We start from the raw sequence: 136,114 nt of genomic DNA, 5'->3' as shown, positions 1-136,114 counted from the left end.
CTCCATCACTGTCTGGTTTAGATCTACAACCAAAATAGACAGACACAGACTACAACGGATAATCAGGACTGCAGAAAAGATCATTGGTGTCGAACTGCCCTCCATCCAAGACTTATACCTGTCCAGGGTCAGGAAATGGGCAGGTAGCATCACTGCAGACCCCTCACACCCTGCACACAATTTGTTCAAACTCCTCCCCTCCGGCAGACGTTACAGATCACTGCACGCCAAAACAACCCGCCATAAAAACAGTTTATTCCCCCAGGCTGTCACTGTGATCAATGCTAAACAGTCAGAGTGTCAGACCTGTTTCTGTGAAATAACCATGGAACTAAACATAACAACCCTGGGGCGACCGTGGCTCAGGTGGGAGAGGGTCGTCTTCTGATTGAGAGGTTGGGGTTTCGATCCCAGTACCTGACTATGTGTTGAAGTGTCCTTGGGCAAGACACTGAACCCTAAGTTGTTGGTCGACTAGCGCCTTGCATGGCAGTCCTGTCCCACTGGTGTGTGAATGTGAGAGTGATTGGGTGAATGAGCTGTTATGTAAAGCGCTTTGAGACTGCTTCAGTGTGGTGATAAAGTGCTGTATAAATCAAGTCCATTTACCATTTAACAAACTGTCACTGTGAATGTTCATGTACATAAACGTATACTATTTAATTTAAATGTTCACCTGCACTACTCATCACTGTACTACTGCACTATTATCCTATTATTACGATCTTATCTAGTTATTGTTATCTTGTTTTATTATTTTATTTAGTTTTGCACATATTAGTCTAACTACTGTTTATATTTATCTGTATATTTTTTCTAGTTGATTGTTATTATTTAATGTTTACATTGTTAGAGAGAGCAGAGTTCACCAAGTCAAATTCCTTGTGTGTATAACATACGGTCAATAAAATTGATTCTGATTCTGATTCTGACATAGCGGCTGAAGCAATTGTCTTGGGAGCATATCTGTGGATTCGGGAGGGTTACTAGCTTGGTAATCGCTCAACTGTGCCAGCAGTTTTTCAGTGCGTAAATACCCACCGCTGCTGGCAGCATGAAGACAAGGGAGGAGTTACGTAGTTTTTATGTGAGATAGCGGGGAACCTACAAACTGGGATCCTCTTTGTGAGCAGGTGGATAATCATAGCTGTCCTGCTGGGTTTGTCCAGGTGTAATTGTGTGGTCTTTGATAGCAAAAATTGCTGGATCTGAGGCATTTATTGCTGCCCCGTTAGAGGAAGCATTATAGAAATTTACTAAGGAGCAATTGGTTAAATTAGCTGAACATTATGCGTTGGCCATAGGAGATCGGAAACGTAAAGATGAGGTTAAAGTGACGCGTAAGTTAAAACTAGAAGAACTACAAATTTTTGGGTCTGCGCTGTCTCCGTTGTCTGCACCTGCTGTCTCCGTTGCCTGTCCAAGTGCACGGGCTGACTTTTGAGCAACAGAAGGAGCTTATCTTGCTGCAAATAGAGCTCAAACGAGAGGAAACTAGGAAGGACATTGAGCTGGAGCTAATCCGCCAGGAGACTGAAAAGATGAAACTGGAGGGTTATCGTCAGTCTCATGATGATGTTGACGGGCATGCACGTTCCTTCGACTTAGCAAATCTAAGGCTGGTTCCACCTATGGTTTTTTTAGCGTGTTTCTGCAGCAAGAAATTGGTCTGATGTGGATTGTGCGTTACTGCTCCTGTGTGTCCTTACAGTTAAAGCACAGGCAGCTTTTTTTATCCCTGAGTGCAGCTGATAGCTCCAGTTACGTTAAAATAAAAACATCCGTGCTGAAAGCTTATGAGCTCGTACCCGAGCCAGACTGTCAGTGTTTCCGTTGGTGGGAAAAGAGAAGTGTCCAGACGTATGTTGAATTTGCTTGTGATTTAACTGCACATTTTAAATGTTGGTTGTGTGAACTTGAAGTGTCCGTGTTTGATAATTTGTGAGTTAATTATTTTGGAGCAATTTAAAAAAAAAAATGTTGCCTGGTCGGAATGCCACATATATTAATGAGCAGAAGGTTGTTTCAGTGGCTGATGCCGCTGTGTCAGCATATTACTTCGTGCTGCCCCATAAAGGCTGGTTTAGAGAGCGCACGCCCGGCCGTGATGATGGTGGTTGGAATGGGAGCAATCGTGGTGCTGCGGGGGTTGACCAGATGTGTCCTGTGAAGTCCAGATCATTTAGGACTGAGCGTGCTGCATGGAGCGGTTTTGACGGTGGTAAAGTCTGTAATTACTGTTGTGAGAAGGGGCATTGGAAGATATTGGAATCCAGTGCTGCGGGTTAAACACAAAGGAGGAAACTCTAATGTTAAACCTGTTGTGGCTGCTGCACCTGTGAACATTGACTGTGTGTTTGAGCTGTCTGGTGTAGTTTCCTTTGTTTGTGATCCTGTTGCTTTGGAGGCATATGGTCCATTCATTAGGGCTGGATTTGTCTTGGTTGTGGGTAGCGATGTTAAAGTTCCCATTTCCATCCTAAGAGATACAGGTGCTTATGATTCTTGTATGCTTGAATCAGTGCTGCCCTCATCCTCAGAAACTGACACCGGTGATTTTGTTCTCAGTCACAGGATGGTGATGTTTGTTTTACCCGTGACTGTGCATAATGTGGTGCTCAACTGTGAGCTGATGCACGGTGCTGTGTCCGTGGGCTTGCGACCAGCGCTGCCCATTGAGGGAATTTACTTTATTTTGGGGAACAAATTGGCTGGTAAACGTGTTTGGACTGACGTGTCTCTCTCATCTGTTGTTCCTTCTCAGGCGGTTGGTGTACCCCCTCCCTGATACATCCAACCACTGCAGAATCGTCTGAGAACTTCTGGAGATGACAGGTCTCTGTGCATTAGCTGAAGTCCGTGGTGTAGGTGGTGAAGAGGAAGGGAGAAAGTACCCGGACGAATGGTGCTAAAAGCACTGGAAAATCAAAGAACATGACTCTCACAGTGCAGGCCGGCTTGTCCAGGTGAGAGTAGACACGGTTGAGCATGAAGGTGATGGCGTCCTCAACTCCAACCTTGGGCTGGTAGGCAAATTGTAGTGGGTCCAGGTGTGGTCTGATAGATGGTCGGAGCTGCACCAGGATAAGTCTCTCCAGGGTCTTCATGATGTGGGAGGTCAACGCAACCGGTCTGTAATCCTTGGAGCCGCTGGGACGTGGCGTCTTTGGAACAGGAACCAGGCAGGATGTCTTCCACAGCACAGGGACCCTCTGCAGACTCAGGCCCATGGTGAAGATGTGCTGGAATATTCCACAGAGCTGCGAAGCACAAGTCTTTAGTACTCTGGGGCAGACTCCCTCAGGTTTTGCAGCTTATCCAGCATGGAGTTTCACCAGTTGCCTTTTCACCTGGTCAGCTGTCATGTTTATTGTAGAGGGCGCAGGCAGTGTGGGGGGAGGGTTGTCGGTACAGTCCAAAGGAGTGTGGGTATTCAGGGAGCCAGAGGAGGAGGTGGTGAGAGGACGGTTCACTCATGCCGCTTTTCCACCGGGCAGGAGCTGGAGCTAACTTGGAGCTAGCGCGTGTTTGGGCTCCAAGCCATTCTGTTTCCACTAACATAGCTCCAGCTCTCGGAGCCAAAAACCAGAGCTGCGCTGGCCCCACATAGCTTCTGGGCTACAGCTCAGCTCTGAAGTGGGCGGGTGGTAGGCAGGGTTTTTGACGGTCTTCCAAAAACGAAAAGCAGCCTTTTTTTTTTTAAGCTGGTAAGCGGCTGGTCACGTTAGCGCAAATCTGACAAAAAACATTTAAAAGTGAGTCCAAAGTGAGTTCAAGAAGACAGGGCAGTGGTCAGAGGAGGAGAACATTGTTTCCTGGTTCTGTGAGTGTCTGAAGAGATTCAGGGAAAGTGGACGAAGCCCCACGGACCAAACAGAACTACAGCCATGGAGGAGCTCGTCCTGTAGAACTGTTACTAATGGTAAGTTTTATTTCACCCTGTTGTTAAAGGGGACATATCATGCTAAATCCACTTTTTTAGCCCTTAAATGCATTTTGATGTATATTTAGATTGTTTAGAAGCACAGAAAAGTTCAAATTAATCTCTTCAGGTGCTCCGTTGATATCTTTATATTCTGTTTTGGTCATATTTTTCAATCTGTTTCTATTTTTCGATTCTCTATTACGTTTTTTGAACAATAACGTCAGCGGAACTGCCAAATTAGGACATTGACTCCAGGCCCAACACTTCGAGCAATCCGCCATTTTTATTTCTCGCTTTTATTTTGTAGTCCAAGCTCAAGGATGCAGAAGTTACGAGAGGAGAAATCAAAATGTTTGGTTGTTGGATGTAGTAACCCACACGCTTCATTACACCGTCTCCCAGCATCAGAACCTTTTCAAAGTGCCTGGTTGAGTTTTATTTTTCATGGAAATGTACCACATCTGTGGGTAAGGTCATTTTTGTGTGCGTGAAGTACTTCAAGGATGACTGCTTCATCAACCTCCACCAGTATAAAGAAAGATTTGCAGAAAGACTTTGTCTGATTGAGGGTTCAATTCCTTCTATCTTTGGAGACGATGAACAGAGCACTTCAGTAAGCTGTAAATAACGCTAAAAAGTGTGATGATAAGACGTCCCTGTCATTGTTTTGTTAGCATTAGCAGTTGCACCGTCTTCATATGTTAGCGCTGTGTGCTAGTTTTAGATCCTTGATGATGTGGCCTACGTGATTTAATTTAAGTCTAAAGTTTTCATTAGTCATTTCATTTTGCCGTTTTTGTCTCCGAAAAGACTGTATTAAAATGCATTTCGTGACGTTAGCTTGGCGCTAGCGTTAGCTCAGTGCTTGTGTTAGCTCACTTGTTAGGGTTCTGCAGGTTCATCATCTTCATTTTTATCTCGCTCCGCCGGGTCAGACTCTGGCTCAAACATGTAAAGCTGGATGGACAAGTCTTCCGTTGTTGACATTGTGTAAATAACGTGTGAATAAACTTTTTCTGCGCCGCTACATAGCCATATCTCTTCTATCAAACTACAAAGATGGCCGAGCAGGGTGGAGTTGAACCTGGAGAGGGGGCGGGGTATGAAGTGTCTCATTTGCATTTAAAGAGACTGCACCAAAACGAGTTGCTCTCAGAAGCACATCAGAAAAGGGGTAGAAAAGGGGTGGAGCTATAATAATGAGGAATTCAGACCCAAGCATTGCAGTTCCGCTTTATATAGACCACAACTGTATGATTTATATCTAAAAAGGAAGGATTTAAAACCATGATATGTCCCCTTTAAACTACAACCAATATACTTGCTACAATATTCCCTCATCAATATTATGAACATTAATGTGGTACAGGCTAGCCAGTTAGCCGCTGGTTAGCTAGGAAACCATAACAATACTTTAATATTCCTGAAAGCAGCAGCAATATTTTACTGACCTGTATTAAGAACTTCCCTTATTGTTACACAATGATCATGTAATAATATTACTGAACTATGTGGTAACAACGTTTCTGATCATTTCAGTTAGATTTAATGGTTCATCTGTAGCTCAGCTCGTCTTAATCTCAGAACAAATCCAGTTAGATTCATTCATTCTATGCAAACATCAACATGATCATTATTGTCTGTTGGTCCATCCTGAAATATCATTATACACCATTTACTTGTATTTATATTTGTTTATGGATAAATAACACTATTATTAAGAACTAATATTCTTTTCTATTGCTGGACAAAACAAGGCTCATTCTTCATCAGAAAGCATTGCACTCCTTATTATACATTTGTTTTTACTATATTTCATTTACTGTCTAGAAGTTTGGGGAAATACATACATGACGAACATCCACTCGTTATTCATAATGCAAATAAAGAGCCATCGGAATGATAATGATAATGATGGATTATTGTTAAAAACACCAGATTTAAAACTCCAGATCTCATTAAACTCAAAACTGTCCAAATGATTTATAAAGTAAAGGTTTACTTCCAAAAGCGTTGCAGAAAAGATTTATATAGCGAGAAGGGGAATATAATTTAAGAGGGAAACAACATTTCAACATGAAAAATGCTAGAACAACAGTCAAAAACTGAGAATAGTTACAGTATATAAGCTAAATATTTTTTGTGTGATTGTCTAGAGCCTTGTTTAGTTTGATTGTGATGAGGTAGGTTTGTATAAGCTTTGCTTCAACCTACACACTTTTGGCTTAACAATTAACAATTGAGTGTTTGTTTTTGTAGTTTCTTATTGTGGAGACTGCTGAAATAAATATTATATTCAAATATTATTTTTAATGCTTCTATGCAGGAAAAAAGGAGGAAGATGTTAATGCAGATTTTCTTCCATGGAGCAGTCAGGGACACGGTTCATGGACCAGAACCAGAACCAGGACCAGGACTACGTCCATGGTCCATAACCTCCAGCTCATGATGAACTCCTCAGCACTGGTTGGACTGGTGTTGGTTCTGGAGCAGATAGAGGCAGACTTTGGCCCTTTCTAATAGAAAACCCACAATCATTTTTAAAGTCAATGTTTATATATATTGAGTTGGTTTGTAAATCTGTTTTTACTTTGTGTAAATAAAGTTACTTATTTTGTATTCTACAAGGACTTTGTTCATTGTTTGTTGCCTACTTGTAAGCACACACATATATTTTATTTTATTCAGATAATTTAATTACTCTTTACATCCACTTTTTTGCCCTAAGATAGAAACATAACCTAACCCTGCTGTAGCACATACAACAACAAGAATTCAGAGTCGTGTCATTTACAGTAGATAAGTGGCCTGCACATTTGTCTGACTCCAATCGTGTTGAATTATGTAATTTAATAAAAAAATGTCTGTTTGGTGACATTCTTTCAAGCACCACTTGGGTTGAGTATGACATTGATGTGGGTGACGCACATCTGATTAAACAGCGTTTCTACCGTATGTCACTAGAAAAACTGAAACATCTTGAAAGTGAAGTGGCTTACATGCTTAAGAATGACATGTAACTGTGCCTTCCTGCTCCAGTTAGGCCTCCCCTTGCATTCTGGTTCCAAAACCAGATACAGTAGAACACCCTGATTTTGTACGGACATGCAAAAAGTAACAAAACCAGATTTGTTTTCGCTGTCGCGTTTGGATGACTGCATAGACAGTGTTGGGTGTGCCAAGTTTATGAGCAAATTTGATCTGCTTCATCCTTACTGGCAGGTACCCTTGTTACAGCGTGCTCAGAAGATCACAGCTTTTATTACACTAATATTATGACTAATATTCCTACATTGTCATGCCCTTTGGCTTGAGAAATGCTCCCGCCACGTTCCAGCGTCTAATGAATAGGGTGGTGTCTGGTTTGAATCGATGCTTTGTTTATTTGGCGTGGTTATCCATAGTGACACTTCGCATTCTCACTTGTTAGCAGAGGCGCAGCTCACCGTTAACTTAGCCAAGTGCCAGCTCGCTGTGGCTATTGTCACTTACTTGGGACGTGTTGTGGGACAGGGTCGTGTAGCTCCGGTCCAAACAAAAATCCTGGCGGTTCAGGAGTTTCCACGTCCATCAACTAAAAAAGATTTGCAATGGTTTCTGGGTCGAGTGGGGTATTATCGGTCCTTCTGCAATAATTTTCCCACCGTAGTGTTCTCTCTCGCTGAGCTCCTGAAGGCCAAAGTACAGTTTGTGTGGTCTTCAAAATGTCAACAGGCCTTTGAAAATGTTCAAGCTTTGTTGTGCTCTTCTCCTGTCCTGGGAGCTCCATGCTTCAATCGGACTTTCGTGCTGCAAGTTGATGCTAGTCAGGGAATAATGAGACCCGTGAGCTTCTTTTCTAGAAAGTTTAATCCTCACTAGTTTAATCGTTCTGTTATTGAAAAGGAAGTGTTGGTATTGATTTGGGCGTTACAACATTTTGAAGTCTATGTGGGAGGGGGCGCGTCACAAGTCGTGTACACAGACAACAACCCTGTAACGTTCCTCCATTCTCTGAGGTGCCCAAATTAGAGACTAATGAGGTGGGCTCTGTTTTTACAGGCTTATGATTTGGACATTCAACCCATTAAAGGAACCGATATTGTTTTTGCTGACGTGTTATCTGCTGTAAGCTTGTGTAGAGTGCTCTTATGATTTTCACATGCCAATTGTGGTTACACAAACTTATAGCCTTTGTAAAATGTCATGCCGCCAGATATTTTGTATCAGGGCTTGAGACTGCAACCAAATTGGTCGCATATGTGACTATTTTTTCAGTGTGTGTGCGAGTAAATTTTTTTCTGGTTGCATCTGTACAAGTGCGAGTGAAAATCCAAAAGGAGGAAACTTCCTCGTCCTGTTGAGACTTTCTCCTGTGAATCAGGGTCCGACATGGACACTACACATGTTGCCATGTTCCCAAACACACTCTGCTGCTTCACCAACACTGGGGAGAGACAAGGTCCGTGCTGCGTTCACGGACACTGGGACAAACACACACTGGGCACAGGCAGTGAGGAATAAGACATCAGTAGTATGACTGTTATGTGTTTGTCTTTGTTATTATTTGATTAATTTTGTTAAATCATGTTGCATCTGGTGGTGTGGGTGGTGATGACATAAAAGGTGATGTAGAAGGAATCTTCGGGACAACTGAATTGCAAATATTCAGACATTTATTGTACAATCAGAGTCCAAAAATAGGGTGTCAAAACCTGCTGAGAGCTGCTGGCCAGATCATTACAAACACTGCAATGTCTGCAAACTCTAAACCATTTCCCAACAAGCCAGTGCCTATATAGACAAGAGTAAGGTCATACAACAGGGTCATGTCTATAACCTTAGCTCATCATCGTATATGGAATTACCTTGCTCTAGAAATAGTTGGAGAAAAAGACAACCTATAAATCAGTGAAAAGGGGAGGTTGTTGTTTGACACCCAAGTTTAAATATATGTCAATGGTACACTGACTCGAAAATGAAGGCCTCTAAGCTCTTTGCTGTGATGTATTGAAACAGTTAACAGCTGAAAAGAGTATAAACCTTATATAAATATCGAGATGTTAAATACTTTGGTACACTTCATTTCCCACTTTGAGATGTAATCATCTAGATAAAACAAAAATCACAAAGTATTTTAACTATCTTAAAATGATGGAACCCCTTTGATCATGTTCAAACTTATCCATACTGTAAAAGTTTCAAAGTGTGAAGGAATTGAAACCACACCAAATATCAGCTTCGTCTTCTTAGTAATTTTAGGAAATTAATTAACCAATCAAAATAGAAAACTAATATTATTTTTTGAATTACTTGTTTTGACTTGTATTTATCCATTTTAATTCCCATGACTATGAATTTACTTAACTTATAATTTATTTGTAATTATTTGAAGAAGAGACATCAATATACCTAAATTTCTACATGTAAAAATATAAAACACATACATCGAAATACTCAGAAATAAACAAAAGATACCCACTGTGTGGTCTGGTCGCCCCATCGGACCTCACAGTGGACTTTTCCTTACTTAACTTCACTGGCCCTGCAAATAAAAACCCCCAGAAAAAATCAGAGTAACTGAGGTCCCAATATAAGCACTTTATGCTATCTAACAAGCCCCAAAAATATGTTTTATTAAAAATATCTAATGTAGAATAAAGCATATTCATTAATGAAGTAGAATACATTGTAATAAGTATTTTCCAGTATAAAAGACATCACAAACATGTAGGACACATATGATTGCATTGAACAGTTGTTTCTTTTTTTTTTTCTTTTGTTTTGTTTTTTCCATCAACTAATTGTTCAGTTGCGCAGGTCATGACGACTTCATTGGGGTTCTGCCATCCATGTTTGTCCTTCAGTGTCCTTCAGTGTCCATGTTTGGATTGCCCATGTTTGGGGTGTCTCAGTTCATTTGGGCACTTAGAATCACTTCAAACTTGTTCTGGAAGGTAATCAATATCTGACCAATATCTTTGCACTAACATCAAATACAGCACAATAATGTCCCTTGTTGTACTAATGTTAATTTCCTAATTTTTTTTTTTAATTATTTTTTTTTTTTTTTGCAATACATGATCAACATTTAATACAGTTTGTGCTTAATATTCTCATTTAACACTTGAGTAACTTTCTCCATTTCTTTTCCCCCTCCTAACCAAGAACCTCTTGGTTAAAACATTGTTTATGAAATGGTGTAATCAGATATGTAATATTATCAACATGATCAGCTAAGAATGTGACCTTGTAGCATGGTAAAATAGCTATGCCCTATTTTTCCCCTAAATTTATCCTCCAATGATAACATTCCAATTCTTCAAAAACTGACATGTCTCTTTTTGACCTTTTACGAGAAGTATTCATATTAAGTAATCACATTTGACTGGAGTCCTTGTTGGATAACCAAAACTTCATATGGAAGTTATAACTGTGCTATATAACAGCCTCCGTTCCAACCATACGACAGAAATAAGTATGCTTTATTACCGTACACCCAGAAAACGTCTTTAAATGTTCCTATGGTTACATTATCCACATTTGTTAACCTTTTACTGTTAGAATTATGTCCCATTTTGCTTATCAAGTCTTTCTTGCACCTCTTCTGGTTTCTGCTTGTCGGAAACATATGCGTGTAGTTTCTTATGTAGTGTAACCAAATAGTTAACGTACACACACATTTCATCTTCTAAAACGGCTAAGCTTGGACCCTTTCCACTTGTGACAAACAAGGTATTGGCATTAGTCTACCCATAACCAACTCCCAAATGGTTAGAAATCTCATCCAACATTTCCCATGTTAATTTATTACATTGATTGTAAAAGTTAGTAACTTTGATTTTCCTTTTGTTTGTCCAAATGTCTGCAACTTACAAACTCTAATTCTAAACCGTTTCCCACAACTGCATATTGAATTCTGTGCTTCATAAATACTACAACTATTCCCCCACTAGTCCTTTTTCTATCTCTGAGAATACTATCATAGTCACAAAAACAAAATCTAACTCAGGCCTAAGCCAAGTTTCCTGAATGCATATGATATCTGGTTTATTTTCCTGACTATTAATGAATCCTTTAAGTTCTTGACCATTTGCTATTAGACTTTGTCACGGCAAATTTGCGGTTGACCTCATTTGGTGACATGAATTATGCTCTGTGTTGAATGATGGAGTCCAGTCAGAACATGATGATTTCATAAAAAAAGATTTATTATAAACTAAATGAAAAAGAGTACAAAAAAGGAGAGTGTCCCATCCTGAATGTGTGTAAATGGATGTGTATGGGATGTGTATGTGTGGGTACGTGAGAGTGTGTGTGTGAACCAAAAGGGTGTCTTTGTGTCTAGCCTTGGGATAAGCTGTGTTTTGGGATGGATGTGACTGACGTTAGGAGAAGAGCATGAGACATGAGACAGCAGAAATCAAAAGTTACAACTTAAAGCCTTAAAAAGAATAAGGTCTGTGAGTAAATATATGAGTAAATATATGAGTAAATATGTGAGTAAATGTATTTGTAAACATACTTAACCAATTTTGCCCTTACAACTTCTTGCATTCCACTGTAAAATAATCAGGTTGTTCTATCACCTGATTATCCCTGCCTTCCATCCTCTTTAAGTTTTTTTTTTACCTGCTCCCGAGACACATCTTTGATATCCAAATATTTTTCAGCAGCTCTCACTATTATTTATTTTTTTCTATCTTCTGTTTAACCTTATCTGCAAAATAAATAATGTATGTCATAAACAACACCAATTTATCTGTCTCGAGTCCTGCATTAGCTTCCACTGGCTGATTTGTCTGTATTCTAGGTGCCTCATTTGTTTTCTCCATTCCTGTTTTCTCCCCCACCCTTCTAACGGCCTCTGCATAACTGAGATTATTGGCTGTTTTTCCTTGTTGAATCTCTACAGCCTTCTTTCTGACTTCACATCCACCAAAGGTTACCCTGTGTTGACCACCACAGTTACAGCAGTTGAGCTGCTTTCTCTCTCCACACTCACATCTGTGCTCTCCCACACAGTTCGGACACCCCTGCTTTCCTTTACAGGCTGCTTATGTGACCGTACCTTTGACACTTATAATACCAAAGTGGAGAAGGCACAAAAGGTCTGACAGGAAAACTCATGCACCCCACTCGGACTCGCTCTGGCAGTATATTCCCCTGGATTTCTAACATCACAGACAAACTTTCAACTTGCTCGTTGTTCACTGTTCTTAATCTTTTTACTCTACTGACCTCAGCCCCACAAATACTCTTCCTGGATCTCTCCTGTTATCACTCCTCTCACCGGCCTTCCGTCACCCACAATTCTCCTCCCACTCACCGTTTTCTTACAAATATTTTCAATCTGTAACACTTTGTTTTTCTGCTCCTTCATTTTCCATGACACAATCCAGCCATCTCGCCATTTCCACCACTCCAAGCTTTTTCTTCAACTCTCCTGACAATGCTACAGGACTCACCTGCACATATTTGCCCTCCTTTCTAAATTTTGGAATGACCTTCCGTTCTTCTCACCCTATCTTTCCACAAACAACACTCCCTCCCCCATTTGAATGTTTTCTTCAAGGCTGCTTTTATTTTTCTGACCCTAGGGGCCCTAATTAAACTTTCATCTATCTGATTTCCTCCCAACCACCTTCCTTTCTGACTGTCCACTGAGCTCCAGCTACAGTACCTGACTCCATGTCGTCCTCGTCCTCATCTACCTGTGTTACCATTCTGGTCCAGTCACTAACCAGTTTATGGCAATCCGCCATTCTACCAGCGTTCCTACGTCTGCAGTTCACTACGTCTATCCTTCTTCCTGGTTCGACCCACAGCCGTGTCTCGTTGTTTCCTGTCTCTCTCCTTCCACCATTTATCAACTTGCACTGTTACTGTAACAGCATTTTATTTCATTTGTTCCTCCAATTACAAAACAGTTTTCATTAAGTGCTGTTCTATCTATTATACCACAGTTAGTTCCAGCCAGGTCATTTGATTGGACAACAGCCATTTCATGAGTGCTGATATAGAGGGCTGATATTTCAGCACAACAACACTCATTCTCATGTGATATTGCTTAAAAATGTATACAAAAACCCCTACTCCTGTATCTCTATTGTGCTGTTCGGTTATCATAGGCAAAATTCCGGCAGAAACCATGAAAAACATCACCTTTCACCGTGTCCATCGTCTCGGTCTACGCAGAGGTAATCATCCACGCCCCATCATTGCCAAATTTTAACACTTTCAACAGAAAATCCAGGTTAAAAGTAAAGGTAGGGAACTATTTTCAAAGAAAACCGACAGAGAGGCCGTAATTCCAAACTGGTCGTAGACAAGCTTCACATACTGTAAATGGCCAACTGTTTAGGGATTCTAACATTTCCCCCTGGCTCTACTAAGAAAAATAAAATAAAATTAAAAAAATTAAAAAAACAAAAAAAACAGGTGATTTATGAGTTAATATTGAAAGGATAATTTTCCATTCATGGTGTAGTTAAGGTAGCACTATTTGAAAGGTAAAATAAGTGTGTGTGTGTGTTTGTGTGTGTGTATGTATATTTAAAAAAAAAAAACACACAAAAAAAATGAAATATATATAAAATAACAATTGAAACAATTCAAAAGAGAAATAAAATGAAATCATGGATATGTGTATATATACGTAAGTGGATGTGTGTGTGTGTGTATATGTATATATGCTTGCACAAATGTTGGTAAACACGTATAGGCGCGTACAGTCTCACAGGACACTCTCTACCCCCATGTCAACTCTTTCTTCTCCAACCCCTAACCTTTTTTTTTCTTTCACATCCACTCAACACTCAACACTCCAACCCCCCCCCCCCCCCCCCCCCCCCCACTTCATTTAATTACCCCTTGCTTGTCTTATTCTTTTGGTACCGGTTGTTGTTGTATCTCACTAACCTTTTCAACCCAGCCCCTAACCCCGTGGTGGTATCGCATGATAAGTATTTTGTCTCTTTTTTCTTGCATCAAAGTCTCTCACGACACAGCTGTGCACAAATGCTCGCAGACTCTTGGTAATGCTCAAATTCGTATGGACTAAACCACACTCCTTTCCATGACTCAGTTTACAGTAACATCTTGGAATGTGCGTGGCATTCACTCGCAGGCTAAAAAGATTAAGATATTTCATTATGTATCAAGACTAAATGCAGACATTGTTTTCTTTCAAGAAACTCACTTACTTAAATCAAAAAAAAAAAAAGATATATAATTCGTGTTTCAATTCCAGGCAAAGAGGGGGCTCGGTTCTTTTCAACAAAAGATTACTCATTAACATAATCAACTCCACCATAGACCCAGAGGGTAGATATATTATTATCAAAGTGGTAATCAATAATAAATGTTTCACAATTCTAAACCTCTATGCCCCCAATAATAACGACCCTGAATTCTTCCACAGAGTCTTTTCGGAGTTATCGGACCTATCTGCAGATTCATCTGTAATCATCGGAGGTGACTTCAATCTGGCACTTAAACCTTCATTAGACAGATCCAATAAGTGCCCAAATACAAAACCGTCTCGATCTGCTAAAAGTATTAATGAATTACATGAAAGATCTTGGAATAGGAGATGTATGGAGACTCAACAATCCAACTAAAAAAGAATACAACTTCTTCTCCCCTGTGTATAAATCCTTCTCCCGAATTGATTCCTTTCTCTCAAATAATTCCATCGCACATAAGATTTCCTCTAAAATACATCCTATAATCAGTGATCATGCGCCAATATCCCTCACCCTGAAGTGTGACTCTAATCAGAAATTACCCTCTCTGTGGCGCTTTAATACTTCATTACTTAATAACAGTGAATTTGGGAAAATGATAAGAAAAGAATGGGAGGACTCCTTGGAAGTGTCACCGTCCTTACGCTGGGAAACCGGCAAGGCTGTCATCAGAGGGAAAATTATATCATACTCTTCTTATAAGAAAAATCAGGAACAGAAAAAATTAAGAAACTTACGAAAGAATACGTAGCTAACCCGTCTGAACTTTTATGGAAAAAACTCCAAAATACAAAACTTAATCTGGACATAATTTTATCTAAAAAAAATGATTTTATTTTGCAGCAATTATGGTACAAAAACTTTGACTACAATAATAAATCAGGCAAATACTTAAACACAACAAAGCAAACTATTTCATAGCGGCAATTTCAGATAATTCAGGTCAAACTTAAACTTACCTCAGGACATTAATTAGGTTTTTCATGATTACTATCAAAACCTATACTCATCAAACTTAAACCCTGACCCTGAAGATATTAAAACTTTCCTCAATAACTTAAACCTACCACAGCTCACCATAGAGCATGCAGAAAACCACCTTAGACTCACCATTAACCTTACAAGAACTACAAAATGCTTTGGATAGCATGTCAACAGGTAAAGCACCAGGTCCAGATGCTGAATTCCTAAAACATTTCTGGTCAACGCTGGCTCTGCTTTTTTTCAGAGTAGTAACAGAGATTAAAAATAAAAGTTAAGTAGGAGGTCACATGAATACAGCAAACATTAAATTATTACTTAAACCAGACAAAAACCCCATGTTGCCCTCAAGCTACCGTCCCATCTCACTTATTAACACAGACATAAAAATTATTTCCAAAGCACTCACTTCCAGGTTAGAAAAAGTAGTACAGTCAATTATATACCAAAACCAGACAGGATTTATTACATTTTTAAAAATGTATTTAAAAATTAAATTAAATTGGGCTTTAAGCCTTTATTCGTCATGTATATATGTTGTTACACATATATATTGAAATTTGTCCTCTGCAATTTAACCCATCCCTGGGGAGCAGGAGGCAGCCATTTTGCGGCGCCTGGGGACACTCCACAGACAATGTTAGAAGGCTGTTTAATTTGATCAACATGGCACAGAACTCTAAAAAGAAAACAATAATCTTGTCACTAGACGCAGAAAAAGCATTCGATAGAGTCAACTGGTCATTCCTCCTTGCTGTCCTTGGCAAATTTGGCTTTGAGAATCATTCATACAATGGATCTCCACCCTATACTCTAAACCTAAGGCCTCAGTAACCACAAACAAAATAACATCCCAAAGCTTCACACTGCAGAGGGGAACCAGACAAGGTTGCCCACTCTCACCCTTGCTTTTTGCAATATTTGTTGAACCTCTCACAGGAGCTGTACGTCAGAACTCTGTTATTAAAGGAATCCACTCATCCATTTCAGAGCACAAAATAAATCTTCATGCGGATGATATTTTACTTTATCTGGAAGAACCCCAATTCTCATTAGAAGAAGTATTTAAACTAATAAACAGCTTCTCTAAACTATTCCATTAACTGGTCAAAATCATCAGTCCTTCCATTAACAAAAAAATCATGGAACCCAGTAAGCCAAAACCCACAATACCCCTCCCCCACAAATACAATTAAATATCTAGGCCTAATTATATCACCAAACCTAAATGAATTAATTAAACTGAACCTAGACCCGCTGTTGGAAAAAGTCACAGAATATCTGCGGAGATGGAACAATCTCCCCATCTCACTCCTTGGCAGAATAGCCTCAGTTAAAATGAAAATCTTACCTAAAATAAACTCTGTTCTCTATGATCCCACTTAAACCACCAACGCAATGGTTCAAAAGATTAGATTCTGCAATTACAAAATTCTATGCTAGGAATAAAAAACCTAAAATAAGTCTTTCAATCCTTCAAAAAATAAAAAAAGAGGGTGGGTTGGAAGCCCCTAATTTCACGCATTATTACTTAGCAAGCCAAATTCTATATTTAACAGAATGGCTAAAACCAAAAGAATACCACAACACCTGGCTAGAAATAGAACAGCTAGACTGCAAACATATTAAACTCTCTGATCTCCCTTTTATCACTGTGACCCTCAAACGTCATAACTGCTTTAAAAACCCACTGATTGCCTCCACCCTGACTGCATGGTGGAAAGCCCTGGACATTACAAATGTTCAATTAAAAACTAGCATGCTGTCTCCAATCTGGCACAACCCTGACTTTAGAAACAGAAAAACACTGCCCTATCTAAAAACATGGGAAGGGAGTGGAATTACTGATCTCCAAGACCTCTTTGAAAATGATAAGCTCAGCACATATAACAATCTAACCCAAACATTCAATATAAATAAAAGTAATTTTCTTCAGTACTTACAAGTAACAGAGACAATTAAGAAAAATACAGCAATAGATATATTTGTTGTAATACTTTTAAGATGACAAAAACACAAATCAGCTAATTCAATACAAAGTCCTCCACAGATCCCACATTACCCAACAGAAAATGTATAAAATGGGCTTCTCCCCAACAGACATCTGCTCTCAGTGCACCCAGGGAACAGCTGATTCATATTTACATTTCGTATAGCTTTGTTCGCCAGTTCAACAGTTTTGGTTTCTAATCACTGAAAAACTGTCCTCCATTTTGGACTGCAGGATTCCTCTATCTCCAAATCTTAGTCTGTTAGGAGACCTGACTATGCTTGATATTCCAGCAAACCAATCACAATCATTCATTGCGGCACTCGCCATAGCAAAAAAAAAAAAAAAAATATTAGTGAATTGGAAAGATAAAAAATCGTTAAGCATAAACCAATGGCGAAATCTCCTCATAGAATTTATTTCCATGGAAAAGATGTCTGCTCTCAGAAAAAATAAAATAACCTGCTTTGAGGAGCGTTGGACTCTTTTTCTAATTGCATTGAATCTTGATTTTTCGTTTTTAGCATGATGATCTAGCCTGCAAGCAACTGCCAGCACCACTCTTTACTAACACACTGATCAAACTGTAGTCCTGGACCTCCATGGGCTTGTGGGGTGGCCTTGACCTGGGTGGCTTGAGTGGGTTGCTGGGGTGGTTGGTGGCGTCCTCTCTCGTCTGCGCCATCTACCCTCTCTGCGTATTCTAACGCACTCCTTCGAGGGCGTTTCACTGACAGGCTTAAAATTGCTGGAGATCATCAAAGAAGTGGGACATCAAAATGTATACATAAATTTTTGATAGCTTGCATTTTGGCCAAAACTTTTTGAAAATTAAATTTTTTTAAAAATGATCCATTTGCACAAACAAATTTTGATTTGCGTCAAATCAGTTGTTAAACTCTCCGCCCTAAACCAGCTAAATGTGGAAATACGATAATTGCCACGTTAGCGCCCCATACAGAGTGAAGACAATATAATATGGGGAAGAAAAAAAAATCTAAAATGTTTGGAATTTTTCACGAACTTCTGTTTTGGCCTTTTGATCAATAAAGTCAATGGGACGTATGCTTTATTTTTTATGGCATTATTTTGTATCGAGATACTCTCTATTTTGTGTTAATAGGAAATTGGCCAAATCTTGATTTACTACTACTACTACTAGTACTAGTACTACTTCTACTCCAGCAGTGTTCTTGGATGTGTTAGTGCAACAACAAAAAAATCATAAATATGTCTAAGTTTATATCTCAATAAAAAATGCAAAGGCACATTCATATTGGCATCATTGTTTTATTTAACTTAGCTGTTAAGGTTGAAAACAGCTAAGTTTGTGTGTGTGTGTATATGTAGTTATTATGATGTACTATATGATTATATCACTATTATCGTCGTTCTAATTATTTATTTATTTAAATCAAATGCACTTTTACTCTGAAAGTACTTGCTCGTTCCTATGTAACTCGACTTCCGGTTGGGGTAACAGTGAAGCGCAATGTAATTCTTTGTTCGGTAAAGTGGGTAGAACTCCACTCTAATGTCATTTATCCTGTATTAAGGGGTCCTTTTAATCAATGGTAGAGATTTTAGCAGCTGTAATCCAAACTATTAGCGTGTGAGATCTCCGTTGGGCTACTTATTGGGTAGTTAGCTAATGCCGTGCTGTTAGCTACTGTTAGCTGCACAGCCTCAACGAGCAGCAGCGGCCAGCGGGTCACCAACATGTCGCTTCACGGCAAAAGAAAAGAGATTTACAAGTACGAAGCACCATGGACCGTGTATGCCATGAATTGGAGTGTCCGGCCGGACAAGCGCTTTCGCCTGGCGCTGGGGAGCTTCGTGGAAGAGTACAACAACAAGGTGAGAGAGCCTCATCCATTCATCCGCTAACGGAGCCATGTCAACACATTAGCAGCTAGCGCTGCTAACTGCTAACCCTGCTAATGGAGTCATGTCAACACATTAGCTGCTAGCACAGCTAACCTCTACGAGTAGAGTTGCTACCCGTCCCTTAAAATACGGACTCGTTCCTTATTTGGCCCTTAAATGATGCGTCCCGTACTGAGCCAAAACAGAACGCGGTTTGTGCCGTATTTGCATAAATGACCAGAACACTAGACATGTTCGTCAGACCGTCACACACACAAAGTAAAACACAGAAATGCCTAGGCCAGAAACATCGTGGTGGTGGGATCTACGTAGGACCCCCGCTCTGTGTGTCCTGTGTACCTGAGTGTGTGGTGCTTTCAGGGACTGTTGGAGAGTAGAGAGACGACACACACCAGCGCTGCTCTAACCCTAAGAATGTCCATCTTTAGAGTTTTCAGTGTGCCTCAGGAGAACAACACTGTAGATATGAACAATCATCATCATCTCCTGAGGATGATACAGTAGACACATCATGGTTGGACTGATGTAATTAACGACTGGGCTTTGATATCATGTTCAATATGTGGAGGTTTTAAAGTTAAATGAACGATTATTAATTTATTATTACAATAGTATTAGGTAATATAAATAGGTATATTATGTATATTAATATTTTAATATTTATATTAATATTTTACTTTCTATTATATATATTCCCCAGGTTAAAATGTTTGTAGAGATTTCTGTATATTATAGTGGTTCCCAAACTGGGGGACAGGGGTCTGCATCCTGTGGCTCTGGAGCCTCATGTGGTTCTTTGACTCTTTTGCATTGGCTCCCTATAGCTTTAAAAAAAATAATAAAACTATGAATTGTTATTTCTTACAGAGGGTATTAATGAGAAACGACATTGACACTAAATATAATCATGATATTATAATATGTCAACCTAAAAATAAATCACATTGTGCAATAACTATCATCAACCATACACTTTCCTTACACCTGTGGTTAACCTTACGTTTTAAATCCATGGTAAGGTAACGAAACCAACTAAAAAAAAGGCTCTTCTGGATGAAAATAAAGTTTTTATTTGTGTGGGGAAATATTTTATTAACTGCCAACGTACCAGATTAATATGGTCATGTTATCAAATTAAAATTATTTTTTGTTGCACTACAAATACATCAACAACAAAAAATATTAATTATTATTAATAATATTATTCAATATATTTGTAACTACGTATAGAATTTTCTACACTATATTATCATCATTGAGAAGGGTTTTTTTTTGGCTCCAGAAGAATTTTAATCCAGGTGAGAGCAGGAAAAATGGCTCCTTTGAGAATAATAGTTGTAGACCGCTGCCCTAGGTATACATGAACACCTTTCAGGAGGTACACAAAGATTTAAGTTTATTTTTCAACATTATATATATATTTTTTTTCCATGTGCACAGACTTTTTTTTTCATCCATCAATTATTATTTGTGGCACAACTCTTTAAACTACACCAAAAGGTGAAGTTTAAATTCTAAAATGAGCAAAACATCAGAAATAAATGAACAAAAAGGCTAAAATTCAAGGTTAATGTTGGACGAGACACGAAAAGAGTTTAGTCAAGCCTGTGGACACAAATAAATCATGTATAACATGAGCTAAGAGGTACATGGGGCAATAACGTTTGGGAAACACTGTTCTATGTCCAAATGTTCCTATTTTTGAGGATTTTGTTCACAATCCTGTAAGTGTCTTTTATTTTCTTTTTCTGAAAGGTGGCAACCCTATCTACGAGACACACACAAAGACAGGCTGTGTGTTGAGACCCACAGAAAACGTTTGAATGAAGTTATGTATGTTGAAAGTAAGGGTGTGCGATCTGACGATATTAGATCATTAAGGATTACAACTTGACGATGATCTCCCAAATCACAGAGATCGTAGAATCGTCTGTAGTTCACATTTGAACCCTTGCAGTGCCGTGTGTGTCATATGTCTGTGGTCCATACACAGAACATCCAAAGGTTTTTTTTCTCTGCCAAATCACACCATTTGCTAGTCAGTATGTCAGCATTACAGACAATAATTAAGATTAATTAAGCGCTTAAACGGGGCAGAAGCATGCTCCGCTCCCCCTCCCCCCAGTGCATGGACACACAGTTAGCTGTGCTGCTTGTTAGCAACTGTCTGTCAGAGGTTCAGTGTAGATGTCTGTCTGTTAAACTCCATCAGTTCTCAGTGTTGAAGCACTGAAATATGTTTGAGAAAACAATGCATGTGTTTCTCTTCTATAACTAACTCTGTCGCTGCGCTGTAGCAGAGATCTGCTGCTGCTGTAGCTAACGGGGCTGTTTCCATATTCTTAAAGAGACAGTATCCTGAATGTGATTTACTTTAAAAACTACTTTCATCAACTCAGAGCTGCCCTGAAAAAAGCAACACTGCATAATTGAATCACATTTCAGTAGCGATAAATCACAAGGCAGTTAAAAATCGATTCATAGGTATCACGATTGACATCGATACTTTGAAAATTGAACCACAGTACTTTTTTTAAACAGCAGAGGGCACTATATATTTATCCCTTCTCTTGTCCTGCAGTGTATGCGGTGGGCGGAGTCTGCTACTACTTTCTTTCTGGCCGCCTTCTACTCTTAAACATGTTTATAAATTATTCCATACCCCTTTAGCACCGAAAGAATATCTGTAATGTTACGTGAATATCTGTAAAAGTCACATTATTCTATTAGCTCTGTCTGCTAGCATAGCATCTCTTCTTAACTGCAAGATATCTGCATGCCAACCGACCACTGGGTTACCAGTACCCTCTGCTGGTCCAAACAATATCTGACGCAAATACAGTGCAATGAGTGTTAAGGCACAAAAATACATTTTCAGTTGCACTTTTAAAAAGAAAAAGAACTATTATGCAATTTTGCATTATTTACTATTGAACCAGAATGTAAATCAATAGGCTTCTTCTTCATTTGTATTATTTCTTTATTTATTTCATTCAAGATTTATGTTTAGTTAAATTGCATTGTTTTGTTTTGAATAGTTTATCAAGGGATTCTTTTGACAATGAAAAATGAAAGGAAAATAATATAGTATTTTCTAGTTTTTTTTCCCAAAAAAAATAAAGGAATATTTTTCAGTCATCATTTCACTATAGTCCCATTTTGAATCGAATCGTATCGGGAGTTGAGTGAATCGTTACATCCCTACATTTCAGCCTTAATGAAGGTACAAGTCAAAAGTGATGAATTGAGGGACAGAATCTTTCTCCAAAGATTCGTACATTGTTCCTGCGCGACCTTGATTAGAAATCTGTTAGCTTCTCTTTTAGTTGTCTTTGTTCTTTCAGGACAACAAGCATTGCCTCTTTCGCTTCTATGTTCCACTTTTCCAAATCTCCGATGTGCGTTCATGTGGGCTTTACACAATCAGGAATTTTGGGCCAATCAGTGAGTTTAAAATTTTTTTAGCACCGATCCAATCGTATTAATTCATGTTGTTTGTTTAGGTATGGACCATTTTTTTATTTATTTTTTTGTCTTTATTTTATTGAAAAGTCAAAAAATAAGATAAAATTAAAAATAAACAGTCTAAGCAGCAAAACTTCCAAATCAACACATTTTGAATGAAAAAGAGAAGATGATTTGATTACTCATAGTATCTGCCTGAGGGAGAGTATGTAACCGGAGCAGATCGATTATTAGCTCTATGTCATTTTTGAGTGATTGGCAAAATTATTAACGTTGCAGCTGTTGAATTAAACTGGAGTCCCATGTCATACTCAATGGCTGCTCTGAAGCAAGAGAGTTAACCCAGAAGCTGAGGATAGCTTCAACTACAGAAAGTTGGACATGAGACTATGTGAAGCCTCCATCAACATTAGCATTAGCTTTAGGAACAAAGACATATTTCCTGATTGTGGTATCGCAAAACCTGTTGTTGCTTATCTATCCCACAATTCAACTTTGTCAACGGCTTCCAAATAACCAAATTTGTGCATCTGTTATTTTGGAGTAATCACTCTTTTGACCTCAGAGAGTGAGGGGGCGCTAGCACACCATCTAAATCTATTTCATTGCACAGCTCCTCACCCGAACTAGAGTCACGTGTGCAGCCAGAGCCTATCGCTGCGCACACAGCCAAGCAGACACAGACTATAAACACACGAGTGAGAGAGGACATAGTTTAGACCGTAAAAGGGGGAGGAGCGTCTGAGCAGCCATGCTCACACTGATATACTTGCATTAGCTGACCATATCACAAAGTATCTGGTTCTTCAGACAGAAGAATGTAACTTTTTAGTGAGCGGATGGGTCCACAACACGGCTCCACTATGATTAACGTTTGTTCTGCGCAAGGGTGAGTGTTTCTTCTTTTATTATTCTATGTGTCAAGATGCTAGCAGCTACAGTGTAAACAAACAAACACACACGATGCGCACGCACGTTTGAGAGAGATAACGCACGGAGGAGATAGAGGTAGACACACACACACACATTATGTGCATGACGCGTGTGTAAGCGATGACGCACGGAAGAGATGGAGGTACACACACACACACACACACACACACACACACACACACACACACACACACACACACACACACACACACACACACACACACACACACACACACAGTATTTATTATAAAAATATACTAAATGAGTAAAATAAAACAAAAAACTAAACAATATTTATACATAAAGTACACAAAACAACAGAAATGCCCAAAAATATACAAAAAGGCTCAAAAAACACATTACAGAAAAATACACCAAACAACAAAAAATATGAAAATGACTCAGAATACACAAAAAAATAAGTATTTATACACCAAATGACAACAGAAATGCACAAAACTACACGAAAAAGATAAAAAAATACACAAAATGACTCCAGTATTTCACTACAGTGGCAACAAATAACTATAATTACAGAAAAAATTCACAAAAGACAACAGAGAGATACAAAAATACGCATGACTCCAAAAACATCATTACAGAAAAATACACCAAACGAAAAAAATATAAAAATGAGTAAAAAAAACTAAACACATTTATCATGCAAATGTCCCATAGAATCAAACCAGGTAAATCGCACACACTATTTTATTTTGCACCCGCAAATATACCCCTTTATAACAGTAACAGAGTATGTACACCTCTTTGTACATTCCAACCTTCAAAACACATACTCGTTTGGCCATAATTGACAACTCTATTACACTACAATGGCAAGTGGCAACAAAAAACTATAATTACAGAAAAAATGCACAAAAAGACAACAGAGACATACAAAAATACACATGACTCCAAAAAACATCCATTACAGAAAAATACACCAAACGACAACAAAAACATGAAAATGATTCAAAATACACTAAAATGACAACAACAATGCACAAAACTACACCAAAAAAACAAAAATACACAAAGTGACTCCAGAATCACGCTACAAAAAAAACATTAATTATACAAAAAGACAACAGAAAGATACAAAAATACACATAATGACTCCAAAAATATACATTACAGAAAAATACATCAAACAAAAATAAAAATGAGTATAAAAACAACAAACACATTTATCATGCGCATGTCCCATAAAATTAAACCATGGAAATTGCACATGCTATTTTAATTTGCATCCGCAAATATACCCCTTTATAACACTATGTGAAATTGACAGAAGTCTCCACTGTGAAAGCGAAAGTAAACGGGAGGCATCGCTCCACTTTAGCACTTTCCCGTTTAACATGCTTGGGCTGAATAAACAAGACGCACACACACACACACACAGAGTCCCAGCTTTCAGAGCCAGTAGACTGAGGAAGATGTCTGGTGCTCAGCCACTCCGCTCCAACAGAGACATTTTCACTAGTGTTCACTCATAGGTTTTCACCTTTGTGCACAAATGTGAGTAAAATAAAGCTGTGTCACATAAAGCAAGCAACTCTTGGGTGTAAAGGAGATGATAAAACAATGCAAACAAAGCATCTACGGAAAGTTTCACCACGAAAATGACGTCATTGATCGGATCGGCGAATTAAGACATTACAGCCGATCACATTAATTGCGAAAAATGCTAAATATCGGCCTGTTCGATATAGCCAATCAGATCGGTGTAAAGCCTTGCAGTTGGCACTCCTGGCTGTGCTAATGGATATTTGTTCTAATGCAAATCCAGCCTGATGTGATGGATTCTGCTCTCACAGTAGTTGTCTTTGTCCCTGATCAGGTTCAGCTGGTTGGCCTGGAGGAAGAAAGCTCAGAGTTTGTCTGCAGGAACACCTTTGACCACCCGTACCCCACCACCAAGATCATGTGGATCCCAGACACCAAGGGGGTGTATCCAGACCTCCTGGCAACAAGCGGCGACTACCTGCGCATTTGGAGGGTACAATAACTTATTACAAACCCTTCATTCCTTATACAAATTTATTGATTTATTGTATGTATACACTACTATGTAAGGTGTCAAAGAGTGCCATTAAAAGTGCCACTGATTAATATGTAATTTTATTATTATTAGATCTGTTATTGAGATCCCTCCTATTTAGCAGAATGTTGCTGGCTTATATTTAGTGTGTGGAGGGCTTGTCTTGTGGGTTCATTCACTTATCTTTTGCATTCCTTTCCCAGGTCAGTGACACAGAGACACGCCTTGAGTGTTTGTTGAATAACAACAAGAATTCAGACTTCTGCGCTCCCCTCACCTCTTTTGACTGGAACGAGGTGGATCCCAACCTGCTCGGTAAAAAAAATAAAAATACTAATGTGTGAGTAGCTGCTAAGAAAGTACATGTTCCCCTGTGGCCCTCTATTGGATTCCGTCCTATGGATCAGTGAGTTGATGTCTAGCTCATTTTTAGCATACAGCTTGATGTCATCTATGTAGAGAAAGTGACTGATTGTTACTCCTTTTATGAACCGGTATCCATTGCTAGTCTTGTTGAATATTTGATTGAGGGAGTTGAGGCCTATGCAGAACTGCAGTGGAGACGGTGCATCTCCTTGGTATATGCCGTACCTAATGTAGACTTGGGCAAGGGGCTTTGAGTTGGTCTCTATTCCCATGGGGTTCTTTATGACCTATGTTGGTCTTGTATAGTTCAATTGTCAATCCAGCATGGACAGATCCCTAAGTCTTTGTTTGGCAGTTTCAAGAGCTTGTTGTACTTTCTTGGTGCCCTTTTATATACCAGTTCAGCTAACTATGTGTTGCCTTTCCTTTTTTATTTTTTGACCATCAGCAGCCCTTCCTAAGGAAGGGTAAGAAAAACTTTATTAGAGGAACTATATAAAAAGAGAGAGCAATGTTCCCTTTCCCCCTTGGTGACGGGGGAAGGAACAGGGAAGAGAGAGTTAGGATGGGACAATGAAAGAGGTGGGTAAGAGTCAACTATTTTGATCATGCTGAGGATGCAATGCGATGTCATAGTTATGCATATTGAGCTATTGAACAGGTCTGGTGACGGGTGTGGAGAAATTGAAGGTGGTGACACAGCACCCAGCTTAAGTATAATGGTTGTGGCCTTGAACAGAGCAAAGGAGTGAGTGGTTTTACCTAAAAAGGATATTTGGGATCAACGTATGAAAGGTTAATTATCCCACAGCCCAAGGCATGCCAGTGCATCCACACCCTGAGGCCCCCTGCCAGTGCCCTCTCCACACTTACCCATGCCCCAACTCCCCACAAGTAGGGCAGAGGCTAGCACACTGCGCACCTGTTTGTTTCCATGTCCGCTGATCTGATATTGACATTAACAGTTTATTAATAAAAGTAGGTTTACCACTAAAACAAATGTAAATATGTCATTTGTATGAGGAAAACATAGGTTTTAATTGTGGGTTTCAGGTCAGGCTCTGATATAAATACCTAATTAGGGACCTAGAAAATCCGCGTTAACGAAATCTTGGACGGAATCGACCAATAAAAACGTTTAAACGCGGAAATGGACAAAATCGTCACCGTGTTGCAAAGAACGTATTTTATGGGGAAATGTTTCCGGGGACCACTTATTAGGTGCACCGCGCTCTTTCCTCCTGTCCTGGCTGCATTAAACTCATCTTAAATCACCACAAACACCGTCTAAAACAACGCAAATCATCACTGACTGCTAACTACAGGACCTCTAGTGCCAGTTTAACTTAGCTGTGCCTGTAAAGCTCCATCCGTGATTCTGATTTTAAGACGATAAGATGATTTGGGGTGGAGAAGGTTGTTTTGCTAGTGGTTTAGCATGCGCGTGAGTGCACAGACGCAAACTGAGATCTGTCAGTATTCGGTCAGTGCTCGTAAATGGGTTGATTTATACTAACTCCCCACAACAAACAGCATTTATTCATGTAAATAAACAGGACTACTGAATACCAAGTGTCTGGAAGTCCACTTTAGATATTTATTTAATATTAAAGAATTTTTTTTTTTTTTATCAAAACCATATATGGAGCATTATTATCCGTGTACCCTTCGTTCATTGGTTATTCCGTTTTAAAACCAAATCAAAACAAGTAAACCATGTGGTTATTTTTGTTTTACGCAAATTCATCATATGCCCCTTAAAATACGTTTTTATACTTAGTTATTTAACAGTGTGGCATCATTAACATGTCATTGTTAAAATAATATTAACATTCTAGTGACACTTTTTTCCATCTGTTACAGTGAAATCAACTGTTTTTAAAGCCATATTTTAATAATATTAAAAACGTATTGCACCATATATAATTTAAATAATACTACTAGATACTTTTTATCACACACAATTCAAAGTCAAACACAGTTTAATGTTACAGAATGGTGTTTATACTGTTTATTTAATGCCTGATACCTTAGAAATAAAATGGTCAAATCATATTTCAGTTGTTTTTTGGGAGTTGATAAACATGTAAATGATTGTGTGAGATGGGCATATGATATTGCATCATATCGATTGCAGGCTTTTGAATTGAATCGAAATCGTATCGTGACAGACTGTGAAATCAGCGAGCATCGTATCGTCATCCAAACATATCGACATCACATCGTATTCTGATGAAACTGGTGATTTACACCCCTAATCGCAACGTGTGCCATAGTCTTGGTCGACCAACCATTTCCTTGGTTGACTACAGCCCTAAAGTGGAAGGGGGTTATAGGTTTGAGCTCCGTTTGTCCGTCCTAGTTAAAGTGGAAACTGTTTAAGATAGGATAACCAAATTCTGTGTGTGGCTTCAGAGTATCAATACCTTGATGGAGTTCGAAAATGAGAAACACGCAATTATTTATTCCCCCCAAAAAAAAGAAAGTCGATTTTTCATTTATTTGTCAGTCAAATATGACGACGATTGGTGGTATCGAATCAAAGGCACATACCAATATATAAATGAGGCGCATTATACCATGCGTGTCACGGGGGCACCTGGGTGCCCCATTTTTTAAATGACTACTCCTCTATTAGTTCTCTTTAGATCGGAATGCAGTTTGGTATGAATGAATATGACGCTCGGGGCCCTTTATTTTAAATGGGGCCCACCCCCCTTTTCCTGGTAATTTCCATTAAAGTCATTTTCTCATTTAGTTGTGACAATTTATGGTCTCGAATCATGGACACATCCCAATATATGAATGGGGCCCATTACTCCGTATGTGCCACGGGGCCCCCGGGGGCCCTAGTTTTTAAATGACGACTCCTCCATTAATGCTCGTTGAATCAGGCTGTAATGTTATATTGATATTTTATGACCGGATGTCAACATCCTCTAGGACAGGGGTTCTCAACTGGTCTTACCCTGGGACCCACATTTTACCACGGTCATTAAATCGTGACCCAGTTTTTTTTTTTTATTCAACCAACCAAATTAATTTTTTTCCAAAATAGCTGTTGAAAACACACATATATAATCTTTTTTAAAACATAAATCTATATATTTTCCTGTGTAACATGCATTTCACAGCATGACTGTCAAAAGAAAAGTTTCTTTCAAAATAAAAGTCCAACATGAGATATTTTTTACCAGCTGTTCGCGACCCACCCAGTAGAGGTCCATGACCCACTTTTGGGTCCCGACCCACCAGTTGAGAATCGCTGCTCTAGGAGACCTTTTTAGGGCGGGGCCTCCATAAAAAACCCACCTCACTATTTTCAAACACATGTACAATAACCACATCCTCCAGTACAAAGACTCCATTACTCAAACTAAATCCAATATTACTTTGGTCTCTGTTTTCTCTCCTCTATAAACTCACCTGCCCCCCTGACTCACTGCCACCTCACTTCTACTCCACCACATCCTGTGAATGCCTAATGTCATTTCTCACCTCAAAAATCCAGAACATTCATCACCACCTCAGTCAGAACTCTCCTCTCCCCATCTGACCAGAATCCTTCCCATTTACTCATTCCTTTTCCACCTTCCAACTCCCCACCCCTCTGAAATCTCAGGCCTCATCCATCAGTCCAAACCATCCTTCTGTCAGTTGCACCCTTTCCCCACATTCCTGGTCAAAGCCTCCCTTCCCTCTCTGATTCCCATCATATCTGCCATCATCATCACTGGAACTGTTCCCTTATCCTTCAAAACCGCTGCAATAACTCCAATCCTGAAAAAAAACCCCGGTGCTGATTTTTCCAATTTCAATAACTTTTGTCCCATCTCCAATCTCCCCTTCATCAGTAAATTTCTCGAAAAAACAGTCGCCAGCCAGCTTCACTCACACCTATCCCACAATAACCTCTATGAACAGTTTCAGTCCGGTTTTCACCCCCTCCATAGCACTGAAACAGCACTTTTACAAAATAACCAATGATTTCCTCATGGCAGCTGATTCTGGACGCCTCACCATCCTCATCCTTCTCGACATGAGTGCATTATTCAACACCCTCTCTCACACCACCCTTCTGAAAAGATTAGCTTCCATTGGCGTTAGTTAAATCATAATCTCCTAAATCATGGTTAAATCACAATCTCCTAAATCATGGTTAAATCACAATCTCCTAAATCATGGTTAAATCATAATCTCCTAAAACTCAACAGTGATAAAAATCCAAATCCAATAGTTTCTCCATCGAAATCAACAACTCCTCCATTTCCCCCTCCCCACAGGTTAAGAGTCTGGGTGTCATCCTCGACAGCACTCTATTTTACTAATCCCACATCAATAATATCACCCGGTCCGCATATTTCCACCTCCGTAACATTAATGGCCTCTACCCCTCCCTCACCCTGCTTGTATCCTCATCACTTCCCGGCTTGATTACTGTAATTCCTTCTCTTTGGTCTCCCCAGTAAATCCCTCCATAAACTCCAGTTAGTCCAAAACTCAGCTGCCTGCATCATGACCAAAACCCCCTCTACCTCCCACATCACTCCTGTTCTCCACCAGCTCCACTGGCTTCCCATTCAATTCCGCATCCACTTCAAGATCCTTCTGTTAACTTTTAAGACCATTCACAGTGGCAGTGGAGAGTCGCTGTACACGGAGCTCCATGGATGTCGTTCCGGACCCACCTGAGCTGTGTCTATGTTCCTCTACATGTTTGGACTCAAACTCTTTGTGTCGCGTTGATGGTAAAGAGCGTCAGACCAGAATCAGCTGAGTCATTTATTCAGTGATGGAACAAGGATCCCATCAGAGCACTACTCAGGAGCTCAGACCTGCTGGATGATTCTCAGTAGATCATCTTCAGTGCTGCAGACTGATTTATCTGTTGCTACAATAACTCAGATCAATGATATCAACAGATCAATAGGACAATGCTGTCCCAAGCTGCTCCTGTTTTCTATGGACTGATCAGTGTCCAACATTTATTAGGTTTTAAAGTGTATTTAATAGCACTTGTATTAGTTGATTTAGTTTTCTACATTATTAAATGTTTGTGCAGCAGACAGAGAAGTCTACCAGCCTCTAATTGACCTTCTTCAAATGTCATTTAGTTCTTCTGTGCACTCACCTCTCCATCTTGAACCAGTAAAATGTTCATTTAAATAGGGCGGTCTCCACCACGTCTACACGCCACCTATTAGCGCTGCAATCTTAGTGAATTCACCACAGCAGATAAGGAAACAATGCCACCAAAGGATTTAGGGACACACCTGGTTTACCAGCTTTATTTTACATCTTAATGAATCAACCCCTCAGAGAGAACCCATTGTTTGATAGGTACCTGGTGGGGCCTTGATGCTTACGTTTGTTCACGTGACTGTCGCTTACCAAAATATAAAGAATTTGATTTGGCTTCCCTTCTGAGACATTTAAACTGTTTTTTAGGCACATCAAGCATTGACACCACCTGCACCATCTGGGGTCTGGAGACCGGCCAGGTGCTGGGACGAGTGAATCTGGTATCCGGACACGTCAAAACCCAGCTGATTGCTCATGACAAAGAGGTCTGCTTCACGTTGGATGTTACTGTTGTACTGACACCAGCACCATGACATTAAAGTGCGTGTGTGTGTACAGGTCTACGACATCGCCTTCAGCCGGGCAGGGGGGGGGCAGAGACATGTTTGCATCAGTGGGAGCTGATGGGTCAGTGCGCATGTTTGACCTGAGGCACTTGGAGCACAGCACCATTATTTATGAAGATCCACAGCACCACCCATTGCTCCGCCTCTGCTGGAACAAACAGGACCCGAACTACCTGGCTACCATGGCGATGGACGGCATGGAGGTACCAAACATCTAGAAATGTACAAAACTTGCAAATAAAGCCAGTAAAGTGCCAATGAGAAAATGTTAAACAAATGTTTAATTCTCCAGATACACTTTAAGTTTTTGGTTGAAATTGTCTTTATGTCCTGATAGAATTTAAAATCTTATGTGCTCTGAAAAAGGAACAAAGAAAATCTATCATCTCTAGCAGCTGTAAATCTGTAATAACTTTGGTTAAAAAAAAAAACGCTTCTTTTTTTCCATTGGTCAATCACGTCTCCCTGCTCGTTCTCGATCCCTTGCATGCACGAGCTCACGCTGAAAGTGCTTCACCACTGACAGAGTTAAAACAGAGTTTTTGGTCATGTTTTTTAACATGTATAATGATAAAGTTTCTTGTTCACTTACTGTTGAATGAGACATGAGACAACGTAGTTTCTACACAATACAAGCAAAGCCATCAGGGAGGCTACATTCAAAATCATGCTAGCTTTCAAAAATCACCTACCCTACCATTAATAAATAATATACAATGAAATAACAAGTAACTTAGAAAAAACACTAGACTAGATTATTGTTGTAGAAACTCAATCTATAGAATAGGATGTTGTTCCTTATGTCTCTGTTATTAGTGTAAAACTTTCCATTGTTGAGTACTTGGCACGTTAGATGTAAAATGTTTATATTCTGACCATCATTAATTTACTAACATTAGGAAGACCTCTGCAGCACTCTAAAGGTCTATCACCTTTGTGTGTGTGTGTAAGGTGGTTATCCTTGATGTGCGTGTCCCGTGCACTCCTGTGGCGCGGCTGAACAACCACCGTGCATGTGTGAATGGCATCGCCTGGGCCCCTCATTCCTCCTGTCACATCTGCACAGCAGGTAACTGAAATATTTTACTCAAGTAAAAGTAGCACTACTTGGTTGAAAATTATCTTCATTACAGTAGAAGCCCTGGTCTAAAATTTGACTCAAGTAAAAGTAAAAACTCAGGTTTTTTTTTTTTTTTTTAAATGTATTCGGCAAAAGTTACTTTTTCATTGTGGTTATTCTGTTGTCTATATATATATATGTCTGTGTGTGTGTGTGTGTATATATATATATATATATATATATATATGTATATGTGAGGTTTTTGACAGTGCAGGGGGATTGCTTTTGGTATAGCTAAAGTTTAATTATTTGGATATTTTTCTATAGTTTAGATTATGAAGCGCTCTATGTTTGATGGTGATTATGGGTTAAGTGCCAAAAATGCTCAGTCTGCACTCCTCAGAGCTTTCATACTCGAGCAGTAAAATTTAACATTTCCCACAATCCCTAGTAGGGCTGCCAAATTTGGTTGTTTAGTCGACTAATTGGTCGATGCCATCATGGTCGACCAAGATTTTCATGTTTTAAAGTTACCTGTGCTTTCTTTGTGTGAACAAAGGCACTGGTCCACAGCTCTGACTTTAAACACTGTTGCAGCTCCTCACAGCTAACCATGCTAACTGTGCAAAAAGCAAATAATGTTGTCAGCGTCACCAAACTTTAGCATGTTGTGATTAGCTTATTAACTCATGTGGCGGGACTGCCTAATCCCTGCGTGCTGACTCACAGGCACACAGGCAAAGGAGAGAAATACAATGGGTGGAGCCTTTACACCAAACAGTAAAAACCACGGTTTATTAGTCAGTGTTGAACTGTTAAAGAGTTAGGATGGTACCGATTTAAAAAGGACAAAACAACAACAGCACTATTTATATACAGTATATACTGTATAAAGGACAACGGGATAAAAATGTTAAACATTTAACAGATTATTAACTGGTTTAATTTAAAGGTAAATCTTTAGTCAATTTAAAACAAATCAAATGAACGCCAGACTGAAGTGATTAAATAGTGAAAGGTACGCCTCTACTACAGTCAAAATCATATTTCAATTAATAAACTGTAATAATACCACATCTAAAATCAAAACAACAGAATTCACATGAATAGTTTTACCTGTTGCTTCTGCCCAGTGACTAATGACTGTATTTAACTTTGAATATTGATTTTCTTTTTCTAATGGTTTTTGCAGTGTAAGTTTCCTCCTTACTTTATTATTATTTCTGTTACTTTTGACCTTTTTAAAAGCTTCCTGTGGACAAGTGTTGTAAACTAGCAAATGTGCTAACGCAATACATCCGTCCATACTAAATAAAGGGAATCAGTCAATATTTCACCATTTAGAAGACTGTTTATAAAGTTGTATTTCTATTTGCATTCAACTTGTAGTTCTGACACACACACACACCACTGTTGTCAGGTGTGTACATTTCTTTTTTTCTATTTGTTATGCAGCATTTTTACTCAGTAATGGATGCAAATTAAAATGTAGCGAAGTACAATACTTCCATAAAACGTACTGCTTTTTTTAAAAAAAAATACTTTAAAGCATACAAGTACTTAAAAAAATCAGCTCTATTACAGTAACGCAAGTAAATGGTTGGTTATATTCACCCTGTGCTTTGAAGCCTTTTCATTTAGTGAAGTGAAATGTTTTCTGATTCTGAGGAAAAAACGATGAAGAAATTGCGTAAAAGATAAATAATTAAAAAAAAAATGAATGAATGCTGTCATCTAGATAAGTAAAGAACTCTCATCAATTCAACGTTTAATTGTAATTGTAAAGATGTCCAGTAGATTGTTGCTGTTTCCATGTTTTTCTTTAAAAATGTTATAAATAGCTTTGACTCCGTTCCAGCTGATGACCACCAGGCCCTTATTTGGGACATCCAGCAGATGCCCCGGGCCATTGAGGACCCTATCCTAGCCTACACAGCAGAGGGGGAGATCAACAACGTGCAGTGGGCGTCCACGCAGCCCGACTGGATTGCCATCTGCTACAACAACTGCCTGGAGATCCTGCGTGTCTGAAAGTGTGCAGATGCCTCCTCACCCCTCTTTCCCTTCCTCTTCAAGAGGGAAGTTAATGGACACACTAACCTGGTATATTACATGTGTCTAAGCTTATTTATTGTTCCAACAGCTGCTCTGGGTTTATGACGCTCCTTCCTGTGATGTTTGCTAGATGGTTCTGAACTTATTGAACTTGTCATCATTAATAAAAACCAATCGGAGCACTTTGCAGGATCACCCAGTGGGTGACACAGCAGAGCTTGGTCCACTCTCCATCACTTTTGTACAAATTAGACTTGTGAAATAACTGGGATCATTTCAGGTCCTTGTTGCAGCTACGTTGGTTGTTGATTATTGTGTGTGCTAGTTTGATGCCCTGAGGCAAACATGTACAGGAAGCTTTGATTTTAATTAGTGCTACAAATTAAGAAACACATAAGATACAATAAAACAAACCTTTTTAACCAAACAGAGCAGCATATTACAGCCTTTTAATGCCCCTATTACTCTATTCTTCTTCTTTTTATGTGTCCTAGAAAAGCTGCTTTTGTCTTTGTTAGAGTGACTTTGTGAAATGGGAATCAAATTTGTTTTTTGCTCTTGTCCTTGTAGCATGCCATTACGAGGCAAAATGTACATACATATAAATATATCAACGTATGATGTTGGTAAGCCAAGTGTTCATGTTCTAGCTTTTTCATAAAGTTTATTATTGAATTTGCTCAATAAAATGTACTCCTCTGTGTCTCTAATGCTAATGCTGCTTTGTGCTGATGATTTAATGTGTCACAGTGTGGTGGGTATGCAGAGTGAGGTCCTAAGTACAGCTGTGTTGTAGCATTCTGCACTTCAGTGGGGTATTCTATAAAGGAGGGTTAACAAACTCTGAGTCTATCCATAAACTCTGGGTCAACATACCCCACGATGGGAAACTCTGGGTATCTGATTCCATTACAGCTGGTATGAAGTGGGTTAATAAACCCTGAGTATGTAAGCCTTGGGTTACTGACGTGCACGCGCGCGATGAAAAGCCATCATCAATGGATCGAAGATGACTTGAGCTGCCATGACAACCACTCGCAACATAGTGATTTATTCACCCTAATGGGTGAAATAAGCCTGTGTTTGAGGAATATGAGCCTGTTCTAAAGGTGCGTTCAGTCTTCAGTGATTATAATGGCTTAAATCACCCGTAATTAGTCACACTTTTTGGTCGCTTCATCACTTTATTGCTTCAGTGATGTGACAAGCGATGAATAAAATGTGTCTGTAGCGACGTGGCAGAAGCATAGGATGGCTGCATAGAGAGCCCTCCTGTTACACTGGATATAAAGACAGTGACTGCCACTTGTTATTGCATCATTTATAGTGATTTTTATTGTAATATTGTCAGCCATCTCAACGTCCAAAAAATATGTCAGCGCAGAGGGAGCGTAGACAGTGGTAGCTCAGAGCTACACTATAAAACAACACGTAAGGGAGCAACGTCAACGTTGGGGTCAAATAAACACATTAAGTGGAAAACATACCTTTCAGGTGATTTCACAAGCACTAACAGGGAGTGTGCACTAGCGCAGCAGAATGAGGAGCGGCAAAAACTCAGTGACAGCTCCGAGCTGTCAAACCCTGCAGGCGAATGCGCATTGCAGCGCAGAGAACAAGGACAGTCTCCAACGCAGCAAAACCCTAGGAGCTGCTGCGGTGATCGGCAAACGATAGGCACCGGGAAGTGGGCGGGTCCCTCAGCTGACAGCTCAATGAGGAAATGTCATCCAAAGTTCCCCTTTTATATTGCCCGCCCAACAATGCAACCAATCAGCTCTAAGGTAACTGCACACACACAGTGGTGTTGCTACACATGGTAACATACTCAGAGAAGAACATACCTTGCGTTTAGGAATGAGATACTCAGAGTTTCCCTCATTTGAGCCTGAACATACTCAGAGTTTGAACATAACATACTTTATGGAATACCACTCAGTAAAGCAACTAATGCTGTTATATTTAGCCACAGATGAAGCCCTTTCATTTTGCCCCAGCTCTGTGGATGATGTGAAATGACCTTTGAGTATCTTTAGCAGAAATGCTCACCTCTGATGGGATGCCAAAGCCAAAAAAAAAAACCACTTGTATTGGTTAGAAACCAAAGCTAATAAAAATGTAACTATTACTTTTGCAAAACAACTCTTGACAATCTCAACGTGGGAGATGTTTGGCTGCTCTTTCCTGCCACTATTGTCTCAAACATTGACAATTACCATTTTCTATTTGCATGTCATGATAACAATATGATATACATCACAATATTAATAATTACAAATTTCACATTTACAAGTACAAAGTGGTATGAAATACAATTTATTTAATTAAAAAAAAAAAACTTGAGAACAAGTAAATGGTAACTAATTAATTCAAATACCAATATCACTTTTTCTTTTACAACAGATTCTGATAAAATGTTAAATTCTTTTTTTTTTCATAAAAGTGCCAACATACATCTTTATAAATGCCTTGTATGATTAATGAAAATAACAATGCAATCAATTTCCAGGTAAAATGCATTGAGGAGTGGTTGGAAGTACACTGACTATGTAGGAGGAAAACGTGCATTTTTTCTCCTTGTGTAACATCACACATTCACTGTGTTTGGCCTCACAGACCATATATTTTACACATACATAACAAGGTGATGCACAGGTTCTATTTAAAAAAACAACCATATTATTCATATGAACTGTATATTCAGTTTTACATAAAGTTTGTAATGTTTCTTATTAGGAGTCTTGGATATAATGTATTATTTAATATCATTATTAACAATAAATAAATAAAAATAACAAATACATTATGAAAATGATAATAAAATAAATGGAATGATGCATCAATGAAAACAATAAGTTGTCAAAAATAAAATTACATTATACAAATATGTGAAAAAAAAATAATAATGAGGTAATAGTATTTTTTATTGGTTGCGACATTACAATTCCCACCATACCTCCATCATCCTTATGTTAATATTCTCCTGTGATCTAATGGTGTTTAGATGCTAATGTTTACATCAACACCTCCAATAAGCATGCGTGTGCACGCATGCTTATTGGAGGTGTTGATGTAAACACACACACACCTCTGTTTGCTCATCAAATATATTTACGGCAGGCGTTGGTTCTCATTTTTGCTTTTATTGCACACTTTATTCATTTAGTAAACAGATCTTCACAGTAACATTACAGGAGCAAGAAACAGAAGCAGTCCCACCATGCAGTGGAGCTTGACCGGTCCCCAAATTATTTATAGTTATTTACACGTAAAAGAAGAAAAACAAGAAATAATGTTCGTAAGATGAGATATTTCAACCTGGAATCCTTCGTTTTATCATCTGCTTTACACTGTGTGTAGCTTTATGACACCTGTTCATTCAGCAAACCTAAAAACATCCAAGTACTGTCCTCCAGTCAATGCACAGATAGCAGATTGGCCAGTACTCACCACCCTACTGTAGAAAGAGAAATTAAACCCGCAGCACTTTCTTTTTATTATTCTATGACAAATCCATCTAAAAATGTAGTTTTCCATAATCTGAACAGCAAATGACTTAAAGCTACACGTACACAGATGTTATTATAAATAGCAATTTAAACTATTATTAATGGTTAAGAAACTGAATAACACATTTAAATTGTTCTCCGTGGTGCAACAATAAATAGTAACATTTTGGTTTAAATCATCAAAGGCTTAATAGACAACATTACCTGCTGTTGTGTGGTTGAATGGTTCAACCCACAACATGAACCATTTTGTCGTGTTTGCATTGTGTGCAAATTAAACTTTGAAGATCTCATATTTATTTATGAGAAAAGTTTAATGCTTTTCAAAAGTGAATTTAAAATGAATTAAAAATAGATTTTGGTGGACTCAACACTTTAAAATAGAAATGCATTTAAAGCATGGTGTTTAACTGTGAAATAGTTGTTGAAGTCATTGAATTGATAGTTAACCAATGTGAACACACATTTTTAATAACTAATAAAGCTCACGTTCTCACCATATGCTGCTTAGCCAGTGTGGATGCAGTTTTTGGTGCTATTGACACGGTTACCGAAGTACAAGTACGTAGGTTCTCAGGGTTAGGGTTAGGTTATAACCCTATATCGCAACAATTTTTAGGGTTAGGGTTAATCTTAGCTACTGCCTATTACAAAACACACAAAGCAATATTTCATATTAAGACCAACCAGGACGAATTGAGAACAGAAATCGTTCCTCTGATGAAAAAAGTCGTTGAGTTTCTGTCGAGGCAATAACGGCAAGTCTGTGAATTCACTGAATTCAGCTTGACATCAGAGCAGGACTCTTGATGTAACTCCATTGGTTCTGTGGAGTCAGTGATTGTGGGCGTGGCCCTCAGTACCTGTGTCTGGGGCCCCTGTGAGGGGCCGAGTCCCCGACTACGTCCTCTTCTACCACGTTTACGTAGCCTTCTTTGTCTATGCAGCCTGACAGAACCTGCAGCACCAGCCGTAGCCTGCGGTCCATGGCCAGAAGGTGAGGCTGAATAATGACTGGAGACAAACGGTCCCTCAGTAGAGACTCCTCCATCGGAACACTCAGCTGGTACTCCTCTTTGACAAGTGAAAAGTCAGTAATACAGATAATGATGTGAGCAGAGGTCACAAAATAATTCCAGCAAGTTCATTTTGTTGTCTTTTTTTAAATAATATGTTATGGTTTCATTTATTCAGACATTGTTTAAAAGAAATTTACTTTGAAATTGACTTTGATCTAATGATATGTTTCCACTGCCAACTGGGCTGCCTTTTATGCATATCATATATTTACATTAGGGCCGGGAATCAATAAAAAAAAAAAAAACTAATTCATCGAAAAACAGAAAAGAATTAATCAAAAAATACCAGCAATTAATCACAGTTTATTGCATTGTCAGCGTGTAAACACGCAAAATGTAGGAAAAAAAGATTTACTTTAACCAAATAGCATAGGAAGTGCATAACTCTGAGGTGTAACAAAAATAACTTAATACGTCTTTAAAAGACAAATCTTATAACAAATACATTTCATGTGATTCAAAACATTATTCGTGCAACATTGAACTATTCTAACAGTTCAATAGAACTTATAGAATAAGTTCTATTGAACTGTTAATCATTCTGTTAAATGATTAACAGAAAATTAGAACCTCAGCTTTTGAAAGACAAATTTCTGCTCTTTTGAACCAAAAATTATTCTATTCTATTCTATTCTAAAGCTGGAACAATTAGCTCATTTAAAACTTTGTTTGAAATGCAATTATGTAATGTAAACAATGTACAGTCATTTTTCACAGCAGCAGTAGAACATCAGTAACACAAACTCATTGGTTCCTATCAGTAAATTAATGCAAATTTTTTAGCAGTACAAAACTCTCTGCAAACAAAATAACCACCTGTCTTCTGGGGTTCTTAAAACATTCTAAAACCTGTTAGTCCTGTACTTTAGACCTCTGAACTGTTAAATTAGCAGCTTTCAAATGTTGTACTAAATTATTTGTTTTGTCAGCTTTGCTAGTTTAATCAAACCTAATCCTCTTTCACATTGAGCCATTGCTGATTCACACCAGTTTCTCTACATTAGCAGAGGAGATAGAAGCCCTCCTTTTCTGAATCACATGTCCTGAGATGGAGAACAGTCTCTCACATTACCAATAAAGATTTCTTTGAAAACATCGGCTCTGGTTCGCTTTCCTCAAGATTGAAGTTTGTCCGGCTACACTGGGCCAGCAATGTCAATCAAAACACTGCATCCCATGTCATTTCCTTCATGGAGTACAGTAGTCCCTCGTTTATCGCGGGGGTTACGTTCCAAAAATAAGGCTGTAAAACCCCTCACCACACACTTTAAACAAGAGAGAAATGTTAATTCCTGTCTGAGAAAAGTGTATAAACTCTCTCAAAGTTCAAACCTTCTTAGATTTTAAAACATAAAGCACTTTTCAAACATACAGCGCTTCAGAGTCACACTGCTAGCGATCAGACATTGATGCCGGACGCATTTAGAGTCTTTATGTTGACGATGACGTCACGTCAACACAGACACTGGTCTGTTCACCCATTCAACCATAGAATAGAAGCTGTGTGTGACCACCTGGAGCTGTATGACACGGCCTTTATAACCAGGACCGGACTAGGAAGGATTAGGTGTGGAGGAGAATCAGCGAGGAGGTGGTAGTAGCAGGTAAAAGTTCTCTCTGTAGCACTGAGCTAGGATAGCATTAGCCGCTAATCACACCGGCTTTTTTCATTGGTGGTTTATATTTATGATAGGAGAAAAAGGAGCACAGCTCCTCGATTCAGCAGGCAGTGAAACTCACCGTGTCACTGGTGGGTGAATGCAGCAATAGCCAATCAGAACGCAGAACACAATGCACGTTCATACGCTGTTAAAAAAAATGCATCCAACATTGCACTGTAAAAATCAGTCAAACACGCGAAAAGCGAAGCGTGATATAGCGAGGGACAACTGTACTACAAGAAGGAACCCGTCACACTAATAGACCAAGGCTAAGGTTTAAAGATGTTCTCAAGCGAGATCTGAAAGACTATGGCATTGAACCAGAACCCTGTACAACCCTATCCAAAGATGGCGATAACTGGAGAGCAAAATTCCATGCGGGTCGACTCAACAGAAACCTCATTAAACTCAGAGAAAGACACCTTACACACCACATATAAAAGTGAAGAAGCCACACAATTTCATGCCAACAAGATTCCTTTGTGATCAGAACTTTAGTGTTAAATGCCATGTGGTTACAAAGGCAGACATGCAATAATTGTTCAGTGTCTTTACCCTCGTCCGTTATCCAGGTGTATTATAAAAGTGTTGTTTCCAAACTTCTTAAATGTCTCATAGTGATGGCGATCCATGTTAGGTGATAAAAAAAAGATTCAATCAACAAACAAAAAAAAATCAATCAATTCTGCCATATCAATATTAGGGGTGTCCAGATCAAATATTGATATTGAATATAAGTCCATTATCAGCCAGAAAACAAATATCGGATTTTATCAGACTGCATCTAAAACCTCTGATATATGTTATATTTATTCAATTGTAAAATACTGTAGATATTATGTTGAAGGTTAACATGTATGTAACCAATTGGTTAATAATAAATAGGTCAGTTTTTCTCATGCCTACTGTTGCTTACTATTGTTCTCTGTTTGATTAACAACACTTGATCAAGCCTTTTCTAAAATTCTACACTACAAAGTAAGAAATAAAAAAGTATGTATAATTTGTGCTGATATTGTACCGGATTGATATCAGTATCAACCAATACTCAAGGCTGCAATATCGGTATTGTGTCGGAAGTGAAAAGGTTGTATCGGGACATTGCTAATCAATAGATAACCGTAGAAGACTTTGTTTTCTTCTTACCCATCAAGAAGTCAAAGATGGTCATGACCCTGATGTCCAGTAATCGAGAACATCGATCGTACGGAGGCGTCTGCTTCACCTCATCGCAGTAATCTGGATCCACTTCCCATCTGAAATCACTCAGAATCTATATTTACTAGTGCAGTGCCCGTAGGAACTATGTCTTGCTATAGAAAGGTGGGAGGTTAAGTATGGATGGTTTACATGGGAGCTTTATTTCTTCTTTATTTCAGAATGAAAGTTAAATCATCTTTGAACTGACCTTATAAACACTTAATTCCTAATGCACATTTAATTCTGAATAAAACACATGCACACATACACACATGCGGATGGCACCCCGGGCTGCTGCGGCGCCTCCACCCGGGACAGGCTGCCCCCGGCTGACACTGTCCACCCTCTGCCCCGCTGCCCACAGAGTGATTGGCTCTGGTGCGCCCACAGGCTGCCTCTAACTCGGCCAAATGAACCACGTGACAAAGGCTCAATCCACAGTGATGATGTCATCAGTTCTAAAATGTCATAAAATTGTTTTAAGATTTTATGAAATAATTTTTTAACGGTATCATTCCATGCCGAACAAATCCAACTTTGCGCACCTTTGAACCAAGAGAAGCCATGTTCAAAGTCTCAGCTTTGTCTGAGCCTGATTCACAGAGATATTTGAGGAACACACAGACACAGACAGACACAGTGTGACGGTGCGAGCCCGTACCTAAACGTACAGTACTGGCAAAGCATGGTAAGAGGCAGGCAGCAGTCTCTTTCTCTAACCACATCCACACATACACACGCCATAGTTTTTTACCTGTTTATCCGCTTCATTTCCCGCTCGGTTTCTCCATCCATCCATTCATCCATCCATCCATCCATCCATCCATCCATCCATCACAGTAGTCTTGGGTGCACACAAGGCCACCGTGTAAATCATCCATAGCAATAGTTTCATAGTCCATAAAGTTTAAACAACTTACAATCTCCCATTTCACCATCCATCTATTAAAACCAAGCACCGCGCAGACTTCCGGGTTTATCCATCACATGCGGAACATTGGTGTCTGACGTCATCGGTGCTGTCAGCGCAAATAGTATTTTTGTTCTTGTTGTTTTTTGTTCTTGTTGTTCACTTTATGGAATAAAAGCACTAAAAACGTATATTCTGGCTATGCCATCATTTATTTAATCAGAACCACGTCACATATTGTGTCAGAAGTGGGATTAAATATATAAGATGGCCAGCCGCAGAAAGAAGAAAGGACTCCGTTCCCAGCCAAAGTTTGAAGAGGGGTATGCTTCTGAGCTCCATGAAGGGGGTGGTCCCACTGCGCCACCCATGTTGGAATTCATAGGCCTGATGAAGGACTTTATGGATAGCCAGCAGAGGAGAGACGAGGGTCTGATTGCAGAGATCCGTAACCTCCGTACAATGCTGCACTCACCTTCACCTGCATCCAGAGTTGGAGATCCAGGAAGTTCCGGGACGAGTAGTCCGAGTCCGAGGATGGCCCTGCCAACCCCAGGACCTTCAAGTCGACCCCAAGGCGAGTCAACAACACTGTTCCAGCCACCAAGGGAGAATTCTAGTGGTCTGGAAAATGAGCCACCACTGGACTGGCGACCATATCTGTGGAGCCAAAGATTCCTTCATTCCAAAGTGGAGAGGACATTGAAAATTGCTTGTTGTGGTTCGAGCGCATCGCTAAGACGTAGAGATGGCCAGAGATTGAGTGGGCCAGCCGTCTAGTGCCACTCCTGTCCGGGAAAGCGTTAGAAGCTTATACAGCCATGGATGAAGATGAAGCTCACTGCTCACTGCAGGAACTTGAAAACTGCTTTACTCGTGAAATTTGACATTTCCCCTGAAACGTACAGACAGCAGTTCCGTTGTCCCACTGTGCCTTCAGGAGAGACCCCGACTGAGACATATCACCGAAGTCTGTATCGACGGAGGGTTCGTCCAGACCAGCTCACCAAGGAACAGATAGGAGAGCTCGTCATCATGGAGCAGCTTCTTCTTGTCCTGCCACCCGACGTCCGTACCTGGGTTCGAGAGCATGAACCAGAGGATGGCCTCACCGCCGCCAGGTTGGCATTGCAGCACCAGAACGCTCGGCGAGGAGGACCTCCACGCTTCACCAGTTTTGCGCCAAGACCTCCGTACCAGTCTGCACCTCCTAGACACACCAAAGAGACCAGCCACAACACCCGAGGTACCCCAACCACTGCTCCGAGTCAGCCAGCGACCGGTAAGCCCTTCGTTTGACATTACTGTCGGCAGCAGGGACATAAAGCCTCTGTGTATCCAGTACGTGGAGACAAGCTCACCGGGGCGTGCTATGCGCCTTGTGAGGAGGGCGAACTGTTAAGTACTCAGGGTATAAAGGAGCATACATTTAAGTCTGTGACTGTGAATGGCTAGCAGGTGACCGCACTGATGCACAGTGGCAGCTTTACCTCGCTGGTGAAGAAAAATTGTGTGCCTGTAAACTGTGTTGATTATGGATTAAAAACAGACATTGTGTGCGTCCATGGTGATCGTCATTTGTACCCGAGAGCGGAGATCACTGTGGTAATTGACGATCAACCATATCTCTTGACTGTTGTTGTGGTCGAAAACTTACCTGTTCTCTTGGACCTGTTGCAGAACACGGAATGTAAAACTGTATATGATGATGTGATTGAGGTGTCCAGCAAAGTTTCCTGTCCTATAGTTACTAGGGCCCAGGCCAAGGCTGGTGTAGAACCCCTGCCTGACCTAGATAATGAGTTGTGTGAGGGGGAAACTAAGGGACCTAAAAAGTCTAAACGCCAAAAAAAGTTCAAGAACAACTTGTGGACTGGGAATCCTGACCAGGGGGCGTAAGGTACAAAAATATGGGAAGTGCCAGAGAACATAGGTATATTGCAGAGAGAGGATGAAACCTTTGAAGGGCTTACTGGCTAAAGTGGGAGACCGTACCAAGGGGAGTTGTGTAGGGAAGGAAATTATTGTGATAGAAGATGGTTTTATTTTCTATTTATAATGACTGTAAACGTCTGGTTGTACCTGCCACATGTCAACCAGTAGTTTTGCATCTCGCACATTCGTTTGCGTGGGCTGGCCACCTTGGTCGTCATAACACTTACCTGCGCATTAGCTCACGACGTGCAAAAGTATTGCGAAACGTGTCCTGTATGTCAAAAACTATGCGTTACAAGCAAAAACGACCGTGCTCTCCTTCAGCCATTGCCTGTGATCTCTGTTCCTTTTCGCAGACTCGCAATGGACATTGTTGGCCCACTGGTAAGGAGTAGCAGTGGCTACCAATACATCTTGGTACACTCCGACTATGCCACCAGGTTTCCAGAAGCTTTTCCACTTCGCACCATCACTGCACCCGCTGTGTTGAAAGCTCTGGTCCAGCTGTTCTCAAGGGTTGGCATTCTGGATGAGATCCTCACTGACCAAGGGACTAACTTCACATCGCGTCTCATGCAGTTGTTCCACCGCCAGCTTGGAATCTCCGGCTTGAAAACAACGCCGTACCATTTGCAAACGGATGGACTTGTGGAGCGCTTCAACCAGACCCTCAAGCGCTTGTTACAACGGTTCGTTGATGACACTGGGAAGGACGGGGATTGTTGGCTGCCCTTTGTACTGTTTGCATACAGAGAAGTACCGCAAGCATCAACGGGGTTCTCACCTTTCGAGCTGCTTTACGGGTGGAATGTTCAAGGCCCTTTGGATTTGCTGAGCATGACCTGGGGGGCTCCCTCCACCACGGACAATCCAAAGGGGATTATACAGTTCGTCCTAGAAATGCGTGAGCGGTTGGCGACATATCTGGACCAGGCGGAATTGAATCTTCATGAGGCTCAAAAGACTCAGAAGGCCTGGTATGATCGGCAGGCTCGCCACCGTGAATTCAAAGCAGGTGAGAGAGTCCTGTTGTTACTGCCATCATCTTCCCACAAGCTTCTGGTGAAGTGGCAGGGGCTATATATTGTCGTTTGGAAAATGGGTCCGGTAACGTATGAAGTTCTTCACCCATAGAAGAAAAAACAGAAACAGACCTACCATGTGAACTTGTTGAAGCTGCGGAAGGAACGGTCCACACTTGGATCTGTTCTCATGGTCCAGCAAGGGGGCCGGGACAAGAAGGAGGAAGAGGATGTGGACACTACTCTGGAGTCTCTGATCCACACCGCTCCTGCGTCACTTGTTTACCTTACCCCTGAGCAAGCAGCCAGTGTCTTCCAAGAAGTTCCCTCCTTGTTTGCACCCAAACCTGGGAAGACTACCCTGGGGGAGTATGTGATTCGTCTGAAGGACTCAAAACCAATCCGCCAGAGACTTAATGGGTTTTTGGGTAGAAAACCCTGATTATGTTTTTATGGACAAGGGGGAGGAGCCAAGGGCTATATAAGGGAGCCAGTCTCTGCTCTCCCTGTCAGTGTATGTCCTGTCTGGGTACAATGAAGGTTAGCCAGAAGGCCTCTGTTATATTGTTGCATTTGCAGTTATATATATTGTAAATATTTATTCCCTTTTTCTGTTTATTTGTCCAGCGCTCCTCTTCATCCTGGAGTTTTTTGTTGTTGTTCACTTTATGGAATAAAAGCACAAAAAATGTATATCCTGGCTATGCCATCATTTATTTAATCAGAGCCACGTCACACACAGACACACAGAAATTCCTTGCTTCATAGAAAGATAGTACAGTGCCGGTTGGAAGTATGCATTCATGTGGAAGCCGTCAACTAAGTTTCAGGTCGAATTATTACTGCTTCGGGGAGATCTTTGCTCCACCCACACACACACACACACACACACACACACACACACACACACACACACACACACACACACACAATAAAACTTCATCAAGCTACGGAGAAGCTAACCTGTTTATCTCAGTGAACGTGCACTGTGGCTGCCTCTTCTTCTTCTGTGTAGTTTTACGGCAGTTGGCAACCAAGGCAAAAAGCATTACCGCCCACTATTAACTCCTAAATCCTATTCATTAACCCCGTTTGCACGAGAATGTAACACACTCTTGCAAATTTGATGTCATTTGGAGCCAGAGTCTGCGCAGTGGGATCCGGTGGGAGGAGCCCTGGTAACATGGCCCACCCGTTTAGCGTACTGCCCTGTTGTCTTACGCTAGCCCAGCTACGCCAAAAACATAAATATCTTTCCCGCTGAAATATCTACCAACGTCTTGTTCAGATCACAAAGGTTAGTACAAAACCACGATAGATTTCAACTCAAATATCTAGTTAAATGGCGTCTCTGCTTTCCTTCATGACGTAACTGCTATTCACAAAGGGAGCTACGCAAGATCTGCAGCTGTCAATCATCGTCATATTGGACGTAATATCCCATTTTTCAACCTCAAATAACTTATTCAAAACAAACGTCACCGGAAAATGAGCACTTGAAAACAATGTAGGGTGATACTAACTAATGATCACAGCAGAGTTTAGATTTTTTTTAAAAATCATGTGACGAGTATTTTAACTTTGCAGTTTGACTTACGACCCTTCTGTTTTCATTGAGGAGGCGGGTTTTTTAACCTATACTGCAGCCAGTCAGCAGGGGGAGCTCTAAAAATAAAAGCTTCATCTCCCCAGGAGTTTGTCCTGTCCATTCTTTTTACAGTCTATGGTTTACCTACTGACACGATGTCCAAACAGCATCAGCTTACCGTCGAACATTTAGTAAAACAGTCCATACTTTAATAAAGAGTCAGAAGTTACTGTACACTACCTGTTGTGTTTATGTAGTATCACTTTACTGGTGTTTTTTCTTCTTGTTTAGGAGGTTTACAGTGTGTAAAGCTGTGTGTGACGTCTTGCAGTAGCTGCTCATGACGCCCCGCCCATTTCAGCAAAGCTGTTTCTGCGCTTCAAATTAAAAGCACTCGTCTTCAAAAACATGCATTGCACAGTACCGTTTATTCTCATTGTTGACGCACAAATACTGGTACTTAAGAGACAGGAAATGCTCAAATAGCTAACCAGTGAAACATACACACATGCTGATGTCTGTGGTTTCATTTTCAGTGAAGTCCCTATACAGATGCATACAACAAACACTTACTCTTGAGTAAGTTTGGAGACCAGAGAATGTAATTCCACACCACAACAATTCCTCAGAATATAGGGAGTTTTTCTGCTCAAAATCCAATCCCTCCAAGTACCGTGAGAGGCACCCCGTCTATCACTGGAAGAAATTGTCGTGTAAATTAACAGATTACAGGCAGCAGTGTCTGTTATTTTACTGTAAAATTTAATAATTTTCATTACTGTTATAATACTGTGATTGATGTTTTCAGTCGGCCTTTAAGAGTATTTTTTTTTCCGGTTTCATTCAAATGAACTTTCTAATCAAATGTCCACAGGGGCAGACCAGTCTAGGATCGTGCAGGAGCTCCTGGAATGTCCGCAGTAGTTTTCTTATAAAATGATCTTCCTCCATTGTATTTCAGGCTGAGTGGGAGGTACTTGAACTCACCGACCACCAGTGAGCACTGGAGAACGTAGAGGAGGACCTGATGAACAGGGAGCTCGTCTTTGAGGGGATGTTTAACAAGGAGCTCCCGAGTGGCATTTTCTGTTCATGGTCTGATCATTTTATTCCCTTGAAGCCTTTGAGTTCTTGTTGTTTTAAAAACCAGTCTCATTTTAACAGGGTTGACTATCTCCCTTTTGTACCTACTTTGTTGAACTTTATTTCTCATTGTCTTTTCCAATGAAATCAATAAATAAACTCAGCTCACTTTGATCTCACTGGTCCACAGCCATCTCTTGTACATCACAAGTCATTGCTTTGACACAAGATGTAATTTGGGAAAAGATGTCGTTTCCTTGTGAATCTGAAAGCTGACACAGCAAATGTTGGTGACACCAACATCTATAAAGAAATGAACAGAAGGAAGAAACCCATATTACAAAACTAAGATACATAAAATGAATCAGAACTCATCCTTTGATAAATCAAATACTAGATTATATAAAAACCTGTCAGCTGTCAAAATGATGCAAATGTTTTTGTAAAGGTCCATTAAGCTACATTGCTTTTTGTACCTGCCTTGTGTTTTGTATTTTATTAAAACTGATGAAGAGGATTTTTGTTGTGTGCAGTTTGTTTTTTTAGTCATTATCTAACAATCTCCTCCTGTACAGCGTACATCAGCAACTACACACTATATTTAATATTTGGCATCCTCAAAAACTGTCAATGAAGTGGACATCAATCAGTTGGTTTGAGAGGAACAGTTTGTTAAACATTGACAGACGTGTTCAGTTGAATGACATCGTCAGTCCGAAGGCGCTGATCTGCTCAGGAAACACTGATCACTCTAAATGCAGTGGTTCTCAACCTTTTCAGCCCGAGACCCCCAAAATAAAGGTTCCAGAGACTGGGGATTGACCCCCATTGTACCTAAAGGTGGTTGAACACAGACATAGATTCTAAAACACTACAGGAAACACCAGTTGTTGGCCAATATCTACCAGCATTGCCCAGTCATGTGCTAAGCACAGCTGGCCTCTCTCTGATGGTGCAGAGCTGCTCCTGGTTGCTTTCACCTAGTGTTGTGGTGGTCAAGACCGGTCTTGGTCTCGAGACCAAATTTTAAAGGTCTTGGTCTTGTCTCGGACTCTGAAGCATTTTGACTCGGTCTTGTCTCGGACTCGGGCTGCCCGGACTCGGGATTTTCTCTCAAGACCGTTCGAGACCAGCACTAATTCCTGCTATTTTTAAACTTTTTTATAATGTGATAATAACACGGAGAAGAACGGGATAAAAAAATCCTTTATTCATATTTAATCCACCCCGTATAATGACCACAACCTTCCCTAATGTGACTGAGTGACGTGTGTGACACACTCATGTGTGTGTGTGTGTTTGGCTACGGTGTCAGTTTGGACCGCGGAGCACAAGGGAGATATGAACTAATCACCGGTAAAAATCCCAGTAAAACTCCAGAAAACAATCACCAGTAATAAATATTATCTCCCTGGTAAAGACAGTAGCTCTAACAACTGGTAAAATGATAAACTGATGATATTACAGCCTGTGAAGGCTGGATAGGGGACGCACTTACTCTGCTTCTGGGTCCTAGTGCCAGCCGGCTGGTGAAGCATGTTCCGTTTACCGTGTGTACTGAGGTCCGTGTGTGTTTAATAAGTTCGTGTGAAAGTCTGCATGTTTATGCCTCTGTCCATCCACTCTTTTCATTATATCCATGTCTTTTAAGGCTTTATTACATAATGTCGGCTGTAGTCCGGGCCGCCGCCATCTTGGATTATGTCGTCACCAGCGCGTCATCGCCGCAGAGTTGCACAAGCCCAAAATGACTCAAATAACTGTAAAGAGGTCTGATATTAATCTATTATCTTTTTAAAGTGGTGTTTTTTTGTGGCTTTAGACTCCAATTACATTTATGTATATAATATGTTCCCTCCAATATAAACAGATTCACAGTATAATTATTTTTATAGTTTCTGTTTCCACTGTATCCAGAATAATAATAATTCTCAACAAGAACTATTGATTGATTTGTCACATGACTGTTCCAGGGTTTGCGTTTGTTTTATTTAGTTTCACATCTACCTGTAGCTCTATGTTTTTTAAACTGCTGACAACTTGTTTGTAGTTTTATTTCAGAAAGTTTCACTTTTACAGTTACAGCTGGAAACCTTTGTTAATTGATTATTCTAGTTACATTACAGTAACCAAATTAAACTATATCAACTAAGTGAATTAATAAAAATAACCTGTGTAAAGGCTTTTTCAAACTAAAAAATGATTTTGTGAAATCTGTGACCTGATGACCTTCACAACTCAAAAAATCTGAATCAAGAATCATTATTTCTTGGCAGAAATACTTTTAAACACTTGCTGTACATTCAGCTGACATAAAAATCTTGTTTTCAAATATGTAGAATAATTGTGCATTTATCAGTAGCAGTAGTAAATTTAATATTTTAGTTTATTTTTTGCAGGCACCTTTTTTGTCCGTCAAATGTATTTAAAATAAACTAAAACTAAAGAGAGAATGTTATTTAACTGCCGAACCTTGTCATAATTTTATTTATTTATAGATTTTTTTAAATTGAAAAAAATAATGTTTATGGTCTTGGTCTTGGTCTTGGTCTTGGTCTTGGTCTTGGTCTTGGTCTCGGCTTGTCTCGGTCTTGGTCTTGACTTGGTCTCGGCTCCCGAAAGTCTTGGTCTTGTCTTGGTCTCGGGCATGTCTTGGTCTCGGATAGTGTGGTCTTGAACACAACACTACTTTCACCACTTCACCGACAAAGGCAGTTGTCCATGGGGAGTTGGAAATTGGTGGTAGGGAGTTGATGGCAAATCCTTTGCCCTCCAAGGCGGCCGCAAGGCTCTTTAGAACTCGGTTGTGGCGCCGTGTACGTCCTTGGGTGAGAATAGCTTTACACGAGTTAGAATGTGCCGGAGGGAGGCTGGCCTGGAGCAAAGGGTACAAGCTGGATTCTCCCCAAACCACTGGTGGAGATTGGCAGGTGTTGGAAGGACGTCATAAGTAGCCCTGATGGTAAAGCGCAGACTCTGTGCTTCCATGGCCCACACCTCTCTGCAGCTGAGCCTCCTCCTCTCCACATTGTCCCACCGTGTCCACTGTCCCTGTTTGCCAAGGGAGACCGCCTTGGCCCACCTTGCAGCCTCCTCCCGACGGCGTACTTCTTCCACCACCATCTTCCTCTATGTCGGTGCAGTTGTCTTGCTCCATGCTGGTTGGCTGGTATTAAGGAGAGCTGATGTTGCCTCCTCCACTGCTGTTGCTATAGTCCATTTGCGGCCAGTAGCTAAGGTTGGTGCGTTGTTTCTCACCACTTTGATTCATTCAGTGTCATCTGTAGTCGTGTTTTAGTACATTTGAACTCCTCCGTGAGACCCCCAAACTGATGGAGAGATGGAGCGGGGACCCCCTACTTATATATATTGTATAAAATTGTGTTTTATATTAAACTGGTCCTATAGTGCCATGTATAAATGTACTATTGTGCATTCAATACTAAGATATTCAAATAACACACAGGTTTATATATTCTTGTTTTTAGTTTAAACATGTGCAAGGTACAGTGAGTAGGGTGGCCATGCCACTGCCATTCATACACATAACATAACATAAGAAACTGATACCTGCCAAGATCAACAATGTCTGTCAAATTGAATGTAACAACATTTTGCATAAAAGCTGTTCAAATGGACATTTTTGTTCAACATAAATGTGGAAACGAAAATTATTGATGCTTGTTAGTGCCACTGGCATGCATAAACATACCTGTTATCTTGCATACAATACTGAACTATTAACATAATTGACAGATTCATGTTTTAATTTTAAACATACATGTAGTATGGGCAGTGAAGCTATGGATGGCATACATTAGTGAGATGTCTGACCCTGATGAGTAGCACACAACTTGTCTAACCTTGGACTTATGGAGGTTGTCAGGCAGACAGTCATATCAGCCTCAGGCTGCAGTCTTGACCTGTATTTGTTTTTCAGGTAGGTGAGTGACGAAAATCTTCTGCCTCCATTTATCTGTTCACTACAGTGTGTTGGATTCATGTTAATGTGTATTTAAAGACATTTCAATTTATTGAAAAAATTGCAGGGGGGAATATAAAAAAATGTCTAATCAACCAAAACTTTCGCGACCCCCCCGCAGTACCTCCGCGGACCCCCTAGGGGTCGCGGACCCCCTGTTGAAGACCTCTGATTTAGACCACAAGATAAGGCTAGAGTCCCTCCAGCAAGGGGCTTATACTGAAACGTTTGCTGTAGAGATGAGACTTTTATCACAGTGGGGGCTACAAAAGTGTGTGATTGTGTCTGAAGGTCACATGATCAACATTCATGTCAGCATTTAGAAAAATGACCAGTCTGAGCATTAACACAGGTTTGTTTTCAGAGTCATTTTGTTTTGTAGTTTTAGTTACTTTCTTCTTATTTTTGTAGTCCTTTGTGTATTTTTGGAGTCATTCTGTTTTGTTATTTTGTAAATTTTCCAGTAATTTTTGTGTACTTTAAGTCACCTTGTCTGTTTTTGGCTAATTTTGTGTATTTCTTTTGGTATTTTGTCTGTTTTTGTTGTCCACAGAGAAACAAGTTTTGTGTAGGTTTTAGCCCTCAAGTGTTTGCATTGTCACTTTTTTCATCTATGCCTCTTGTTAATTACAGTTGAAAACTTTTTTCTTCGAACTGTAAAAAAAAAAAAAACTAAGTAAAAAAACTGTGATTACTTGTCAGACTTTAGAACATTTGCTTTTTATTACTACTACTACTACTACTACTACTACTACTACTACTGCTACTACTACTACTACTACTGCTACTACTACTGCTACTACTACTACTACTACTACTACTACTACTACTGCTACTACTACTACTACTACTACTACTACTACTACTACTACTGCTACTACTACTACTACTACTGCTACTACTACTACTACTACTGCTACTACTACTACTACTACTACTACTACTGCTACTACTACTACTACTACTGCTACTACTACTACTACTACTACTACTACTACTACTACTACTACTACTGCTACTACTACTACTACTACTGCTACTACTACTACTACTACTACTACTACTACTACTACTACTACTAATAATAATAATAGTCAGAGTATCAACAAGTCAGTGTTTTCTTACAAAAAACAAAAGTGCATTCGCAAATTCACACATTTTGGCAAAATATTTTAAAAAAATAAAACATTTTACACTGGTTTATCTTACATCTTCTGTTGTTGGATTTCCCACTCTGGTAATGAGGAATTCCCAACATTCTTTTTAGAACAATGAACAAAATCCCATTCTAAATATAAAATAATTACACATATTAAGGGCCCGAGCACCAAATTTGGTGGGAAGACCCTAATGATCCAGTAAGGATTTTCCTTTTTTTTTTAATAATTAACTCAAAAACACTTTACATGTTAAAACAACAGCATATAAAGTAATGAAAACAAAGAAATATAAATCAGACAAAAGAAAGAAAATCAGTAAAAATATAGATATTTACTGTAAATATGTCTACATTTTACTACATGTAGTCGGGCTCTTCCTCTGCATCGGCGATGGAACTCTGAGCTTTCACAACTCCTTGACCGAGCAGCATTTAGCTCCACCGCCCACTGGTTTTGGTTATGCTGGAGTGGTCCCAGCTGTGGGTCTGGGTCAAGGCCGGCTGTGGCTACGCTCCGGCCTCCCTATACCTTGCTGTGTGTTTTTCTACAACAACTCAGGGTATAGAGAGCCTGGCAGTAGCCGCAGAGGTTGGAGGAACACCAATGTTGGCTTTCATTCAGTGAAAACCTTGATACAGAGGTTTGAGGAGCTGGTGGTCTCTCCTCCTCCTGAATCCAGGGGCTGCGCTCCTCCCACGCTGGCGTTTGCAGTGATGTTTGTGAGCGGAGCCTTCATAGATGTGCACCACACTGGGGCGACACTGCTCCCTGCCACACACACACACAAAGTATTATTAATCAGTTATTGATTTGTTATTGATCACTGATCTACGTCACGCTGTGACCTCTGACCTTTGCGTTGTTTGGCTCCGCTTTCTTTGCTTTCTATCTACCGTCGTTCCTGGTCATTGCTGTCCAGGTGGCGGCTCTTGATCTTCCTCTTTCCTCCGGGTTTCTCCGCTCGGAGTACGTCACCCAGGCTGTCGATGGGCGGGGTTAAGGGCGGCGAGAGGGGCAGAGTCACAGGAGAGTGGGGGAGGTAGGGGGAGGAAGAGGAGGCGAAGGAGGCGAAGGAGAAGTACGGGGAGCTTCTTCTCCAGAGGACGTCGGTCAGGGTGGGCAGAGATTTATTCTCAGAGGAGGCGGAGCCAAACGGCGAGAGGCTGAAGGCGCTCTTCGACTCCCTCCTCCTCCTCCTCGTCCTGCTCTGCTGCCACCCTCCTCGGGGAGAGGTGTTCCCACTGACCAGGGGCGTTTATGTGAGCAGCGCCTGTCTGGCTGCTCCGTGAACGCCGCTGACGTGGAGGGGAGGATGGTGGGCAGGCCTTCGGCGGCGGACGACGGCTGCTCATCTGACTTTTGCATTGCTTGGCTCCGCCTTTCTTTGCTCTCCATCTTCCGTCGCACCTGGTCATTGCTGTCCAGATGGCGGCTCTTGAACTTCCTCTTTCCTCCGGATTTCTCCGCTCGGAGTGTGTCACCCAGGCTGTCGATGGGCGGGGCTAAGGGCAGCGAGAGGGGCAGAGTCATAGGAGAGTGGTGGAGGTAGGGCGAGGAAGAGGAGGTGAAGGAGGAGAAGTACGAGGAGCTTCTTCTCCAGAGGACATCGGTCAGGGTGGGTGAAGATTTAGACTCAGAGAAGTTGGAGCCTAGCGGGAGACTGAAGGTGCTCTTTGACTCCCCCCTCCTCCTCTTCCTCTTGCTCTGCTGCCGATCCTCCTCGGGGAGAGGTGTGCCCGCTGACCAGGGGCGTTTATGTGAGCAGTGCCTGTCTGGCTGCTCCGTGAATGCCGCTGACGTAGAGGGGGGGATGGTGGGCGGGATTTCGGCGGTGGCCCGTGGTTGCTCATCCTCAGAGTCAGAGGAGATCTGAATGATCTCTGGCTTCCAGTAGCCTACGATCAGACACTCCTCCTCCTCCTCCGGGTGCCCCTCCTGATGGGTCGGCTGCAGAGGGGCGGAGTTGAGTGCGTGCGAAGAGGAAGGCTCGGCGGTGGAATAGGAGGGGCCAAACATCTCATCTATATGCTCTGATACGGTGCGGATGACCTGGTCGAACTCAACTACCATCTCTTGATGTATAGCCGCTATCCGTAGGCGCGCTTCCTCGTAGGGCATGGGCGCTGGGCGTGGCGTGTACTCCTTGTAGTCGTCATCGCTGCACACCGAATGCAGGATGGCGGCAAAGGGCCGCCTGCAGACCGGGCACTGGGCCTTCTGGTTGGCCCACTCCTTGATGCACGGGAAGCAGAAGCGGTGCAGGCAGCAGTCCAGGTACGCCACGTTGTTGAGGTGGTCCAGGCAGATTGCACACTTGGAGGTCGGTGACACGTCTTCCGCCGCCATTGTCGAGGCCCTCCAGGGCTCCGGGCCGTTATCGCCGACACCCTCCAGGATCCGCCTCCCCAAGTCCTGAGGGGCAGCGCCTTCTGACGGAAGGTCGTCCGCTGCATTTTCGCGGTGACTCGAGAGCAGCGACACTCGTGTCAGCGCCATCATCTGGATGGGAGGAAGCAATAAGGTAACGTCACTGTGACCACCATGACTCAGCATTAGCTTCAACTAATTGCCTGTTAGCATTGGATATAGCTCATGACTCAGTATTACATTAGAAAGCACCGAGCATCAGCCTTAACATTAGCATCAGACAATAACAGTCTGTATGTAACCATTCAGCATTAGAATGTAGCACACACACTTCTACACAAACAAATAAAGAGGTGAACAAACTCACAGGTCAATAACCAGCTATGTAAATGTGGCAAGAGGGAGTTACTCTCCCTACCACAGGGGGGCAGTGCGGCCATTCAGTAATTAGTGCACTGCATATAAACGCACCCAGCTGGCCTCTTCTTCTGTTTCCCTCTTCCTCCTTCACGGAGTTGACGTGTGTGTGTGCGGGGATTCTGACGCTGTGCCGGTGCGGAGCTGCGTGCATAGCAAGGTATGCATGAACTGTTTTGATCCTTGGGGCGCTGTGTTTACCCGGGTTTTCCTCCGTTGTAGTGGTGTGGCTGGGAGCGGAGCTGCTTCCCGGATCTCGTGTGTGTGCGCAGTGCTAATCCTGCAGGTAGGGCGCTGGATTGTCTGCCTTATGGGGAACGGAGGATGGTCTGGAGAAGTTAATTTAAAACTCTTTTTCAGCCCTCCTTTGTGGAGTCTGAGCCGTATGTTTACCTCCTCCTGCAGCGCGATTACTCAACCTGACAGCTGGGTTGTAAGTTCAATTTCAGCCCAAACTTGTATTTGTTCTTTTAAGATTAGTTCTTGATTTATTGATATGTTTATTTTACAGTATGTGGTCATCAGCTGTCGGTTTCTGAGTCCACGCTGCTGTTTTGGTTCTCCTCGTTATTCCATTCACATCACTGTGGCATTCTCAAGTTGGTGTCTGTGGCTGCTGTGACTCTGTCCTTCTGTGCCTGGGACAGTAGCTGGCCTCCGCTGCTTAAAGCCACAGATTCAACATTTTATTATTTACTTTCATTATAATTTGTGTTTTCATAACCCAATGTGTTGAGTTTTTGACATCTTTGTTTATTTGTATTTTCCATTTGTGTTGTTTTATGGTTTATTTTGGATTGTACTCATTTGTGTTTTTTTGATGGTATGAGGGCTGCCATTTCTGTATTTTTGATGGTGTTTTCTTCTTGTTTGCCAGGTGCTGGGAGCCTGTAGGCGACAGCGGTTCCGTGGTGGTGGTTCCGTGTGTTTCACTTTGTCTGGTTGCTGTCTCACGGGTGTTGTTGAGTTTGGATCCTCCCCTTTTTGTTACCGCTGTCGTGGTAAGCCCCAGCCCTGTCTCTTTCTTTTTCTTTGCAGGTCCTCGTACCATCTGGTTCCCTGTGTTTAGTTTGTTTTTATTCATTATTGTTAATAAAGTAGTTTTAATTGAGTGGAACCACGTTCTCTGCCTGTGGGTTTTATTCTGAACCTTGTGCCTATTTTGTCAAGGGTTATATCCCGGGGGTGCAGGCCCCCAGGTGGCGTTGTCCTCCAGCATTGCTACAATCTGGCGTTTGTCGACAGGACCCTCAATTAAATGGCAGAGATGTGATTTATTTAATTTAATTATTTCTTAAGTTTTTAGGTTGTTTATTGACTAGTTACTCGAGAGCCAAGACAGCAGTATTGCCTCAGAACTTACACTAGTTAACCTATTTTTTTGTCTGAAAATATTTTTTTTACTAGTGCTGTAGAGTGGTTGTTTTCAGTATGGAGGAGGAATTACATTGTCTCAAGGAGCATGTGCTGCGCCTGACGGCAGACAATGAGCGCCTGAATCGGGAGCGGGCTGTGTCGCAGGTGGGCGCCGGTGGGGTGGCTTCAGGCTCCCCTGCCCCAGCTGCTGTAACGGAGCGGCTGGTGGTTATTCCTAGAGAACGCAGATGTCCCATGTTTAATGGTAAAACAGGCATTGGGGTAGCCGAATGGCTTGAGGAGATACAGGCATGCATACGGGCCCGCCACCTCACGGCTTCAGATCAAGTCCTCTTTATCATAGATCATTTGGAGGGAGAGGCACGTGAGGAGATCAGGTTTCGGCCGGGTGTAGATAGGGATGACCCTACTCGCATTTTCTCCATCTTACGAGAGCTTTACGGCCATACGCACTCCTATGTCACTCTACAGCAGGCTTTCTTTGCCAGACAACAGCAGGAGGGCGAGACACTGCAGGAGTTCTCCTTAGCCTTGCTGGCTTTAATGCAGGACATCCAGCAGTGTGCCCCTGATGGGATACCCAATGCCGCAGCGCTGCTACGCGATCAGTTTGTGGAGCATGTTCTCGACAGCTCTCTGCGACGTGAACTAAAGCAAATGGTTCGACGGCAGCCTACAGCTTCGTTGCTTGATGTGCGTAGCGAGGCTATAAGATGGGAGAGGGAGGGTCTTCCCGGCGGTTCTCGTGAGAGAAGCTATTCTCTTCCTTCCGCTCATGGTCATCAGTTTAGTGTTCGGGGCAACCCCCGTCCAGCTCCTATGGTTGCTTCTCAGGGGCCGGATTTGACTGAACTGATGGACCTCTTGAGACATCAACAAGAACAGCTTAATGATCTCACCCGTACAGTAGCTTCCTTGCAGGCTCCTCGTCCCCAAGGGCGGATGTCACGCAACAATACGGTGATTTGTCGTAGATGTCAGCAGCCTGGACATTTTGCCCGTGATTGTGATGGGGAGCGTATACCTTTTCGGTCTCGTGCTCACTCTGCCACCGATTTATCCCCTAGCCTTCCCAGGCCGCCTTTCTCCACTCAGGGGGCGGAAAACTGAATCCCGCTGAGTTTAGGAGCCACAGCTCAGTAGGGAAATTTTCGGGCTCTGTAGAAGGTAATCTGGTTGGTCTCATGTCATCTTGTCCAACTGTTGAGGTTTTCATGGGTGATGTGTCTGTGTCATGCTTGGTGGATACTGGCTCAATGGTGTCCACCATAACGGAAAGCTTTTTCTTGAAGCATTTCGGTACATGGGGCCAGGACCGCCTCCAGTCTTGTCATTGGCTACGACTACAGGCGGCTAATGGCCTAGCCATTCCATATGTGGGTTATCTGGAGCTGGATGTGTCCCTTTGTGACAAAACAATGCCAAGATGTGGAATTTTGGTTGTTAAAGACCACCTTGGAACGGTGGCGTCGGTCCCTGGAGTTTTGGGGATGAATGTAATTCGACGTTGCTATCGTGATCTTTTTGGGGCATACGGCCTCTCTTTGTTTGATTCATCCCCTGTGTTGCAGGCTCCTTCCCCAGTCGTGGAGGCCCTTCAAAAGTGCCACCAGGCCGCAGCCCAAGTACAGAGAGACCCCACCAATATAGTTAAAGTGCATGGTAAACGGGCACTTCGAGTCCCGGGTGGAGTGATGCAGTTTGTCCCCAGCACATGCTCCTCACACTGAACGGATCTACCGGTGCTGTTCGAGCCCTGGACTCTGGACTGCCAGCGGGATTGTTGGTGTCTCCTTGTTTGGTTCAAGTTGTGCAGGGAATGGCTTATATTCCTGTGGTTAATGTAGGTAGTACTAACCTTCTCTTGTACCCACGGACCTGGCTAGGTGCACTTGTTGGAGCACAGGTTATTAGCTTACCCAGAGGGGTAACCGAAGTGAGGCCTACTATGGCTACAGTTGCTGCACAGTCAGCAACTAGTTCCACCTTGGAAGTGGCCCCACCTGTTGATCTGTCGATGTTGACTGAAGAAGAGCAGGGGGAGGCGAGGTCTGTGTTGCAAAAATACAGTTCAGTCTTTGCAACCCATGAGGGAGACCTGGGCTGTACAAATCTTATTGCACATGACATTCCCCTTCTTGACGACGTCCCTGTTCGCCAGAGGTATCGTCGTATTCCACCTTCGGAGTATGAAGCTGTTAAAGCTCATATTAATCAGCTTCTGGAATCACAGGTGATTAAAGAGAGTAGCAGCCCCTATGCTTCGCCCATTGTCTTGGTCCGAAAGAAAGATGGGAGTCTACGCTTGTGCGTTGACTACCGTCTTTTGAATAGTAAGACAAGAAAGGATGCTTTTCCACTACCTCGCATTGAGGAGAGTTTGGATGCACTCTGTGGTGCCCGCTGGTTCTCAACCATTGATCTTGCTAGTGGGTACAACCAGGTGCCAGTGTCAGAATCAGACAGGCCTAAAACAGCTTTTTGTACCCCTTTTGGACTCTTTGAGTTTAACAGGATGCCTTTTGGGCTATGTAACGCCCCCAGTACTTTCCAGCGGCTGATGCAGAGGATGTTCGGAGATCAGCAAGGTCAGTCCCTTCTCCTGTACCTTGATGATATTGTCATCTTCTCCTTCTCTGTGTCCCAGCATCTACAGCGGCTGGAGGTAGTACTGGGACGCCTCCAAAACCAAGGTCTAAAGGCCAAACTGGAGAAATGCACCTTCTTCCAGGAAGAGGTTAGGTATCTGGGCCATGTTATTTCAAGTAAGGGAGTGTCTACAGACCCGGAAAAGATTGAGGCTGTGTCTAACTGGCGGCGTCCCTGCCATGTTGCCGAGCTGCGCTCCTTTTTGGGGTTTGCCAGCTATTATCGGCGTTTCGTTGAGGGCTTTGCCCAACTGGCCAGTCCTTTGCACCAGTTAGTGGTTGAAGTTACAGGTAAAAGGTCTAGGAAAAGTGCTCGGCTGGACCTGGGTTCAGCTTGGACACCACAGTGTGAGTCCAGCTTTGAGGCCTTGAAAGCAAAATTGGTCTCGGCCCCGGTGCTTGCGTACGCCAACTTTTCTCGTCCTTTTGTGTTGGAAGTGGATGCTAGCCTTAGTGGCCTTGGGGCAGTGCTCTCGCAGGAGACGGACAAAGGACTTAAACCCGTAGCTTATGCCAGCCGTGGTCTACGACCAACCGAGCGTAACATGGACAAGTACAGCTCTATGAAGCTGGAGTTTCTGGCACTCAAGTGGGCCATGACAGAGAAATTCCGTGAATACCTGCTTGGGCAAAAGTGTGTAGTGTTTACAGACAACAACCCACTGAGCTATTTGCAGTCTGCCAAGCTCGGCGCCACAGAGCATCGTTGGGCTGCTCAGCTGGCCGCATTTGACTTTGATATAAAGTATCGGTCAGGTCGCAGTAACAGAAATGCCGATGCACTCTCCCGGCAATATCTGTCTGCCACTAGTCTGGAGGAGGCTATTGTTCCAGGTACCTTGGTCCCCAAGGCCCTCCAGCATGTAGCATGTCCAGACCCTAAGACGGTGGCCACCCAGGAGACAATGTCTGTTTTCCCATCTTTTACTCCTACTGACATGTGTGCTCTGCAGGAGGCTGATCCTCTGTTAAAAGAGGTTCTGGTATTTTGGAGAAGGCAGGCTCGGCCAACGCAGGAAGAGAGACGTCAGGTTTCTAAGCTAGCAATAGCAATGTTGCGCCAGTGGGACCGCTTGGTTGAACAGGAAGGTGTTCTTTACCGGCGTGTCTTCCAACCTGATGGTGGACATGAATCCCTCCAGCTAGTCTTGCCTGCAGCCCTTAGACAAGAGACTTTGAGTGCTTTGCATCAAAACCATGGCCATCAAGGCATTGACCGAACAGCTGGCTTGATAAGACAACGCTGTTACTGGCCAGGGATGTCAGCAGACATCAAAAGGTGGGTCCAGGAATGCGAGCGGTGCCAAGTCGCTAAAGACTCTGATTCAGTGCCTCACAGCTTCATGGGCCATCTGCTTGCTTCAGAGCCCAATGAGATATTGGCCATTGATTTCACTCTGCTGGAGCCTTCCAGTAGTGGTATTGAAAATGTACTTATAATGACTGATGTTTTTAGCAAGTACACCGTCGCTGTCCCTACCCGAGACCAACGGGCCTCTACAGTGGCCCAGGTGCTGCTGACAGAGTGGTTTTATAAGTTCGGTGTCCCGACCCGGCTCCATTCAGACCAGGGTAGGAGCTTTGAAAGTGCTTTACTCCACCAGCTCTGCTGTTTGTACCAGGTGGCGAAGTCTCGCACAACCCCATACCATCCTGCCGGTAATGGGCAGTGCGAACGGTTCAACAGAACGCTTCATAACCTCCTGCGCACTGTTCCAGTCTCTAGGAAACGGGATTGGCTGTTTGCCTCAACTATTATTTTCATATAATACTACGTCACATCAAGGGACAGGAGAGTCACCGTTCTACCTAATGTTTGGTAGAGAGCCCCGTCTTCCTATTGACTTCCTTTTAGGGCGAGTTCAAGATCCTGTGCGTGGAGAGGTAAAGGATTGGGTTGTTGAGCATCAAGCCAGGCTTCAGGTGGCTTTTAAGGATGCTCGGGAACATTTGTTGGCCGCGGCTAGCCGGCGGAAGGGTTTTCATGACCAGCGGGTTCGTGACGCACCGTTCCAGACAGGCCAGTTGGTGTACTTAAGAGATCATAGTGCTCGCGGTCGTCACAAAATCCAGGATATCTGGAGCACAGTAGTCCATCAGGTGTTAAAAGCTCCAGAAAATAACGGGGCTGTATATACGGTTGCTCCAGAGAATGACCTGCAGAAGGCACGAACAGTACATCGGGACATGCTAAAACCTGTCCTCAGACCGAGGTCTCTTCCTGTTCCCCCGAAGAGTCCCTCACCATGTGGCCTGGGACAGGTGGAGAGGGACTCCCTCGGTGATGGAGATTTGTGGCTTTTGATTCCCGACACATCTGCGCCACCAGCTAAAGTACCTAGTTGTAGAGGTCAGGAAACTTCCTATGCTGTAGCTCAGCGGGAGTTCCCGGACGACTCAGAAGCACCTACTGTATCAAGGAGCAACACGTTGCCTCCATCAGAGCAACCCGGCCCGAGCCAGCAGGGCTTACGGCGGACTGCTCGCTCCACAGCTGGACACCATTCTAATGTGAACCATCTCCCCTCAGCCGTGGGCGCGGATAGTAGGCCAACGCAGCCTGTGTTTAATTCCCAAATAGCCGTTTTTCGACCCTGGTGCTAGTGTCTAACCTGCAGATCATCGTCGGGACGACGATGCAAAACCTGGGGGTAGGTGTGGCAAGAGGGAGTTACTCTCCCTACCACAGGGGGGCAGTGCGGCCATTCAGTAATTAGTGCACTGCATATAAACGCACCCAGCTGGCCTCTTCTTCTGTTTCCCTCTTCCTCCTTCACGGAGTTGACGTGTGTGTGTGCGGGGAATCTGACGCTGTGCCGGTGCGGAGCTGCGTGCATAGCAAGGTATGCATGAACTGTTTTGATCCTTGGGGCGCTGTGTTTACCCGGGTTTTCCTCCGTTGTAGTGGTGTGGCTGGGAGCGGAGCTGCTTCCCGGATCTCGTGTGTGTGCGCAGTGCTAATCCTGCAGGTAGGGCGCTGGATTGTCTGCCTTATGGGGAACGGAGGATGGTCTGGAGAAGTTAATTTAAAACTCTTTTTCAGCCCTCCTTTGTGGAGTCTGAGCCGTATGTTTACCTCCTCCTGCAGCGCGATTACTCAACCTGACAGCTGGGTTGTAAGTTCAATTTCAGCCCAAACTTGTATTTGTTCTTTTAAGATTAGTTCTTGATTTATTGATATGTTTATTTTACAGTATGTGGTCATCAGCTGTCGGTTTCTGAGTCCACGCTGCTGTTTTGGTTCTCCTCGTTATTCCATTCACATCACTGTGGCATTCTCAAGTTGGTGTCTGTGGCTGCTGTGACTCTGTCCTTCTGTGCCTGGGACAGTAGCTGGCCTCCGCTGCTTAAAGCCACAGATTCAACATTTTATTATTTACTTTCATTATAATTTGTGTTTTCATAACCCAATGTGTTGAGTTTTTGACATCTTTGTTTATTTGTATTTTCCATTTGTGTTGTTTTATGGTTTATTTTGGATTGTACTCATTTGTGTTTTTTTGATGGTATGAGGGCTGCCATTTCTGTATTTTTGATGGTGTTTTCTTCTTGTTTGCCAGGTGCTGGGAGCCTGTAGGCGACAGCGGTTCCGTGGTGGTGGTTCCGTGTGTTTCACTTTGTCTGGTTGCTGTCTCACGGGTGTTGTTGAGTTTGGATCCTCCCCTTTTTGTTACCGCTGTCGTGGTAAGCCCCAGCCCTGTCTCTTTCTTTTTCTTTGCAGGTCCTCGTACCATCTGGTTCCCTGTGTTTAGTTTGTTTTTATTCATTATTGTTAATAAAGTAGTTTTAATTGAGTGGAACCACGTTCTCTGCCTGTGGGTTTTATTCTGAACCTTGTGCCTATTTTGTCAAGGGTTATATCCCGGGGGTGCAGGCCCCCAGGTGGCGTTGTCCTCCAGCATTGCTACATAAACAAACAAACAACTAAATAAACATCAAACAGTGGTGTCAGTGTGTCGGTAGTTTGGTTCTGTCAGTTCTCAAACAGGAGTTACAGCTGGACCGGGAGCGCGCAGTGCATGATGGGAAATAGAAACAATATAAAACTTAAGGTTAGCCACAGGTGTAAGGAAAGTTGATGGTCTGTAGATGTTGCAGGAGGTGAAGTAGTAAGGTGGCCGAGTCATTGCATAATATGATTTATTTTTAGGTTTACAAATTGTTATATTATGTTTTTATTTGTCATTAATCATTAATAGCTTCTGTGAGAAAATAACAACTATTTATTTCAATATTTTTTTTACACGCTATATGGTTCTTCTTCTGTTGCGCAATTCTTGTTCTCAATGTAAATGATAAAGCGACACTGCACCAGCAGGTCATGTATGGTACTGCATCAGAAATGAAGCACAAAGCAGCCTGATTTTATCATGAATTTACAACATAAAACAACGCGTCGTCGCTAATTTTTGTAGCAAACACTACTAATTATAATAATTTGTGCTTTATTGTATATGTTACACACATTGTGGTTGGCGCAAATCTCTAGACAGTATATACTGTATATATATTTAAATATATATACTGGCCAGAATCTCAAACTCTGCCTATGCAGTCGAGATGATTGACTCCGTCAAAACTAGGCCGAGCTGCTTTAAAACTATTTAAAGTGGTCGTTTCTGCTCTTTTTATGAGTTCCACTAAATTTAATAACTTTATTTTAATCTAAAAGGACGTGTTTGTGCTCTCACAGGTGACTTTATGTCATATTTATCTGTGTTTTTCTGTAGTATTCCTGTGTGCTCGTAGCCCTGACTTGTGCTCATTAACTCTGAGGACATCTAGATGATTAATCTCCATTAGCTGGCTTGAACTTACCAAATATTCCTTCTCAGACACAAGCTGTCCTACGAACGTATTTGCAGCGTCTGACCAATAAATGGAGATAACTGAGCGTCGAAGTTTGAATAGTACGTCATGTCTTCTTTTATATCTGTCCTTTAACGCCCGGAAGTGATGATGTGGTGTCATGACAACCCAGCGTTCGAATATTTTATTTATTTATTTTTATTAATGAACATTATACACAAACAAACATAGGCACATATTCATAAACAATTTAAACATTCCATCTTCACAGGTTAAACATACATTATTGAAAAGAGGAAGAGAAATAAATAAGATAAAATAAATACTAATAATAATAAAAGAAAGTAAAATAGTATCAGCAAAAGCGTACAGGGGTCAGGACATAAATGAAATTATATTAAAATAAATAAATTGCTCTAACAGTGTACAGAGTTTCAGTGCAGACTCATTTATCAAAGTTTGCAGGGATTTCACAATCAGAATAAAGTCGTTTTTCCACATAAAGTAATTATGTTTAAAAAAAATCGGCATTTCTGTATGGAGAATTTGGCTGTCAATATGAAATTATTAACAGCAAAGTCTATATTTATATCTTTAGAAAAGTAACCAAATTGAATACAATCAACCGTGAGTGTGGATAAGTTTATTCCCTTTAGTCGCAGCCAGCTCCACAATTCCTCTCAAAATGTACGAAGCACAATACAATGAAAAAAAAAATGCTCCAAATCTTCTATTTCACTGACACAGAAGGTACAGCCCTCCACCTCTCCATTCAATTTAAGTCTGGTAAAATTATTAGTCGGATACATTTAACTTTATCTTTTGGACGGAAATGTTAAATTTAGTTCTTATAGTTACATGGCCAGCTTTAAAATCTCTCAATATGTGATGTATTTTAGTCTGATTAGGGAAAACATATTTTGTTCGTAATTGTCTGATTCATTTGTTAGTTATTTTAAATCATAAAAATAAATATTATCAATGTGGAGCTGCCTAGGTTCAGGGGAAGTTTTAGAATATAATAAATCCTCTCTTACCATGATTTTAACAGGTACGGGGATTTATTTTGTTAATTTTTCACAAGACAATATATTTCCTGAATTATTAAAGAAGTGTACAAATGTCCAAATACCTTTAGAAAAAATATTTTCAACGTAAACAGATTTTCTGTTGATCAGTGTATCGATTGTTCCATATGGGTGTGTTTTGAGGAGTAGAGTTGTTTTTTAAAAATCAACTTCCAGTAGAGAAGAACTTGCTGATAGAAATCACAGAGCATCTAGTAACTGAAAACCACAGAGAACTTTTGATTGCTTAGAAAACTTTTTAACCATTTGAGCTTCATAACTCCATTCATCACATTAAAGTCAATTACATTTATTTACACTATTACAAATAATCTTTTTTTCAGTTGCTGTTTTATTCTTAGATATGATAATTCTAAAATAATTCACTTCACTTTTTACCTGGATATTATATAACGGCTGTAGAGGGTGGTCATGTATTGTTATAATTTCACATTTATTTGCTAAATTTATTTAAATGCTAAAGATTGGACAAAATCTGCTGTTTTGGCAGCGATTTAGATTTTTAATTTGAAGTAAAGGGCTCAAGTTACAGCTTGGTAACATTGATATTTTGAATCAGCTTATATACCCACATGTCAAATAAGCTTGGTTCCCCACTTTTAGCCCCAAATTCTCCTAGAAGAGAATCAGGCCACGGTGTCGCATCATGAAAGCCCCATGGCTTCCCTGTTCGGTTTGGAGGTAGGAGGCCACTGGAAAGGCTAATTTTCCATCTTGAAAGACTAAATGCTGCCCCTTTCATTCCCTGCATGACCCAGGACCTGTAATTGACCCTTTTCTCTTTCCACAACGCCCCCTGCTACTTTGCTCTTATACCAGAAGGACTTACCTGCTGTGTGAAGTGTAAGTTAATGGTGGGCTCCAGATCTGTCTCAGGGGGACAGTAGTGGGCCAGTAGTTACATCAGTAACACCCCTAATTCTGAAAGTGTGTGGGATGAGATACTGAGGCATGAGTGCAGCAACACCTGCAGTGTTAACACAGAGCCACAGGGACAGGCAGGAACATGGGTCTATCCATGGGATGCTTTCTGGCCCTTATGAGACCACAGGGCCCCCAGCAGAGAGGAGGAGCTCAGAGAAGCAGAAACATGTGTGTTTGTGTTGTGTACATGTGTGTTTGTGTTGTGTACATGTGTATTTGTGTTGTGTTCATGTGTGTTTGTGTTGTGTACATGTGTATTTGTGTTGTGTACATGTGTGTTTGTGTTGTGTACATGTGTATTTGTGTTGTATACATGTGTGTTTGTGTTGTGTACATGTGTGTTTGTGTTGTGTACATGTGTGTTTGTGTTGTGTACATGTGTATTTGTGTTGTGTACATGTGTGTTTGTGTTGTGTACATGTGTATTTGTGTTGTGTACATGTGTGTTTGTGTTGTGTACATGTGTATTTGTGTTGTATACATGTGTGTTTGTGTTGTGTACATGTGTATTTGTGTTGTATACATGTGTGTTTGTGTTGTGTACATGTGTATTTGTGTTGTATACATGTGTGTTTGTGTTGTGTACATGTGTATTTGTGTTGTATACACGGGTATTTGTGTTGTGTACATGTGTGTTTGCGTTGTGTACATCTGTGTTTGTGTTGTGTACATGTGTGTTTGTGTTGTGTACATGTGTATTTGTTCTGTCAAACTGCCTGTGAGCTGCTAAGCAGGGGAGGGGCCTTGTGAAAGCCCCTCCCACATGTGAGTGTGCACACCTGATTCTTTTTAAGCACAAACCAGCCACTGTGGGAGCATGGAGGCAATGGCAATGCATACCTCAGAGAAGAAAGTTCTGTTTCCTCAGCTGGGACTAAACTTTGTGCAAAAACTCTTATAATGAATGGATGGGCAGCTGGTAAGCACCTACATAACCACAAGCATAAAAAACTTCTGTTGGTTGGACAATTCATTTAAAATGGACAGGAAACGGATTGACATTGTTTGGCATTGAAAAAATTAAGTTGAATGCATTTTTTTCTTCTTAATTTATTTATAAAGTTTAGCAAATTGTTTACTGGTTACTGGCAAATGCAAGGATTGTTATTGAGTTTGATGCTTGTTTAATTTAAAGGGTAATCATGTTTATTTCCAGTGCCATGTTAACTGCAGAGATAAGCTAAAATACAATGGCTACAAATATTCGGTTAAATAAGTAAGTAAAAAATGTTTTACATTGTTAAAATTGCTGTGGTTTAAATATACCTGAGTTAAAAGTACTAAGTTAACTTACTACTAACAATCTGATTTTGTTAAAGAATTTAGTTAAAGGGTGAAAAGCTAAATTTGATTTCAATTCACAAATGGTTGTCTAATTGGGTTTGTATTGTGTATTTTCTTTTTGAGGTTTTTCACCGGAACTGATGTTCCGACCCACAGAAATTACAAAATAAAAAGAAAAAGGAAAAGTAATTGAAGGTCTGGTTCATTGAGTGAAGTCCAGGAATCCCCATCCAATAAAGAGCAGTTCCCTCAAGTCAGGAACAGCACAAAAATTGAGATTGACTTGACAGTATTTGTGTTGTATACATGTGTGTTTGTGTTGTGTACATGTGTGTTTGTGTTGTGTACATGTGTGTTTGTGTTGTGTACATGTGTGTTTGTGTTGTGTACATGTGTTTGTGTTGTGGTCCGTTTTTAAAGCAAATGTTAAGTGTGTGTGTGTGTTTTAATATACACCAGGGTTGGGGTCAGTTACATTTTCAATTACAATTACATCTTCAATTATTCATGTTCAATTACAACTGAATTATGATTACGGTGATCAACATTTTTTTCCAATTACAAATTAAAATTACAATTAATATTTTTGCCCTGAAAGTCACTTACAATTACATTCTCAATTGCTAAAGTGCAATTACAATTAATCACAATTACTGAGCCTTTAATAAATGAGCCCATGAAACGTAACCTTCCTCTTGTGTTAGCTTTCTGTTAGCATTTCTTATAGGGTCACTTTTGTCTTAAATCAGCTTTAAAATACACTAAAAAACATTATCTATCATCTAATCTGTTTTGCACCTCTTGGTTACACTGTTAATCTTCCTAATCAATTAAAATATTGGTTTGAATGTTTTTGGTGTGGACATCTGAGCCTTTTTAGTATAGCCCTAGATTTAATTTCTATTAATTTTTTAATGGTAAAATGATGAAGAATTGACAGGTAAATTTAATATGTAACATATTTTAATTATAATTACCTACATATGTATAAGCCATAAAACTGGAACATGGTTTCCCAGGTCTGTGTTTAATTAAATTGTAATTCATAGTTTTTGTAGAATTTCCATGACAATTACAATTACAAAGTAAATTACCTGAACTCAATTACAATTCAAGAATGATTACGACTTTTATTCTTTTAACTTTAATATTATTATTATTATTATTATTATTATTAATTTAATTTTTTTTAGTTTTTTTTTTATCTTTATTTCAAACATGAGACAGTGAAATCAACAAAACAAAACAAAAAAAGTAATAATTCATTATAAATAAATATATATATCGATCATTATCATTAACATGCCTGAAAAGGAGTAGGAAGAAATATAAAAATGTATTAATCCTACCCCCTAATCTCTATTATATATGTATACACACACGCACACACTTAATTTCCTATGTACAACTCTATAAGATTGTCAATATGGTAATATAGTAACACATTTACACATCAATGTACGCTAATATAATGATAACTATACCTGGTTTTATAAATTAATATATCAGTGTCAACAGTATATCAGATATTCATAGAAATAAAGACCAAACAAAATTTAAGATATATATATATATGTGTGTGGTGTGCGTGCGTGTGTGGTGTGTGTGTGTGTGCGTGCGTGCGTGCGTGTGTGGTGTGTGTGCGTGTGGTGTGTGTGTGTGGTGTGTGTGCGTGTGCGTGTGTGGTGTGTGTGCATGTGTTTGTGAAGTGTTTACACACACACTGCTGGACGTGGCTCTTTATGCTGCGGTTCCAACGCTGTGATTAACAACTTGACGTTATGTGAAGAATTCCAAGCCGACACGGTCCTTTTCCTCTTTCCCTCCGTCCCTCTCCCTCTTTCCTGCTCTTTCTCTCCCCCTCCTCGCCCCCTCACACCTCCATCCTGTCGTCTGTTGTCATCTCTGTGCGGCTGCAGCGTCAGTCCTCGTCTCCAGATTCTTTTCAAAATAAAACATCTCTGCATTTTTCTATTCCCTCCACTCTTTCTTCTGTCCAGCTGTAAGTCTCAGTGTTTCCATTATTTTACACCATTGGGACTACTTTACAGTTTTATAGCCTTTGTTCTTCCATCTTTAAATCATGTGATTGATGACATCACACGGCCCCACTGCTTGTAAACATCCCATTGTTTTCTATTGGAGTGGAACATTTCGCAGCTTTTTAGATCAAAATGACAACGTGTGCTGCTTTCGGTTGCCCGAAACCCTAAGGGCCTTGAAAAAGAGGGCTCCTGATATAACATTTAAAATTAAACTAAAGAGAAAAAAATAACTAAATAATAAAATAAAATAAAGGGATGTCAAGGCAGCAAAACTTTGAAACTGAGCAGAAAACAGAAACAAAAAAACATGAACATCAAAATCAAAAGTCAAGTTGCTTTTTCTTTTCCACCCTTCCTCCAAAGCATGAAATTTGACCATGGCATAAAACCATTGCCTCATCGTGCATGCTGTCATGCTCTACGACAATTGGAGGCAGAGACGGTGTGTGCGGGGGAAGCCAGGCTGTCTGTAACATGAGCCCATGTGAGTGTGGCTGAGTTTTTAATGAGACTGTTGTGTTTGGTCTTGGTGCAGCGATTCAGAGCGTGATGTCCAGCAGCGAGGCCTTGAACTCTGGGAAGACTGGAGGCGTGGGATCAGCTATCTTTAACCTGCATGACAATGGAACACTGGACTACCAGGTAACGGATGTGTTATTTAAGGGAAAATAAAACACTCTGATTATTTAGCACTTTATTACAGCTGCTGGTATCAGATAAAGACACATGTTGGCCTCATACATAATTGAATCAAAGAGCATTTGCTACTAAAAAGTTTGTTTTGATCTCCACTGTAAACACTCTTTTATTGACATTGTCGGAAAAGTTTGGTGCATTGTGGGATGTGGAGTTCCGTAGACAAGGGGTGTCAAAGTCATTTTTGTTCAGGGGCCAAATACGGACCAGTTTGATCTCAAGTGGGCCGCAGATTATAGATCGGAAAACAGGTAATTTCAACATTAATGTGCTCTATAGTTTGCACTTTCATGTATAGATAATATGTAATCAATATAAAGCAGCTACAACTTGGGATTTTTTCAATGAAAGGATGTACCTTGGCTCAAAAAGGTTGAAAAACACTGCACTATGGAACTCAACATCCCACAATGCAATGCACAAAAACGTTTCTGACTATGTTAAGTGTTTACAGTGGAGATCACACAAACATTCAAATGAAAATGTCAGCCTTATACATCCTTTTTTCGAGCAAATGTTCTTTGATTTATTGATCTATGACGACTATGACTTTATCTGATAATTAAAAGAAAATTGTCTCCATGTTTTTCAACATGATTTTTGCAACTGCAGAACAGATTTAGTGTATGTTAAACCTTTTCCAGTCCTAGCCAACTGTTTTTAACAGCTAAGTCAAACCCTTCCTCTACTTTCAGATTCAAGTTGCCGGTGTCACCAGCGATGTCGTTGGCGTTACCATCGAGGTGAAGCGGTGAAACAAGCGTTCTGTCCTGTACGACCTGACTCCAGAGTACATGAAGGCCTCAGGGTGAGCCGTAGGGAGCTGGAGGCATCTGGAGGCATGTTGCTGCAGAACGAGCTCTTCATCAACGTGGCCACGGCACACAGCCTGGACGGAGAACTGAGGGCAGATCAAGGCCATGCTGTACAGTGGCCTGGAGGCGCCAAGACATGGTGTGTATGGATACAAACCAGGGTTGGGGTCAATTATTATTGTAATTGTGTAATTGATAATTAATTACAATTATGACGTAATTAGTGAGGATGTAGGAGGCACTAGAGTGGAGCTGCTCCAGTTTTGACCTTAAAATCTTTGCAAACTAATTACAAACCATTCAACCTTTAACATGTTCAGCGAAGACGTTCAAGCCATTGCTAAAGTTAAGCTATTGCTCAATGTTAGGTTAATGCTTAGCTAATGCTAGGTTAATGCTTAGCTAATGCTAGGTTAATGCTAATACTATGCTAGTACTAATGCTAGGTGTTTAAAAGGCTCTGATTTAAGTGCCTGCCTCTTTAAGAGGCACTCGGTTTCAGTGAGCAGTGTGCACGTGACCGGTAGTTTAGTTTGGGCAGTCGTCCAAGTACGAGCCTGATTCGGATGTTTAACTAGTTCCTGTCCTTTAAAACGTTCTTCCGAGTTGTGTGTAGTTCTTACTCCTGTTCCTGTGTGCTCCAGTTTGTCTATAGTCCATGACCAGAAAGTAAGTCACCATTTATGTTTTAAGTTCATGCTATGTTAATAAGTGTATAGGCTAACAGCTATGATGATGTCATGCTAACCCACTTATGTAACACCGTTTACCGTGTCGGAGTTCACGTTGCTGTTATAACTGCTGGGGGAAATCTGTTCAATAATATTTTTGGCCAGGAGAGGGTGCTATTACCTTGCACATTGATTCAGTTTAAATGTGGAGCTTTATTTATACAGAAGAGTGAATGTGGTTCACTTTTTTCCCCTTTGGTTATATACAGCTGGAACACATCCCAGTTAAAGAGAAAGGACGTCTCATCTCTTCATTCCTGTGCCCTGATCAGCACCCCATTCAGTTTGCTGTCTTAAACCTAAAAGAACTAGACAATCACTATTTCCTCTCTTTCACTAGGTTTATGCTAATGCTATACCTAGGAAAATGCTAATACTAGGTTAATGCCAATATTAGGCTAGTGCTGTTGTTGATGTTAATGCTACGTTAGTGCTAATGCTAGGCTGATGCTACGGCTATTGCTAGGCTAATGCTAATCCTAGGTTAGTGTTCATGTTGGGCTAATGCTAATGTTAATGGTTGCTAATGTTGTGCTAATCCTAGGTTAATGCTAATGCTAGCTAATGATAGTTAATGCTAACGATAGCTTAGACAGTGTGATGTGGGCCAGCACCTGTATCCGCACTGTCATTTACTTTAGAAAATGCAAATATTCTAGTTATGATTGTAACTGTAATTGAAACATCTGTTGTTGTAATCATAATTCAATTGTGTTTGAGTTCAGATAATTGACTTTGTAATTGTAATTTACAAATGAATCTAACACAAACCTGTGGAACAATGTTATAGTTCTATGGCTTAAACATATGTAGTTATCATTTATTAACAAATAGACAATAGATAATATTGTTTAGTGTATTTTAAAGTTAAGAAATGTGTTGAAACTGACCCGTTATCATAAGAGATGCTATCAGAAAGCTAACACAAGAGGAAGGTTACTTTTTATGTATATATTAATATATATTTTAAAGGTTTAGTAATTGTGATTAATTGTAATTGAGAATGTAATTGAAATTGACTTTAAGGGGGAAAATAATCATTTTAAATTTATAATTTAATTTAATTTATAATTTAATTGTTTTTAAACATGGACAATTAAAGATGTAATTGTAATTGAAAAATGTAATTGCCCCCAACCCTGATGGAAACAGTGAAGTCTGAGCTAATGAACATGGAAAACAAACTAAATCACTCATTCTTTTTTTGTGTGTTTCTTTTTGTAGAGCTGCCCACTCTTCTCGCTGGTTACTTTGTATCTCCACCAGTAATGTGGGGGCGAAATTATTAGTTATGCTTAATAATTTATTTACTCATATTTTTTAATCCTTAAGCCTTGGGGTATAACTTTCCATTGTGTGATTTTTCAGTCTTCAACTTTGCCAGGTCAGAACGCCTTGTCCAAAACAACCCCAAGGGCAGATGCGTAGGCACTCACATGGCACACCCCATACACATCCATTCACACACACGAACACATAAAACGCACACACCTCCGTCTCCATGACAATCAATCAGATACCGGAGGAACAGACTGTTTTGACCCAAAAGGAGAAACTGTCTCTTTTCACCCGCTGTCCCTCCCTCCTCCTTCTCTCTCTATGCTTATCTCCCGGGGGGGAGGAGGGAGGGGGGACTGAGATATACGTGATGTGTGTCAGAACTGTGTGTCACTCGATCATCGGACCTCGGACCGGACGGTCACTACTTTTGTTCCATCTTTGTCTTTTTTTTTACTTAGCTTTAGAATAAACTTTTTCATAAAATCATCAATGCTCCGACTGGACTCCATCATTCAACCAGAGCAATAAATCATGTCTCCAAATGAGGTCAACCGCAAATCTTGCCGTAACAGTAAGAACTGGTTTGTCCGGCCACGCCTGGGTGTCCGTGGACGAATAGTGCAACCTGCATTATGAGATAGTCGTTGCAGGCCTCAGCAAAACCGATGATGTCACTGTGAATGCACACCTTCACGGTTTGGCGGAGATCGTGGAGATTGACGACAGTAGTTTCCCACACAAGAGGCTTCTGACTGGCTTCTATGGTTCACAGGTACGACACCAGGGCAATTATAATGGTAATCGCGCAATTGATTATTAATTACAATTATGACATAATTAGAATTGTAGTTTTAAAAATCTGCTGCTGTTGTTTGATTGAGTTCAGATAATTGTAACTGGAATTGGAATGGAATCTCTATAATTGAATTAAACGTAAAACTACGGAACCATGTTTGCTTACACATACGTAGTTAATAATTATTAAGATATGTTTCATATCAAGTTTACCTGTCAGTTCTCTTCAGATTCATTTGACCATAAAAAAAATGAAATAAATTATATAGGGTATACTGAAACACACCCACACCAAACATATTGATACCAATATTTTCATGGATAAGGAAGCCTAACGAGGTAACCAAGAGATTAAAAACAAATTAGATGATGGATAATATTTTTTTAGTGTATTTTAAAGCTGATTTAAGACATGAGTCAAAATCAATTCATTATCATTAGAGATGCTAACAGAAAGCAAGAGGAAGGCTACGTTTTATGGGCTTATTTATTAAAGGCTCAGTACTTGTGATTAATTGTGTGTGTGTGTGTGTGTGTGTGTGGAGCGAATATCTCCCAGACGCGGTAAGAGTTTGACCTGAAACTTAGTTGACGGCTTCCAAATACCCCAAGTGTGTTTATCTGTTATTTTGGAGTAATTTGGTCATTTCAAAATTAATTAATTAATTTTGATTTTATTCCACTTCTGGATGGCCCCGAAATTAAACCTATTCAACTTTTGACCTCAGGGTGTGAGGGGGCGCTAGCGCACCATCTGTATCTATTTCACTACACAGCTCCTCATCCGAGCAAGAGTCATGTGTGCAGCCAGAGCCAATCGCTGCGCACACAGCCAAGCAGACGCACGAGTGAGAGAGAAGAAGATAGTTTAGACCAGAGAGGAGCGTCTGCCATTGTATTGTGATTCTGGAGTCATTTTGTGTATTTTTGTGCTTTTCTGTTCTCATTTTTTGTATAAATATTTAGTTTTGTGTATTTTGAGTCATTTTTATATTTTTGTTGTATTTTTCTGTAATGTATGTTTTTGGAGTCGTGTGTTTTTTTTTTATCTTTCAACTTGAACGAAGTTACCATATTTGGTTCCTTGCCCTAAAGTGTTAAAAAAAAATAAATAAATAAATAAAAATAACAATGATAATTAAACAAAGTGCAAGAAAAACAACTATTAGGTTAAAACATTGCAACAGAAGTGCTTGTGCATTAAAACATTTGCAGAGGGTAGATGGCGCAGACGGGCACGCGGCACAGCGGACCCCAGGGATGCGCCAAGCAGCACGGCCGGAGACCCACCCCGCGGCGCCCCCAGACCATGCCGGCCCCATGGGGCACGGCGGCACCTCCACCCCCCAGATGCGGCCAGGCACCAGCCACACCCCCCCAGCAGTCCAGGGGGCGACCCCCGGCGCACGCCAGCCCGAAGCGGCCCCCCGCCGCAACAGGGAGCGAAGGAGAGAAGCCCGCGCCTGCATCAGGACCAGCACAGGCCCGCAGGGCACCATGATACAACGCCCTCTACAGGGAGGCGGCCCCGGCCCCCCCGACAAGAGAGGGCGCCATCAGCCGCCCAAGCAGGGCCATTCTGCCACCCACCAACCGACAAGCGGATGAACCTAAGCACCCCCAGCCAGGTCCCGCCAACCCACACCAAGTGCCACCAGCAGAGCCCCCCCTCCCCACAGAGGCCACACACACGCCGACACGAGACACCCCCCCGACGCCAGCACAGCCTGGCAAGCATCGATGAAGAGGTGGGTGGGAGCGGTTTTGTCTGTCTCTGCTTGTGTATTGGTTGAGGTTACAAGGAGCGGGGTCAATTAGCATATGTGCGAAACATTTAAGTTCAACATTTAGATTTAACATTTAACATTTAGATTTAACATTTAACATTTAGATATAAGATTAATCATTTAGATATGATATATAACATTTAGATTTAGATTTAAACATTTAGATTTAACATATATTATTTAGATTTAAACATTTAGATTTAGATTTAATATTTAGATTTAAACATTTAGATTTAGATTTAACATTTATATATAATATTTAATATTTAGACTTAAATTTAACATTTAGATAACATAACATTTAGATTTAAAATTTAGATATAGATTTAACATTTAGATATACCATTTAGACTTAGATATAAATATTTAGATTTAATGCTTTTTTTAATCTCTATATTAGTAGTTAAATGTCGTGTTAAATGTAGGAAAATGTGCTAAATAAAAGAAAAGTGAGATAAAGCTTTTATACTAAATTTTTACACTTGGCACCCCATACTGACTTGCTCTGTTACACAAATCAAGGAAACACAGAAAAATTAACCTTATTTTTAAAAAGTGGTTCTGTGATAACTTAAACATTTTGGATATAAAACCTGTTATTGATAGCTATTACTGCAAGACATGCAGGTTACACAATCTTTTAAGACATTTAATGCTGTGAGGAAATGCAATATGAGGAAGGATAACAAGTAGGAATACACCACAGGAGGTCAGATTGTCATTATCAATTCTATGCAAAGTTAAAAACAAATATGAACTTTTGTGCAAACTTACTTGACGTCGCGCCTCATGGTATGGAGGGTGAACAGATCTAAGTGCTGTTGCAACACGTTGTTGTGAGGCGTGCACTCCCTTGCTTGCTAGATAGCCAACCATCATCCTTCTTCCATAACTTGTTCCTGTCTAATAACATCAGAAAACAAATTGTTGTTAGACTTAGAATGACATTGCAAGAATTTTCTATGTGTAGTTGTAATTGCACATGAGAAATGTTTGGATTGCTGAAGCACATTCATGGACAAAAGCCTTTTGTTGCACAAGAAAAAGCCAGCATGTACAGCTTATAGGGTATTTGTGTGTTTGTCCACCTGTTCCTAACTGTAATTTCAAACACACTACACATTATTAAATTTGTATCTTAAAAGATACCCACCAATTCAATTAGTACAATGCTGCTTTAGATAGAAGGGAAAAGAGTGACTGTGGGTAATGGGGTTCGCATTCTTCATTTTGTCAGTGTTACCACCTGGTTACCACACCCAAAGTAAATGTTTTTTTGTTTTTATGTCACTCAAAGTTTCAACAGAATCAAATCACTACTGTGCTATGTAAATATGTCTGAAATTTGTAAATGAGTCCATCTTTGGATGGGTGTGTGTGATGGCTGCAGAAAAACAAAAAAAATAAAGGGTGAGGTGGATGCTGCAGGCATCTCAGACATGTCTCAGACATAGGCCATTATCCTTTCTGAAGGCCTCACTCAACTACACAGGTATAGCTGACAACACTCCCAGCTCCATCTACATGCCAGACCCAAGCATCTGAAAGCAGCAGAAACTGAAACAGGACGGAGACCCTCAAAAGCAGGATAGAGGAGTTGTCACAGCAGTTACCCCCAGGAACTAGTAAAGCCGCTGAAAAGCAGCTTTACTAGTTCCACTGTTCCACTGTTGATCAACTGCTATAAAACAACCATAAATGATGTGCATATAAAACACAAAACAGCTGCTCCAAAATTAAAACAGTAATTTTTCAGCCTTAGCACAGTAATGTAAAGTAAGCTGTGCATATTCCAGGTGCACATTCTGCTGTTGAAAATGCTTATGAAAATAAATGTGGAAAAACTAATTCACAGCATTTTTCTCAGCTACACAATGCTAAACATATCAGACTAACAAGCTGCTGTTAGCAGTGACTCAGCAGCAGCGACAGGCTTCTTATTTACAACAACATACCGATCAAGAGTTTGGCTGACCTGTCCCTGGATAACAGTCACAGTCCGTTAAAATCCAGCCGCAGCGTTAACTTAGCTTCACTGATGCATCTTTTGGAGACAAAAATAATACACAAATTTCTACTCTGAAAAGCTCGTCCTGCTCTCGCATTGACTCGCCATGATTGGCGCACGTGATGTAAACAGAAACACGTTGACAATGCTTCTTCTTATACTGTTTTACCGTGTTTGGCACGGTATCCCGCAAAAATATGTAGCGCCACTGTAAACAGGAAGTACACTGCAGCTAGCAAATCAACGGACATACGCACCATATTGTAACGGTAATAGCGTTATTTCTTTAGAAAAATATTGCGTTACAGTACTAGTTACTGCAAAAAGTAACATTGGGGCGGTAACGCGTTACAAGTAACAAGTATCTAGTTACCGTTACTACAAGTAACGCGTTACCGCCCAACACTGATCATGAGCCCCGTGTGATTTGTGGATGCAGCGCATGTAAAGAAAAGCCGTTAAGACATGACCTACTACTACAACTTCCTTTTACTTACGTCTTGAACAGCTCGAGAAACTTGAGCTTTTAGCTGAGTGTTTGACACAGCTCCTTTTCTTGTCAAGAGATATTTCTGACAATACTTTTTGACATTGGGAACAGTGCTACCCTTTTCCAAACCCATGGAGAAGAGTGTAGAAGAAATCTTCTAATAGGTTCTTCCCTGCAGCATCATTGTTTTTATTTTTTTGCCGAAAGGTTCAAGTGCCATTTTCCTTACTCTGTGTAGGGTGGAGTAGCACTTCCCTGAAATAAGACAAGTCAAATAAGAGAAATAACAAAACTGAAATAATCAACTTAGGATAACTTAAAGAATGATATTAGCTGCTAATTGTTATACCCAAACCACATCCAAACACTTCCTTAAATTCGGTTCACCAAACAGAAACAGACATTTTATGGGTTACCGTGCACAAAGTTTTTTTTTAGTGCTCCATATTTTTGTGCGGCAGCCCCGAGCGCTGAAGTTGCATAAATTTCAACTTTCTGACCGGACCTTTTTCAAGGTTGCACAGGGGAAAGGTAAACATTAGCGCACCGGTGGTATGAATAGATAAGAAAGACATTGAAAGCTCTGAAGCTGCAGAACTAGTAGAACATAATCACACAGAAAAACTTGTGGCAAAAAAAGGAGCTGTGTCTGTTGTTTGGAGGTTTTTTGTTTTAAAAAGAATCTGACATTGACCAAAAAAACATTTTATGCAAGTGTTGTCAGGCAACACAAGCAATTTGCTCCACCACCTTAGCCGCAAGCACGATGTGGAAAATCAAGAATGTATGAAGTAAAGGTGGTACTGGTGGCCCTCCACATCAGCAGGTAGTACAGGGAAAGCAAAAGAGATGTCAAGCCAAATGTCACTTCAAGACGTGTTTGCTAGAGGGCCTCGCTACAACAGAAAAAGCAAATGGTGGATCGAGATTACATCACTATCCATAATTACTTATTCTTAATCTATTCTATAATAAAATTGTAATTAAAAGTTTAAAAATATATATGTTTTTGTTGTTTTTAGTGTCTTTTTTCAGTCATTTTATTTATTTAGTTATTTTGTGGGCTTTTGGAGTCCCTGAGTTTAAACTGTTTTTCTAATTTTGAGTGGGTTTTTTGTGTTTATGTGTTTTTGGTGTAATTTATATGTACTTATTTTGTCTTTTTTTTGAGTAAATATGTGTTTTTGCTGTTGACTAGTGTGTTTTTTGAGATATTTTGGGTAATTTTGTTGTCTTATTGTAAATCTTGTGTGTTTTTTTAGTTCGTTTTTGTGTGTTTTTACTCAATTTGTGTAAATTTGCCATATTTTTATTTTATTTTGTGTGTATTTTTTTTTGTCATTTTCTAAACTAGTGCAGTGCCCGTCTGAAGTATGCATTCATGTGGGAGCATAGGGGGTATATTTGCGGGTCCAATTTTCCTGGTTTAAGGAACATGTGCATGACTTCATGTGCATGACTTCATCATCACTTTTTTTTGTTTGTTTGGTGTATTTTAATGTAACATATGTTTTTTGGAGTCATGTGTATTTTTGTATCTTTCTGTTGTGTTTTTGAGCATTTTTTGTATAATTATTGTTTTGTTGCCATTGTAGTGTGATTCTGGAGTAATTTTGTGTATTTTTTGTGTAAATATTTAGTTTTATGTATTTTTCGTATAAATATTTAGTTTTGTGTATTTTGAGCCATTTTCATATTTTTGTTGTATTTTTCTGTAATGTATGTTTTTTAAGTCATCATTATGTGTATTTTTTTATCTTTCTGTTGTCTTTTTGTGAATTTTTTGTTGCCATTGTAGTGTGATTCTGGAGTAATTTTGTGTATTTTAGTTTGTTTTTGTGGTGTAGTTTTGTGCATTTCTGTTGTCATTTTAGTGTATTTAGTTTAGTGTATTTTGAGTCATTTTCATATTTGTTGTTGTTTGGTGTATTTTTCTGTAATATATGTTTTTTCTCTCTCACAAATTTGTAGCTTTCAACACAGCAGCCATTGCCGTCAATCACTTCCGGGTGAGGTCCGTCCTGTCTAAATAGCGTACGGTCAAACTAACGTTTTGAAACGACATCATCACCAAATAAGGAACAGTAAAAAAATATTTATCCTCAAAAGAGAAGTCCACAGGAGCGAGATCAGGGCCAAACTCAGCTGGCACGCACCGGAAGAGAGCTGTGCGTGAAATAGATACAGTGCCCGTCAGAAGTATGACACAAGGTTTTTAAAAGGATAAAGAAATTAACAGTTTCTCCAGAGGTGCCAGTAAAAGGCTTGAACTCTCTCTTTGAAACATCATATCAATATCAATTGTGTTTCATTATCTTCTCTGCAGGCATCACGTTTTGGAAGCAGAATGCCCGAAAAATTGTGGTCTTAACTGAGATCTCTTTTAATGAGCTGCAGAGCGGGAAGAGGAGGAGGACAAGGTAATAAGCATTGCATTTATCCAAAATGAAACATTTCTGAAAGACATTTTGTGACTGTGTTTGCTGTTCAACGCCATAACCGAGATAAGTGTTCTTTAAATGTGACCCTTCATGCACATTGTTCAAAACCTCTACAGCCATGACAGGCAGATGTATGGGTGACATTGAAACTCCATCCATGTTGGTGTCACATAATACCCACTGATCTAAAAGTACATTTTAAAAATGTGTAAGTGCTTCACTGAGCAGTCACGATCCTCACCGACCTGAATCATTATACGAGCACACGAGACCTCACTAAACACTTTTTATTATAAACACTAGTGTTTAGGATACACAAGAATGTTGATGAATCAAAAAGTCACAAAACAGTCACATGAATTTCCTCATGATAACTGTATCCAGAATGCATTTTAGCATGATACATATTTAAAATGTTTACAACTAACTTGTTAAGTTGTTTTTTCAAAAGTTGATTTTTCCTGAATTAAATATGTAAACTAAAGGGTGTGAACAATGTAAATAACTCACATCTAGTGTACTTTAAAATTATAGTGTGTTCAATGTTCAACTCAAAACACAGTAACTGTTATTGACTCATCATTTCTTAGAATGCTTGTCATTGAATTTCTTCAAGTTTTTTCTTGCTTGGTTCAGCTTTTTACGTATGGCATCCTGTGGTGGGAGTCCATTAAGCATCATGACTCAACATAAACGTTCATGAGGTTAACATGAACAATTTATCAACAAGTTACACATTTTCTCCTACTGTCTTACCATGATGTGCCACATTCTTGCTATGTTTAAAAAATATTGACCTACTATGTGTAACATCTGCCTATCAGCATGCTTTGAGTATAATTTTGCTGTACAGTATAGGCTCACAGTGCCACCCAGTGGTCAACCAAACAAAACAAAAATCCCATAATGGCTTCAACAATGGCTTATTTTCTTAATTTATTTAGTTTACTTATTATTTATTTTGTCTTTATTAAAGTATCTTCTTTCATGCTTTATTTTTGTGTTTGGGGGCCTTCATGCTTTTTAGAGAAGAATAAGACCATGGAAAGAGCAGGAAAGTAGATGCTGTACATGCTGTAGAAATTAGAATGTAACTTGGGCTGCCTCCTTTGAGGACTATAGCTTATTTGCCTGGGGCACGCAATATTTAATAACTTTTTTCCCTAACAATTTTATTCCCACAGTCTCTTCGATGATGACACTAAGGGGAAGATTGAAGAGCTGCTGCTGAAGAACTCCAGCTATTAGCCAGACTCTGAGAGACCTGGGCCAGTATGTCAGGGATAACAAAGTATCCACTGTGGCATTGACAGTGGCCAATCCTAACTGATATTGGATTGGTTATGATTCTAATGTGAGGCTCAAAACCCCAAAGAGACAAACTCATGGCCCACATTATTATGTACAATATGTGTTTGATTTTTTTCTCACAAATACTGAGCTACCAAATATGGTTAAAACATGTCAGCCTAATGTCTGTATCTGCTCTACTATTTCTAAGGATGGAGGTGACATTTTGTATGATGAAACTGATCAAGGTATTGTTGTGTTCTACAATTACTGTGACTTTTGCAGATGTTATGGACAGTCCTGTGGCAACGCTGTGCTGTGAAGTATGTGTGCAGCAATGGGTATTGAATGAACCCAGCTGCCCTAAGTGCAGGGACCCTGCGTTCAATGACTCACTGTTCAAAATGACTGGGATGGGGGATGTCATTTACATTTTGAGGGAAACAATTAGGGACAAAGTTTGGGATTTCCTTAGTCTTTATTTTTTATGTTATGGGGGGGTGAATTTTCTTCCTTTATTAAAAGTAGTTTTACGTTTTGTTGTAAAAAACACTTCATGATGCAGTGGTACAGGATAGACCAGAGCCGCCCAGGTTTGTTGTTGCCTGGCATAATGTTGGTTTTCATCGGCCTGCTCTGGTCCACAACTGGTTCACCAACTATGATCAATTGGAAGTTGTGTACTTGCCCCCTGTGTACTTACTCACCATTTTTGAATCCTATACTGGACTCCTCTTGAAGATGGTGTATATGACCGCCAACCACATGCCTGCATGCCCATGCAGGAAGTGGATATTTTACCAATGCTTAACAAAAGAAAACATTGCTTGGGATGTTGATAAGATGGTAGGATATATAAGCCTACTTGTGCACTGTCTGTCTGTGTGTACAGTAGTGTATTTTTTTTCTTATTTTTGTTTTATTTCTGCTTTAACTGAATGCACTGTACTGTAAAATACATTACTGTAATGATTTTGAATTGAGTATTTCATTTTTTAGTTGATGTGAAAACATGCCTTCTGTGGAACTGAGTAAAAACAGTGAATACGAAAGACTGCAGTGTTTTATATAAAGTAGATGAGTGTGTTGCTGCTCATTTAAAGTGTATTCATATGATAGAAATGTGTATCATTTTAATATTACAGTGACATTTTGACAAAGGATTGTTAGGTTTTGATAGCAGATGTGAATGGTTTTTATCCCAGTGTTGTGTCTTCTTTGCTTGTGTTTAGAGTTTTGACATAATGACCAAAGTTTTGCAAAACGTGTTCAAGAAATGGGCAAAAACTGTAAGAAAGAGTCCTAGAGCAGAGCGATTCACTTCTGTCCGTTTCAGGACACAGAAGCACGTATATGTGTGTGTGCACCCCACCTACACTGTCCACCTGTGAATCTGGACTATAACTTTTATTTTGCCAATCATTCAAAGCGACATACAGCTTATAATTGTATGCCATCACATACACTCTCTCACTCCGCACATGGTGGAGCGACGACTAGCGCATTCATTCACACACGCACGCACACGCAATCACAAGATAAACACCCCTGCACAAAGCAATGTTAAATGCTAAATAAATAGTTTTATTTGTATGAATTTATGTCTTTTATCAGATTCCACCTAAACGTTTATTTAATTTATCGTGTGCCTGTTGGGCACATATCACCCAGGCAAGCATCTGTGAAGAGGTTGGTGGAAGCGGCTTTGTGTGTCTCTGCTTGTGTATTGGTTGAGGTTACAACCAATACACAACTAGCATATGTGCGAAACATTTAAGAACTTAAATGTTGAACATTTAAGTTCAACATTTAGATTTAATTTTAATGTTTAACATTTAGATTTAACATTTAACATTTAGATATAAGATTAAGCATTTAGATTTAGATTTAAAATTTAGATATAGATTTAACATTTAGATATAACATATACCATTTGGAATTAGATTTAAATATTTAGATTTAATGCTTTTTTTTAACCTCTTTATTAGTAGTTAAATGTTCTGTTAAATGTAGGAAAATGTGCTAAATATGAGAAAAGTGAGATAAATAATGAAAATGTGTTAGCGAAAACTTAAATACTAAATTTTTACACTTGGCACCCCATACACCTCGAGGAAGGAAAAAAGAAAAGAGCATAATGTATTTGGTTGGTTTACATAAAGTAAAGAAAATAAATGTGCATGCTACACAAACACTAAACATTTCAGATATGTATGAAATAATTAATGAACATTAATTTACAGTCACAACTTTAATGCTTCATGTTAACATTTTATTTAATGTAACATTTAGGCTGTAGCAGAACATTTATGGATGTATCAGTTTTACCATTTGACAACAAACACTTTATTCTGGGAGAAAATATCATTGGCAACAAAGGACTAACTTATTGAGTGTCTATGAATGTACAATATGTACACAGCCATTGGTAACAAGACTTATGATGTGTAAGCAAAGCTGACTACTTCTTAACATAAAGCTGTTAAAATTGGTGTAAAGTAAAAATAAATACATGTTCTAAGTTTGTTGTTAACCACACTGTCATTTGAATGATTAATATATACATATAAACACTCTTTATACTGACTTAAATGTGTAGTTAACTTTTCTGGTGCTGGGTGGATGACAAAGTGTCTTGGACTAACTGGGACAAACTGTTTTATAATGTAACACACATATCTTACACATTTACCACTATCACGTTTTTATTTTTCATCCTCTTCTTGTTTTTTTCTTCTTTTCATGAGCCCTGTGGGATACGTCCGCTTCATTTTATCTGTGTGTTTGATAGCATCAGATACAGGGACCGGTAGTAGTGGGGCCCCATTAGGGAGGTTCCCCGACGTAACACTGTATAGTGTACGAGGGGTTTCAAGTTGTGTCACTGATATCTGCCGTCTGTCGGGGCCCCTACTAGCAACTAGCCAGTGACTACTCAGAAAGGGCCCCGTGCAGGGGTTTTGTGATGCAGCGTCTCAAAGCAGTTTCATTATTTTGTCAATGAAATTGACTGTCAGCCATCCCTCGGGGGCCCCCTTCAACTCAGGCCCCAGGCAATTGCCTGTGTTGCCTACCCTGTTGCAACGCCTCTTGTCATGGCCCATCTTAACGGTGGGAATCCAAACTGGATTGGTTGTGTCATAGAGCCTGGATAGAGAACCTGAAATAAATACAATAACTTAGTTGTGTTTCACAATGAAATTATTTGTTTTTATATGATTCAAAATGTTATTTAAGCATTGGATTGACACCTCAAGTTTTTTTGATTTGTTGCACCACTAGTGTGAACATTGGTCCTACCTCTCCAGCGATGATGTCATGTTATTATGTTGTTATCCAGTCATTGGAGAGCCCACCCCCACGCCCTCTCAGCTCTGTCCGAATTACTCCAAAATAACGGAAGCACACAGTCAGGGTATGCGCAAGCCATGACAAAGTTTCTCTCCGACCAGACACTGTGTCAGGGAGATATGCTTCCACATTAGGAGTGTGACAATATCTCGATACGGCAATATATCACGATATTTTTTTTTGCTCGATCGATTATTGATATGCTTGCGCTATCGATTAAAAAAAATGTTTTTCATTTTTTTTTCAAAATCTTTTCTGCTTTTTCACTAAAATGTGCAGGTACGTCTTCACAGAAATTTTGTCACTGTTTGTTGATGGAATCAATATTTTGTTTACTGGAATATTTCACTATAATGATGTCACTGGTAAAAAAAGACCCTATTTTTTTGTTTACAGAAAGCACTATTGGAGATACTTATTTGTTTAGATTGGTATGTTGACACTTATTTACAGAAATGTTGCATTAAAATAGTGTCACTGTTCATAGGACACTTTTTCAGTTTATTGTCTTTCAGAGATATTAAATAAAAATTGTATTTTTTCATTTAATCTTTTTTTTTCTTGTTATGTCATAGATTATTGTAGATTGATTTCTGACCAATATATCGATAATTGCTGCATTGTCATGTCGTGAGATAATCGTTATCGTGAGCTTTGTATCGCGTATCGTGAGGTGCCCAGAGGTTCCCACCCCTACTTCACATGCACACAGACGTTCCTTATAGATAGATTTAGCGCGTTTCATACACAAGGCAACTCAATGTGCTTTACATGATCAAAAAGTGCAACAGACAACAGCTTAAAACCTTTAAGAACATTAAAGGTGGCAAAAAAAATAACAAAAAAAAAAAACATTTAAAATCATCAACAAACATCAACAACATGAAAAAGAGTTCCAATAACTTTGATTTAAAAATGTTCACATTGGATGCTGACTTCAGCTCTGCTGCAGTTTGTTCCACTTCTTTGCAGCATAACAACTAAACGCAGCATCACCATGTTTATTGTGAGCTCTGGGTTCCACTATCTGACCTGTGCAGTGATGTACCGTGACCACTAGGGTTGGGTAGGCATGTTGCAAATCGAGACCACCAATGACAATTTCATATGTTTCTGCTGTCAAGTGTTAATTCAATTCAAATCAACTTTATTTGTATAAAGTAATTTCCAACAAAGTAATCTCAATGCGCTTATTAAAATATAAAATTCATAATAAGAAAGAAAAAACCCAACAAGATCCACATGAAAAAACATTTAGCCATCTAACAAAGTCAACATCATAAATACCATTAAAGAAACATAAACAATTATTTAAAATAGCCTCCATACTCTCCCAACAAGATATGTATCATGACACGACAGCACAGCCATTGTTTGTGTTGGAAAGACAGAAACATGGAGACAATGACAACAACAACAACAACAGTCTCAGTGAGGAGGATCAATCCTTCCTTTTGTTCCATTCACTGTGAAAAGTATGAAACATGTTCTGACTTTACCTTTGCTGAAGGTCTGGTAGCTCAGGTGTTGGTCTCCCATATTTTAAAAGCTGTCGTTTGTCCTAAAAAAAAAGTTTCTCTATTGTCTTGAGCTCTGTCATCCTTCCTGTAGTGTTATCCCGCCCACTAGCTAGAGAACGTAGCAGCAGCGGTCACATGGGATGTAGAGAGCGTAGAGAGCTGCCTTTGGATGTAACCGCGCTATGCTAAAAGCTATACGTAAATGGTTGTCATCTTGGGGAACTGACTGCTTATGCGCAAACTCATAAAAACACGCTAATGGGAACAGTGGCAGAGCAGCAACTTGCCTTTGAGAGGGGGCGTGGCCTCCTCCAGCTTTACAGTGGAGTGAGACTGCAGCCGTTCCAGGAAATAGCGCTGTTTAGTAATTTGGGCTATGAAACGCACAAAATGGCACTTTCAAACTTAGAGGTACTGTAGGCTATTGGAAATGGAAAAATAAATAATTATATTATAATTAAAACAAATAATCAAAATATCAATTCACCCTTGGGTAGGCACTGCCTACTTTGCCTACCCTGATGGCACGTCACTGGACCTGTGTCCATAGATCTGTGAGCTCTGGGCTCCACTATCTGACCTGTGTCCATAGATCTCAGAGACCTGCTGGGTTCATACCTGACTAACATCTCACTGATGTATTCTGGACCAAACCCATTCACACATTTATAACCAGCAGCAGAACTTTAAAGTCTATTCTGAGGCTGACTGGGAGCCAGTGTAAAGACTTTAAAACTGGAGTAATGTGTTCTGACCTCTTTGTTCTGGTTCAGACCTGAGCTGCAGCGTTCTGAACCAGCTGTAGATGTTTGATGAAGACAATTACAATAGTCCAGTCTGCTGGAGATAAAAGCATGGACCAGTTTCTCCTGATCTTTCTGTCATTAAACCTTTCACTCTGGAGATGTTCTTTAGGTGGTAGAAGATGTTTTTGTGATAGATTTGATCTGATGCTGAATGTAAGATCTGAGTCAATCAGAACACCAAGGTTTTTGACTTGGTCTTTAGCTTTTAAAGATCCAGACTCAGATACTTGCTGACAGCAGTCCTCTTTTCCTTGTTACCAAAGACAATCACCTCCATCTTGTCATGATTTAGTTGAAGGAAGTTTTCACTCATCCAGCAGTTTATTTTTTCTAAGCAGTCACACAACACCTCAATGGGACCATAGTCATCTGGGTTCAGTGATAGGGTTGGGCATCGTTAGAATTTTAACAATTCTGATTCCGATTCCGATTCTCAATTTCGATTCCTGTTCTAAACGATTCTCGATTCCGATTCTTTGGGTTGTGCAGGTCAACAGGTCACAGATTTCACAAGATCATTTTTTAGTTTGAAAAAGTCTTTAAACAGGTTATTTTTTATTAATTCATTTACTTGATACAGTTTAAATTGGTTGCTGTAATGTAACTAGGGTATTCAATTACAAAGGTCCCCAACTGAAACTGTAAAAGTGAAACTTGCTGAAATAAAACTACAAACAAGTTGGCAGCAGTGTAAAAAACAAAGAGCTACAGGTAGATGTGAAACTAAATAAAACAAACAAACTCTTGTTGGGAAAGATTATTATTATTCTAAATACAGTGGAAATGGGAACTATAAAAAACAGTTATATTGTGAACCTATTTATATTGTAGGGAACATGTTATATACAAATATGTAATTGGAGTCTAAAACCACAAAAAAACACCACTTTAAAAAGAAAATAGACTAATATAAGACCTCTTTACAGTTATTTGGGTCATTCTGCGCTTGCCCGTCTTGCGGTGATGATGCGCTGGTGAGGACATAATCCAAGATGTGGCGGCCCGGACTACAACCGACACTATTTAATAAAAGACATGGATATAATAAAAAGAGTGGATGGACAGAGACATAAACATGCGGACTTTCACACGAACACACAGACTTATTAAACACACATGGACCTCGGTAAACGGAACAGGCTTCACTGGACGGCAGGCACTAGGACCCAGAGGCGGAGTAAATGCGTCCCAGTACTGCATGTACAGGCTGTAATATCATCAGTTTATCATTTTACCTGTTGTTAGAGCTACTGTCTTTACCAGGGAGCAAATATTTATTCCTAGTGATGGTTTTTCAGAGTTTTACTGGGCTTTTTACCGGTGATTAGTTTCTACCTCCCTTCCGCTCTGTGGTCCAAACTGAAACCGTAGCCACACACACACACACTGCAGTCATGTTCTGAACGCATCTTATACAAACCCTGTAGAAACAAACAGAGCAAGCCGCAGAAGCAAACAAGTGCGGGCATTTAGGAATCAAAAAAAGTAATCGAAATGCAAACATCTTTGTAACGATTCTGGAACCGGACGTACGGAACCGGTTCCTATTTGGAACCGGTTATCCGTGCCCAACCCTACTGATTGATATTGTTGTGTGTTAACTGCGTAGTTCTGATAATCAACCTTACAGTTCTGTAAAATTTGTCCTAAAGGAAGGATATACAAACAGAAGGGGTCCAAGAACAGATCCCTGAGGAACCCCACAGGACATTGGTAATCTGTCAGATTCAAAGTTTCCAATGCTTACAAAATAACTTAGCTCTTCCAAGTAGGACTTTAACCATTTTCCTTTTAGTCCAACCCATGTTTGAAATCTGTGCAACAAAATTGTATGATCTACAGTGTCAAATGCAGCACTTAGATCCAATGGAATGAGAACAGATACTTTTCCTGAATCAGTGTTCAACCTTATGTCATTGATCACTTTGATCAGAGCAGTTTCAGTGCTGTGATGAGAATGAAAACCTGACTGAAATTCATCAAATATTTTGTTAAATGTTAAGAATTGACTCAGTCGGTTGAAGACACCTTCTCAATGATCTTGGCCGTGAATGGAAGGTTGCTGATTAGTCTATAGTTAGCCAGTATAGAGGCATCCAGTGTTCTCTTTTTGCATGTCTTTTTAGGTTTAACAGCAGCTACTTTCAGGGATTTTGGTACGGTGCCTGACTGGAATGAGCAGTTAATTATCTGACACAAATCACTGACAATTGACTTTACAACACATTAAAGAAGTTTGAGGGTATTGTGTCAAGGCAACACATTGATGGATTCAGCTGCTGAACAGTGTCCTCTATTGTTTTTGGGTTCACTGTAATAAACTCTAACATTGTAGTTGACACATCACTTAGTGGTTGAAGCTGTTCAAGCTTTTTGTTTTTTGCTGGTTCGTAATAGGACTCTAACAGAATTTGTAAAGCACTTTATTACCTCCACCAACATACAGTGATGATGTAAACTTGGGCTTGGGATCTTGGGGGCGTCTGGGGGATTGCTTGGTCGTGGGGGGGTGGCCTGGGGCAGCTTGGCCCCTGCTCTTTCTGCTGGCCTGGCTGCAGTGACGTGCAGTCAGGGTAGGCAAGGTAGGCAGTGCCTACCCAAGGCTGAATTGATATTTTGATTATTTGTTTTAATTATAATACAATTATAAATTATTTATTTTTCAATTTTCGAGAGCCTACAATACCTATAAGTTTGAAAGTGGCCGAATTTTGTGCTTTTCATAAAACATCGCTATTTCCTAACCGCTGTAAAGCAGGAGGAGGCCACACCCCTTCTCAAAGGCACGTTGCTGCTCTGCCTCTGTTCCCATAGCGTGTTTTTATGTGTTTGCGCATGCACAGTCAGTTCCCCAAAGGCTCTCTACGCTGCCTTTGGACATAACCGCGCTATGCTAAATGCTATACCTAAGTTCACAGTGCATTAGTGAATTGATATCACGTGACCGCTGCTGCTACGTTCTCTAGCTAGTGCGAGGGATAACACTACAGGCAGGATGACAGAGATGATGAAGAAACTTTTTTTTGAGGAAAAACGACAGCTTTCAAAAGATGGAGACCAACACCTGAGTTACCAGACCTTCAGCAAAGGTAAAGTCAGAAAAGTGTTCGTATTTTCCACAGTGAATGGTACAAAAGGAAGGATTGGCTTTGTGGATGCGCCTCACTCAGGCTGTTCTAAGTTGTTGTCATTTTCTCCGCGTTTCCAAGACAAACAACGGATGTGCTGCCGTGTTATGAGACATATCTTGTTGGGAGAGTATGGAGGCTATATTGAATAATTTTTAATGTTTCTTTAATGGTGTTGTCACGGCAGTTTTGCGGTTGCCCTCATTTGGAGACATGATTTGTGCTCTGGTTGAATGATGAAGTCAAGTAAAAGCATGATGATTTTATAAAAAAAGGATTTAATATAAAATATAAATATAAATGGAAAAGAGTACAAAAAATTGTGTTCCATCCTGTAGGAAGGAAAGGCGGCCAACAACAACTGGAAAGTTCCACAGCTTAAACTTTAAACAGATAGAGAAAAGTCCCACCCTGATGAGAGAAATGGAGGGGGTCAGATGCCCCAACAGTGGAGACGTTGGAGCAATGATATCTGTCTTGATAATGTGTGTGCGTCAGTTGGTGTGTGTGTGTGTATGTGTGGGTGTGTGTATGTGTATGTGTATGTGTGTGTGTGATGTGAATGTGATTGAGTGTGTGTGTGTGTGTGTGTGTGTGTGTGTGTATCTGCATGTGAGTCCACATGTGATTTTGAGTTTGGCCTTGATCAGATGTAGCTTATCTATGTGTGTATGTGAAAGAATGTGAGTTTTTCGTATGAGGTCTTCAGCAGAGACTGTTTGTTGCTGGCACTGTGAATACAGCACAATCTGTCTGTACTGTGCATAATCTAACCTAACATGACTCAGCAAAGGAGCAACAATATAATGCTGTCATTGTGTATAAACACATGACAATTGTACACATGAACTCACATTTGATGATATGATGATGAATATAATAATTGCCATAACAGTGTTTTACAACGTTGATTTTGTTAGATGGCTAAATACTTGTTCATTGTTTGCTTTTTTCCTTATGAATTTTATATTTTGACAAGCGCATTGAGATGATTTTGTTGTAAATTGTGCTATACAAATAAAGTTGAATTGAATTGAATTAACACTTGCCAGCAGAAACATATGAAATTGTCATTGGTGGTCTCGATTTGTAACGCCCTGCCTACCCTACCCTGGTGCTCATGGCACGTCACTGCCTGGCTGCATCTTGGGGTCCGGGGCAGCGCTTGAGTTTGCAGTAGTGGTTCTTGCACATACATTGGTCTACGATGCACTGGAATGCCTTGGAATGTGGGATAAAACTCATAGTGGGCTTAACTTTAAACACGTTGATCCCAAATACCTATTCTAGGTATTACCACTCACTCGTTCCCTCTGTCTACAGCCACCACCATTATACCTAAGCTTCACACTGGTCACCAGACTGGCTTGATTACACAACAAAATACACACAATATACACAACTAGAAATTCACATCTCACTCTCACTTTACAATAATCAACTCTTCCCCACCCTTCCATTTTCTACCTTGAGTCTCTCCTCCCTGCCCCCCCCCAAAAATGGTTATCTATCAATAGTTTTGCCAATTTCTCATCACTTAATGATTTGCCCGCAAACCATCTGTTTAGGTACTTCTAAGTCAGACATTTTATTTCAAAATCTTTTCCTGCCTTTCCCGCTGTACCTCCTCGTCAGTTATGGGAAGATTTACTCACATTTAAGATGCCAAGTAGAGAAGTTATCTCACTAATGTATAGCCACATACTGGACCTCGGGGAGCACCCCAACTGCAAAACAAGGGCTGCATGGGAGGAGGAATTTGGTCTACAAATTGATGAAAGTTGGTGGGATGGGGTGGTGAGTATGTCAGGTGCGGTCTCATCTTGTGCACGGCTGGCACTTATCCAGTTTAAGGTGATACACAGGGTTAATTTTTCCAAATTAAGATTGTCTAAAATATTCCCGGAGGTAGAGGACAAATGTGACTGTTGCTCAAATTCACATTGTCATTTGAGTCATATGTTTTTCTTTTGCCCTCGCCTGCATAACTATTGGGTCCAGTTATTTTCATATAATGTCCACCGTAATGGGAATTGATTTACAACTCTGCCCATTTATTGCCATCTTTGTCACTCTGTTAAGCCAACACAACTAAATTTGGCCCAAAAAGGAATTATAAATTTTACCTCTTTGATTGTCAAACGCCGGCCCCTCCTTCAGTAGAAATTAGGGGTGGGAACCTCTGAGTACCTCATGATACGATACATGATACAAAGCTCATGATAATGATTATCTCACGATATGACGATACTGTGATTATTGATATATTGGTCAGAAATCAATCTACAATAATCTATGACATAACAAGAAAAAAAAAATAAGTGAAAAAATAAAATTTTTATTTTATATCTCTGAAAGACAATAAATTGAAAGTGTCCTATGAACAGTGACACTATTTTAGTGCAACATTTCTGTAAATAAGTGTCAACATATCAATGTAAACGAATAAGTATCTCTAATAGTGCTTTCTGTAAACAAAATATAAGGTCTTTCTTACCAGTGACACCATTATAGTGTAATATTCCAGTAAACAATATATTGGTTCCTTCAACAAACAGTGACGAACATTCTGTGAAAACCAACCCGCACATTTTAGTGAAAAAGCAGAAAAGGTTTAAAAAAAAAAAAGAAAAGATTATTATTTTTTTAATCGATAATTGTTAATTATTATTAATAATTATAATATCGTGATATATCGCCATATCGAGATATTGTCACACTCCTAGTGGAAATCCCCCTCCCTCTGTATCACAGTTTATTACAGATATTGTGTTCTTCCTTAAACTTGAGAAGATTAAATACACGATGAGATGGTGTACTGATAAGTTCTGTAAATGGCAATCTTTTATTTTGTACTTCAAGGAATTGCAAGTCCTGCCAGACTGACTGCTGTTTTGTCAAGCATAGTTTTTATGATCTCCATTTGAGCCAGGGTGGGATGGGTGAAGGATGTTGGGTTTAATCTGTGTTTAATTTTTGATGTTGTTTTTTTGTTTCTTGTTTTTGGGTTTTGTTTGTTTTTAAAAAGGGAAAAAAAAACTGTTGTCAATTGATATATTTTCCAATAAATATATTTTGGATAAAAAAAAATGGTCAGCTACATCTCAACACTTTAAAATTTCTGTTAATAATAATAATAATAATAATTATTATTATTATTAAGAAACTTTTTTTCACTTAGTATTTTGACTTTTGGACGCCACCTGTGATTGGACCAATCAGAGCCCGAGTGACACGTGACCATTCTAAACAGGAAATGGTCGCACATCGGAGCTTGAAGGAGGATTTTTACAACAAAACACCGATAAAACTTTGTTTGACGGCCGTATTCTTACACTGTGAGGACAGAAGAATGTTTTTTATGCCCTCAAGTTTTCAGTGAGAACTCTAAAGTCCGTACTGGTGAAGAACGAGGTAATTCAAAAGATCTGTTCATTTAATGTCGCCTCACGCGTCAATAAAAATGACGTTTAATTATATAATGTCATGTTTTTATAGTAAGAAAACATAGATGCTCATACCTTTTACAAGTTTGTTATGAAAATGTCAAAAACTTTGCTTCAGCCAACGCTTTGATGCAATGTTTAATGTTTTTTTTTCTTCCCAAAAATGATGAATTTTCTAGACCAATACTCAAACACTGATTGAAACTGTTGATAATGGGTAATTAAAACGATTTTGGAAAATAATCTAATTGTGATTTTTTTCCCCTCAATATTGCGATTTGCAATTATTTTTTTAAGGTCCTTTTTTCATGTATTTTCCAACAACCATAATCAATAAATCAATATAATGCGTTCTAATAAACGATATCAGATGTATTATACATAAATAATTCTTTCTTATAGGCTAGCCTTATGTTTAGATAAAGGAAAATGAAGCATTCATTAATATTAAAGACAGTTTATTTATGTACTTGTAAACTTAAATACTTTGACTTGCACTCTTGTAAACATTCACCATGACAACATAACACAATTCTGTTAACAGAATTTAAAACTAAAGTGCAGGAAAAGTAAGGAGAACAAATATGTGCTTTAACAAATTGCATTTTTTTTTTTAGGTAAATCAAAGTCCCAATAAACACAAAATAAACAAATGTATGTTCTTGATAAACCTTAAGAAGGAAACAAAACGTTTTAAACACTAATAAAAAACATTATATTCACTTAATAACAGCAGCACACAACACACTAAATTATTTTCTCTGCATGTCACCCATACCCCCTCAGGGGGGCAGTGGCTGCCACAACATTGCGGGTGGGCAGGGAATCAAACCTGGGGCGACGTCGTACCAGGCCACGGCCAGGGCGAGACCACCGCAGAGTGGACCACGCACCGCATTTTGAAATACATAAACTTTAATATGGAGCTTTTATTCTTGTGGCTGCCACTTCCTGGTCTGGTTCTGGAGGTTACTTCCTGTTAAAAGGGGGTTGCTGATGCTGCTCATATTTTCATTAAAACGTCACTTTTTATTCTGTGATGATTGCCTTAAGACAGTGATCCTCACTATTTTTTTCACAAGAGCCACATTGGCAGTGCAAAATCAAAAGGCGAGCCACTTTTACGACAACATACTAAGTCACCTTTGCAAATGTAAATTGGACATCCCACAAAAAAGAAATAACACGGCCAATACATTTTCATTTAAGACCAGATTTATTTTAATACTGGGATGAGCGGAAGCTGGCATGCATGCCCTTGACTTTATTCATGTTATATTTGTAGTTTGTTGTTGCAATCACAGTGAGGCATTCAAGATGAGCATGGGTCAGTCGGTTTCTCTGTTTCCTCTTGATAATGTTCATGGTCGAAAATGTTGACTCACAGGTGTATGTGCTCATGAAGAAAGACATCACTTTCTGTGCAAGTGGTTTCAAAGTGGGGAAGTCTGCTTCAGAAACAAAACTCCAGAAGTGGCCAACACCTGCTCTGAGTTCAACTTGGAGAATGTTATTTGTTTGCAGCTCAATTATTTCACTCTCCAGAGCAGCACGATTATCAGGGCAGAGCTGTGTGATGGTTGGCGTGAGGGAGGACACATCCACATGGAAGGGGTTTTCAATAAAATTGAAAATCTCCTTATGTTCAGTCACATCACTGAATCTGGATTCAAACTCACCCTTCAGCTCCTCTAAAACTTCAACAAATCTGCTGTAGCTGAAGTGCTGCTGCAGAGATCGGTCCCTTGTGGTTGTTGCTTTGAGTTTAGGGAAGTGGATGAGTTCTCTGTCAGGTATCCACAGAGAAGTTATTTTGATTTGGAATGCTCTGTCTGCCCTCAGCATGTCACTTGGAAGCTTGTCTCTCCCTTGGAGCTGCAAGTTGAGAGTGTTCAGGTGACAGGTACTGTCAGTAAGGAGGGCCAGCTGTATGATCCAGTTCGGGTCTTTCAGCTCTGGCTGGTGTTTCCCCTTGGTGTCCAAAAAACTGTTGATTTCAGGAAGGAGGCTCAGGAACCGCTCCAGCACCCTTCCACGGGACAACCATCTTACTTCACTGTGCAACACTAAATCACTGTTCTTTGTGTCATAGTCCTGGATTAACTCTCTGAACTGTCTGTGGTGTAGTGCTCTTGAAACAATGTAATTGACCACATGCACAACCCTTTGCATCACATTTAGGAATTCACTGTTTCTGAGCTTTGACACCAGTGCCTCCTGATGGATGATGCAGTGGAAGCTGATGAAATTGCCGATTTCATCTCTTTTCTTCATGCCTCGCATGCTTGGAGCACCATCAGTACACACACTTGCAAGTTTGGACCAGCTGAGATGATTTTTCTCAAAAAATACTACAAGCGCATTAAGAATATCCTCACCTCTTGTTTGGCCACAGAGTGGTAGTAAGCACAACATTTCCTCTTGAAAAGAGTTTTCTTTCGGGAACCTCACCCAAGTGCACAGCTGAGCAACGTCAGTCACGTCTGTGCTTTCGTCCACTGCGATGCTAAAACAAGGTGCAGCACGCAGATCAGCCAACAACTGGCCACGTATGTCCTTTCCGATGTCTTCCATTCGCCTCATTATTGTTGAATCAGAGAGCTGTAACCCTTTTAGTTGTTTAATGATGGCGTCCTTGTTGTCAAAGTCTGCGAAGAGTATTTCTGCTGAAGCCAAAAAACAGTCTTTCACTATTTCTGAGTCTGAGAAGGGTTTTTTAGCCCGCGCCAAAATCCACGCTATTTCATAAGACGCCTCTGTTAAACGCTCTGCAGTGGAAGTTGTCCGGTGGATAAGATTTCGCTGCTCACAAAGTGAAGCAGTGAGATGTGCTATTTTTTTCTTTCTTATTTCACTGCCAGACGGATAACTGTCATTGAATTGTGGATGCGCCGTTTTGAAATGGCGCTCTAAGTTGCTTCGTTTGAAACCGACACGGGTTTGTTTGCATATTAAGCACAGAGGGTTCATGCCATGCAGAACAAATAAGAATTCGTCTGTCCACTTATCTTGAAATTTTCTGTGCTCATCTTGTATGCTTCGTATTTTCCGTTTCTTGCTGGGTAACGTTACACCTGCCGTTTGTCTGCTCGTCCCCTCTCCGGTGTTTTTGTGCTGATTTTTGTTTGCTGCTTCCTCAGACTCATTTTCCTCATCTGCTCCACTATTCGTTCCAACACTGTGTGTCTGTCTGTCTGGTGTTTGAGCTCGTTTCTGTCCCTTTTTTTTATTAAAAACCGGTCCATTTTGTGTTTTACGCTAGCTAGCAGAGCTTACTGCTGCCTTCATGTGAAGTGTAAATGTCCAGCGCGTCGTGTTCAAGTGCTTTTGTTGTCATAGTGAAGTGAACCATAGCGGACCCAGTCTGTCCTGAACTGCTATTGGTTAAAATGTTATAAACTGCTAGCTAGTATCTGCTCTCAGGAGTTAAAACCAAATAATAACAGTTTAATAAAACGACACTAAGTTTAAAATATGATGTTATTTAAATTCTGTTTGCTGCAGCATCATGTAGGCTTCAGATTAACCAACTAACAGCAGCAGAGCACTTTTAACATAATGCAATGCTCAGCATCCAGGAGGTTTTCTTTGCTCTCTGTCATGTTGAAAGGTCAAAGTTTATCTCATCTCGGCAACTCGGGTATCATAAAGATTTTCCAGTTTTCCAGTGGAAAATACAACATGAGTGGGTGTTCATGTGCAATTTCGATGTCGGTTTTTGGTATTAACCATAATTACGATAGCACTTGAAGGCAGCATACGTTGCCTGCCTGCAGACGTGAGCCGCGGTCAAGTTTTGGCTGTGTTACCACTTAGGCTACAGTGTGTCCCACTTTCATTCGCGCTTTCCGTGATTCAGCTGCGTGAAATCTATTACAACTTATCGCCACGAGATGGCAGTTTAAGTCCGTTGTTGCATTGTCGGTAAACAGTGGAGAGGATGCATTCAAAGGCGAATGGGCATTGTGAAACTGTAAGCTACCATGCAAGCCGCCAATTATAGCGTAACGAGCCGCATGTGGCTCGCGAGCCGCGCAATGAGTAACTGTGCCTTAAGATGATGGGTTACATGAATTCAATTGAATTGTTTCTTGGAATAGTATTGACTGTAATTCATTCACGTTATGTCCCTGCTCAAGCCATGTGATGAGTTTTGACCCCTCCTCTTCTGCTAAGGACCTCATGGACGACTGGCTTTTCCTCTCCCATGAGTCTGTTTTACATCTGGAGCCAGATGTGGGCCGGACCACGCAGCAGGAAGAGACAGTAGACGGAAGGAGGCTGAAATCCAGACTGGTGTCAGTGTGGAACAATGTGAAATATGGTTTGTTTAACCTGTATTCATTGGTACATATGGAGTATATATTGTATTTGAGGGATTATTTTTCCTTCTCAGGTTGGTCCTTGAAACAGAAATCCAGATTCAGTCGGAGCTCTCCTTTGGTCATGCTTGGGAAGGCGTATGAGCTCAAGGATGAAGGTGAGGTGGTTCCTAGCCTTGAATCACATAAACATTTAGCTTTCAGCGCTAGTTTTATAGAATGTTTGATTAGATTTTTATTGATCTCAAACAAGCACAAAACAAACAGTTATGTAATGAAGAGCAGTTAAAAAGATACAACTTGAAAATGTAAAGGCTTCTACTATTATGTATAATGGCTATATTTAATAGTATTAAATTCTGTCAGAGGAGAGGCGTGGTTTCCGCCGCTCCTTTGTTTCTCTGCTGTGGTTCACGTACAGACGAGGCTTCCCTCAAATGGGCGGGGGCTCTCTGACCTCTGACAGCGGCTGGGGGTGTGTCCTACGCACAGGCCAGATGCTGCTGGCTCAAGGCCTGCTTCTACATCTGCTGCCCTCAGGTACACACACACACACACACAGACACAGACACAGACAGACAGTCCACCAGGTTAGGTTTGATCATCTTTAGTTAAATTCAGAGAAGCAAGTGACCATTCCACTACTACCACAGCTTTTCTATTGGGTTTGTTTCACCACTGCCAGCATGATAGGCCAGACAAGAAACAACTCCACAGTTTATTTCAACTGTTCATTGGTTAAACAGGTTCTTAAAGTCTGTGTAAAGCCAATTCAGACATTTTCTTCTAAACACATTAAATAGGTCATAAATGTATAACTTAAAACATGTAAAAAGCCATTTAGCCATTTATAATGTAATTGTGGAGCTCGGCTTTACAAACTGTTTCACATTTCTGTATTCAGGATTTAATGGGCGGGTCAGAAATCATAGCCACGTTACGTAAACGACCCTGCTGCTGAAGCACACCTAACTTCTACGGCCTTCAGCGGGCGCAATTCACCTCCTCGCCGAAAACAAACCACATATTTAAGGAATAAAAATTTGGTCTGAGCATCTTGTTATATTATTTCTAGGTTGGACATGGTCTTCAGGCCAACATACAGTCAAAGATGACATGGACCTGCTTCGTTCAGGAGATGCTGCAGAACTTAATGCAAAGATTAGCAAGAGAGGTCGAAAACTCAGCGTGGGCTCCCTGCTGGACAGACCTATGGGGGCTACACACAGAATCATAGTTTCCTGGTTTGCTGATAATCCCACTGCCCCATTTGGGATACATAATCTGGTGGTCTTGGGGGAGAGCTCAGGAAAGAAAGCAGGGGATTGGTACGGACCATCCATCGTAGCTCATATCCTACGGTGAGACACAGAGACGAACGCAGGTTCAGTCATTCCCAATGGGGGTTTGTTCCACTCAACGTTGTGGGTCTGTTCCAGGAATGCTGTGGCAGCCTCAGCCGCTGTTCCCAATCTGGTTGTGTATGTTGCACAAGATTGCACCAGTAAGTTATTTTAGCACAGGTTTGCATTGTTTTGGAGAATTGGTGCTGACAGAGGTTATTGTCCAGTCTACCTCCAGGATGTTATGAAGATGTGTGAGCGACCCCTCCCCATGGCCTGGAAGTCGCTCATCATCTTGGTTCCTGTGCGACTTGGCGGACAAGATCTCAATCCTTCCTACATCACCTGTGTAAAGGTATTCCAAGTGTTTCTGAAGAAGCATTGTGTGCAAACTAAAGGTTGGTTTGGTTGTGCTTCAGAGGCTGCTGTCGTTGGACTGTTGCATAGGAATCATTGGTGGCAAACCCAAACACTCCCTGTTCTTTGTTGGCTTTCAGGGTATGTTCCTCACATACCAAAGGTTTGATATACTACCCAATACCATCTTTTCTTACTTTTACATTTTGTTCCAAAGGTGACCATCTGCTGTATCTGGACCCACACTACTGTCAGCCCACAGTGGATGTCTCAACGCAGAACTTCTCCCTAGAGGTACACTGTACTATCTCTGCTTTAATAATCTGTGTACCCTTCATTCTTTAGTTATTCTGTTTTAAAACCAAATAAAAAAAACAAATGTGTGGTTATTTTGTTTTACTGACTTAAAACCAAAACAGAAATACAGAACTATCTAAAACCAGATAAGCAGCGTTTTTTTGTTTAAAAATAAATTTGTTTGTGAGATATTTAGATATTTACAGGGAAATTAGAGCAAGAACTGAAGTCCACTGCACCTGGTTTCCCTCCCCATGTCCTGAACCAGGTCTCCTCACACAATAGGACTGTTTAGGATTTATTTCAGCAGTTTTCTGGTCCTGCTCATGTTTCCATTCAGTCTGTGGGTGTTTTAGCTCGTAAAAAGCTGCTCACATTTATGTTTTGTTTTGCGGTGGTAGGGTCCAAATTGTAGGGCTGTAGTCGACCAAGACTATGGCACATGTAGCGATTAGTCGACCAAAAAATAAAAAACGAAAAATGAATGAGCAGGTGCAGAGGAGGACGAGGAGAAAGAAAAAGACAGACATATATTTAGTTTTGGTGTTTTGTGGCGCTGATTTGCTTTTAAACACAGACCATTTATGAAATGAATCTTATTCAAGCTTTGACCAGAACCCTACAAAGCAAAAGTGAAACCTACAGGTCCGACAGACATTAGGTATTTGTGTCAGAGCCTGACCTGAAACTCACAATTAAATCCTATTTTTTCCTCATACAAATGACATATTTACATTTGTTTTAGTGGTAAGCCTGCTTTTATTAATAAACTGTTAATGTCAACATCAGATCAGCACACGTGGAAACAAATGCATGTCAAACACAGGTGCGCAGTGTGCCTGCAGCGCCAGTGGATCTATTTACATAATCTACGTATCAAATATACAGATAATCCATGTTCTTGTGCAGAAAAAGGATTGATTCAATAGTGGATGCTTGTGCGTCAAGCCTGTCTTAATTTGTTCCCTCACTGCTGAAAATCAGAGCAGTCACCTGTGTGAGTGAGTGCAGCCAGCACTCTCACACAGCTGCTGCTGGACATAGAATCATGTTTAGACATTAAATAAATTATATTTGATATCTACCCTTTGACACTTATGCATATTTTTTATTTTGCACATTATGATACCGCTAGACATTAACAGCAGCCGTTAACACACACAGAAGTTGATCACAAGAAACAAGGAGCACCAGTAGAGTCATGACACCACCTCTGGTTCCATTAATCACATATTGTGTGCTTTTCGTAATATCCATTTATTCATGCGTTAATAATGTTTTAATTGACCAGTTCATCAGTAATGTGACTTATCTTTTTTTGTCCGAGAGTAAAAGTCTCCTTTGGGTCGTCCTTTCTGTGTGGTGATTTTAAAACAGAAAAACGCTGCTTGTTTGCTTTTTAATTTTTCCGTATTTCTGTTTTGGTTTCAAATTCGTAAAACAAAATAACCACACTGGTTATTTGTTATTTTGATTTGGTTTTAAAATGGAATAACCAAAGAACGCAGGGTACACGGATTTTTAATTCAAGCTGGTTCCATTTTGCTTTTCATTGAATGACAGACCTTTGATCATGAGTACCATTGGGCAAGGCAGCAAATGGACAAACAAAAACAACTGACTTAAAGCCCAAGATTGAAAAGTAATTCCAGATATGTGGATGCTTGAGCATTGAGCTGTGAGTGCTGCATAAGGAACATGCATTTCACTTACAGTGTTTAGCAAAAGTTGGTATAAAAATGGAGGCTTTTAGAGTTCAATTCTATCATATCTAATTATTAAATCAATGACTGTGTGTGTGTGTGCGTGTGTGCGTGCGTGCGTGCGTGCGCCGAATATCTCCCTGACGTGGGGTCTGTTCGACCTAAAACTTTTTTACAAGCTTGCACACACGCCAAGTGTGCGCATCCGTTTGGACGTATTTGGTGTTGCAAAACGTTTATTTTAATTTTATTTCGCCCGGACGGCACGTTCATGTTTACCCAGAAATGAAATCTATTCAGCTTTTCACTAGGGATGGGCATTGATAAGAATCTAGCGATTCCGATTCCATTATTGATACTACTTATTGATTTGATTCCTTACCGATTCTCTTATCGATTCTCAGTGGGTGAAAGGATGAAATAATACAAACGAATTTGTTTGCTTTAACTCTTTATCTTTATCTATTCAGTTTCCTGCAGGGATATCAGCTCTCTTTTAATTCACCAGGTATAGATTGTTTTAACTAGATAATAATATATACAATATGACATTTTGGCTATAAACATATGAGAATATTTATAGTGCTCCTTGATCCAAAACTAATTCAAACAAATAAACAAATCACTATTCTGTAAAATTTAACATATTAATCAAAAGTAAGTACAGCTGAACTTATCACCTGTAGCATATTAACAATTTTTGTGCAGGAAAATTAGAATGTTTACCTTTTCGGTAAGGATACTAGACGGTTCTGGACACTGTGGCTTCCTCCAGGAATGTCTGGATATTAGCATTCTGAAGTTTAAAATGGAGGACAACCAACACAAATTTAGGGAAAATATGATTAAATATGTGAGGTAGTGTGGCTTTCAGTGGCTATTCAAAGTGAATGAAGAGACATCTCAGGCAGGAAGTTGCAAAATCTGTGTCCATTTTATTTACAGTGCCTCCCAAACATTTACAGAGTGCTGGTACCATGATGTGTCTTCCTCCAAAGACCAAGCACAAATGGACCAACCCTGAACAAAGCACACACCTGCCTTTTATTCTCAGGCCCACCCATTGGCCCATCCCCTTACTGGGCGTAGCTCCTGGTGAGGTCACCAATGACCTCACCAGTCTGGAGTATAAAACCAGGAAATGTTGACAGCACTCCCCTTTTAGGTGCCACATGGAGCAGGTAAGGATGAATGTAGTTTTGTAAATGTGTATGTGGAACAGAGTGTGTGCTGTTCAACTACAGGGACAAGTGGAGTTTAAGACTCACTTCGTCACACACCCCCCCCTTACAAAATTCAGACCTCATAGGAACTAGACAAGAAATCAGCCACACCATTCTTATTTCCAGGCCTGTATCGGATCCTGTAACAAAAGGGCTGCAAAGACAAATACCATCGGGTTATTCTTGCATTACTGTCCCTCATTTTGTTCATCCACTGTAACGCTCGATGGTCCGTTTCTAAGATAAACTCATCTCCCATCAAGTAATATTTTAAAGTGTCTAGTGACCATTTCACCGCCAAGGCCTCCTTCTCCACAGTGGAATACCTTGTCTCTCTGGGAAAGAGCTTACGACTTATGTACTGCACAGGTCTTTGGTACTCTCCATCACCTTGCAGCAATACAGCTCCCAGTCCTACTCCAGATGCATCTGTCTGCACAATGAAAGGACGGGAGAAATCTGGACATTGAAGAACAGGCTCATTACATAAACAGTTTTTGAGGTCTCTAAATGCAGAATCACATTCAGGGTCCACTTTATCTTGTTTGGACTTGACTTGCGCGTCAAATCACTAAGGATGGCTGATCTTGTAGAAAAATCCGGAATAAAGCGGCGATTCCAGCCAGCTAATCCCAGGAAGGATCTAACTCTGCGTTTGGTTGTTGGAGGTGGGTAGGACAGGAGTGCTTCAATTTTACTAACCTGAGGTCGTATGACACCACCCCCGATGATGTACCCCAAATACTCCACTTCAGTCTTAGCAATGTGGCACTTTCGGGCATTCATCACCAGTCCGGCCCTTTGGATTCTGTGAAAAACATCACTCAAGTGTTCCATGTGATCTTCCCAACTTTCACTAAATACCACAATGTCATCGATGTAAGCCGCCGTGTGGCCATCTGCACCTCTAAGGACTTCATCTACCAGCCGTTGAAATGTAGCTGGCGCTCCGTGGAGTCCAAAAGGCATTGTCCTGAAACGATAAAGCCCACTTGGGACTCTGAAGGCTGTTAAGTCTTTGCAAGTGTCAGATAATGGCACTTGCCAATAGCCTTTGCATAAATCAAGAGTAGTGAGAAATTTAGCATTGCCCAAACGCTCAATTAAGTCTTCGACTCTGGGCATTGGATATGCATCAAAGGCTGAAACTGCATTTAGCTTAGAAAAATTAACACAGAATCTTTGTCTTGGGTCATTTTTCTTTGGGACTAAAACAACAGGACTACACCACTCACTTTTTGAATGTTCAATTACTCCCATGGCCAGCATATCTTCCACCTCTCGCTTTACAGCAGGCCGCAGCTTAGCCGGGATCCTGGATGAGGTGTCTCTGATGGGCTGCTGACTGGGGTCCCGGAGCCTGATGTCATGCTGGATGAGATCTGTGCAGCCTGGTTTTGTGCTGAACAGAGCTGGATCCATGATTTGGTGTAGCTCCTCCTTCCGGTCTGACGAGAGGTGGCCGAGATCTGGTAGTGACTGGTCTTCCTTTAATGAAGGGAAGAACAGCTCCTGACATTCCTCTTCTTCAGCCACTGACCTAGCCCATAGCTGCAATGAAGACGCTCTGTCGTTCCATTCCTTCAGAAGATTAATGTGAAACATCTGATGTTTTTTCTTCCTATTTGGCATAAAGAGTTCATAGGTTACAGGGCCGATTTTCCGTGAAATATCAAAGGGACCCTGCCACTTAGCCAAAAGTCCACTTGCAGAAGTGGGTAGTAGAAGCAGAACTTTTTGTCCCACCTCAAAGGAACGCCTGCATGCTGCCTTGTCATAGTTCAGCTTCTGCTTTTTCTGAGTTTGAGACAGGTTAGAATTAGCCAACTGCTGAAACTGTTCTAATTTGTCCCTCATTTTTAACACATAGGCCAAAACACTACATGGTATTTCTGGGTTAGGGGCCTCCCAAGCTTCTTTTAGCACATCCAGAGGACCACGTACCACATGACCATAGAGCAGCTGAAAGGGTGAAAAACCTGTTGAAGCCTGCGGCACCTCCCTATAGGCAAATAGCAAAAAGGGCAGCCATTGGTCCCAATCAGCCCCTGAATCCGCCACAAACTTTCTCAACATGGACTTGAGTGTCTTGTTAAATCTCTCCACAAGTCCGTCAGTTTGTGGATGATAGGGTGTAGTTTTGATCCCTCTAATCCCCAACAGTTTGTACACTTCCCTGAGAAGTGTGGAAGTAAAGTTTGTTCCCATGTCAGTTATTATTTCCTGGGGAATTCCCACCCTGGAGAACAATTGAATAAGGCAGTTTGCAATTTGACGGGCCTTGATTTTTCGAAGGGGAAAAGCCTCAGGATATTTCGTGGCATAGTCACACAACACTAAAATATATTTGTTGCCTACACTACTTTTCTCAAGGGGCCCTACAATGTCCATTGTAATACGAGAAAAAGGAGTGTCAATTATTGGCATCGGCATGAGGGGTGCCCGATCAGACCTTTTACTTGGAGCCGTTAGTTGACACTGAGAACAGGATTTACAATACTGGACTGTATCAGACCACTGTTGTGGCCAGTAAAATCGGGGGACCATCCTAGAAGAAGTCTTAAAATGTCCCAAATGTCCTGCCCAGGCTACAGAATGTGCTAGGTTCAAAACTATAGGTCGTAAACCTGCTGGCACAACTAGCTGATCCCCCATTTTGCTACGTCTGAAGAGTTGTTCATCTTTTACCAAGAACACTTCTCTTACTCTGTCTGTAACGTCTGTATCAGTAGAGACACATTTAGCAAATAATGGAGCTAGAGTGGGGTCCTCACGTTGCAGTTTAGCTAGATCACTGGGAATGACCATTAGCTCTTCAGAGATTGGTGGAAGAATTGTCTCAACCATTTGTGTGCCCTTAAGTTTTTCTTGTCTTTTTTGGCTTTTACTCTTCTTTGGACCCTTTTTTGAGCTCTCAGACACTGAAACATCACAGTCTGAAAAAGGTAACTCTTTTCCGCAGTCAATATCCTCAGACTCTACCCTCTGCTTGTGACCTGACCTGGTGACAACAGCCATGCTCTCAACAGAAATAACATTGTCTTTAGCGTTGCCTTTTGCTATTAATTCACGCAAAATGGGCAGGTCCCACCCCAGTATAACTGGGTAGGGCAATTTGGACATAACACCCACTGAGAATAAATACTGCTGGTCCTCAACTTGGATGTTAACATTAGCAATAGGATAGTCCACATTGTCTCCATGAACACACCAAATTTTCATTTTACCACTAAAAGTGACATCTTTAGGCAGACAGTCTTCTCTAATGAGGGTGCGGCTACTGCCTGAGTCTAACAGCGCAACATGTGGTTTGTCATCTATAAAAACACAGACAGTTCTTTCCTCATCAATAATTGGTGGAGACATCTCTTCTAGGACACACTGAGGTTGCGGGCCCAAACACATGAATGTCTTACTGACCTGCTGCTCGGGGCATTCTGACCTAAAATGACCAATTTGACCACAGGAGTGACAGACCAGGGGGCTTTTGTTTTTAAACTCTCTAAATCTAGGGTTGGGATTTGAAAACTGAGGTCTAGGGGTTTTACTTCTAAACCCACTCCCACCCATAGGTTTACTCACTCCTGGAGACAGAGGAGGTAGACTGGTTCTAGTAGAAATAGAGGTTTTGAAAGAGCGCCGTGCAGACAGGAATGCTTCTGCCAACTCTGCAGCTTCTCTTGATGTTGGAGGGTTGCGCTCCTTGATCCATGTGCGCAACTCTGGGTTGAGCATTCTCAGAAACTGCTCCTGCACAATAGCATCTCCGATCTGCTCCCTCGTTCTTTCTCTTGGTGTCATCCACTTGTCGTAGAGATCTTTCAGCCGGGACTGCAGCTCCCTGGGCGTTTCATCCTCATTCACCTCTGTAGATCGGAACTGCATCCTGTAGGTCTCTGCACTTATTTCAAACTTCTCCAACACCGCTTTCTTCACTTTGACATAGTCCATTGTTTCTGTGACGTCCATAGCCACATATGCAGCTCGTGCCTTGCCATTTAGAAGTGGGGCCAAGTACAAAGCCCACTCTCCCTTTGGCCATTGGCAGGCTGTGGCAATTCTCTCGAACGTTGTCAAATAATGATCAATGTCTTCATCATTTTGATATGGCTGCATTTTAGGACCTTTCCCGCTGGGGATCCTCACCAAAGCTGGCAAAACGGGGGGCCCTGCCTGAGCTGCTGCTCCTTCCACCACAGGCTGCTGGTCTGGATGCTCTGCTTTCACCTCCTGCTGGAGCTGGTCCACCCGGCGCTCCATGGACTGCCACCGGTTCTCCTGCTGCAACTTGTCCTGCTCCCATCTAGCATCATCCTCATTTTGCTTCCTCACCAGGCCGTGGAGCAGGTTTGCAATATCAGCCATGCTTGGAGTTGGCTGTGGGGCATGCTCAGTCAGTAGCTCTGCTCCCAATGCTCCTTCCTGACTCCCATCTGCATGGTCTTCTTCTGGCACTTCATTAAGTTTACTCACATGTGGATTGCGTTTTGGTGGCATCTTCTTCAGTAACTGGATCCCACCACTGCCACCATTTGTGAGGTAGTGTGGCTTTCAGTGGCTATTCAAAGTGAATGAAGAGACATCTCAGGCAGGAAGTTGCAAAATCTGTGTCCATTTTATTTACAGTGCCTCCCAAACATTTACAGAGTGCTGGTACCATGATGTGTCTTCCTCCAAAGACCAAGCACAAATGGACCAACCCTGAACAAAGCACACACCTGCCTTTTATTCTCAGGCCCACCCATTGGCCCATCCCCTTACTGGGCGTAGCTCCTGGTGAGGTCACCAATGACCTCACCAGTCTGGAGTATAAAACCAGGAAATGTTGACAGCACTCCCCTTTTAGGTGCCACATGGAGCAGGTAAGGATGAATGTAGTTTTGTAAATGTGTATGTGGAACAGAGTGTGTGCTGTTCAACTACAGGGACAAGTGGAGTTTAAGACTCACTTCGTCACAAAATAAGAATACATATACAATACAGCTAATACAATACTTTAGTCATTTAGTGTATACAATTACTTGTCACAGAATGAACATCAAATGTCAGTCACTTCACTTTACCTGGTAACGTTTGGAGAGATCATTCAAAATGTTCTCCGTGAGGCTCCTGGTGAATGCAGTCGTTTGATTGCACGGTGTAATGTTTGCGCAGCTTCTGAAGGATGGGCAGTATCTGCCTACAGGTCGGACTTTTTTCACTGGAGACTGCAAGTGTGGATGTATAAAGCATCAGCTGCACAAACTCATCTGCCTTCCTTAGGTCCTGAATGCCAATTCTATCCAGCCTTGCAACATAAAAACAACAAAGACAAACCTTTTATTAATGGCTTTATCATGTTTTTTGCAAGTCCGATTGTTTCCAAACACCACTTACTTGTCTTTCTGCATAGGCTTTCTTAGACGTGGGTCTATTGCTGCAGCTTGGATGGCTGGAAACTGCTTCCTGAAACACTCAATCATCAAAAAACAGAGTTCCATCTTGTCCTCACATCTAAAAGAAGCATGTGCTGTGGCAGCCCTGAAAGACAAACATGCACAAAAACATGAAGAGATTAGTATTAACAATATTATACTTTCATCAGTTTATCATTTTAAATGGTTCTAATCTGTTCATATAAATGTTAAAATGTATGTGTTGGCAGACTATGACTTATGTATTTTAGTCTTTACTTACCGAGGAGGAGTTGCTTCTCTTTAAGGACTACTTTAGCCATGTGGGATCTCCTCATCCATACGATCAGAACAACCGCCCAGTTGGAAATGGTGCTGCAGATGTACAGCTTCTGAACTCTAAGGTTGAGTGTGTGCGCAAAACATTGAAACTTAATAATGTCCTGCTTTTTCACAACTACATCCATGTTTGCTGCATCATCCACTGTGGCAGCCACCACCTTCTCTTTTACTCCAAACTTCTCCAGGATCCCCTCAATCTCCTCTGCCACTGCTGTCCCTATCTTAGATTTGTACACTGCCTTGGTTTTGAGGACCTGATCCTGACTAGAACTGGTCCAACCATCAGCTGTGATAGCTGCTTTTGAGACATGTTTTAGGTCAGAGATCAGATTGCTCTTTTCAACACCATACCAAGCAGGGATCAGATGGTTTGTTAAACTTCTCTATTTGGGGCATGGTATTTGCAGTTGACAGTCTTTATCATCTCCCTACAGAAAACATGGGAACAATGATACATAACTACTGGTTAAAACAACATGAAACCTTGATAATGCTAGCTTTCACCTGAACAGGTAACATAAAAATGGGGCATCTACTGTGGCAAAAGGGTGTAAACCCTTCACCACAAACCTGGTTACTGCTCTGTGACATTCGTCTATCCTCGTTTCTGTCAGTTTCATCTTCCCTGCCTCGATGAAAGGTGTTGCTAAAGGGGTTGCCAATGGTGTGCGACAGCTACCCACTGTTGCCTTTGTGCCACTGCAGCCAGTCTCTTAGCTAGCATTACTCTGGCGGTCATCATCTTCATCTAAAATGTCATACCAGGAGATAGACAGTATTCATATGGTGAAAGGAGCTTCACTTAGCGCTAGCATAAACACATTATACAGGACCTGGAGGAGTTTATTCGGTTTTCGATTCCCATCCCTACGTTTGACCTCAGTGTGAGGGGGCACTAGCGCACCATCTATATCTATTTCACGCATTTTAACCTGATGTGAGTCACTGAGTACGTGCATGTGGGCGGCTGAAGCGCGTGCGTGTGTGAGCCCACGGAGGAGTAGCGAGTCAAACACACACACATACACCGATACACCGCTTCGTCCGCTCTTCTTACCGTGAACTATTTCCGCTCCGTCTGTCCGTCCTCCTAGGAAGCGTCTTCCTCTTGAAGTGTGAGCCACACACAAATTATAGATTAAGTTATTCTCAGTCTGCTCACTAAGTTACATCTGTTTGTATATTAATTACTAACTTTGGATGATAATCACCCCCACACTAACAAAATGTTAAATGCTAAATAAATAGTTTTATTTGTACGAATTTGTCTTTTATCAGATTCTACCTAAAGTGCAGCATTGATGCAAACTTTACCAATTTATCATGTTCATGTGTCAGAATTAAACCAGGGAAATCACACACGCTATTTTTTTTTGCACCCATAAATAAACCCCTTTATAACACCACAGAGTACAGAGTATGTACATCTCTTTGTACATTTGTACATCCAACCTTCAAACACATACTCATTTGGCCATAATTGACAACTCTACTTAAGCTCCTTCCACTATATGAATACGTACTTTTGACAGCTTGCATATAGCCCGAGTGTGTGCATGCGTCATTTTGGACATATTTAGTGATTTCAAAATGTTTATTTTCATGTTTGTTTGACTGTTCACTGTTTAGACCGGACGGATGAGACCCGTAAGTTATTGGCGGGCAATGGCTGCGGCTGTGCCAAAAGCGAACAGCGAAAAATGCACATTTCTCTGCGGATACGGCATTATAAACGCTGATATTTATCACCATGTGCTATATAACCAAATGTGCACCTTGGATGTACGTGCTGAACGCACACTGAGCCGTTTAGAGAGAGAGAGAGTTGCGACAACAGAAGAGTTCCCAGAAGTTTCAAATAGTTCTCGGAAGTTGTAGGCGACTATTGATATCACTGGACTTTGAGGCTGATTGAGACGTGTCCTCTGTGTGTGTGTGTGTGTGTGTGTGTGTGTGTGTGTGTGTTGTGTGTGTGTGTGTGTGTGTGTGTGTGTGTGTGTGTGTGTGTGTGTGTGTGTGTGTGTGTGTGTGTGTGTGTGTGTGTGTGCGCGTGTGTGCGTGTGTGCGTGTGTGCGCGCGCGCGCGCGTGCTACAAGAGCCTTGTACCGCCTGGATTAAGCAGGAGGTGTGGTTCCTCTCTGTGAGTTACAGGTTCTCCTGGATGCAGTGGCTTAATGCCTTTCCATACCTCGCCATCAATGACTTGACCTGTGCAGAGAACAAGATCATGTATTACTAATATTTCTCTGTGTACACAATTCCTTAAAGAATACAGGTTGTATTATAAATAAATTATATTCTATATATTAGTCAAATAATGTACAATATATTTCATTTCATGATTTTCAGATTATTAAATTATTCTCAATATGATAGACTATATAATTCAATCATCTAAATACTTAAATATTAGCATATATTCAATATAAATATCAAAATAGCAGCTTGCGTTTAAAGTGCAAAGTTCATTGAAACCATTAAGCACAATGTTTTGCTAAAAACACACCACAACATAGCTTAATGATAACTGATCCACATTGAACATGATTACTAATATAATTATTGATTAAATTCCATTAACAACATGATTGAAAGGAAAATGAGAAGGTTGGCATAAACTTGCGATCACTATAGGACAGGCTGATGCTAACGCTAAGCAGTGACTCACTTTGCTCTGTTTCACATATTGAGCGGCTTGATCACGGTGAGATCTAAGTTTGGCAGTCAGCTCCTATGAGTTATTGCTTAATTAGATCACTTTCATGGTTTGTCACAACAGTTTTATGATTAACTGAAGTTAACCTACCTGTAGCAACAACATCCAAATCATATCTTGCGTGTGTCCGCCGCTTCCTGGTAGCGCAAGATATAGACTTTCTAATTTGTCAAGTGGAGTCACGTGACTGCACGCAACTCACACTTCAGCCCAAAGATTATATCACTTGCAAGAGAATACATGCACTGATTTGACACCCGTGTTACATAGACAAGCAATTTTGATTCTCAAATGAGGCTTATCTTACAGGAGCTTTGGGGGCCTCCAGTGGCTTTGTGGGGCCCTATGCATTTGCGTAGTCTGCGTATAGCAAGAAACGGCCCTGATAACATACAGGGAAAGAATATAAAGGCTGATATTTTCACCATGTGTTTATAACCTAGTGTGCACCTTACATAAATAAGGAAAAGCAAAACAAAAGCATGTGGGGAAGCGCGTGAGGCTGTTATATTGCGTGCTCTATTGGCGCCACAGGCAGAATATAAGAAGAATCTGCTGAGGGGGGCTTTGGTGTAAAACCCCTCTGTTTTCTGTGTCTCTTCTCTATTGTAGTATGTTGGATGTATATATGTTATATATACATATATATATATATATATATATATATATATATATATACTGTATATATATATATATACTGTATATGTTTGTGTGTAATACATTTTCCCACTGGGGTTCCTGAGTTTTTCCTTACCAAATGAGGGTCTAAGGACAGGGGATGCTCCATGATATTTATTATCCATTTGCTTAAGTCCAGCAAACATTGGTGCAAACTTTATTTACCAATTTATCATGCGCATGTCCCATAAAATTAACCCAGGGAAATCACACACTATTTTACTTTGCACCCATAAATAAACCCCTTTATAACACTACAGAGTACAGAGTATGTACACCTCTTTGTACATCCAACCTTCAAACACATACTCATTTGACCATAATTGAGATGATGCTGGAAACTTCATTTTTTTTCACTGAGTAACAATAATGGCAACGGTAGTTAAGGTAATGGATTTCTTTGATTGTTTTTTTTTTAAGTTATTGTTGGATTGCGATTGTCAATAATTTTTTGTGATTGTAATTTCCTCTTTTTTCTTTTCTCTTTTCAAACTAACTGCAGTCATTTCACTGTAAATATCCTCGGAAAATGCTCTTCTCCCGCATGGACCCAAGCTGCACCATCGGTTTCTACGCCAAGGGACAAAACGAATTTGAGTTGTTGCACACAGCTGTCAGTGAGGTGGATTCTTTTCTTCATTTATCTACTATTATAGAGCTTTAATGCTGTGTACATCTATCGAATTAATACTGTAATTACAATGATTGCATACTGTATTAATGCTGTAAACATGATGCATGTACACGACAACACAACCATCACAATGCCATATTTCATATAGCATCATGTGCCTTATTCATGATTCACCTAAAGTAGTAATTTCATCTTATTGCAGTGGTACCCAAACTAGGGGGCATGCCCCCTAGGGGCGATGTGACGTCATGACGGGGTGAGTGTGATGGGGGACTAGAACGGCTTTACTGAACCTTGAACAAAGAGCTTTATTAGTGTTCTAAAATATGTGATTGCAAATTTTGTTTTTTTTTTTACATGTGATTTGAAGAAAAATATTCCATTTTTTTTTTAAAGATCACTTTTTTGCCCTTTGAAAAAATAAATTAAAAGTTGTCGCAATTTTATTCTTCAAAGGGGCATGCAGCAGAAAAGTTTAGAAACCACTGCAATAAGATGAAAATACTAGTGCAGTTGTGCATCTGTAAAAATAAAAAACATCGCTATGCGTGCTAATAGAGTTTGTGGGGCATCCCCTAACCCCATGCAACCGGGGTTCTTATAGAGCCAGGCCTACAGTTTTAACCTGGTTTATCCAAGCCGTTCGTGACCACGCCCCCTATTTCCATTTCATCAAACTTTTCTCAGCTTGAATCTTCCCAGCTCAGCCAATCAGCTCTTCAGCCCCAACGAACTCGCCGGCGGGGGTAGCTCCAGCCTCTGTGACTCTCACAGGTCTAAATGTTGTAAAGAATGAATGAATCTATACCTCTCTGTAATGCTAAGAAACTATAGAAGCTAAAAGTGTAACCAACCCACATTCAGAGCCAAAGACCACAGCAGCGTTTTCATTGGACCATAACTGCATGTTGGAATGTGAGAAAAACCCAACTTTAGGTTATTTTACCACTCGTGGATAATGAAAATTCTTTACGTGAAGCCATTGTAGCTTGCCTCTGTGTCTTTTAATAATTTAGTGTTTATTAGTTTTTCACTCACGTACACTCACATTTGTGTCATGTGTGAACTTTCTGCTTATTCCCCACACAGTCAAATGGGTTTCCTTGTTTACACCAGTGTGTGAGCAGCAGCAGCCTTAAAAAAGCAACATGTAATACAGAGGGTAAAGACTGAGACAAGTTAATGTGCTAATCATGATACAGTATGTACTGTACACATAACAGGGAAGATGTGACGGATATTGCACACTATTCTGTTGGCATTACACTTGTTTATTTATTATTTAGTCTTTGTGTGTCTTCAATCGTTTACTGCATCCAGCATTTTTTCTAGTTAATCTACCTTGTAGTTCAGTCAGACAGTATGAGTTTGATCACCATGTGACCAAATGAAGGTGTGGTCTCTGTCTCTTCAGGCTCTCTCCATGTCTGCTCCCACGTACCCCATGTTTATATTTTCTGATGGTGAAAGTGAGGAGTTGTGGAGCAGCAGCACTCTGGCGAGCAACGTCACGTACATACAGAGAGAAACGGCCCTGCAAAGAGTCAACACCAACGACAGCATGGATGAGTTTGTTGTTTTGTAAAGGAAAAACAAAGTTCTTATTAAATAATTAAAGAAACACTTTTTAAACTTGTATAGTTCATGCAGCTGAAAAGATGTTAAGTAGCTGTAGCGACACTACTGCTGCTTCATGCACAATTTATAACTTCAGTTTAGTTGTATAAATCTACACCATTGTCTAGAACAAGCTGCTGTGAAACAGAAAAAGACTTCTCTGTATAGACTACACTATAGTACTAAAGGAGCTGCTCTTTGTCTTCATTTTAACATTACACTGGAAGATGGCATCTCTTTTGGGAAACATGCTGTTGTAAAACTGAAGAAATCCACTGGGATACTGTGAAAAAATTTACTGTTGCTATTTTATGTAGTGGGATTTAAAAAAAAAAGTTTTAAAATATATAAATAAAGTATTTTTTAATCTTTTGAAGCATCAGACCGGATTTCATGTGCTGCACCTGTAGATGTTATGTTGGAAATGATAGTGGGATAAACATTCTTTACATTTCCAAATACCAGAAAACCTTTGTTCTTTATGTTTGTGATGGTGTGATTGCATTAGGGCACTGAAGAAAATGCTTTTCATTGGTTTACCCTGACCATGGAAAAAAAGTATCTCACTGTACAAAATGACTTAACTCTTACAATCATGAGTAGTTCTTAATGTGTCAGTTGACACCTCAAAATATATTATTTTTAAAACCAGAAACTAAATGTTTTTCAAACTCCACTACATCTTTTTAAACTACATTGTATCACTTAGTAGATGTTAAGTTGTGCCTTAATTGGCATCCTTAATATTAGTTAATACTCTGTCCTCTAACCCAGGGTTAGACATGATTAACTAAGGGTATTGTTAAATAAAACATAACTATTTTACCAATGCATAATGCAACATAATGCACAACAGGCTGTGATCAGTGGGAGGGGCTTATGTCACTGGAAAATTCTTCGCCATCACATTCTAAATGCTGTATCTTGGCTATTTTTCAATGGATTCGCTTCAAATTCACTGAGAGTGATTTTTTAATAGGTTTACCCTTTATACTGCTATAACTCTCATATACAACGTTAAAACAGCCTCATGTTTGATACACATGACTGTCCATCCCTAAACAAGAATCAATGTGAATAAATATATATATATTTATATATATATATATAGACCATTGAACATTTCCTTTCAATGTGTGACCTTGACCTTTGCTCAAAGTAATATTTAAGGTCAAGATCAGTCTTCTGTTTCTCTTGCAATATTATTTTCAATTTAATGAGTAAAAACAACATTAAGGGACATTACTCAACAACAAAATACACACAGTAACATGTCTTTCACATGAACAATTCTTACAATTCAGAAATGTGTACTTTTAACCAGTTTTATGATGTAGAATTTTTTTCCACAAATTTTGCAGTTTCAATTTATAATTGCCAAATATGTATTCACCTTGCAAATAGAGGTGTGTAATACATTGTAATCGTAGGAGTTGTTATTTTTCTTCCTCAACTTTTCCGCAGCTCCTTTGTCCTGGAACTTCTCCAAGGCTTCACGTATGTCATCTCATAGGGTCAATGTCAAGAATGGGCAAGTCACCTTTTTTGGTGCCAAAATATCAAAGTAAAGGTCAAAGTAGCGTGAAGTGTCAAAAACCAAAAAGTTTCATATCTCTGCAAATATTTATTGTACAAGTTGGATGCTTACATTTCTGAAAAGCTCATCTCAAGTGGAGTATTTAATTTCATTGGACCGAAGCTGTATGACCTACCAGTATACAATGAGTTGGGCTCTAATATACAAAGTTTAAACTGCTTCATATTTGATACACATGATGACTGTCCAGCCCTAAACAAGACTCAATGTGAAAAATACCCATCATGCTTTGTGTTCTCAGATGGCGCCACTTCTAGTGGCGTCCGACGCTAACAGCTCTAGCGGAAAGACAATTTGTCGTGTTGACTTCAAAATAGTGTTGGATGAATCTTATAAGATGGGAACAGGTCGCTGATGACGAAAAAGCAGGCTGTGATCAGTGGTGAGGAGCCTATAATGTCATTGGAAATTACTTCGTCATCACATTCTAACGCTGATCTTGGTTATTTTTGAATGGATTTGCATCAAATTCACTGAGAGTGAGTTTTTAACTGGTTTTCCCTTTCATAACGGGCTTTTTCAACTGGCGCCATTTAGCACGCCCATAATAGAAAAACCACTATACTGCTCATATACAACGTTCAAACAGCTTCATATATTTATATATATATATATATTATATGGTAAATGGACCTTGATTTATATAGCGCTTTATCCCCACCACTGAAACAGTCTCAAAGCGCTTTACATATCAGCTCATTCACCCAATCACTCTCACATTCACACACCCGCGGGACAGGACTTGCCAGTGCAAGGTGCTTTTCGACCACTGGGAGCAACTTAGGGTTCAGTGTCTTGCCCAAGGACACTTCGACACATAGTCTGGTACTGGGATCGAACCCCCAACCTCTCGATCAGAAGACGACCCACTACCACCTGAGCCACGGTCGGCCTATATAAATTGAGGTACATTGCTCAGACTAGTACCATTGAACATTACCTTTACAATGTGTGACCTTGACTTTCACTCAAGGTCATATTTAAGGTCAAGGTCAGTCTTCTGTTTTTCCTGCATTCTTATTATTTTCTTTTTTTAAATTTATTTCAGCGATCTTCACAAACAAAAAAGTACAGAAAATCACAACAAAACAAAGCAAGGTTCTCTACACAAAAAATATTTAACTTATATTACTATTTTCACAATACACATTCTGCACACATTTTATACAGTTTATATATTCACATCAAACATATACAGTACATACATACACATGAATTATATGACATGTACATAATATTAATTATATACTAATTAATATTTACAACACAAATGTCATCAATTAAATTTAGAGTGGCAATATTTAATTATTAAAAACCTTTGTTGGGGCCAAATTTACGGTTATCTCATCTTTAACCAGTTGTGGATGCTCTGTGTGAAAAATGATGAGAACCAGACTAAAATTTGATGAAGTAATAAAAAAAAAAGATTTAATCTCAACTAAATAAAAAGGTACAAAGGAGCACGATCAAAGGAGATTTACTGCTGGGTAAACGCCACAGTAATGAATGGAAGTTTCTGCACAAACACTTTTACAGATATTCAAAACCCCACCCAAGGCAGAAAAAGAAGGGAGGGTGTCGGATGGTCCACCGGTATCTATCCGATAACAGTCATATGCGTAGGTGTGTGTGTGTGTGAGTATGTGTGTGTGTGTGTGTGCGTGGAGTGTGTAAGGTGTATGTGTATGTGTGTGTGTGTGTGTACTGGTGATTATCTTGTGTTTATGGGGAATGAGAGGCATGTGAGAACATCTGACTTCTACCAAAACGAAGACAAGAAAGGCACATCTAGGTAGAAGGTTTACATCTTATAAGTAAGCACACATTCAATGAGGAAATACATGATTAACTATGGATTGATTATAGTTCACCACCAACCTTTTATTATTGTTTAAAGTATTAATATATTTTATACCCTTATATACATATGATATATTTAGGGCTGTCCTAGGTAAAATTGTTGCTTCTTTTTCTATTCTTACTAACGATATATTAGTTTAAAAAGCTTTTGAAACTGGTTATGTTGGTGCTTTGTGTCAGTTCATTCTTTAAGCAGTTCCATAATTAACCCCTGATATTGTTGTATACTCAGGTTTTGACTTGTGGTTGATCGTGAAATGGTAGTTTTCCTTCTTAAATAATTTTCCTCTTCTCTCTCTATAAATGTTTTCTCTGCAACGCTTTTGGAAAGTAAACCTTTACTTGTTTTATAAATCATTGGACAGTTTGAGTCTTAATGAGATCTGGAGTTTTAAATCTGGCGTTTTTAACAATAATCCATGTGTTTGTTCTCTGTATCCTGGTTCTTTATCAGTTCTGATGGATCTTTATTGCATCATGAATAACGGTTTTATGTTCATCATGTATGTATTTCCCCAAACTTCTAGACAGTAACTCAAATATGGTAAAACAAGTGTCTAATAAAGAGTGTGCAATGCTTTTTAATGAGTCTTGTTTTGTCCAGGACAGCAATAGAAATACTCCTCACCATCTTCCCTTTAATGTATTTAATGTGTGACTTCCAGTAGATCATGTGGTCCACCATCACACCCCAAAATTTGACTTTGTTCACTCTTTTTATGTTAACATTGTCTATATTTACTTTTACATCTATATATTTTTTTTCAAATAACATGAAATTAGTTTTATTTAGGTTTAATGACAATTCATTGAGGTCAAACCATTTTTTTTTAATTTACACATCTCCATAATGACTATCTTCAAGAGCTGCTGTAAATCCACATCAGTACAAAGCTTATTGGTATCATCTGCAAATAACACATATTTTAGTTTTTCACTTACTTTACAAATATCATTGATATACATTATGAACATTTTCGGCCCAAAAACTGACCCTTGTGGTACCCCATATTTAGTATTCAAACAACATGATTTGTTTTGGGATATCTGTGCAAACTGTTTCTATTACATGAATAACTTTTTATCCAGTCCAAAACAATAACCCTAAAACCATACTTTTCCATTTTTTCCAAGTATACTGTGGTCAACTGTATCAAAGGTCTTCTTAAGATCTAAGAACACTTTAATTTCATATTCATTTTTATCAATACTATCAGTTATTTCTTTGATTACATCTGTTAGTGCTTGTGCTGTTGATCAAATATTCCTGAAACCATACTGCCTATCTCTTAATAATTAATTTTTTTCTACAAAACTATCAAATCTATTTATAAATATTAATTCTAATATTTTAGAGAACTCTAATATTGAGATTGGCCTGTAGTTTGTGAATAGGTGTCTGTCTCCAGCTTTGTGAACAGGAACGACTTTTGCAATTTTCATCAGCTGAGGAAAGACTCCAGTTTCAAAGGACAATGGTGCACTGATTCCATCAATCACACACTTTAAAGTTTGCATATCTATATCATTAACGTCTTTGCTTGTTTTGTTCTTAAAACTGCACAGAATTATATTGTGTTGGGGTTTGAGTTGAGTTATCTGATGCATCTATTCTCGTTCTTTCTAACTTTATTTTTTCTGCCAGTTTTGGTCCAATATTTATAAAATAATAATATATAATAATAATAATAATAAAATCTATTTACTATCTCATCCTTATCCTCAAAGGTACAGTCTGCAACTCTCATAAAAGTGACATTTTGTCATATTTGCTAAAGCTGTCACTATTTCAGTTTGTGTGAAAAAAAACCAGACTCATTGAGCCTTTCCTGGAGCTAGAGCACCGTGTTTTTAACAGTGTATGGTCTGGAGGAGTAGAAGATGGAATTGGTGACTGGAAATAGTGTACATCCAAAAAGTCTAATCTCTGTGCAAACAGGTCAAATAGGACGCATTTTAGATGCCATACTGAGTGCAAATAGTGCGTATAGTGCGCAAATTCGGACACAGCCGTAGTGTACATCCGGGTATTTCTGACGGCCATATTCTGTGCACACTATCGAAGTGGGACCACGACGCACTAAATATGAATGGGAATAGTGCGTAGTGCGCCATGTCAGACACAGCCAGTAACAAACCAAGCACAGACATCACTGGGGGTGGAGCCACAAGCAGGAATACCTGAAACACAAAGACAAGAGTTAAACACAGGAGACCAGACTCAAACGGAATAAACAAAGACACAGAATAACTGAAAGAGGACCACAAGGGCGAAAAAAAACCAAAACTAAACAGAACCTAACAATGAGAGCTATTTCCCCAAGGAACCCAGTTACTTAGTTATTTGGAGGGAAAACCCCGCCTGATCCTTCCTACACTGTGACGTATCCTGCGTTTCCACTTCCAACATAAGAGTGTCTACTGACTTACTAATAGAGACTGGTGTAGCTCCATTAAAGGGGCTCACAGCAGAAATAATGAGATAATGCAGCAAACTAGATCTCAGCCACAGAACTATTTCCCCACTCTAGTGGGGCCAGTCAGAAATCCTCAGTCACCTCAGCTGGATTTTGGTGGTGCTGGTCGCTCCGACCCCACTGCAGTGTGTATTTTCGTTTGTTATTTTTATTTTCTTTGTGACCTCAAAGTGTTTTCTTTCATTAGACCTTTTAAACAAGTGTAACCAATGGTAAATCTTACCACATTAGTCTGGCAAGAACATGAACAGAGGCCAAAGTGGGAGCAAAATATGTTATTTTATTTATCATCAACAATCGTAATAAAAATACTTGTTTTATTTCATGATGTGGTTTAAAAGCTTGACATACAAAAATATAATAAATTTCCAACACCAACAAAACTTTACCAAACAAAGTGAAGTTTAGAAAATGAAAATATTAACAAACTTAAGGTTAGTAACTCAACCAAAAACAACCCAAACGTTAGACAAAGATTAACAAAATCACACTAATCAGCTAAACCTCACTTCATTCAGTTAAAGTGCACGGTGCTACGTTTAGTAAACATGATTTAAGAGCTTATTTGAACAGCAACGGCCAACTTCCACACTTGGAAACCCGGTTCCCACAGGGGCTCAGGGCACCTCACAAGAGCAGCATTTCTGTTACGGTCCGGTGTGGGTGTGGACCCAAATGCAAGGAGAGAAGGAGGCAGGATCGAAGCCTAACGTTCCTGGAACCAGTCCATGTTTTTATTCTCCAAAACAAAACAAAACTTAAATCCAAAAGGGGAGCAGGAAGCAAGACCAGACACAGCAGGACACGAGGAGGGAGACAATGAACCTAACAACATACACAATGATCCCACAGTCATACTGTGTCCAGGCACACAGTTAAATAGTGAGGGAACCTTGATTGGGAATGGCCCACCCCTGGGTGAAAATATGAGGGAGCTAATCAGGCACCAACAAAGCACACAGACATCACTGGGGGGTGGAGCTACAAGAAGGAACACCTGAAACACAGACAAGAGTTAAACATGACTAGACTCAAACCGAATAAACAAAGACACATAATAACTTAAAAAGGACCCCAAGGGCTAAAATAAACAGAACCTGACAATTTCCCCCTCAATGCAAACTCCATTGATAGCATTTAGCACTGACAGTACAGTATAGGAGCCCCGAACACGGCGTGCACACCTCCTTCTAATCAGAGGGTGCAGTTAAGAAAGCGTCCGGTAGACGGGGATGGTGCGTTCACGGGCTATATGACGGTGGGAAACTACCACACTTTAACCGCCTGGTTACACAAGCTCCAGAGAAGAAAAACCTCCTGTTCCAACTGCAAGAGCTGGAACACTGAACATACATAAGGACAAATGCCTGCAGAGCCGAACCACTGGGACCTGCATGATCTGAGCTGAAGCAAAGCATGCTGCACTGAAGAAGTCCACGCAAGGTCAGTTCTCGACCCGCGGTGAAGAACACAAGTCAGAACCATTAGAAACCTGCTGACTGAACGAGCTGTGAAACACGCTGAACATTCCACAGGGCCATCGGTCCTACCACAAGCCAGAACCACACTTTGCTCCTCAGACTTTTCTGGAACAACCAGTCTGCCACAAAGAAAGGACCACTGACCACGGACCCATCAGAACTGAGGTACTCTGGATCTCAAATTCTAATCAGGCCTAAAGTAATCGCAGCCACATGGTTCCACACCGTTCTTATCCTAGCTCTCTCTCTCTCTTACACACACACACACACACACACACACACACACACACACACACACACACACACACACACACACAAAATCATGCTACTTTCTTTCTTTCTCTACTTAGCTTTTTTGCCTTTGAAGTGTATATAAATGTATCCCTAGCTTAAGAGCGTAGCACTCTTTTAGCTTTATTGTGTTAGTAGGTTTTAACTTGTTTGATTAATAAATGTTTATACTTTGAGAAGTTGTCTGTGGTTTATGAAAATATTACAATCATAAGGTTTGTTATATGGAGAGTAGATAGTCTTGATAAGAGTTCACAATCCTGCATGACAAGGTATTAATAACTAATGAAGTGATCTGAAACACTTTAACTCAATTTCAGATGGCACCTCCTCAGGCAAATTGTAATATTAATAATAATTAATATTAAAAGTCTCATCACTCTATCGTCTAAGTTTCTCCTACAGTGCTAAATGTTGCAAGTTGGACAAACGTCAAAGCTAAATGTGGAAAAAAGGTGCTGTTTTTTAAACAGCACCTGAGTCCCACCTGTTGGTCTTTAATATCCTTCAAGTCATGTCTAAATCTTTGTTACTCTGCTCTGTGTCTGGGATCAACAACACCTTGTTTTGCCGTCGCTTGGCAAACGCCGTCTTACTGATGTTTAGATTATTTACCATAGAGGCCTTTGACTACAGAACTAACAACTGGATCACAGTTCACACTCATCCTAGTCTGGAGGATTCCATGACTCACTTACACTTCCACAACACTGTTTTCCTTGGTGGATGCCTCTACATTGAGGGTGATGTTTTAAGATGGTCGGTCCCCTCTAACAGAGTGTGGAGGTTTAACCTAGTCACACACACTTGGCACTAATTTTGATTAATGTTTTATGTGTTTTGGGCTGTGCTTTGCTAAAGTTAAACAACTTACTAACTAATTTCGTTTTTTTTTGTGTTGGACTTTGTCCAAAAAGAGTGGATTGTGGGGGGCGAAATTATTAGTTCATATATTTTAATCCTTAAGCCTTGGGTAACTTTCCATTGTCTGATTTTCATGTCTTCAACTTTGCTGGGTCAGATTGCCTTGTCCAAAGCACACGATATCTCCCCAAAACAATCACAAGGACGCATAGGCACTCTGTGTGCGCACTCACATGCTCACACAGTCACATGTCACACATACACACGCCATACACATTCATTCACACACACAAACACATAAAACGCACACTCCTCCGTCTCTATGACAACCGGCAGATAACAGAACTGGTTGTTTAGACCCAAAGAACAAACTGTCTTTTCTTTTTTCACCCTCTGTCCTCACCTCCTCCCTCTGCCGCTATCTCTATCTCCTGGGGGGAGGAGGGAGGGGGACTGAGGGGAATATACGTGTTGGATCAGAACTGTGTGTGTCTCTCAATCATCGGACCTCCGGCCGGGACGGTCACTTCTTTTGTTCCATCTTGTACCTTTTTTTCTTAGTTTAGAATAAACTTTTTTTATATAAAATCATCAATGCTTCTCCTGGACTCCATCATTCAACCAGAGCAATAAATCATGTCTCCAAATGAGGTCAACCGTAAATTCAGCCGTAACAAACAGATAGCAGAAAAACGATTGAAGAAACATTAAGAAACTTACGGAAGAATACGCAGCTAACCCATCTGAACTTTTATGGAAAAAACTCCAAAATATAAAAATTAATCTGGACATAATTTTATCTGAAAAAAATTATTTTATTTTACAGCAATTACGATACAAAAACTTTGACTACAACAATAAATCAGGCAAATATTTGGGCAAATCAGCTTAAACTAGTAGTGACAGATTAAAAATAAAGGTTACATAGGAGGCCGGATGAATACGCAAACATTAAATTATTACTTAAACCAGACAAAAACCCCATGTTACCCTCAAGCTACCGTCCCATCTCACTTATTAACACAGACATAAAAATTATTTCCAAAGCACTCACTTCCAGGTTAGAGAAAGTAGTACAGTCAATTTTATACCAAGACCAGACAGGATTTATTAAAAAAAAAAAAAAAACACTCCACAGACAATGTTAGAAAGACTGTTTAATTTGATCAACATGGCACAGAACTCTAAAAGAAAACAATTATCTTGTCAATTGACGCAGAAAAGCATTTGATAGAGTCAACTGGTCATTCCTCCTTGCTGTCCTTGGCAAATTTGGCTTTGGAGAATCATTCATACAATGGATCTCACCCTATACTCTAAACCTAAGGCCTCAGTAACCACAAAATAAATTAAAGCCGCGAGCGGCGTCATAGGGTCCGATGAAGCGGCCAGGGGGCGGTAACTCACGGTCACGTATACCACTGTTGGGGATTTGGGAATTGGCCTGGAGTTGTAAGCGTTTTCGTATAACGGCGTAGTTATGGCGAAGGATTTTCCTGTGTCATGATAGGCCCCTCCCACTTTTCACAGCCTGCTCTATTTGCCATAGCAATGTGCTTCCATCTAACAAGATTCAACCTACAGTGTTTTGAAGTCAACACGACATTGCGTCTGTCCGCTACAGCTGCTCGTGTAGGACGACCACAGAAGCGGCGCCCTCTGAGAACGCAAGGCATTGTGGGTAAATTGGTTATCGTTTGTTGTTTAGCTCTGGACAGTGATCATGTGTATCAAATATGAAGCAGTTTGAACTTTGCACTCTAGAGTTATAAGCGTTTTCGTATAACGGCGTAGTTATGGCGAGGGATTTTCGTGTGTCATTATAGGCCCCTCCCACTGGCCATGATGGGTAATTTGGTCATCGAGCGTTGTTTATGGATGGACAATCATCGTGTGTATCAAATATGAAGCAGTTTGAACTTTGCATTGAAGCGTTATAAGCATTTTCCTATTATAGCGTGCTGATGGCGAAGGATTCTCCCGTGTCATTATAGGCCCCTCCCACTGATCACAGCCTGTTTTTTCTTCCATAGCAATTTGCTACCCTCTGTGTAGGTTCATCCTACAGTGTTTTGAAGTCAACACGACATATCGTCTGTCCGCTACAGCTGCTCGTGTTGGACGACCACAGAAGCGGCGCCCTCTGAGAAAGCAATTTATGGGTAAATTGGTTCTTGAGTTTTGTTTATGGCTGTACGGTCATCATGTGTATCAAATATGAAGCAGTTTGAACTTTGCATTCTAGAGTTATAAGCTTTTTCCTAGAACGGCGTCCTGTCAATGCTAACCGTGTACATGACCATAAATGACACCGGTTGAAAACACAAGGCATGATGGGAAATGTTTCAAAGCAGTCATGACCAAGCTTGGGCACATGCCCTTTGTGTGAAATTTGAAGGTGATCAAAGTTTGTGTGTCAGAGTTATGGAGATTTGGAATTTTTTGCGTGCTAACGAAAATTAGCATTGCATTTCTGTGGCGGCGCCACGACCAAACCATGACAGATACGAAAATTCTTTCGATAACTTTTCATCTTCAATGGGTCCTATGTGGTGTTGCCAAGTTTTAAGCGAATCGGATGAATCCCCTCAGACTAGTTCGCGCAGATGCGTTTCGAGGGCGAAACGCCATTTTTGACCTTTGACCCAAGATGGCTGACTTCCTGTTTGGTTTTGGGCGGGGTCACAATGTAACTTTTTGCTCATTCTGGGACGAAGACTACATGTGGCGATTTTCGTGCAAATCGGTCAGACCTGGCGGTCGTGTGGTTCCATCGTTTGTTTTGGCGGCGAAAACGCACGCTATGCGTGCGTTTTCTGTCCGTTTTTTTTTCACGCCACCAAATTATCAAATTTTTCGCCAGGCCTGAGGTGCCTCATCCATTTCAGAACACAAAATTAATCTTCATGCGGATGATATTTTACTCTATTTGGAAGAACCCCAAGCCTCATTAGAAGAAGTATTTAAATAAATAAACAGCTTATCTAAATTATCAGACTATTCCATTAATTGGTCAAAATCATCAGTCCTTCCATTAACAAAAAAATCATGGGAACCCAGTAAGCCAAAACCCACAATACCCTCCCCCACAAATACAATTAAATATCTTGGCTTAAATATATCACCAAACCTAAATGAATGAATTAAACTGAACCTAGACCCACTGTTGGATAAAGTCACAGAAGACCTGTGGAGATGGAACAATCTCCCCATCTCACTCCTTGGCAGAATAGCCTCAGTTAAAATGAAAATCTTACCTAAAATAAACTCTGTTCTCTATGATCCCACTTAAACCACCAACGCAATGGTTCAAAAGATTAGATTCTGCAATTACAAAATTCTATGCTAGGAATAAAAAACCTAAAATAAGTCTTTCAATCCTTCAAAAAATAAAAAAAGAGGGTGGGTTGGAAGCCCCTAATTTCACGCATTATTACTTAGCAAGCCAAATTCTATATTTAACAGAATGGCTAAAACCAAGAGAATACCACAACACCTGGCTAGAAATAGAACAGCTAGACTGCAAACATATTAAACTCTCTGATCTCCCTTTTATCACTGTGACCCTCAAACGTCATAACTGCTTTAAAAACCCACTGATTGCCTCCACCCTGACTGCATGGTGGAAAGCCCTGGACATTACAAATGTTCAATTAAAAACTAGCATGCTGTCTCCAATTTGGCACAACCCTCACTTTAGAAACAGAAAAACACTGCTCTATCTAAAAACATGGGAAGGGAGTGGAATTACTGATCTCCAAGACCTCTTCGAAAATGATAAGCTCAGCACATATAACAATCTAACCCAAACATTCACTATAAATAAAAGTAATTTTCTTCAGTACTTACAAGTAACAGAGACAATTAAGAAAAATACGGCAATAGATTTAATCACCTTACAACCTCCAGAACTGGCCATATATATGAAAAAAAATCTCAACAAAAACAAAAAAACTCTCAAAAATATACAGAGCACTCTTGAACACTAACTCTAATCACTAACCAATCACTAAAGGGGAAGCTGAACTCTCAATCACTACGAACACCGATTTCTGGACAGAAATTTGTTGTAATACTTTTAAGATGACTAAAAACACAAATCTTCAGCTAATTCAATACAAGGTCCTCCACAGATCCCACATTACCCAACAGAAAATGCATAAAATGGGCTTCTCCCCAACAGACATCTGCTCTCAGTGCACCCAGGGAACAGCTGATTCATTTTTACATGCCGTATGGCTTTGTTCGTCAGTTTGGTGCTGCTTCCGTTCCGGGTCCTTCTGGCCTGGGGTCCGGTCCCTGCTGGCTCTGGGCCCACCGGCGGGTGCCCGCCGGCTGCCCATTCGGCGCGGCTCTGGCTATCTGCTGGGCATGGGCCTTGGCTCCTCTGCTGGGGTCCTCAGGCGGGGATTCTCTGGGGCCTTGGTGTGGGTGGGTGGGGGGTCGAGATGCTGGCGAGGGGCCTTGGGGTTGGGGGTTGGGGGTCGGTGGTGGGATGCGCTGGGCGCTCGCCTGCTTGGGACTTTCCTGTCGTCTGGGGGCTGCTCGGCGTGGAGGGGTGGCCTTGGGCTCCCTGGCCCCTGCTCTTTCTGCTGGCCTGGCTGCATCTGCGGGCCCGGGGCAGTTTCCTGGGGTTTGCGGTAGCGGTTTTTTGCACATATACTGGTTTACAATGCACTGGCACGTCTTGGGATGTGGGATAGAACTCATATGTATTCCTCCCCACCCTTTCTATTTCCTACCTTGAATCTCTCCTCTCTGCTCCCTCCCTCCTTGGACGTACGTGAGGCATTCCACCTCTCCTAGAGTCATTTCTTTGCCTCCAGGAGTGCAACTACCACACTTGCAGGCACCACATTGGGGTTTACACATTGCACCAATACTGTCCCTCTTAAACCATTCAAGGACTTCCTTACTGGTAGTCGCAGTACTTCGGAGGTTTGTTTCTCGTCCTTTCACCTGGACTTTGTTAGGTTCTGTCAGATCTAGGAGAATCTCCCTGTACACCCTTGAAGCTGTTCTCAACGAACGCACAAAGTGAGTATCAGACCTGTGTGCCTCCAGGTCTATTACCTTGAAGAGGCCGAGATGAGCTCCACCGATGGTCTTTCCCAGGGGGCCATCCCAGAGGTCAAGGTCTCCTACCTTTCTTAATGGCTGCGGAACCAGGCGACCTTCCCTGTGGCTAATCAACAAGTCGATCTTCTTAGGGCGGACCAAGTCTTGATGTGTATCTTCTGGAAAGAATCTCTTCAGTCAGGACTGCTGAATGTTTCTGCTTTAGCTCCTCCAGCTCCTCCTTTGTTGTAGCCATCTTGTTATTTTTTCTGGCGTCGATCAAATTTCTAAGTGTCTTCTGCCGGTGTGCTCCTGTAGTCCTTTAGTTGGCTATAACTTGTTATTCGTCGGCAAGCAGATTAACAGATGCTCTCACTGCCTTATGGGTGGGTTGTTAGCTTCAACCAGAAGTTAATCAGTCTTCAGTGACTATTCTTGTCTTGGGACCGGGCCTCGGTTTACAGCTGATCGATATATTTATAAGCACGATCTCACATGGGACAACATTGTTTATATCGATATAGTTAATTTTGCAATAAAATAGCAACTCATTTATTTACATTGGCTGCGTGTCCGCACCTATTTCTCCTCTCCCTCTCCCGTGTCCATGATTTTTAGATTTTCACGCGTTTTTCAGATTTCCACGTGTTTTTCAGATGATGTGATATGAAAATCGTGATTGTATTTGTGGATTAAAAAAATACATGTGAAAATCTAAAACGCATGTGAAAATCTAAAACACATGAAAATCAGAAAAATGCATGTGTATATTTTTGAGACAAAATTCTCCCCATAGAGCACTAGTTTGGCCAAATAAATGATAATGAATCCTCACCACACAGAAGTAGACCATGACAAGACAAGTAAAAAAATATTACTCAGACCATGCCAAAAAATACACAGGAAATACAGAATCTTTATCTGAAAATTGCAAAATTGCTATTTTCGCTCACATTGTATTTTAACGCATTTCTCCTAGGGCGTTTCAGTGGCGGGGTTAAAAATCACTACAGATCATCTAGAGAAGTGGGACACCGGAAGTGATCCATGAATTTTTTTTACAGTGTTTACAGGGCGGAGCCGTGAATTTTGGGTAAAAATTACAAAATATAATTTGCACATACAAACTCTGATTTGCGTCAAATGTGACTGAGTTGTTGAACTCTTGGCCCTAAACCAGCTCAATGTGGAAAAACGGACATTGGTGCATTAGCGCCCCCTACAGAGTGAAGAGAATTTATTATGAGACAAATGTCCTATTTTAGCACACTTTTCATAGGGCGTTTCATAGACAGGGCTCAAAGTTGCTGGAGATCATCTAGAGAAGTGGGACATCAAAAGTTAGTCATGGATTTTGATAACTTTTACGGTGTTTGCAGGGCGGAGCTGTGAATTTGGCCAAATTTTTTTTCTTTCTTTTTTTTTAAAATGCTCTCATTTGCACATACGAAATTGGATTTGCGTCAAATGTGACTCAGCTGTTAAACTCCCGGCCCTAAACCAGTTCAATGTGGAAAAACGGACATTGACGCGTTAGCGCCCCCTACAGAGTGGAGAGAATTTAATATGGGTCAAATATCTTATTTTAACGCACTCCTCATAGGGCGTTAACTCTCGGCCCTAAACCAGGTCAATGTGGAAATACGGAAGTTGGCGCATTCGTGCCCCTTATAGAGTAAAGATAATTTAATATGGGGAAGAATATGGCCTCTCGATCAAAAAAGTCAATGAGACTCATGGTTTAGTTATCAATTTTTTTTTTATTGTATTATTTTGCCCCCGCGACCCTGATAAACGGGAATAAGCGGGTATGAAGATGGATGGATGTATTATTTTGTATTGAGATGCTCTCCATTTTGTATTAATAGGAAAACTACTATTACTACTTGTAGCACCCTCAAGGAATGGCATAGGCACGAGGTAGAGAAGACGGGGTTTATTAGCTCTTGACAACCCGTGAGAACTGCTCACAAAAACAGATACAAAAATATATTAACATGTGCATTTACAAGAAAAGAAAATTACAGACACAATAAAAAGAAACAACCTCGTGAGCTGTCTTCCAACGAGGGGCTAAAATGTTCATCTAAGACTCAAAAAATGCACTGCTTTTTCTCAGTGGCTGTTTAAAGAAAGAATAGAAATAAATATCTGGGCTTTATTATTATTTCACATTTTATTAAACACTTATTATTTTACCTGAAGTCAGGAAAATCGTGGCTGCCGTTGGCGCTGTTTGGGCTTTGTACGCGCCGAAATTGAGGGTCGGGCGGAACTATATTTAGAACATAAGTTCCACCTTTATTTAAAACACTAGAGGGCGTTATAAACATATAAATAACAAGGGCTAAATTAACTATAGTTTTGGACCGTTACACATCCCACCAATCACTTGTGATTTACAGGTCTATACATTTCTTAACTTCTGAACCTTTAAGTTTTAGAACTATGAACTTCTTATATTATGAATTATCTTTTGTGTATTGATTGATCTTCATTCTGCTTCCAAGAGAACAACAGTTTTATGAATAGGTCTCTCCAGGTAAACAGTTTTTAGAGATACGTTCTCCACTTGCATTCAGAGTTTGATCACTCATGAGTAGTTTCACCTTCCTCACTCTTCATCCTTACTTGGGTAAACTTCCACGATTTTGGCCAACTTCCACTGGGTCCGTGGGAACAGTTCATCTCGAAGAAGGACAATATCATCGACCTTGGCTTTCTGCGTTGTTTGAGTCCATTTCTGTCTGCTTTGAAGAGTCAGCAAATACTCCTTTTGCCACCTTGTCCAGAAGGTATTCGCAGGAGTTGAACACGACGCAACCTCTTTCTTAGATAGAGATCTTCCTTAACAAAGTTTCCTGGAGGTGGTAAGATGATAGTGGACTTCAATGGTCAGAATGTGATTCGGTGTTAAGGGTTCTGGACTGTCGGATCACATAATTGGTCTGTAGTCAGAGGTCTACTGTTTATGACTGCCATGACTTCATACAGGAATGTTCGTAGAGAAGAACCATCGAGTTGTTTGGATGATTGTTTCTAGGGATTGAAGTCAGAACACTTCTTATGGTGCGTAGTTTGTCGTTCCCAGACACCGCCCATGTGACTTGAGGCTGGGCTGTTCATGAGAAACTCGCAGTCCATATTTTCCAGTTTAGTTTGATTCATTTCTTGAGCGCTTCAGCAAACTCATTTTTGGCACCAACAAAGTTTGTGCCTTGATCACATCTTATCTGGCGAACTGAACCTCTTATGGCGATAAAAGCACGCAATGCGTTGATGAAAGCGTCAGTCGTTAAATCATCAAGCATTCGATGTGTATTGCTCTGGAGCACATGCAGGTGATTAACAATCCGTAGTGCTTTACTAACTCCTTCCTGCCTTCCTTGATGAAAAATGGACCGAAACAATCCATCCCGCAGTAGGTAATGGTGGTGCAGTCTCCATCCGATCTTCCGGGAGGTCTGCCATCTTCTGCTGCTCCGTACACCTTCTGAACTTTCTACACTTCAAACACTTGTAAATGTGAGATGATACAACTTTGCTGCATCCGAGTATCCAATATCCATTTGCACGGAGCTCATTCATAGTGATTCCCTCGTCCTTGATGGTATGTTCTCTCATGAACGTGTTTGACAAGTAATGTTGATACATGACTGTCTCTTGGCAGGATCACTGGATGCTTGAACATCGGAATGTAGTGTAGCATGCTTGAGCCTTCCTCCAACTCGAAGGATGCCTTCATCATCCATGAACGGACATAGTTTGTGCAGCTTGTTGACTTTGTCTTTGGTCTGAATCACCATGTGATCTTGAAGGGACTTGATTTCTGTTGAGAATGAGGCTTCTTGAACTAACTTGAAAACTGTTAACTCTGCTTCTCTTCTCTCTTCTACGTTACTCATCTCAGAAAGTCTTGTCTTGCGCTCTTTCCTTTCTTTGCAAAGCGCTTGAGTCTTGCAACGGCTTTGATCATTCTTGACCAATCAGAGAACTTGTGTAAGCGATCCAGAAGTGACCTTTCTTCTCTGACATGAGTCTTGAGCACTTGAACTTTCTTAACTTCTGGGTCACTGTTTGAGAGTTCTCCCACCTTGATCTCTTCATTAGACACAACTTTCTGCCAGAGAAAGTCAGGACCTCTAAACCAGTTTGAGGCAACAGTTGTTCAGCGGTCAGACCTCTGGAGGCATGGTCCGCTGGGTTATCTTCAGACGTCACGTATCTCCACTGTGTAGACTCAGTACTTTGTTTGATGCGCTCAACTCTGTTTGCAACGAATACATGGAACCTTCTGGCTTCATTTCCAATGTATCCTAGCACAACCTTTGAATCCGTCCAGTAGGTTTTCCTGTGAGATTTCACTTCCAGTTCCTTCTTCAAGCATATCACCGGTGCGAACAGCAATGACAGCAGCTGACAACTCAAGTCGCGGAATGGTTGTGACTTTTGATGGTGGAACTCTTGATCTTCCCATCACCAGAGAACAGTAGACTTCACTAGATGTACTTACTGCTCTGAGGTAGGTACACATGCCATATCCAGACGTGCTTGCATCGGAGAAGTGATGAAGTTCATAACGCTGTGTTTTGAAGTTTGTTGGAGTGAAACATCTTTGAATCTTGACCTTTGCTAGGTTCCTCAGGTCAAGCAGCCAAGCTACCCACTGAGGTCGTAGACTGTCTGGTAAAGTGTCGTCCCAACTGAGTTTATCTCGACACATTTGTTGCAGGATCTGCTTTCCAAGCAAGATAAAGGGTGACACAAATCCAAGTGGATCGAACACAGAGGCAACGATGGACAAAACTCCTCTTCGAGTGAGTGGCTTTTCCTTGACAATCACTCTGAACTGGAACTGGTCCGATTCCACACACCATTGCACACCAAGTGCTCTCTCCATGTGGACTTCACACAACGCCAGGTCCAAATCTTCAGCAGATACAGCGCATTCTTCTTTTGGAAGTGAGGCTAGGACCTTGGAACTGTTTGAGATGAACTTGTGCAGTCGTAGGTTGCCTGTGCTGCAAAGTTCACGTGCCTCCTTGACGAGCTGTATTGCTTGACTTTCAGTATCAACACTTGCTAATCCGTCGTCGACATAGAAGTTAGTTTTAATGAACTTGACTGTTTCTTCACTGAAGAGTCCTTCACCTTCAGATGCTAGGTGTTTAAGGCCGTAGTTTGCGCAACCTGGGGAAGAAGCTGCACCAAATAGGTGTACTTTCATTCTGTAGATGGCGAATGGGGTGTCGAGGTCGCCATTCTCCCACCATAAGAACCTTAGATAGTCTTGGTCAGGGGCACACACGTGAAACTGGTGGAACATGCATTCTATATCACACATTATAGCCACCGGGCCTCTGCGAAAACGACACAGGACTCCGAGCAAGGTGTTGGTAAGCTCTGGGCCGGTTAGAAGATGATCATTTATAGATGTTCCTTGAAACTTGGCGGAGCCATCAAAGACAACGCGGATCTTTCCCGGTTTTTGTGGATGATACACCCCATGGTGTGGGATGTACCATGCCGGGTTCTTCATGTCTTGCTCAGGAACCTTCTCAGCGTCACCATGAGCTATGATTTCCTCCATGAACTTTTTGTAGTCAATGTAGTATTGTTTGTTTCTTCTCAGCTTTCTTTCCAAGCATCTGAGTCTATGGATGGTGCATGCTTTGTTATCGGGCAGGTTAGGCTTATCACACTTGAATGGAAGTGGCATCTCGAAATGTCCGTCATCTTTGAGCCTAATGCCTTCCTTCATCTTGGTCAGAAATCTGAGATCTTCTTGAGAGATTTTAACATCTTCAGAAGCCTTTTCCACAAAGTCAGACTCCAAAATCTTTAGTACATCAGCAGGTAATGCGATTTCCTTTATTTGAGTTCTGTACACATAATGCACTTCATTGGTGAGGTTTGAAGATGATTGAATACTTGGTACAACTTTCTTCACAATGACCTTGTGAATCACTCCGAAAGGATCTCCATAATCAAGGCATGGATTTCCAAAGCCCACGATGCTCCACCCCAAATCAGTTTTTTGTGCAAATGGCTGATTTTCTTTGCCAGACACCACCTGCCGGGGAACTAGTGCTTGAGGACAGTTGTAGCCGATCAGAAGGCCAACGTCACAACTTTGTAGTGGAGCAATTTCATCTGCGATGTGTTAAAGATGTGGCCATGCTTTGGCAGTTCCTGGCGTTGGAATGTGATCTCGATTTGCTGGAATGAAGTCTCTTGCATAGGTTACTGGTAGGGAAATGATCTTGTTTGAAGAAAAACCTCTTACTTGTAAACCAGAGAGTTTGTGACAGGACACAACTGTGTTTCTTGAAGCCATAGTAGTGAGCTTTAGTTGAACAGGTTCACTTTCAGTGTGCAGGGCCTTTGCAGTTTCTTCTAATATGAAGGTTGTGTCACTCTGTGTGTCAAGGAGTGCATAAACTAGGACTTCATGCTCTGGCTCACTTACAGCTGAAACCCACACTGGAATGATAGAGGATGTATGCGTATTTTCAAAGTTTTGCATTACTCTATTAGAAGTAGCTTCGCTTGTTGTTGGTGTGACATTAGGGTCTTGTGGAGTTGAATATGGTTTTCTTTGTTTTGTCTTGTCA

The 136,114-nt window shown here is 40.5% G+C and overlaps 2 protein-coding genes across 2 annotated transcripts; both read left to right on the top strand.

Moving 5' to 3' along the window:
* The first annotated feature begins 18,568 nt into the window (after positions 1 to 18,568).
* On the top strand, positions 18,569 to 35,290 carry dcaf7 (ddb1 and cul4 associated factor 7). Its single transcript, XM_028455537.1, is given in 8 exon segments — positions 18,569 to 18,979; positions 25,245 to 25,403; positions 25,649 to 25,760; positions 31,260 to 31,378; positions 31,452 to 31,478; positions 31,480 to 31,662; positions 32,411 to 32,528; positions 34,378 to 35,290. Coding segments are annotated over 8 exon segments (1,029 nt in total). The 5' UTR covers positions 18,569 to 18,841; the 3' UTR covers positions 34,551 to 35,290.
* A 59,757-nt stretch (positions 35,291 to 95,047) lies between these two features.
* LOC114467886 (cysteine protease ATG4D-like) lies at positions 95,048 to 116,256 on the top strand. Its single transcript, XM_028454398.1, has 11 exons — positions 95,048 to 95,215; positions 99,424 to 99,571; positions 99,644 to 99,727; positions 99,936 to 100,109; positions 100,645 to 100,930; positions 101,009 to 101,073; positions 101,140 to 101,267; positions 101,332 to 101,410; positions 101,487 to 101,563; positions 114,124 to 114,243; positions 115,670 to 116,256. Exons 2-11 carry the CDS (start codon positions 99,430 to 99,432, stop codon positions 115,838 to 115,840), a joined length of 1,326 nt encoding a protein of 441 aa, XP_028310199.1. The 5' UTR covers positions 95,048 to 95,215; positions 99,424 to 99,429; the 3' UTR covers positions 115,841 to 116,256.
* The last annotated feature ends 19,858 nt before the right edge of the window (positions 116,257 to 136,114 follow it).

This window comes from Gouania willdenowi, chromosome 8 (genome assembly GCF_900634775.1).
Source record: "Gouania willdenowi chromosome 8, fGouWil2.1, whole genome shotgun sequence".
NCBI classification, from domain to species: domain Eukaryota; kingdom Metazoa; phylum Chordata; class Actinopteri; order Blenniiformes; family Gobiesocidae; genus Gouania; species Gouania willdenowi.
This window is presented reverse-complemented; position numbering and strand designations above follow the sequence as displayed.

Bases quoted from the DNA above. Each gene is read 5' to 3' on its own strand.
- LOC114467886 (XM_028454398.1), top strand. From the start codon at position 99,430: ATGGACGACTGGCTTTTCCTCTCCCATGAGTCTGTTTTACATCTGGAG. The intron at 99,728-99,935 runs GTGAGGTGGTTC...AAATTCTGTCAG, and splicing joins GTATGAGCTCAAGGATGAAG to AGGAGAGGCGTGGTTTCCGC. The intron at 101,564-114,123 runs GTACACTGTACT...AACTAACTGCAG, and splicing joins CGCAGAACTTCTCCCTAGAG to TCATTTCACTGTAAATATCC.